At 41.0% G+C, this 106,889-nt stretch overlaps 6 protein-coding genes across 7 annotated transcripts in view; 2 read left to right on the top strand and 4 right to left on the bottom strand.

Moving 5' to 3' along the window:
• Nucleotides 1–3,314: 3,314 nt before the first annotated feature.
• On the top strand, nt 3,315–14,688 carry fsd1 (fibronectin type III and SPRY domain containing 1). Of its 2 annotated transcripts, none has more exons than XM_030049319.1 (13): nt 3,315–3,489; nt 4,972–5,067; nt 5,205–5,336; nt 7,650–7,751; nt 7,989–8,011; nt 8,484–8,605; nt 9,194–9,403; nt 9,510–9,608; nt 10,352–10,499; nt 10,670–10,752; nt 12,095–12,346; nt 12,738–12,826; nt 12,948–14,688. In XM_030049319.1, exons 1-13 carry the CDS (start codon nt 3,475–3,477, stop codon nt 13,056–13,058), a joined length of 1,482 nt encoding a protein of 493 aa, XP_029905179.1. In that variant the 5' UTR covers nt 3,315–3,474; the 3' UTR covers nt 13,059–14,688. The 2 variants fall into 2 exon arrangements, with proteins under 2 accessions (XP_029905179.1, XP_029905178.1); XM_030049318.1 differs by lacking the exon at nt 3,315–3,489 and adding an exon at nt 3,596–4,066.
• Nucleotides 14,689–14,910: 222 nt separating this feature from the next.
• Nucleotides 14,911–23,318, bottom strand: stap2b (signal transducing adaptor family member 2b). Its single transcript, XM_030049322.1, has 15 exons — nt 23,169–23,318; nt 22,351–22,542; nt 22,094–22,226; nt 20,632–20,703; nt 20,375–20,494; nt 20,227–20,283; nt 19,774–19,919; nt 18,367–18,498; nt 17,695–17,764; nt 16,891–16,993; nt 16,631–16,723; nt 16,243–16,323; nt 16,030–16,086; nt 15,771–15,926; nt 14,911–15,565 (listed from the first exon to the last, which is right to left on the bottom strand). Exons 3-15 carry the CDS (start codon nt 22,178–22,180, stop codon nt 15,510–15,512), a joined length of 1,230 nt encoding a protein of 409 aa, XP_029905182.1. The 5' UTR covers nt 22,181–22,226; nt 22,351–22,542; nt 23,169–23,318; the 3' UTR covers nt 14,911–15,509.
• Nucleotides 23,319–23,764: 446 nt separating this feature from the next.
• On the top strand, nt 23,765–31,413 carry mpnd (MPN domain containing). Its single transcript, XM_030049321.1, has 13 exons — nt 23,765–23,995; nt 24,617–24,819; nt 25,493–25,714; nt 26,191–26,290; nt 26,532–26,610; nt 26,700–26,796; nt 26,897–26,969; nt 27,087–27,163; nt 27,536–27,704; nt 28,028–28,098; nt 28,751–28,840; nt 29,799–29,891; nt 30,106–31,413. The coding sequence occupies exons 1-13, from the start codon at nt 23,992–23,994 to the stop codon at nt 30,190–30,192; spliced, it is 1,365 nt and encodes a 454-aa protein (XP_029905181.1). The 5' UTR covers nt 23,765–23,991; the 3' UTR covers nt 30,193–31,413.
• Nucleotides 31,414–31,558: 145 nt separating this feature from the next.
• Nucleotides 31,559–47,365, bottom strand: sh3gl1b (SH3-domain GRB2-like 1b). The gene is made up of 9 exons (XM_030049317.1): nt 47,321–47,365; nt 41,149–41,217; nt 40,333–40,405; nt 39,974–40,117; nt 39,542–39,675; nt 38,938–39,096; nt 38,174–38,277; nt 37,697–37,830; nt 31,559–34,570 (listed from the first exon to the last, which is right to left on the bottom strand). Exons 1-9 carry the CDS (start codon nt 47,363–47,365, stop codon nt 34,377–34,379), a joined length of 1,056 nt encoding a protein of 351 aa, XP_029905177.1. The 3' UTR covers nt 31,559–34,376.
• Nucleotides 47,366–49,231: 1,866 nt separating this feature from the next.
• Nucleotides 49,232–64,453, bottom strand: rorca (RAR-related orphan receptor C a). Its single transcript, XM_030049316.1, has 10 exons — nt 64,068–64,453; nt 57,009–57,094; nt 56,691–56,832; nt 56,107–56,547; nt 55,744–55,865; nt 54,938–55,070; nt 53,951–54,058; nt 53,605–53,715; nt 53,133–53,245; nt 49,232–52,817 (listed from the first exon to the last, which is right to left on the bottom strand). Exons 1-10 carry the CDS (start codon nt 64,072–64,074, stop codon nt 52,656–52,658), a joined length of 1,425 nt encoding a protein of 474 aa, XP_029905176.1. The 5' UTR covers nt 64,075–64,453; the 3' UTR covers nt 49,232–52,655.
• A 27,364-nt stretch (nt 64,454–91,817) lies between these two features.
• sema6bb (sema domain, transmembrane domain (TM), and cytoplasmic domain, (semaphorin) 6Bb) overlaps nt 91,818–106,889 on the bottom strand; it is a 121,341-nt gene continuing 106,269 nt past the window's right edge. The window contains exon 17 of the mRNA XM_030049315.1: nt 91,818–97,547. Coding sequence (XP_029905175.1) covers nt 96,640–97,547 — 908 coding nt within the window. The 3' untranslated portion in view covers nt 91,818–96,639. The remainder of the gene's footprint in view (nt 97,548–106,889) is intronic.

The following is a 106,889-nucleotide window of genomic DNA, read 5'->3' as shown; positions in this document are numbered from 1 at the left end:
AATGGCAGACTGTCACGTTCCATCGAATGCCTGTTGAATCTGTGAGTGTGGGCACACTGAATGTGAATGTGGTCAAATAAAACAGTGGCGGATGAGCAAACTTGAGGGGTTTCTTGACTCCTTTGTGGGTTTTGGTGCAAGGGTGCTAAAACACAACTCACCTTGTTCCCACCGTGCCTCACACTAGAATATGAGTTTGGCTTCCTGTGACAAAACACAACTAAGTCTATACAAGCACAGACACTTTCTGATTACAATCTTCAACCACAGTCATAAAGATAATTACAAGACAGATATTGGAAATGATCAGAGACGATAAAATTGTTGTTCCAGATACCAGTAATCCAGATGCAGTAATGCAGCTGATGAAATCTAAATGCTGCCAACAGCTGCCTGCCTGGGTTCATGACATTTTATTGTACTGATTTTGGAAGTGAGACAGATTTGACTTGCTTGAACACCTACTCTTGTAGTTTAAGTAAATCAACAAGGGAGAGGTGGGTTTCTGTGTCTTGCCATCTCATGAAAGTGTACCCAAAAGAAAAGAGGTTACTAGAGAAACATCGGGCTCTGTAACTTGTGAAACTCCAAACCAAGAGTGGAGCCTTTTCACTGGACTGAAAGTAGGTCCTGTCTGCAAACAAAGAAAAGCATCATCATTTACATTTTCAACTGAAATTAAAGCTACCCATAGTTTTGATTTGTGACATGACTGGTGAAAATGTAGGCCTACAGAAACTGAGCTGATCATTCTTACAAATATCTGGTCTTAAATCAAGAGCTCTTTGTAAGGGTCTCCTTGTGAGTTCAGACATTGTGTGTACAACGTGTTGCTCATTGAAGTCACAACCACAATTGTAGCAGAGGGTTTTGGGGTGGCTTGTTGTATTTTATAAATAATGTGGCACAGAGCTACTTCCTGCTGCAGCAACAGAATGGAAGCATTTGTAATTTTTTTTTTTTTTTTTTTTTTTTTTTTTTTTAAATTAACCTCATTTATTTGCTGTTGCCATTATCACACATGGGAGTATGAATAAACTCTGGGCTGAATTCTGTTCCAAGCAGTTACATGATCTCAACAACAATGTGAATAAAAACTAAATTTGATAATACACAGACCAGAATAGTTTTGTTGTTATAGCTTTTGGATCCTATCAGCTGAAAGAAATAGAAATTTTGGTTCTAGTTTGGCTGCCTGAGGGAATGATATCCTGGTCAAATAAGTTTTTCTATCTATATGTATCTACTGATCGATTAATCTATCTGTCTGAACATTTTGGTAACAACCATGGTCTGGCACAGAGCTGATGAGCATGTTTTGCACTTAAACAAGCCAAGGTGGAAAATACATTTCCTCCAGTTCATAGGCACTTTTAATTTTTTAGGGCAATATTGTACTTTTTTACTTTTTATCTGACAGCGCTAGTTACTTTATATAAAGCATCATAACATATGATGAGAGCTGAAATTTGCCAACAGGATGTGGAGCAGTTTGAACAACATTAAAATACTTCTCACGAGTTATTGTTTCAATAATTTTACATTCCAAAAGATTCTTAACTACGACTAATTTTCCTTTTCATATCCACATAGAGCTGAATTGAGGTCAACTGGACTTGTTTGTAGATTCTTGGAGACGCTTCACTTCTCACCCAAGATGTCTCTTCAGTTCTGACGGACTGGAGGAGAGTCCCAGGAATTTCTTTTAATATACATCTTAAGTGGAGGTGGAATTTACATTTAGTCATGTTGCTGCAATTGAGTAAGATTTATGGGTACTCGTACTTTTTGAGTATTTTTTTAAAGTCAGTAATTCTACTTTTACTTTAGTCCATTTTTTCCTGAGTGTTGCACTTCAATACATTTTAAATCACATCCATTACAGAGAACAAATAATCAATGACAGGTGGTAGAACCTTTCACAATAAAAGCTCAGTTTGCAAAGAAGAGAAGAGGAATCTACCTCCACTTTGTTGGTTCTACTTTTTGTCATTTCCAAATTTCACAGTAAAAGCTACATGATGAAAAATCACAGATGATTGACGGAAACGAGGACCATTTAGACTCAGCTGTCAAAAATGTGGAATAAGTGTGTGTGTGGGGTGTGTATGTGTGTGGGGGGTAATGTCAGTGAAGTGACCTGACGATGAGAACCTTGCAGACTCAACCATCGTTTTCTGTACTTATTCCACATTTGCCAGTTGAGTCTACAGGGTCCTCACCTCATTCAACCGACGGTTATTTTGCGCAATGCCCCTTTAAAAGAATGAAGTTTGAGCCATGCACTCTCACCCTTTTATTTATGACTGCAAAAGCTCACACCTAACACGCCTACTTTTTACTTTCAGTTTACTGCAGTAGAGTTTTACAGCAGTACTTCTACTTCTATTTAAGTAAAGTATCAGTGAAGTAACAGTACTTCTACTTGAGCGGCAGTTATGGTACTCTTCTCTCTCCACCACTCATTTTAAGCTACTGCTGCTTGTACTTCTATAGTTTTACTGAAGCAGCATTTTAAATACAGGAGTGTTTCCCATTATCTCTGGTTTCCTCCCACTCTACAAACACATACAGGTGACTGAATTGGTGACTGAATTGTACATATAGATGTGTGTGTGTGTGTGTGTGTGTGTGTGTGTGTGTGTGTGTGTGTGTGTGTGTGTGTGTGTGGATGTAATGGATTTTCCCATTACCGTATTGGCATTTTTTTTTTTTTTTAATTTACTTCCACTTGAGTAGTAGCCAAAATAAGTTTCAGTATTTTTCCACCACTTTTAAAAATGGAATAGATGTTGAAACTGAGAATCTAACTCACTGTTTGCAAAGTAGGACAGGGGGTGAAAGGGGCATTTTCACACACATGCCATGAAATAAGCTGGATGACGTCAGACAAACTTAGGTAATGCAAGCACTTGCCGCCATGTTACACCCATGTGTAATGGTGTTAAAATTTTGGTGTGTTCATTCACATTTACACTCCATAGATTTTCCTCTAGCCCGGGATACAATGCATTAACCATTCCCATTTGATGCAAAATGACCTCAAAAAAAGTTTTCATTGACATTTTGATAGTTTGAAACGAGAACAGGATCTTGTTTCATTACTCTATGATCATAATATCATATGATCATTTTATTTTTTACAGTTTGTTCCGTGTCAAACTAGTTTTCAACATAAAATACCACTTCCCAGAGTTTCTTGGGTCGTATTTAGGTGCGCTGGAACGTAATCTCGATAAATCCGATGGCACGTGAAGGCAGCGTCACGCATGCAGAAACACCATTACCCACAATGCTCCCGTGCCGCATGCGTGGCAGAGCGCACGGCCCAAGGCGTTGGTGTACGAAGATGCACTGCACTCCAGCAGCATCAGTACCAGCTCAGCGCCGCTAATCAGCCCAAACCGGGGGGACGGAGCAAAACACCGACTGTGTTGTCTAGTTTGTGCGGCGCCGGGGCTTCGGAGCGGCGGGATGGGGGACCAGAAGGTGAGCCCGGGCCGGAGGAACAGGTGTCTGTGATGGGCACCGCCGTCTCGGGGCGTAGCTATACAAAGAAAGGAGGGGGAGCAGTAGCGGGATAGTAGTTGGGGACGTTGTGGATGCGGTGCAGTCTTGAATTTCAGAGTCGCTTTTTTAATCAGGGTTTGTCCGAGTCCACCGTGAGGTAATGAATTAAATAATGACGTGAAGTCTTGAAAAGTGATTGTCTTCGGCTGAGAGGATAACCTGCCATTTTGGCTGTGACTGTCCAGGTTACCTCTGCGATAAAAAACAGCAGCGTCCGGCCGGCCTCGGCTGATCCGAAGTGAGATTGGTGTGTATCGAAAGGGGCTGGCAGGTCCGCTGTGTGTTTACCAGGGGATAATCAGTTTATGCGATGCAAGCTATCGATGAGGCGGACTTTGTTAACTGGATTAAGGGTGGACACGGTCATCACCGACGGGGGCCTTTGCGCAGCTTCTCTCGCATCAAGGAGCATCAAACCCGCTCGGTGCGTGAGGCGGTGGGTTTTCACTGTGGGACACCTTGGACAAAACAGCCCAGGACAGTCACTGTGTCCGAGGTATGATCTGCGCTATTACAGGCTTCATGTGTCGAGATCTTACGACACGGGTCTCCATGGTGGTGGAGCCGCATTATTAAATTATACATGCGCACCCTTCCGCCCATGAAGTGTCCTCCCAGCCTGCTCACAGAGAGAGGCCTGGGTGATCCCTTTCACAGATGCAGCAGGATGACTTGGAGACTCTCATATGGCATCTGGTCCAGAGAATAAAATGTAACCATCTGTCACAGAGAGAGAGAGAGAGAAAGACTGCAGGTTTTCATTGCAACCAAACACAACGCAAGGAGGTCTCACCACTTGGTTGGTTCCTTCTCTCTTAGTGAGCTCAGCTGGTGTAGTGTTTCACTGGGAAGAAAACCTGCATACTCTTGTCCCACTTTCTAATCCCAAAAGCCCAGAAATAGGGAGATCTAACAACAATATTGCAGTGTTTTTGCTAAATTATGGAAGCTTCCTACACAAATTTGTTTTTTCACGCATGTAAAAACCAATCATATACATATATACATCTCTCTCTCTCTCAGTGTCATGCTTGACGCTGCTCTAAATCAAATAAGGCTCTGGCAGAAAAATAAGCATTGGTCTGAATGGGAGACTATCTCGCTGATTCACAGCCGAAACAAAGTGATAGTGAGTCTAAGAACTGGCAGTGGTGGAAGTAAGAAACATGAAGAAGTTTTATTTGCTGTAACACACCTTTTTGACCATTTGGAAATGGCAATGATGGTATAGAGCTGAGATTCCTTGTTGTACTACCTTTAACAATCATCTTTTAGTCTCCTGGGATAATCGAGCCCACTGATGTTTGTGTTTTCAGTGTAGAGGGCTCAGATTTTGTCTTAAACTGCTCAGGCGTGGCAAATACTGACTTTAAAGCCCTGAATTTGTTGTGTGCACTCCAGGAATCTCTGCGTAAGATCACCAACACGCTGGCCTTAAAGAATGAGGAGATCACAAACTTCATCTGCAGCCTCAAACAGAGCCTCGACAACCTAGAGGTACATGCATTAAGTGCATTAGTGTCACTCCTCTCTGCTAACAAGCCGGGCATCAATTTCCCTTTGTCAGTGTATTCTTGTAACGGATCTGGGTGTCAGTGCTTCCTGTCTTAACTCAGTTGTGTGTTTAATACTAGATGAACTCCAACCGAGTCCAGGAGGATCTGGAGTCTGAGTTCAGCTCCCTCCACACTGTCCTCGATGAGCTGAAGGAAAACATGATGACGCGCATCAAACAGGAGAGGGCCAGCCGCACATATGAGCTACAGGTAACTGCTGTTTCATCGTTTCTTTTAACCTGCAAAATGACAGCAGATAGATTTTAGCCTGGACAGCTGTGGTCATTTAAGTGATTTTTTTTTTTTTTGTTTTTTGTTTTTTGCATGCATGAAAGCTTATTTATTAGTGACTGTCAAGACTTCCCAATCAAGATTTCCACATTGAAAATCTTAGCTGTTTCTTCTGTGGTGGGTCTTTTAACTGTCAGAAACTGACATTTTGTCAGTGTACATTACTGCATGTGGTTTTGTTTCAGTGTTGTTTCATCAACGCTCTTATCAAAGTTGTAACTGAAAAATAGTCTCAGAAGAGCAAAGTGAAAATTTCACCATTGTTGATTTTTCCCCTCAACAAAAACAAACAAAACACTACATCTAACAGCACACAAAAACAATAAGGAAATTTTACTTTAAAAAAAAGAAGAAGTTATGTGCACTTGGTATTTTGCCAAAAATGCTATTATATAAATGAAGACATTGGTGCAGAGATGGCATATCACCCTTTTGAGGGCAAAAAGTTTAAACTCTCAAAATGCTCGACAGGACAAATTTTAAACCAGTTCTTAGTTTCATTTGTGTAATATTTGATTTTACAGTTATGCTACCAAGTAACTCATTTGTATCACCCTATTTGGCTTTTGCAGAAATCATTTCCCTAGCAGTTGTACTGAGATAAATTATTTTTAGTACTACCCAGGCCAAATAAAGGGCTCAAATTTCCCAGGCATCATCCCTGATTTGAGGCCTACAGCTGGTTTTGCCTCAGGGATTGGATACAGTGTGCACATTTCCATCCTTGACTACTTCTCAGGCTCAGATTTTTTTCTTAAACTTTTTCCACTCCACCCACATTTTTAAGACCCATTTTAGTGGGAGACAGGGAACCTCAGAGGGAGATAAAAGGTCAGTGGTAGAGGTGGTAGTCATCATCTAAAAGCTGAGAACATATATATTGATTGCAGCTCAGCACTGTGCGTCAAGTTATTACAGTCATAAATCTGTAATAAACATTTTTAGGTGCCTAGTCAAATTCTGAAAGTTGTATATGGGGTTAGAACGTAATGATCCAAGGATATGAGGGCCATTCCCGTGCCTATTTATGTCTCATAAGTTTTTGCAGCAGTTTTTGGGTTGATACATTTTTTACCTCTTGAAAATTAATAGTAATGGTCAAAAATCCCTCCAAAATACCGCATGGAGACACCAAGACCTTTAGGAACACAACAGAAAAAATACATGCCGTGATTTGGTATAAAAACTTCTGATGTTTAGAGTTTTCTGTAAGAATTACATTTTTCAGAGATTAGATGGCAAGTCCTTCTGTCTGGAAATCGCTCAGAAACTCCCCTTAATTGTCAGTTTACCACGAAAACCAGACATCCTCCAAATGTTTCAGGGCTCTAGTTTGTGGTTGTAAAAATTTCATGAGGCTGTGATTATCTTAAAGGTCACAATAGGTCATTTTATACAATGACATCAAGTTTCAAAAAAATGGCCTCACTACAATAAAATGGCTACTATGGAGGCTAACATCATCACACATGAATAAAACTGTGCTCATTGAATCCACAGGAGTCTCAGCTTTCTAGTCAAACCCAATTTATGTGATTTCAAGAGTGTTTAGGCCCCAGTGTGCACAAATGCACCATTTTAGAATAGGCCAAAATAACACATTTGTATTACACACAATAATCTGTTTGTTTTTTGCCCCAAACTGCATGAGATTAGAATAAGGTGGGTGTGTGTGCAAAGGCCTGTGGGTGTCCACAGAACCCATTTTCATTCAGATATCTTGAGGTCTGAGGTCAAAAAAACCCCACTGAAAATGGCCATGCTTGTTTTTCCTTTGCAAAAAGTAAACTAACTTTGTGGCAATATCTAGTCCCTTTGCCAGCAACCTATCATGGCATACCTGGTATCAGTGGATTTCGTAGTTAGTCTAGCTTCAGTCTTGGTGCTGCCAGTGTTCACTCTAGCTTAAAGAAAAGCCCACTATAGCCTCTGAAAGACAGTATGTCAGCCAAGGACGCCAGCATCCATGAAGAGGTTAAACCCTGCAAGTGCCATTAAGCTTTAATTTATTTTGAAGGTACTCTATTTAGTCTATCTTTATTCATGACTATCTCGCTCTCTGGTGCATGCATTGAAGACTCAGGACCCTCAGGACCAAGACATGACTCTCAAATGATGCATCTAGCTCCGCAGACACAACACAGAACATAATAGTCCCATTATACTAAAGCGGAATAAGTCAGATGGGTGGAACTGACTCGTTTTTGTTACTCATCCTGGTGTTATCCTCAGAGTCAGCTGAGTTCCTGCTCCAAAGCCCTGGAGAGCTCCGAGGAGCTGCTAGAGCTGGCCAATCAGACGCTCTGCTCCTCTGAGACGGATGGTTTCACACAGGTAACTCATCAGCTGATCCAGAGCTGCTGCACTGTTCCCCATGCTCACTGTTTATAGCTGCACTTTTGTTATGATGGACGATGGTGCCTTACTACCAGCATAATTATTTTAACACAAACACCTGCTGCTTTGTGTTGTAAGTGTTGAATTACAACATGATGGGCTACAACTCAGATTTCTCTTCGCTCCGTATCTCTTCTCTCCTTTTTCCTTTCCCCCTGTGCTTCTCCTCTCCAGGCGGCCAAAGACATTAAGGATAGGTATAGTACTCAGCTGTCTATTGCTTCCCTTTTCTTTGTAGCAACCTTTAACCAATGAGCCATCTCATAATGTAGCGTGCATGCATTCAAACAAGTAGTCACCGCACCTGTTTTTTTTTGTTTTTTTTTTAAACAATACGCACAATGGAACATCCTCCACTCGAGCCTTTTGTCTTTGTTTCCCACTGTCTTCTCAAGTTGTGCCATCCTGTGTCAACCCCTCCCTGTATGAATGCTGCTCCCTCTCTAGCTTAGCTTTTAAATGTTGGTCAGGGTGATTTGTAGAGTGGTAGTGAGGTAGTTAAATGTACTTAGTGGACTCTAGTGGCCTTTAGTTAGAAAACAGTATTAGAGTCACCAGCTAGCGTTTCCACAGTTCTGCCTCTCATTCTGTAGAATAATGGATCATACTTGTTTCCACCGTGTGTGTGTGTGTGTGTGTTTGTGTCCTTGTGTGTCTCTTTGTTTGCAGCGTGACAATGGCCCCAGCCTTCCGCCTCTCCCTGAAGGCCAAAGCCAGTGACAACATGAGTCACTTGATGGTGGATTTCAGCCAGGAGAGAGAGATGCTGCGGGGCATCAAGTTTCTCCCAGGTCTGGTTGACTGTAGAAATGAAGACAGAGCAAGAAACGGCTGCAGACCGTAACTGTGTTGCGGTTCCTGCAGGCAGGGATTTAAGTTAACACCCACCAAATGCGAGTAAATGTTATCTTTAGAGGGTAAATCAGTTAATGTCACCCGATGTTCTGGCCACTAATTTTTTTTGAGTTGGGATGGGACAATATGTCGAGGCAGATCCTGATATCTGATATCTGCCAACCCATAACAGCTGTCACAGATATCCAGTACCGTCCCACCCATAACGGCTGATAATGGTATTAGTTTTGGTAAGAATCAATATGTGAATGCAGTGTCACATTGGCAGTAAATATGAGCAGTCAAAATACTTTTTGGTACTTTAATGATACCAATATTGCTTTTTAAAGCTTGTATCAGCCCATACTGATAATCTGCCTATATGTGAGGCAGTGACATTTGTATGCCTTGTGATATATACAGACGAGTACATTTTTTTATTGCCATTTACCAGATAGACTGTATTTTAGTTTACCAGCTGTTTAATGTGATCCAAAAAAGAGCACAAAAGGGCTGAGGAACTGTCTCCTCTCTCTTTCCTCCAGTGCCTGCCACTCCAGAGATCCAAATGTCCGAGTGCCAGGTGTGTGACAACACGGTGGCTATATCTTGGACCTTACCTGAGCCCGACAGCAAGATAGACCACTATATTCTGGAACATCGACGCACAAACCACGAGGGCCCGCCACGCATCAGAGAGGAGTATCCCTGGATGGTGGTGGAGGGGATACGAGAAATGGAGCACACACTGACGGGTAGGAGGAACGTTATACGTTATTTTGGGATTGATGCAAAACCCCGATGAAGCTGAACCAACTGGCATATTTTATGTTTTTTATTTATTTCTGTTTTTATTTTCAGGCCTGCGCTTTGACACGCGGTACATGACGTTCAGAGTGAGAGCGTGCAACAAGGCCGTCGCAGGAGAATTCTCTGAGCCCGTTACACTAGAAACACATGGTGAGAATACTTGGATTAGATGGTAGATCCCAGTCATAATGGAAAAAATAAAGAGTATGTTTGAAGGACAGCTCCAGTTTGTATTCAGACATCTGTTTGCATTCATTATGTTGTGGTATGAAAATCAACTTGGACTTGAAACGTGCTAAAGACAGGTAATTCATCGCAGTGAACATTGTCACCTAATTTGTTTTTGTTCAGGTTACTTTATAGTTGCACACACTGATCTGAAAAGTCAGCAAGTCTGCTTGTGCTCTCATGAAAAAGGAAGGCGCTTTCAGTCACACGGCATCCTTTTCAGTCTGTGTTTATATATTGTATATCAGCTGTGAATATTGGATATCGGAGCATCCTGCCTGCACATGAACGCACCAGCAGACCTTGACACTTTTCAGATCAGTGTGCACAGCCGTGAAGAATGAATGAAAACAGGTGAATGGAACCAGATGGCAGCCTTGAATATAAGAAAAGTGCATTCAACAAAAGCAAGTATGTTATAGTTTGAAAAACGATCAGTAGCAGTGTAAAGTGTGCTAAGTAGTGCAAGATCTAAAGCATGAACAGACGCTCTAGTTGTGTTTTTCTAAAAGGAGGATAATCAGGATATCATCATCAGTTGTAGTTATACAACACATGAAAGTCTTTCAGTTCCTGTTCATAAGCATATTACTTTGATGTTGCAGCCATATGTTACTCAGTTGTCTATGTGTTCATTTAACACCTGTCTCCTTTTTCACCCACAGCCTTCCTGTTCAAACTGGACTCTGGGTCGGCCCACCAGAACCTGAGGGTGGAGGACCTGAACGTGGAGTGGGACAGCAGTGGAGGGAAGATTCAGGACATCCGCAAGGACAAGAACAGAACCAACTCGCCGCTGCACTCCCCAGCCAGGTTTGTATGAATGTGAACGGGGCTGTCTTTGACCAACAGTGATTTGAACATTTCATAAGGCTTGTGGTCGTGTACTGTGTGTGCTCATTATCATTAAGCTACGATAACCTCAGAATTATTGATCTTTGTTGAGTCAAAGATTTTCTACCATTCGTCTCATTTGTAACCAGGACAGCTTTGATGTCACCTAAGAGAGCGCCCACTGCCCGGCCTGGCAGAGACAGATTCACAGCTGAGTCCTACACAGTGCTGGGTGAGCATACACACTATTACAGTGAACACACAGAGACTCACTCTCAGTGTGGATATTTGACATAACAAACAAAACAACCATATTTCTGTTGTATTTATTCTACTTCTAAATGTCCAGTTATACATAGTTTTAGTTATGTTAACATTTCCTGGAGACAGGGCTGCTCTGGAGGCAAAAACAGCATAACTGGCTGAGTTAAAAAGCAGCTGGCAGAGCCAAAGAACAAGTTTTTGTGACTAAGTTAAATCAGATCTAAGCACTTTGTAAAACGGGAAGCTGACCTTTCAGGTTCAGATTATCCACACGACCTGCTCACCCTCCAGGATCATGAGCACCGTGGTCATGCATGAATGAAAGAAGAAGCCCCTGTTGCTTAAGTTCATTTATATTTTGACCAGTTGGCTAACTTGGTCTCCAAAACAGCTTTGGCTCTGCTCATTCATGCATAAATCAGCCGAGCGGATTGCCAAAGTTGATGTCATCCCCACCACCTCTGGTTCACTCCCCTCTGCTCCAGTGCACTGCACATGATACTTGATATGACCAAACTGGGAACTGCACAGCTCCGATTGTAATATGTGATGGACTGAAGTGATAATTACCCTTCAGTCTGATTTTGGTGGAATTCAATAGAATTTATTGATTACATGCATTTCTGTTCACCACACTCCACTACAATACCCAGTATGTGTTCAATGCTTCCAACTATGAAGCGGGGGAATTTTCCTAGCAGACCTAGTAAAACTGATTTGAGCTCCTTGTATGGTGATGCAACAAAACAAAACATCACTTTAGTTGCAAGTAAGCCTACCAGCAAATGTTGTGCAAGGGAAATTTAATAGCTAGTGATAGTTATTGACTTTGGTTGTGTACTCCTGTGTACTGCCACCGTCACAGTGATTTTGGTATGCTTTTTTATAGTGAGGGGCAAGAAATGTTGTTTATCTGTGTTTTAAAGTACATTTTCCTGTATTGACGCCTTTTCCCTCGAATATAAAACAAATTGTACATGATCTAACTGCTTATGTAACTGTGGATGCCGAAAGATGATTTTCAACACAATCTGCTGCTTTGTTTAGAGGATGTAAGATGTGGCCCCCCTGTCTATTTTGAAAATGGTGCTAGCCTCTGGGAAACCAGTGAGGAGATTTTGGTTAAAACTTTTGTTTGGGCCCCCAGTTTCTGCCTCCAGAGCAGCTCTGCCTCCAGGAAATGTTTATGTAACTAAAATTCATGTCTACACACTGACAAACATTTCAAGAAATGGTGGACTGCAAATGTCCTGAAATATAATAACTGTACAGATATGTATCAAATCACCTTCTCCCCTCTGAAACGACAGCTGACACCGTGATAGATGCTGGCCAGCAGTACTGGGAGGTTCGGTTTGACAAGGAGAGCAAGGCCTTCGCCGTAGGTGTTGCGCTGCGGAGCCTGGGTCGATTTGACCAGCTGGGGAAAAGCAGCGCTTCCTGGTGCATCCATCTGAACAACTGGCTGCAGCAGAGCCTCACAGCCAAGCACAACAACAAGGCCCGGACCCTGGACTGCCCCATTCCGGACCGTATAGGAGTCTACTGCAACTACGAGGAGGGTAAGATGATACCAGTATGTAGACAAACAGTGTTAGTGCTTAAATGGTCACAGATTGTCATAGTTTTGGTGTGTTTGAACTTAAGCTGAATTCCCAAACTCCTTAAAAAACTATACACACAGGCAACTTGCTAATTTCTGCAAAACAAAGATATTCAGATATATAAAAGTAGTTCTGTGAATACAATACAATACCACTTGAGAAAAATTTTTACAGAAGATCAAACAATGTTTTGAGGGCAGTAGGTACTATTGTGGTGACAGTTAGGATCAAAATGTTTGTCTTTTATGAGTCTTTGTTGTCGTAACAATGCAGTCAAGCTTATTGTTCAGTATTAGTTTTACTGCATATAAAGTGAGTTTTTGTGATTTGCCTCCTCATTTCCCTCAAGGCACACTGTCTTTCTACAACGCCAAAACCAAGCAGCTAATGCACACCTTCAGAACCAAGTTCCAGCAGCCTATCATACCAGCCTTCATGGTGAGAAATTACCCTTAAAATTGTCCAAAGAAATTAGATGTTATCTGAATGAATGATATGATCTGTTATGATCCCATCAGTTTTCTTGTTTAGTTGAATATTGCTGTGCTGCCCCCTGCAGGTGTGGAACGGTAGTTTCTCAGTCCAGACGGGCCTGCAGGTTCCCAGCGTGGTGCAGAGCGGCCAGAGGAAGAACAGCGGCACCAGCAGCTCCAACGCCAGCCTCACTTAGACGCATCCAGCCAGCCAGCTGGACGCCTGCCCAGCTCTGCCCAGCCACAGTCACCTACTGCAGAACATTACCTCTGCCCGGGCTGCGGTCAAAGCCATATCATGGAAGAGTTAAATCACTGGAACACGATGGTCGGGCTGTTCCACATCTAAGTCTGTGTTGCATGATGACAAAAATGGTTTGGGGGAATAAGTGAATCATCTGACCCCACAGTGACAGAATTCTTCAGTTTTATGACTCTGGCTGTTGTCACGCTTGGGACACATTAAGCGTAGTCTCGTTTTTTGCTCTCCACACATTCGTTTAGCACTGTCCCACTGCTACTAGAGCAATGGTTTAGCGCTGGCCGCTGCCCCCCAGTCCCATCTCCAAACTTATCATCATACTGTCATGCAGCCAGCTGCAGGTGTACGATCAAGCCCTGCCTTGTCTAACTCTGCTCTCTCCCTGTGCCTTCCTCATCTCATATCCAAAGGCCAAATCAGGTGATCCACAGCAACATGCTAATATTTCAGTGCAAGAGATGGTCTCCTTTGTGCAACTTAAAACAGCGTATCGTGTCAGTGTCCATGTAATATAGCTCAGTAGTAATTATCCCATACTGAATCTTCTTCCTCTGAGTTTTTATGTAGTGCAAAGTCAACCCACACGGCAAACCTATGTAACCCAAATAACTGCTCGTAGACAATGCTACTGTATAAAATGTAGTTCATTGCTTAATCAGGAACATTATGGACTCTAGACTATACTTTGCCAGCCAACTAGTGGACTATGAAGCTGAAACTAGATCAGCAAAGTGGAGATGTGGTGTTGCGATACTTGACAAAGACCCATGTAGAGAAACAGTATTTGCTGTAATTCACTTTGTAGTCAGGTGGCACTTCTGTTGTGCAGCAGACTTGAGTCTCCAGCCTCCTACTGACGTCGTACTGAATTAGTTTTCTTAATTCAAGTCAGTGTTGGCTGTTGGTGTTCATCTGACGACCTCACTCCGTACAAAGAGAGGGGGCTGTTTCTCAAAAACAGTGTTGCTTCTTGTAGTTCGAGTCATCAGCTCTTTGGACATCTATTCAAGGCTTTAGGAACGACTGTAATTTACAAATTATATTAACCGTAGGTCTGCCTGTCCTCTAATGCCTGTTTTTACATATGTGTGCCCACCTAACATCACTGTTTTATTTCCTGAAGAAAGAAGCCAACATGAGCAGGGGACCAGCCTGACGCTGTCCTCAGTCCTAATATAACACATAGCTTAGCCAGAATCGTTAGAAAACAAGCTGTATTTAGAGACTTGTTAACCCAGTCTGGGGTATTTCTGGGTGAGAAATAATGGTGAGAGGTGACTGACTCTGGAAAGTGTTTACTGCTGTTATAAAGTCCCTATTTGTGCACCACTTCAACTCTGGGTCGCTTTTATATTCTAAACTATGGTACAGTCTTGCTCTGTCATGTTGCTCTTTCTGTATGCATCCCCTAAACACTTATAGCCTGCAATGCTTTAAATACACTTCCAGTTGAGAATAATTATCTTTATTTCACATGTAAAAGTAATTTCACAATGTATTGTAAATAGTTTTAATTTTTTCCACTATAATGTATCAGTCATTGAGGTAATAAAGGAGTAAGAGAACATGGGCTCCGATGAATAAGTGAGTGAGACAGCGTGAGAGAAAACTGGTATGGTCATTTGTAGAGTATGAAACACCAAGGGTGTCATAACATCGGAGAGTAGCTGGCTGAAAATAAATATTATTAGACAGCGTTTTTGACCAAATACAGTTTTCTTTGATTTCTTGTGTTTCATATCTATATATATACAGCTGAAAGCCAACTCTAATCCCTGTGATTTCTATAATTCAGGTATATAGTATAGAGAGGCAGTAATGTATTGACTACAGTTACAAATACAAAGGCAAGACAAATTTATCTTTACAAAAGTGAAAGTTTTTTTTTACACAACGGCCAATGATAATAAAAAAATATAGATAATATGGTACAACTGAATTTAAAAAAAAACTGTTGTAAAGGTCGCAGTGCAAAATCTACAGGAGAAACATGGTGAAGGTAATGTGACATGTACAACCTTATTTGCACACAGTTAATTTGCCACTGACTTTACTAGGAGGACAAATCAATAACATGTTTATCTTCTGAGAGGTTTCACCGACAGCTGGCACACAGCCAGGAGCAGAATCAGCCATGATGTAGTGAAGGCAGAGACTGGAGAGCATCTCCACCCCAGTTCACCCAGAGGTACCCACAGATTCCCATCCCAGGTCTTAGCCTCACAGAGACCAGCAGTATTCACAAAGTGACAGCATTTTTGATTCCGTGCTCATCCTTCAAGGCTGGCCGGAAGGGACCGATGGGAGTGGCTCTGAACTGTCGGGAGGCCGTCGCTGTGGCAGATCCTTACTAATGACGGCTTGGTCATGTTTCCACCAGCAGAGGTCACTCTTGAAGCTTCCGAATCTTTTCAAATTTCACTTTGAGCTCCTCTGATATTGCTGAGGGTGAGACAAGATTGTGTCAAACTACGACAAAGAAATGACAAGTTTCTAAAACAGGACAGATAATAACAAAAGACAGATTATTATAGGTGCTGCATTTCTCTGTCTCAGGCATAGTGGTGCTCTGAAGGGAGTGAAGCCTCACTGCCAGCATCAAATCAACGAGGCGGTGAAGTCCTGCCTCTCCAAAGTGAGGACTTACATTGTACACGATGGTCAGGCTGGACTGAAGGCAGAGAGTAAGCCCTCGTCTTCCCGCTGGGGTTGTCTGTGGTGGAGGAGGAGGCGGGGAAAGAGCGAGGAGCAGCAGTACGAGTAGGAGGCATCAGTGCTTGCCTTAGACTTGGCTTGTCAGGTTCTGAAAAACATGACAGATAAATGAGTGTGTATGTATAAGACAGATAGGTAGATACACACAAAGAAAAACAGTTGAGTGGGTACGCAGGGGCTCAGCAACTCACTTGGCAGATCTGTGCACGATGAAAGCCGCTCAGCCTCTTCTTTCATTATGTCTTGCACTGTTTGAACACAGACGTAAGAGTAAGCTGCAGCCATGGAAAAAATGCAGTCACACCTGTTGTTTATGTTTGCTTGTGAGTAAATGGGTGAATGGCAAGAGTGATGATGGATGGACTGATGCGTGCAGAGGGTGGCTGCAGTCGTGTGGTACTTACATGCATCTTCATTCATATACAGACACTCTCCTGTGTCTGGCTCTGGCTCTGCTTTAGAAAACGGAATAAGCTTTCTTGGAGCTACAGTGAGAGATAATGTTTAATCATTATTATGTGGGTCATATAAGAAATATCCAGGGAGCAAGGTACTTCAATACATGAATAACAAAGGAAGGCTAACATTTGACATTCAACAACATCCAAAGCAGATGCAGGAGGAGGAATTTCTACTTGCAGTCATTGAAGCTGACAAATATTTGTGTGACTTAAAAGATAGCATTCCTTGTGTCAAAACAAACTGGTTTGACGAACAGTTCAAGTATTTTAGTGGGTGCGTGTTTGTGTGTGTGTGTGTGTGTGTGTGTGTGTGTGTTCCTGGGCAAAGTACCTGGTTTAGGAGGTAATGTCTGAGAAAGGACAGGGTTTGATAGGGCACACTGAACACTTTTCTCTCCATTTTCTTCATTGGAATGAATAAATACTGTAGGGAGTAGAGATTCGAATGGCTTGTATTAGTCACAAAATAAGAGACTATCTATGTAATTATATAGCATTATTGTTAAGAAGGAAATGAGTGAGTATTTGAGACAAAAAGGAGACAAAAGAAAGTGGGAAAGACGGAGAAAATGAGCTGAAAGTGTTTCGTACAGATGTTGCTGTCATACGCGTTCTCCATGATGAGAGGAATCAGAGTTCCACTGGTTTTTTCCACTAAGTAGTTGATCACGTCATGCAGTGTAGCGCAGGGGATCTGCACACAAGACAACTGCTTTTAACAATTTAATCAAACAGAAAACAAAAAGTGATGCACATAAAGAGCTATTTTAAATCTCTGTAATTTAAACCAGCACAGGAGATGAGATGCGATCAGCCACTACAGCCACAAAATTAAAATAAAACTTTAAGAATAAAACTCAAGTTTTGACATATAAAGAAATGAATTGCTGAAGCTGAAATTCTTAACCATCAGCTTCATAATATAATAATATTAGGAATAATATTACTATGGTGACTGAACATACAACAGGAAAGCATACATATTATGGTTTATTGCCTTCCTGTGTTTAATCAGTGATATTTGTGTTGCCCTTGTTCTCTCTCACCTAAACATTAACAAAAACTTCAGCTGCTTCAATAATATAATTTTACTTTCTTGTCTGATGTATGCAGCGGTGATGGATTACTTGACCTCTTTTAATCAAAATTGAGGTTTCTCATGTTAAATATATGTTATGCTGTGTGAGGTGGCCAAAAAGCAGTGGACTTGAACTGTGGTCTTATGATGAGGTAGTTCTTGACTTCCGCAATATTAACCCAGGACTACAAAGTGTTCCTCTTAACTTACTGGTCGTTTTAATTCAGTTGCAGAGAGCAGTGTGGCAAGTAAACAGTCTCGACTACTGTGGCACAAAAATATTGAACAAGCTTTGAACTTGTCTCTTTAATACTCACAGGATTTTCCACATCGATGGTAAAGCCCCCATCATGCTTGCGATTCACAAGGTAGTGTCTCACTATAGGTCTGATGGAGGAAGACAGACAAAAAGGAAAGGACATAAATGAACAAATCAACAAAATAAAAGTGGATTAGTATTGCAATTGTGTCACCTAATGGGTACTGTCAAAGTAAACCACCATAAATAGTTTTCTCACTGATGCTGGTTCTGCAGACTAACAGTGGTGAAACAGTGATTCTTAGCCAACATATGGCCCCTCTGAATTCAAGAGATCATCATAGAAATGAAATTAAAACCTGGTGATTGACAGGGGCTTAGCATAATATGGCTAACATCACATATATGTCACCCAAGCCAGTGGTCATATGTGCCTTTTTGATCAGGATATTTCCAACAACTTAGAGGACACGGCTTCAACCAAGAACCACGTACATCAACTACAAATCTGTACTGTTGTTGTTACTACAATTTCCCCGCTGTCCAAGGGATTCCAAATTTATGAGAAAATGCACTCCATATTCCAGACCCAGCAGAGCTCTTTCACTGTGATCAGAATAAAACTGAATCCCGTTTTTGGAAAATTGGATTATATTGTATAGAGGTGGATGTGACCAACATATGTTATTGAGTCATGTGACAGGGATGTTTGTATTTTGTGTGCACGTACCCATTAAGGTCCTGTCTGGTAGTGACAGCGAAGGAGTTTCCAGTGGAGCCGGGCCTCAGCAGGAGGTTTCCTTTGTCAGCATATTTCTCCAACATAACCTCTGCTTCTATACGGGACACTGGGTAGTAACACCTGCAGGATGACAGCAAAGGTGGTGATGGGAAAGATGGAAAAACTGCAGGAAACCTGATTATATAGCACATTATCATTCATTACATGTAATTCAGGAGGCCTCCCAGTGAAGAATAAAGGAAAAATTAAATCAACCAAAGAAATAAATATATTAAAGCAGTATTAAGATACTTAAAAAAAACAACAACAACAACAAAACAAGCGTGTTCAGACAGAAAGTTCCAGACCTCGGGACCACAATATCTAAAAGCAGACTTTTTAAACGTGTGTTAGGCAGGGCTAACAGGTTGCTGTGTGAGGATCTGAGACTCAGGGCCAGAACGTACTGTATGTTACACTCGTAGTAGAAACATAAAAAGTTGCACGGATGTTAAGGTATTAATATACCATATAAATGCTATATAAATACCATATAAATATAGGTATTTATATAGCAAGAGTAATTTAAGGTTAACTCCACTGAAGAGACTTGAAAGCTGGTGTGATGTGTGATGTGGTCTCTGGCTTCAGTTCAAGTCACAGCATGAGTGGCAGCAATTTGTGCTATTTATAGATCAGTTCATGGCGTGCTGGAGGTGTAACAGTAGTAAGGCCAAGATGTACCAAATGCATGGATGAGTTTCTAACAATCAACTTAGCACAAACTTTAGAGACATTGCGAAGATGAAAGTAGGTGCTTTTGAATAACTACTACTATTACTAAAAAGCAATGTCACTGCAAAAGATGACAGCTACATTTGTGACTTGGATTTTGGTATTGGTGGAGAGATGGTGTACGTAAGTGAGTAAACTTTTGCCTCTGAGGGCCAACAGCAAGAATTTCAGTTTTGTGTCTATTGAGCTGGAGAAAATTCGGCAACATTCAAAAATTGCTATTGATACAGTTGAAAATGAGGTCAACAGATTTGTAGTCATCAGGGACTGGAGACAGATAGAGCTGGTTGTCATCTGCATATTGGTGTAACCAGGTACTGTATTTATAGATAATCCTGACAAGGAGGACCATGCAAATAGATGAAGACTGAGGAGAAAAGCAGGCCAAGGGTTGCCCTCTCTTTACCATGCATGACACCCTATACCGGAAATAAGTGTAGTGCAGTTTAGTGTTTGTGGTTACTAAGACAGGATCTTAACCCGTGGCATTAACTTGATACACAATGTATCAAGTCAAACTTGATAATACGTACATTTCTGGGTTTGTATGTATGTCACAACAAGAAGAGAAAAGTTTCAACCAAAACTCACAAAGGTCCTGTCTGACTAGGGTGTACTCACGCTGGCATGTCTGGTTTGAGGGTCACGTAGAGGCTGGAGTCAGCAGGTGGAGAGAGCGTCTGTCTTCTTGTCCCTTCTCTCTTTATGGTCTCTTTTAGCACGTGGATCTGACCAGGCAGCAGGTTGCAGGAGGAGGGTACTGACAACTGGAGGGAGACACAGGCAGAATTCACCATGGCCATAAAAAAGCCCCAATTCTTTGGCACAACTGAGTGATTATTGTTTTAAATGCACCTTTGCAAATGTAAAATGTGGTTATCTTCATTTGTGCTGATGTTAACTGCATCATACTCTGTTGAAACCATTAATAATTTGCGAGTGTAGTCCCTACAAGCTATCATGCTATACGCATTTTGATATTTTACTATTGTTTAATTGCAAAGGCACAAAACCTGAGATGATAATTGTGTTTTAAAAAGTTCATCATGGATATTAAACATCACAGTCACTGACCTCAGCCACAGAGTGGATATACGCCTTCCAAAGCTCACGAGCCTCAGCGGTAGGGGCCTGTGATAAGGAATGAGAAGAGAAAAAATATTAATACGGTTCATTTTTCACAAGTGAGTAATGGTTTATACTTTGTAAAATATTCGCTTACAGTGAAATTGAATTCTCCGTCTTTCAGTCGAAGGCTGAGTCTGGCTACACCTACTTTATGGTCCCAGCTGTTGTCATCTGTTATCGAGATGAAGCCACTGAGGTCTAACTTCTCTATGTACTGTTGAAACACACACACACACACGCAGCATCAGACATCACATTTTCAAAGTTTGGCCTTATCAAGATGAAATTTAATTAGTCAAAACGTCCAAACCCATCCCTTTTCTTAACTTCATCCTTCACAAGTGAACTTACGTTGGAGTCTTTGTTGCTGTTGAAAAAGAAAAGAGTGTTTCCACACAGGCAGGTCCACAGTTTCCGAGATGCCTGTACACACACATACACACACAGACACACAGAGAGGGAGAGAAACAACATGATAAATTTAATTTGTGGTAATAAAATGATAAAGAGTGTATGAGTGTGTGTAACCAGGAAATGTACAAGTGAATTTGTGTAATAATGCAATGATGCAAGTCCTGAGATAAAGAAATCCTGTAAAAGGCAATGAGTGACGAGTTTGTTAACCATTGATTAGAAAGTAGGGGAAAACCCAAACAGGCAGTGTTAGTGATTTTTTTGGCTGAACTGACTAGACAGATTTTAACCTGCAGGGAATCATCTTTATTGCCTTTCTGGGTGTTATAAGATATGTTGTGAATGTTGAACCACCACTCTTAAAGCTGTATTAAGAACATAGGCTCTGACATCAAAATATAGAGTTGAAATAGATCAATAACTTGAATAAAAGGTAAGGAGGTAAAATCATATCAGAAAGTGAGTCTATGTGGTGTCTATTGCCTGCTTGAGCCTTCACAGGTTGATTTCTGTCTGTTCACAACCTGTTTTAATCTTAACGGCACCTCGGGCAAAAAAAGCAGTCAAACCAGTTGGAGAAAAAAACAAGTGATGCTGTTGCTGCCTTCCACTGGAAAATCAAAGTCCAACAGCCTCTTACTTACCCGGAACTATGCATCAAGTCACGTCACACCGCCCATGGAAAACAAGTCTTATCTCAGTCAAGGGTGGCACTCTTTACACTTCAGATTTCTGAGTTAAGCATTTAACTAGCAAAGCCAAGTATGCAAACAGTCTGCTGCACAGGCTTATAAACATTTATCCAAGCAATTAATTTCCATTACTCTCTACTAATGCATTGATAAGAACGGGCAACTGTAGATATATGGACACAAAATAAACCTTTTCCCATACGGAACAATATTGATGCCCTTTGTGACACAGACAAATCAAGCATGGCCACATGCACACCACGTAGTGCAATCTTATGTATTCTTAAAGTATGTTTTGAATGTCAGCGTACATAATGAAACACACCAGGGTTATTGAAATCTCAGTGCAAGGTGGCCTGGCATCCTCCACACATAAACTAGATGCCAGTCAGTCAAGTGGAAATAGCGTACCCCCCCTCCAACACCACCATCAAAAACAACCCAGTTTTAAATTTAAGAAGACTGTCTCAAGTAAATTAAAAATAAATAAATAAATAAATAAAACAATCTTTTTAGATTTTTTAATATTTTCTAGGGAATTTGAGAATTTGGTATATCTAAAGACATGTGTTATATCTTCATGTAAAGGAATAAGCCACACAAAAACTTGGTATCTAATGAAATAGCGAGTAGTCAATGAACATCTGACCATGTTGTCAATAATAAATAACAACAAAACAAACACTGTAAGCTGTCAGATGGGCTACCTTGTCTTTGAATGACCTCTTTTCCAGGAATCCCTCGTAATAGCAGTGTGAGAGCTCGGTCCTCTTCCGCCCTGGTCGCGCGGCCATCCTGAGTCAGATGTGGGACAGGGACAACTCCACCACTGGATGGACACTTAAAGGAAATTAATTAAATTATATGCGCTGATTCAGACGCTGGAATTTGACAGAAGCTTCCGTGTCAGGATGTTCCGTGATACTGACTTGCGGGCTTTGCTACACTGGACTGAAACTGTCACCTGTCTTTCAACACGGCGACGGGAGGTCACCTGCAGCGCCGCCTTCGCTGATTGGTGGGCTCGTTGAGTGGGCGGGTCTTGCAGGTGAGCCTCTTGACGTAGAGGCTCTGCATTTCGCAACGAAGGAAATCCACACTTATTATATCGGCTCGCGGAAATCACCTTTTGTTTTGGATCAGCCCCAAGTCAAACCTATTGCAGAAGATGGTTTTGAGCTATTAGAATATCTAAAACGTTTCGAGCTGTGCATGTGTAGGCGACTGATATGAAATACTACATTTTGAAAAAATGTGAATAGCTACTTTCTCTCTCCATTTGCTTCTGACAACAGGCTTACAGCTTGTGCACTTTGCCACTCATAATAGCCTACTTTTGGAATGAATGTACGGCTACACTGCATTTTTGAAAACAGGCTTTCTCTCAGTATATTCTGATGTAGCCAACATGTGGGTTAGAGCTGTTTGTAAAATAGAACTCACTACATGCCACTAAACTTTAGTTTGTGTTTAAGTCTTGATTTAGATCATGACTGGAAAATTTGATTATCTTATTTGATTAAGTGAATTTCATCGGGGACCATGTAGCCTACATTCTTTAGGCAAAACAGGTTTTGAGTCAGATTTAGCTCAAAAACAAATTTTCATTTGCCGCTGTTCCAGGCAGGTGCAGAATTATCCTATATTCACCTTTGTTTCTCGTTACTGTTGTTGTTATTGTCCTTATGTCGGTACCAGTCTTTTCAAAATGAATATATAAGATGGCCAAATAGACTACTTTACACCGTGTAAAATCCACCTGGCTCCATAGTATCGACTAACCTGCTCATCAGCTGCCTGTAATGAAACTTCACACTACTAGACTTGTATTCCCAGGCCGGGCTGGCAGCTTGGAGCCAGGACAAACGCTGGTGGTTTGCTGCCCTCCGCAGGCTGTGTCCCGCTAATTTGCTTCTCCTCGGAGATAAAGAAGAACATCGCGGGGTAGCGAGGAAAGACACAATAAGACACACTCAAGTATGGGACAAGGACATGCATGTCACCCCGAATAACTTAATCACTTGTCCCAGAGCATTTACAGTGTTTGTCTACACAGGAAGCCCCCTGTGTGGGCTGTGCTTTGTGTTTTAACCTGCCTCAAGCACCAGGCAGCGGATGGTTCAAGCGCACAGGGCTGGCAAAACGCGACCGACTCTTTATCTTTCCGGAGGAAACAAAAATTAATGTACACCGGCTATCTTTCTCAGTATCACCAGGTGATCTTCCATAAGCCCACACCAGCCGCTTGTTTGTTAATTTTCGTGTGATTTTATGGCTAATGAGCGTGTGAATAATGGCAGAGAGACGGGCATGGCAGGGAGTCAGACAGAGCCGCTCAGAAGAACACAGGGAGAGTGACAAGGACGGGGAGAGAGGGAGAAAGAAAGGGGAGGGGAATTGACATTAAAGCAACACAACAAGGAAACTACACTGCAGAGACACAGACGCCTTCATTTTATGTTTTTGAATAATAGCTGGAGCTAGTGTGGCGAAGTGTATCTGTGAAATCTGCCGTGAGCTCACCCCGGTAGCCTTAAAGTGCCCCGAAAAGGAACAGCTTTTGACCGAGTTGGATTTAAAGGCGCTCTCCGACGCTTTCAGAGATATGGGTGAGAATAATGAAGCAGGGGTTTTAATTGTAATTCTGAGTAAAATTAACAGTGGGTACCAGGCCTGTTCTTGCGGAGACAGCCATGCCTAATGGGACGTGAAAACAAAGGCCAACCGCGTGTGATAGCTAAGCGGCAAACACTGAAATGCCAATTTAGATGATCTTTTGCCTATTTTGGCCCCTTGAGATTTCTTTCACCAAGGTAGGATTATGTTTATAATGCGGCGATTATGAATGACGGTGGCTGCCATTACAGAGGAGCGTCCATTAAAGACTTTACCAAATTATTATGGAAATAATGGTCATTCACAATGGGCTTCCTCTTGATATAACTTTAATATCACATGTAAATGTTTTAATGAAAGTCCAGTGTTTGGCTGGTACTGAAGTGCTTGACCCTTGAATAACATGACCTTTAACAGAAGGGTGATGTGGAAATGGCACTGCATGCATCTCATCATGTCAAGGTTGTGGTTTAGTTGTCATTATAAAGATTAATAAATACAATTGTAGATGCCATCTCTGTAATGTCCCGTCTTTGCAACACCTTAATATACCTGTGTGTGTGTGTGTGTGTGTGTGTGTGTGTGTGTGTGTGTGTGTGTGTGTGTGTCCTCAGGCTCAGAGCCACCCAGCTCTCCACAGGTGGTGGAGGATGGAGGTGAGGAGGATGAGGAGGAGCTGAGCGGAGGAGAGGAGGCAGAGCTGCGGTCCAGCTCTGGCCGTGGCTCCCTGCTGACCCGTAGAGGCATTACCCTGCGAGTGCTGCTGAAGGATGCCCTGGTGGAGCCGGGGGACGGGGTGCTGTCCATACACTACCTGGTAGTAACACACACCACAGCTGGCTGTACTGCAGCTGGTGTGTTATGATGTTATATCACACTGACGAAAACCACGACCAAGTCAAGCTGCTTTTGCAGGGCTCATACATTACTGACCTTTCCCAGATGTCTACATAAATTTTGCTTAATTTCCATGACCAAAAGAAACCAGTTTGAGTTGCCACTGAAGCTGAGCATCTCTAGATTGGTAACAGACATACACCTGCATATGTTTTTTTCTATTTTTTTTTCTTTAAATTCCAAGTCAAGCGTAAATAACACAGTTTATAACTGGTTTGACCAAAAATGGGGATAGAATTTACTTGTACATATAAAGTCTTAGACACACTGATGCATGAACGCCTGTTTTTTTTTTTTTTTTTTTTTTTTTTTTTTTTTAATTTATTGGTTAATCTTTAACAGAGATTATGTTATTTTAGTCTGATTTTTATGTCTTTTTTATATTATTGTAAAATTTATCCATAACTTTCCTAGGACCTGGGAAATGTGTTTTCAAATTCCTGACTTGCCCAGGTTTTTCATGATTATATAAATACTTTACAAGCACATGTAGATAATGAAATACGAGCACCTGGCAGTGGTTCTAAGAGGTGAACCAATGCTCGTATCTTTTGCTTTTTTTGTTTTACAGTTGTCCTTCCTCTCTCTCTAAGGGTAAGAAATTTGTGGGGGACCTGTTGAACGATGGGAAAATCCGCTGGGTGGAGACGGGCCAGATCTTTAATTCTCCCAGTGCCTGGGCAACACACTGCAAGCGTCTGGTCAACCCGGCTAAGAAGTCTGGCTGTGGCTGGGCCTCGGTCCGCTACCGGGGACAGAAGCTGGTCCAGTACAAAACCACCTGGCTGCACAAGTACCAGCCCAGTGCTGACATGGTGAGCGCAACACAAGGAACATGGAATTTACCAGCATTAGTGTTTTTCTGGTTCTGATGAAATAAATATTCTTATAGAGGGATCTACAATAGGCTGGAGGTTGTAGATTTCCAAAGCTTTCCAAAGGGATATTTAGAGCATATCAGCTGTGAAACATCAGGGTGGAGACGGGGCTTTTGGGTAGTACATGTCTGCTGACATGCAGGAAAGGAAGATGAAGAAGAGGACGGACAAAGGAAGAGCTAATTATTAAAGAGGGATATTGATGAATTACAGGCACAGATGAAAAAAGAGAACTTGTGAAATAGAGCTTCATTAGAGTCAGATCTGGTTACAAAGGAAAGGAGAAGTTAGAGCAACCTTTAAAATGAATAAATAGATAACATTATAACAATAATAATAAACACAAGAATGTTTGAACACCTGAATCCCAGCCCCCCAAATCTTTCCATTGTTCTTATTTTGTGTGATGCCAGAGCCTGGTTAGTGAAGAAGACGATGATGAGGATGAAGAGGAAGGAAAGACAGCTGTGCAAGCCGATGAGAAGAACAAGAACACCAAGCCTGGATTGCACGGTATCACCTGTTCTATTCTATTCTATTCTATTCTATTCTATTGTACAAAAAGAGTTATGTAAAATTTACCTCACTGTGCCTCCTAGATTCTCATTCACTAAGCAATCTCAGCAAAGAAACACTGAACAGACAGTAAACTGGCTGCTTTGTTTTATCTGCTGTAGTTTATTATTTTGGACATTTAGCAAGCTAGAACACTGGAACAGAAATGTGAAAATAACATATTTTTTTGTTGGGACAGACATCATGGTGTCACGGAGAACCGACAGAGAGAGGATTCCTGTCAGATACTGCACCCTGGGCACCAGGGATGCTGCCAGGTACTGGCCTTTATTTGGATAGTGACCCACACTGTTTTTTATGGGCTGGAGTGAATTATATTGTAATTTACGTTTGCTGGTATCCTCAGAGACCAACACACACTAGTGGAGCTGTCTGCCTTCTCAGCCATCAACAGATTCCAGCCTTTCAATGTAGCCGTGTCCAGTAATGTGCTGCTGCTAATGGTGAGCACCAGCCAAAAGTCAATGAGCCAAATCTCTGCCAAACAACATTCTGACACTGAGTCTGCTGTGTTTTTTTTTTTTTTTTTTTTGTCCACATCAGGACTTCCACTGTCACCTGACCACCAGTGAGGTGGTGGGCTATCTCGGAGGACGATGGGATACCAACACACAGCGTGAGTGTAGTCAGACATAAATGCTCAGGAAAAGATTTTGAATAGTTTAGACATAGCACATAAAATCCTTAGTTCATACGCAAGCTCAGCGATGATTTAGTTGTGTGTGTCTTCCAGTGCTGACAGTCTTAAGGGCCTTCCCTTGTCGAACCAGACTAGGAGACAGAGACTCTGCTTCTGCTGTTGAAGAGGAGGTAAGACATGGATCTACAACACAAACACCTGGAGACACTGGCAAAACCTGCAAGGGAGTTCTGTCAATACATAAGAGCATGCACCACTCCCTCGTAGAGCTTGAAAGTAAAGAACCAAGCGTTGAATCTGTGATGATGTGGCTAAAAAGATGTTTGAGAATTCTTGCATCCACATCAAGTTTAAGTTCTGCTCCAAGCTGGTCAGCAGTGCTAGAATGAAATTTAATTTTAGTGTGACCACTCTGCATCTGATGGTTCAGGAAAAAAGTGCTATATAAAGTACAAGCAATGCATGAATATCTTGTTAATTTTTGAAGAATGGTTCAGGGTCGGTCACACTAGATTCTATTCATTGTGTTTATTCTGTTCCAGATCTGTCAGAACCTGTTCATGCGTGGGCTGTCTTTGGTGGGCTGGTACCACAGTCATCCCCGAGGTCCGGCTTTGCCGTCTCTGCAGGACATCGACTCCCAGATGGACCACCAGCTGAGGCTGCAGGGTTCAAGCAATGGCTTCCAGCCCTGCTTGGGGATCATCTGTGGTCAGTGTTTCCCTCTTTACACATGGAACTGGAGTAGTAGGGCTTGGGCTAGGCAATACTACAGTAATAAAAACATAATTTATTGATTTCCCGCTGATTACCTCTCCCACAAAGGTAAGAACATTAAGTCTGTTGTAAAACGTGCCCAGGAGCTGTCAGGGATTCAGTGACTTGCTCAAGGACACTGTTGTCTTGACAGTGCTGACTGCTCGCTGGCTCAGGGAGTGAACCTGGGTTTTCTGTTTTTGAAAGACTGTGTCTCTAACCACAAGGCAGGAAAATATTTGGGGCCACTGAGCTTTCAACCATCTGTTCTTTTACAGGCCCATATTATCATGGCAATCAAGGCGTGGCGTCGACAATAACACCATTCTGGGTAGTACCACCTCCTGAGGTGAGGACACAGGCACAACACATTCTTACGTAGCATTGAGACCGTGTTTCGACCTCATGCACCGTGTGACTCGAACTTTCTGTTAAGCTTAGCAGCTTTCCTTTAAACCGACATCAGTTTAGATTAGATTAGATAGCTTTATTAATCCTCAAAGGGGAGGACACTAGCTCAGATTCCCTGATTAAAAAAACATCAAGAAGCTTCTAGCTGATATCAAAGGATCTTCAAACAGAATAGTCTTGACTGAGCCTTCGTAAATACAGCATCATTTTTCTTTTTGCAGTTTAACTTTCTGTCCAGGTAGACACCAAGATGTTTGTAAGACTGGCCAATTTCTATCCGCTGACCCTTAATTGTCACCGGGGAGACCTCCTCCTTCTTTCTTTGTTCCCACTGACAAATGTTGGGAAATCCAAAGAGTTAATTATGGATTTGAGAAGGAAGAAGGAGAGAAGGAGGAGGTCTCCCCAGTGACAATTAAGGGTTAGCAGATAGAAATTGTCCAGTCTTACAAATATCTTGGTGTCAGTGCTGTGGTTACAGCACTCACTGTACAGCTACAGACTGGATTCATGGTTGCATGAAGAACAGGATCTCAGAGGTCAGTTATTTTCCAGTGACTCACTCGCATCATCTCTTTTTTTTTGCACAGCAACGGCCCAATGACTATGGCATCCCAGTGGCAGTGGAGGTCACCTACGTACAGGACAACTTTCTCACCAGTGACGTCCTTAATGAGATGGTACCGTCCTGTTACTTTCTGCTCGCTGTAGAGTCAGTCATCAGAGAAGTGTAACAATAGTGCATGAACAGTCATTTAAAAAAAAAACAAAAAAACGACTAAAACATAAAGTAGAATAAAGTAGTGTGTTACAGTCAGGCTCAGGTGAGTGTCTGTTGACTGTCACAAGAAATGATCGTCTAGGATTTTTCAAGGACATATTATTATTACTATTGCTCTCAGAGGGTTATTGTAGAATGATTCAAAATGGACAGAGTGTCAGTTGCTTGAAATTGTGTGACATTCACATCTCAAATCACATGTTGTCGATAAGTTGTTTGTGCGTGCTACAGTATGTTGTTCATGTGTAAAGCAAACAAACAAAAAAAATGAAACAGGTCATAAGCAGCAAAAAATGTGCAAAACGAGCAGAAGAAAGTGTTTGAATATGTAATCTCAGCCAAACCTTACAATTTCCAGTATCTCACTCATATTTATGACATTTTACCAGTTCTTGACTTTCCCAGGTGTTTTCTGGAACTTGAAAACTAGTCTATAAATTTCCAGGTTTTCCAAGATGTGTGGGAACCCTGCTGTCAGCTGGGGACAAACACACTCCTACAAATGACAGTTGTTTCATTTGTAGGAAATGCCTTACAGACCTTACACCAATCTTTACCTTTACTTTCAAATTCTTTACTAAGTGTATGCTCAATCCATTTCTTTTGTTTATCTAAATTAAGCCTAAATTTAACCAAAGTTGTTGACTGTCTACCCATAGTAAATTGAGCAGGTGAACTTGGCAGTGAGCCTAGAAGCCCTTGACATAAATTACAGATTGATGACCATTTTCACCTGAAAATACCAAGCGGATAGTCTGCTGAAACAGCTCTTGCTGAGAGTTAATACACTGTTCTATCTACATCAGGATACATTTTGTTATTTTATATTGACGTGTGGCTCTGTTATTTCCTCCCAGATGCTGTTGGTTGACTACTACAGGACGGCTCCTGACCTGGTCCAGTTCAACCAGTATTGGTGTCCCGATACAACCATGATGGACAAGATCAAGGTAGGAGGGGCAGAAGCTCAGAAATGCACAAGCCAGTGAACATTTTCACTTTACAATACATTTACGACTTGTATCTGGCTGTACTCTGACGTAGCTATAAATGCAGTCATGTTCCTTTGACCCCTGGATGTTTTGGGACTGACAGCATCACTCGCCGTCCTCCAGGTGACCCCAGCTGAGGCTGCCCTAACTTTATTTTTACCTTGTTCCTCAGGGCTCTCTGAGTGGCCACGCCCCGAAAGACCAGGCCTACTCCCAAATTTTGGAGCATGTCTACAGTCAGCTAAGCAACATGCACTGAGTGGATCCTCTGCACGTATGTGTGTGTATGAGTGTGTGTGACTGTGTGCTCCATTTCAAGTTGTTCCTTTTCGTACCTTTGTACAGATCTGACAGGACTGGCATTATTAACATACAGTGTGAAAACTGCTTGAGTAATGTGAAGATGCCTTTAATACTCTAATGACTGAGTGATATTTTACTTTGGTAAAACACTATCATGGTTTATCACACGTTGCTGTGAAACATTATTTGCCCACTGAAGAGTGTATTCACCACTGGTGGTTACCTTTTTGTCCCCTCCACTCATGTGAACATTAGAAAAGGGTAAAACACTGAGACAAAACACAACTGATGTCCAATATTAAACTGCTCTCTGTCTGGAAACGTGACACTAAATGTCTTACCAAAGTTAAATATTGTTTTAAGGACTCAGAGTAGAGTAGTTGTATGGGTCAGCAAACTACGCTCGTGTATGTGTGTGTGCATGCACTGTGGCCTCTTACATGTGGACCTATGTGCCTGTCTGTGTCAGTGTCCCGTGGTGTGGGCAGATATTGCCACATATGTACCGTATAAAACTGAATGTCCTACAATTGCCTTTATGGATTAAAACAATGGTGCAGTGGTAGGGAAAACTTAAAATGATCAGAATATTTTCTTCAATCAGCATAAAATTTATGCCAACATTTTCATGGTTGAAAATATTTCACACACTGTACCGTTTTCCTTCCATAAGGTCCTAGACAAAACAACTAGAATAGGTTGAGCAGGATGTTCCCTTTATGGCCTTCTATCGCTCTTTATACATTAGCAAAGTATGCAGAGGTTTTCAGTGCCAGGCTTGACTCAAACTGTTATCATTACTTCCATTACTTTTGAGAGTGTTTTGACTTCCTCCAGTCAGATTACTGGGTTGCAAATTGGGACAAGTAATTTGATTCCATTGTGCCAAGCAAGTTCAGTTTTATCTAGTAGCTTATTGAACCAGGTATGTGTGTGTGCTGTTGTGAATGTGCCCATCTACTGTCTCCCTGCCAGTTTTTGTGAGACACCAGTCCTCTTGGTTGGGACAGTAATCTGCATCCTCTTTACCTGTACTGTATTTATTATTAATGACTGTGGATTGTGTGATATACAAGTATGAAAACAAAGCAATGCCTTAAGCCTGCTGACTGATCATGAACCACACAAACCATTAAAATATACACACTGGAACTATTTAAACATGACTGTCTATTCCTTGTTCACTTTGATAGTTGGATTTTTTCCCCCCTTGAATCTGCTAGATTAACGCCTTTATTTTGTACCTTATTCATCCTGCACATCCATGACTCTGTGAATAAAATGCACCAGATATAATTTAGTCGAAGAACAAGTCATCAACATGAGAAAGTACTATTTTTCTGTTTATTTATTGTAAGAAGGGGGAAGATGGGGAACAAGAAAGAAGCAAGTACAAATATTTTGATAATAAATGACAATATTGCGGTTAAATTTTGTACTCATGACATACCAAAAGGTAAAAAGGCAACTTAAACTACGATGTACATTTACAAAGTATGATATAGGACTACATGCAAAGATTAATTTAAAAAGTTTGTAAGGTCTTGTATATAAAAAATAATACTAAATAGAGCCAGAATGATTTAACAATTTTTAAAAGAGCACTTAAGAGAGATTAAAACAGATACATAACCCTTTAAAAAAAATCAGTGGGTCATTTTTCTGAACATGGGTTTAGCCTTGTTGCAAATGCAATTTTCACTGGTGGTGTTTGGTGATAAACAGCCGAGGCTACTCATCCCATGTCCAGGAAACTGCCTGTAGTGTCACAAACACTCAAAGTACTCATGCATCTATGTCTGTACACACGAAAGTGCCAGTGGCTAGAAATTAAACCAAAAGTAAAGAAATTCATGACCATTTGTTAAGTAGCTAGGTTATTTTGGTTGTTGTATTAGTTCATTTTCCTCCTTCCTTTGCTAAAGGCACTAAAACAAAGCTACCAATGACATTTTTTTGATAGTGTGATCCAGTCAGCACCAAATATCGGCTTTCAACTTACCCCTGCACTTTATACGACCATTGAAATGCACTACGATCAGACATGTAAACATATCAGTGGGACTAAACCCAGGCATGGGGGAGGCGGTCTGGCAGACTGGAGTGATGGACAGACAGAAATAACGGAGGGGGAAGACTGGGACTATTAAATGTAGCCAGGAACTACAGTAGCAAAACAAGTGCAGAGATATCGCACACTGAAAATGTGAAAGAGCACCCCCTTTTCATTCACAAAACCTCCATGAAATTACTTTAGAGACATTTCAAAACTCAGCTGGATTGAAGATAAATGTTTGGTAAGGATTAGTATTTGGTAGGAGCGGCTCTCCAAATCAATTCAACTGGCGAGCCGCTTACAATGTATTGCTCCTTTTCCCTTTACGTCCTCCCTTTCACATTGAGTCTTTCCCTCATACAATGTATGTTGGATTAGACACCATCTGCGGGTACATACTACAGCTAAATACAAAACGAGAAACCAGACTTGTCTGGATAGTTAATATGACTCAAAGGGGCTTAGAAGAACAACATGTGTTTACCTCAGCCCCTCCTGTTGACAGAAGAATTACAATGATGTGAATGATCAAAATCACAGGGTCACAGGTGCAGAGTGAAGATGATTTTTTTCACATTTTCCAACACAGAGCCAGATAAAAACAAAGGGACACTCAGTGGTGCATGAGAGACTGAGACGCTGCCAGCAGCGTTGTCTTTCCATTTCTGTGAGGAGTAAACAGGCGCTTAAGACAGGGCTCAAAAGACTGAAAAACAGAAATGGCTTTACACACTAAGACAAGCAGGCCCAAAATTTATAGAATATATGGCTATTCTAGAGATTATTTAACAGTTTAAAATAGGGCTATAGGCTGCATTGGCCTGCTATATTATAGTTTCTATTGCATTCTGTAAGGACTTTTTGGCTGTATCTCTTCTATTCAACAGACAAGCAGATAATCACTGCAAGTGACTCAATGACTTAGCATTACTATGACGACCAACAGGTAACTAAAACGTTTAGTGAAAAAAAGGTGCAATGTTTGCATTTAACTTTGGGTTTGTGTGTAATGTTAAGTCTGTCACACACACACACACATGCACACACACACACACACACACACAATCTCATTTGAGGACCAAGGTGCACTTACTATATTTTCTCACATATTCGGTAAGCAGAACTAAAACAGTCTTACAACTACTGTACAAAGATGACACTAACATAAATCAATACTGAACCAACACAGAAAGCCCACCACATGAGGCCTGGAAGTTTCTCCTGAAGCTACCAAGAGCACTGATTGCTGGACAGGGAAAGCTACATGGTGGAGTTGTTGAGGATCATTAAAAGACCATTGAAATGGAACAAACCTAAAAATGAAAACTATCTAAATTACAAACCTGAGGCTCGTGTGTCACATTAAAAAAAATCTAACTGCAGTATTTTTCAGATGAAACCAGTTTAACTACATTTTTTGCTCATGTGTAATTTAATTTGAGTCATCTTGTTGTCGTTCTCAGTCAGGCCAGCAGGTGGCATCAAGAGACGGGCTCCAGTCATCCAATAGTACAATCAATGACATGACCTCATTTTTATAATGCCTTGCATTTTAAATGAGAAAGGTAATCAGTCAAGTAAAAAATGAAAATTACTGCAATGTTTGAGCTGGCATCTCTAGTCCTAGAAAACTGTAAGCTGATGAATGACCTGACTTTCATGTGAACTGCGGATTTATCTTTGATAACTAGGTTTACTTATTTCAGCATCTCTTTTCTGTATCAGTTACTACTGGTTAACAGAAAACATTACTTAACAATGTGGAGCACATTAGTTAGTGTGTATCTGAATTCTGTGTCTGTCTTAGTCTAGATCCTTTTACCTTTAATTGGGGCAGATCGAGATTCTTGAATTTTTCTGTTCTGGAATGTGAAAAGCCACCATCCTCTGAATTTCCCTTCTTCAAAAAGTCCAGATGACAAAACATGCTTGTCTGCAATGGTGATGTTGGCGTTGAAGATGAAAATGAATATTGAATGACCCATCCCTGGCTTCACTTTCCTCCCTCCCTACATATTTCTATTTCCTCTCCTCAGTCTATTTCCCCCTACTCACTCTCTCCTTTGCACTCTTTGCAGCAATCTTTAGTGTGGTAATGGAACGATGACCTCCACATAGTTGAGAGGGAAGAATCCTGATTGGCCGTGCAGGTTTCCCTCGTACCAGTTCTCGTCGATCTGACTGGTCAGGGTGATGATATCGCCTTCGTGGAAGCCTAATTCTCCCTCGTTCTCCGGCTCAAAATCGTACAGCGCCTTACAGCTTGGCTGCTCTGGGGCTGTAGAACAAGCAGGAAAAATACAGAGAAAAAAAGGAGATGGGGACAGAGAGAAGAAGAGGTTAGCTCAAATTTCCACCTACTTTTGCTTCCTCTGAAACATTGTACTACCACACTGAAGGGCCACAGCAGGGTCAGTGTCTCACACAAGTTGTCACACTGCACACCGTTAGTATGCCTTCCATGTAGAAGTTCATACATCACTAATGTGTGTATGCTATTTACTATTAGTATATGGCACATTCAACACAGCACATATGAGTTTAGGTGAATCATTCCCAGCTGGTAACTTAACCAAAAACATTTTCATTTTTTGACCTGACAGTTTCTCTTCGTTCTTTTCTCCGCCCTCTCTATCCATTTTCTCAGTCCATCCCCTTTTCTGTGATGTCATGTAGATCAACTGAGGAGAGTAGGGCTCCATGTACAGACAAACCAGGCTTTTTGTCTCCCAACAAGTTCCTCATTGTATCAATTTTACCCCACAAACTGTTGGTTCAGGGCAGCCTGGAAATCGGGATTTGAGCACTCACTCAGTCTCCCTCTCTCTGTATTATGCTACATATATTCAATGTCAACTTATAACATTTGATTATTACCAAGAGGTACCTGAGTATATGTCCCATCATAATCACTGTGACATATTTACATTATGCTGATAAGATCATTATTTGAGCTAATTAATGCGCTAATTAGCAAATATTACTATGTTAAAGCCTTTGTCTTCACATTAGACACATGGTATTAATATGGTATTGGTAACCTAAAACATTAAGGAGTTACTGTAATTTCAGGAAAATCCATTTTACCTGATTAACATGCAAATTTATGCAGCAAGATGCCACAACATTTAATCAGATCAAGTATAGTCTATAGGGACAAAATGCGGAATAAATATTAAGTTTCTGCCATGTTTTGCTCTTGAGTTATTGTGTTCATACACAAACAGAAACACACATTTGCCTTCATGACAACATAATATCCCACACACCAAGTACCGTGGTGGCAAGACATAAAAATAGGGGCGAGTACAATTAATGTAGAAGCATGTAACAAAAGCTTGGTGTTAAATGGTCAGTGGGTGCTCTTCTGTTCAGGAGTGAGTATTTATTTTCAGAACTCACCGAGCTCCAGTTTGTGTAAGTCAAAACAACATTATGTTGCCTGATCTGAATTAACTTACAGTTGGCACTGACCTTACAGTTATAGAACTGTTTAAAACAAATGTTGTAAAGTAATTTACTGCAGGAAAAAAATCTAAACTCTCAACAGTGCAAGTGACTGAACAAAAATAAAAAAATGAAAAACAAATTGAATAGAAAAAACACCAGGGCAAGAAATAAAAAACAGACTCAAGAACTTCAGAGAAATAAATACCGGGCTTATGGACCCATGCGCCATTGTTTGGGTTGGATAATGCTAAACAAGCTCTGTGTGTAATGTTATAGTCTTTTTTTCTGACTGTAGCATCTAAAGAAACTGTTTCCAGCGACTTCTCTTGTGTTGAACGGGGGTGCCACAAAGCTGTGCTAGCAAACATACTGCATGTTATAAGGACATACAAATTTCACTGATTCAAAAGACACAGGGACTGATATTCGCTGTTGACAGCAGAAAAGGACGATAAAGAAGCATCCAGATGTTCAATATTTTTGATGACTGATGTATCGTTTGTTCCAGGTATTGGTAGTGCAGTGGCTTATCGATAAGACAATTTGCAAATAGGACTGAATTAGAGCCACTTCTCAGTCAATACCTCAAACCAGTCAATCATGGTAAAAGCCGCACTCTGATTTCAGAGAATTAAAATACGGCAGTCACCAGCAACAGCAACGAGGAGGTCATTAGTATTTTTCAGCAGGTTAGTTTCTGTTTTGTGAGAGACTCTAAAACCTGGGTAAAATTTCTCAAGATGTTATCATCAAAAATGTCATTGTAAGAGGATTCAGACTGGTTTACATTTCAACAATACCCCCAGGTATGGGTGTATTACAGTATGTATAAAAGAATGGATTGAGCCAGTAGTTAGAGAATTGCATCCAGCTGCTAAAATCGTTTTGGAAATCTGGATAGTTTCTTAAGCACAGTATGTTGATTTCATCTACATCCATGCATGTTAAATAATTAAATATATAAGCATCATAAAACACTATTATATGGCTTTTTTTAAGACGCTAAAATATTTTGATTAACAATCCGTCCCATATTTCACACAAGTAGTTGTTCAAGCATGGAGCCATCTCTAGTACAAAAAACACAACACAACAAAACAAAAAATGGCCCACACACAATCTGTGACTCACGCAATCTGGGTTTCCGAAAGGACAATCTGGCGAAGGGGAAAGATGGCTCTGATGATGTCAGAGGAAAGAGGAACAAGGTCAACTGGAGAAAGGGCAGCCAGATGACAGGGCAGTAGCAGCCCCATCCCCCATCCAAACTGTGTGCGTGTGCGTATGCGTGTGCGCGCGCGTGCATGCACACTAGCAGTGTGCATTCAGTGTCTACACAAATATTCAATGCATACCAAAATTTATGAAGGCTAAAGGTGATTACGGGAAAATGCACACCACTCTCTGCAACGTTGACTGGTTGCAGATCTTGAGCAATCATGTTGGCAAAGAGGGTAAATTCTGTCAGTCTGGCCTCTGCAACACTTGTGAGGAACATGCGCAAATGTCCTCATGCTACTGTGGCTCGGTCCATCTTACTCGCTTGTAAAAATAGATAGATGATTTGTACATAGCTGTATGCCAACTTTGTAGGACATGTCTTACACTGAACAAGGCTGTCCTTTGTACCTTAAAATTTGACCACACTTTGTGTGCTGTTGATAATTCAGTAATTGTAACTGAAATCAGCTATCCATGGATAAGTACAAACTAATGTTGCTTTTTCTTTTTAATGACACTACAGGCCCTGTGCCGGCTGGTCTTAGCCATAGCATGTATGCATTTTAATCATTTTAATCAATGGTTAGGGTTAGGGTTTAGTTTCACTAAAAATATAAAATACCTCAATGTTTTTAAAAATGTTAATAGCCAAGTTACAAAGGTTGATGCTTATCCACAGGAGCACAATTTGTTGTTATGGTATCCATACTAAGTACAGACCAAAGTTTCTTACCTGAGTTGCGTGATGGTGGAGGGGCAACTGAGGTTGTGTAGCCACCGTTTGATTGATCGTTGTCTCCAAAATCGAAGATAGGCTTGGGTTTAGGTGTGTATTCACGTCTTGGTCGAGACTGGGCCTCATTCATCCTATCCAAAAGAACAATGTAGTTTAAATCTTACAATTCAAAACCTCCACACTACATACAAAATGTTTCTCTGTTTTAAGTTGCTGGTACTAAAGAAGTCCCACATTCAAACAGGAAATGGCCACCTCAAGCAGAAACATGCCCTGCGTTCCAAATCGCATACTTATACTTTTTACTTTTAGTATGTACTGCAGCTGCCCTTACAAAGTATGTAGTTTAGTATGTATTGGGACATACTAATTCTTTTTCTCCCTACTAAATAGTATGGTAGTATGGGTATTGGAACGCAGGGTAAGAAGCACAGCTCATGTTTGTATCACGTCTGCATGGCTTCGTTAGTGTACCTTTCTCTGAGTTTGTCTGAGAGCTCCTCCAGGATCTGCACGGCCTGCTTGTGGTACTGCAGCTGGGACTCCACCAGGGAAGAGAGCTGGCTCACCTGCTCGATCTGAACACACACAAACAAAAACACCACATACCCATGTCACCTTGCTTCAGCTGTGAGTAAGCTGAGAGGCATTTCACGGGGAACTGAGTTTCATACTGTGGTTAATAAATGACCTGACCAACAGTGTGAGCATTATGTTTAAACAAACCCCACCCAAATGCAGCTATGAGAAGGTGAAATATCAAAGCATATGAGCATGTACCATTGAGCAAATTCATTGTTATTGTTGATATTTGATTCACTGTAGTTAATATTTCAAATTTGATTGTTAAATGGTGGCACAGAAAAAAGTAAAAAGAGTCTAAAGCTAAAGCAAGCAACAGGAAATATGGGACTGAGAGTCTTTCAGCCTTCAGGCAGAGGCAGCACTGCTCATCCCCAGAGTGTCAACATATCAGATCGTTGATACTGAAACTAACGTCTGAGCCGCTGTGGTAAGACAGTTAGAGAAGTTAGAGGAATAAGCACTGCACTGTCAAAACACAGGCTATGCGATTTTGTACACATAAACCCCCTTAGTCATGTAAAAAAGCTCCTCATAAACATTAACACAAATACACATCTACAACCACTCCATGTTCCTTGAAATGTAAACACCAACAGCAGACACTAAACAGCTGTGATTCCTTAACTTCTTGGCACAAATACACAAGTCCTCACATCAGTCTCTAGCAGGTTGTACATGCTGGTCTCGGCCACTTCCTTTGACTCATGGAACTTCTCCAGGGCCTGTCGGATCTCCTCATCTGGGATTTTGCCCTGGCGCTTCTTCTTGTAGTCGTAGTCCAGGCGACGGCCTTCCAGCTTCTTCAAGTGATGCTGAGGAAGAGACATGGTTTCTAATGGTTAACTCTAATGATTTAGTATTTTATGCAATGCTTTGAAAAGGAATACAGAGAGGAGTACAAGTTAGAGAGGAATGTGTAAAATGGAAGTGACAGGATAATGCTTTGGTGGCTGCCCGACAGAAATATTTACACAAATGAGTTTAGCTTGTGCGCGTATCTTCATTAAAGAAAAATTACTTTTCCATTGTATTCATTTTAGATCTAAACAGGAAGCAGTGATCATTATTTAGTATCATCTGATTTTTGACAATTTGGAGCAATGATGAAAGAGCGAGAAAGTCAGCATACATAACTCTTCTCTAGTCTTAGTTTCATTTGGTGTAACTGATATCTCTTGTTACTGCATGATCAGTTATTAACAGCCGATGTGACATAAACTCTATTGGCTTATAGCAGAATGTCAGTATGCCAGATACCTGTATCTCTCTGAGGTCTTTGTCACAGAGCCCCTGCAAAGGGTCAATGAAGTTCTGTTTCACATCAATGTCTAGAGAGTCTTTGACCTCTGCCAATCTCTTCATGGTTTCTCCTGCATCTACTAGTGCTCCACCTGCACAACATAACAACAGAGATTATAGTTTAGATATATAGCACAGTGCCACAATAGTACCGCGGTGCTACATTGCTATTAAACCACACATAGCCTACAACGGGACAATGACACAAAACCACCAACACAGACACACACAGACAGCAGCACAAAACTGAGAGCAGGGAAGTCAAAAAGCATTTCATATGCACTTTGTAAATCTGCCACAGGCTACTACTGAGCATCAGAAGTACACCACAATACATGCACATACACACACACTCATAGACAGACACACAGACACACACACACAGCCTACCAAAGTTAGTGTCTTCTCCCAGTTCCCGGCCATACTTGGCCATACACTCCCCCAGCAGGCCCTCAGCCTGGGGGTAGCCTGGGTTTTTCACCTGACCACGGATCTTAGACATGGTGTTCAACATGGACAGCTTGGCTCGTGATGCTGGGGGTGATGTGAAACAAGAGAGAAAGGAAACGAGAGAAGATGAAAGTGGGGATAGATTTAAAAAAGGAACAGATAAAGGTAAAGGAGAAAGTCATAGAGGAAATGACATCCTGTTGCAAGGAGTTTCTAATTTCTATTGTTCTACTGTAGTGATGAACACCATTTCACCAAAACTTCTCAAAACAGAGGTACATATTTCAATCATGTCTCACCTGGGTTTGGCTGTAGGTACTCTGATGTCTTGGAGATAACCTCCACTACTGCTTTACTGGTCACATCTACTTTCTACAAAACACAGGGAGTACACACACACACACACACACACACACACACACACACACACACACACACACACACACACACCACAAATGTGCAAAATTAAGACACTCACAGAACTAGCATAATACAATCATAATCAAAAAGGCTATCCCACAAAAGTGTGGATCTTAATTTTCTTAATTTTCAGTTTCTACAGTAAATTATGACATGAAGTGATGTTTTCATTAGCTTTTTTTTTTTGCCAAATGGATATATTAGTGGGTATCCGAGCAACTACCAAGTCATCTGTTGCATAAACATCTGCAAATACATTAATGTAAATGTATAACAAAAAAAAAAATCAATATGTGCTAATATGATCATTTTTGGGGATACATTCACATGAGCAATATTCATGTGCACTGCAGAGCACTGCAAAGCACTGTACAAGCTACAAGCTGAGGCTGCTTTTTTATGCTGGCTGTGTAATACTACACTTTTACATCATTACTGTCAGATGAAAACCTTGTATCTCCAAAATGTCAATTTTTCAGGAAATAATAAGGTCTTCTTGTTGGCTTCATGATAAATGAAGTTTTCATACACCCAAAGAGTAGTAGCAAACCATGTTAATCTTCAAAATGAGTAAAAACATGAAAATCTTCAAAACGAAAGCAAATTCACAACTGTCATATTTTACTACATAAAATCTGGGCTTATAGCTTCAGCCGCAGGTGCACCTCAGTCCACTGAAAAGACAGTTCTCTTACCCGTTCCAAGTCTTTGAAGTCCTCATCTAGTTTAGTTCCCTCTGCACCTCCAACTTTCTCACTTACCATCTAGACAGAGGAAGAGATAGAGAGAGAACAACAGGGAGGAAACAGAATAAATTACACAGCTATAATGTTACTCTAAGTTCCAGATCTGAGTAACACTATCAATGCTTGTTAGCATATTAACAGCAAACAAGCCTAAGCATGTTTCTACATTTAAACATTCACACCACTGCTCTGCCAACACACACTCCACACAGAAGATGACTAGGTGCCCACAGTAAGGTCCTTTGGCACTGTAAATGTGTTGAGTTCATTCACCCTCACCATACCATATGCCCTCTGTGCTACTAATACTATCATTTGTTTCTTATTTACACTTGTTTACATTATGACAGTTTTACACTGTCTTTAACTAATTTACAATGCCAGTGAAGTTGCCTACATTTTGCAGCTTAGACAAGGTAAGAGTGACTTGCAAAAAACAGACAACAGTGTAGCCACAGCCTAGGCATGACACACAGAGCAACAACGTCTACGGTAGAGCTGCACAATATTGGAAAAGCCTGATCTTTTTTCAGTGATATATTGCAATATTACAATATGAAAAAATATAGGAAATTTCACACAAAGCATGCAGTGTATTATTCATGTACAGATATACAATTAACAATCATAATTTTAATCATTTGGGTACTTTAATATCAGATGGACTTAGACTACTATACCTCTTATAGTTATGGAAAATGAGAACCTTTCACATTTTCCTTCTGTATTAAGCAACAAAAATGTTGTAGCATGATGTTTAAGTTACTTGACATTGTGCATCCAGCAATGTGACAATTGCACATGTGCAAATTGCGGTGTCGATGCTGAAATGATACATCATGCAGCCGTTATGTTTGGTGTTACGCAATCCCTTTCCTGCTTGCACTTTGCTGAATGCAAAAATGTTGGAGTTACTTCATTACTTCTATGATCCCTTTCTGAAGGGGGTATTTCAATAAAGATGATATTCCACAACTGGAGCAGACCAAAACATTTTAATTGGAAGCATATGTATTTCCATGTGAGATCACTCAGCTTGTTTATAGGTCACAGTCAAAGAAGTTGGACAACCAAATGTCTCATTTTTGCATGTACAAAATAGTTTTTTATGCATATTTAAAGCCTAATTCCTATAAACCTTTGCAGGGTTTCTGCTTTTTTTATTTTTTAGAGAGGCTTGGGTGGTAACATTGCTTGTGGTGGTGGTACATTTCAAACCCACATAGGAAATTTCAATGGCAAAACTTTTTTTTGAACCCACCCAAGAGTATTGTGTAAGGATTAGTCACCACTGGTACTCGTTAAGTACCAATGTTAAGAGGTTTTAAGAAAGGAAGATACACAGAATATTCATAAAATGCCATCTTACAAATACTTTGTGGCAGTCCTCGTGTATATAATCTGTAGGGGAAACGCCTGCTTTACTATAAAACCAACCACACAAAGTCCTTTCTACTGTAATAGGTCTTTGTAGCTCAATTTGTGCTGCCCATTCCCTGGCCTCATTCTTTGACATGTGTGACCATGTGAAGGCAGCAGTGGTTTCTAACTAAGCAACAAAAGAGAGAAAAAACAAAAAACAAAAATATGACAACAACAACAACAACTGCAAGCTGTGTGGACAAATGCATATTCCTGCAGCACAACAACAGGCACTCTGCTGGACAGTCAGTCCATGCCAACGAAAACATTTAGCCCACTCTGGATTCTTTGACTTCCCTGTGTACAGGCCCATACTCGTTAGTATGGTAGTAGGTTACTAAAATTAGCTGAAACTGCTCCTCTGGTTGTTAGATGGGTTTGTAGTGCTGTAACATTGTTATTCAAATCTTGAACTGACGTGTCCTAAAGCCACATGGTTCAATCACTTTGGCTCTCTCCAAATGAAATGAGCAGAAAAACAACTGTTGCTACTGTGTTCTCCTACCGAGGCCTGTTGTTGTTACTGTATTTTGGCAACCGGTTGGTTAACAAAACATGGCAACCACAACAGCCCCTGGTTGCAGAACAAATGGTAGGCCTACTAACAATCCTGATGTGAATCCTTCATTGGTTAGTCCTTCAGCTTACACAGTGAAAGCAATTCAAATTCTGTTCACGCTTTCATTAAAGGAAAAAATGAGCCAATGGATTGGCATTAAAGATTAAACATTGTACTTAAAGATTTCTGTGGTGCACTTGTTCCTGAAGAATTTTAGGTACTGCAGCCTAGGTAACATTAAAACTTTCCTGAACTACCATTACATGTTACCAGCCTGTGACTAAAACAGCTTGGACTGAACTAAGTCTATATTTATAATATCTGACCTACATTGTGTGGGCATGTATACTTTGGCTGAAGGCTAATATTATTAGACCAAGGCCTATGAGTCATAAGTACTGATGCACTATACACTCATACATACACTAATCAATGTGGAGCATGATCCTACTGTCAATAAAAGCATTAGAGTTTGGCAGTAGGATCTTTTCAGGAGGAATGTCTAACTCAACTGGTGACTCACATTGGCTAGTAACATTAAGATATGTTGCATAGGCTTTTTTGCCCCGTTTCTTCCTTTATTGTCCCTTCAAAATGATTAGACAGACATTTGCTAATCATTTCTAATAAGAGACTACTCCTCTTGATTTTATCTGTTCCTTATGACATCCCCGTGGATTCAACACATCCATTAATTCATGACAGACGAGTAGGTTTGAGTCATTTTAAGTCCTGTCTTTAACAAGACTGAACATTTTTATGATGATTAATGGTATTACAGAGATATTCTGAGTTTGATTAAAAATGCAGTTAAGAATAGCATGTTTAAGTGACCAGACAGTAGATGAGTTTGATTTGTAATCATTATGAGATCAGGACTTCAATTATTTAAGTTACAGGTTGGATTTTTTTTTTTTTTACAGTTATAATGTTGAATGTATGTCATATGGGGAAGACACATGACTGAAACCCTTAAGGGACTGATGTTACAAGTACGACCACAACTCTCATCCAACTCAGTGCTGAGAGAACTGAGGTTGGACAAGCTTTCAGTCAGTGGCCCTATTTTTTCCAACAAGGGCTAAGAAATAAACTTTATTTAAGCAAAATCCAATTCTAAAAAGAAGGCCTAGCATTTTACTATTTGTATCATGAGTCACAAAACTCCTACGCTATGTCTGTTTTTATTTATTAATTTATTTTTATTTTCGTTATTACATGGGGCCAAAGCCTACCCCAACTCAGGTACTGCTTTAGAAAGCTGTCTTGAAGAGGTCATGAAGAGGTCCAGATAACTCGTGCAAGATGACTTATGCAGATAACTGAGATTAGCAAATGAGTGCTGAGAGACAGAGGGTAAATGTCAGCCTAATACAGATGCACAGTTATAAGGTGGCATATGAAAATTAGTTGGCGAGCATCAACTGATAGGTAAAGCCATGTTCTGTTATCTCTTGCTCCCACAAAAGAAGATCTGTCTGCTAGCAGCAGCATAAATGATGGGTAAGTTTAAAGCTACTGGTAATAATAACTGCAAGCCTCAACTATGAAAAGAGACATTAAAGGGGACAAATGTTTTGAAAGCAACCATTAAGACAGAAAAAATAACTATTGCACAACAATGATGGACAACAACTGTTTGAAATCCTTGTTAAGAGAAAATGAATGGCATCATAGATAAGATGTCTGTGAGGTATGCAAACTAGGTGACAATGCACGTTACGAGGTTTCAGCTAGATCTGTGACACCAATTTCAAGAGGAAATGAAATGTCTCACGCAGACGAAAGGTGTGCTGGTAATTAGCTGTTTCTTTGCCAATACATTAGATGCTTACAGGCATCTGCATTAAATTACATAACATGATTTAAACAGCTGACAAAATAAACAGCCAAGGTCACAAAATATAAGTAAAACCCTTAAGCCTCTACAATTATTGGAGAAACTAGTGTGCAGGTCTTCAACCTGTCAGTCTGTCCCAACAGGGGTTCAAGTAATTTACAGAATCACATATAATGTTTAGAATTGAAAATAATAATAACAACAATAATAATAATAATAAAAAAAAAATCTTACTGCAGTCTCAAGGTTTCCTCCAACTATTAACATGTCAAACAGTCTGGGAGGGAAGATAAAAGGAAGTATTGGGCTTACAGTGTAGTATTGCTTTGTTTTAAAGTGTTGTGAATCAAAATATGTGAAAACCACAAGGCTTGTAATAACCTATATTTACATCAAATAGAACTTCATAACCTGCACCCATAAAGGCTACTGGCATAATGCCTAAATGACATTTGTAATTAAGTAGTCCACTTGATTGCACCATTAGCCAAAAGCATACGACAGCACCACAGTTTCACTTAAAATCTTTACTGTATGAGCAGGTAGCACTGGTCATGATCAGATACATTGACAATCCCATAGCCATATAAAACACATGGGCTCATGAGACTACTGTCACCAGCAACATCCATTCCCGCTAGCACGTCTAGCCCTTCTCAATGTGATCTAAGAGTGTGCGTGCCTGCTGTTTGTGTCTGACATTTGAGGTTTTAATGATGTATAGTGAGAGGAATTCTCTGAAAAACAAAGAAAAGGGAATGAGAGACAGTAAGGGAGGAAAATAAAGATGTGCAGGGTACAGAGCACAGATATCCACTCTGCAGCCAACTTCCTGCATACCTCAAGAGGAGAAAATCTGAGCAATGTGCAGCAGCAGGACATAAGAAAAATAATTCCTGTAATTAGTCTGAACTGCCATGTGCTCATACTGTCAAAGCCTTGTATCACTGCAAGCATAATCTCAGTTAAGGAGTCTAATGAACACAAGTGCCTTTGCAGAGGGAGGGACATCATATTTCTTCTGTGTGTGTCAAGTGTTATTGACTCTCATGGAGTTCTGGCAAGAACAGCAACTGCATTGCAGTCAAATAAAGGGAAAGCTCGCTCTGTCCTCTGCATTACTCTTTGTCCCTTTTCTCAAGCAGTGTGTACATTATCTCCCTCACACTTCTCAAACATCCATTACACTATTTCCTCACAGTCACTACAAGCAGTACCAACACGACAGCTTCTCAATCTTGTATTTTTTTTCTTCCCAACAGGGAAAAACAGGGATCTGAGTCCATTCCTGTCAGGAAGCTGGGGCAGTTACCAAATGTCTTTCCTGCTGAGATCAGCAGGGACAGGAAGAAAGAGCCTCAAAAGTCTTTTAGTCGTCCACCCCCATGACTGAGGGCAGGCCTTAGACTGAAAATTAAAAACATTCACCAAGGTTCTGGCATATTTCTGTGATGCCAAATCACACCATATGACTTCTGAAACCCTGGCACAGCACGGCCGACCTATTTTATTTACAGTTGTTTATGTTAATGTCCCAGGCACTGATTCTGGCATGACAAACAGAAGGGGAAAAAAACAAAACACTGCTAGAAAATGGGTAACTGGGTTAACTGAGATGTGACGTTGTATCTTAATCTTCAACGTTCACGACTAAGCGAACTAACTTTGAACACAGATCACATGAATTTCCAAAATCTTAGGTGACATTTCTATACCTGTTCAATACAGCAGCAAATGAAGCTTTTTTTTAAACAGTGGAAACCCTGATTCATAAACAGAAAGTGAGGTCCCAAAGCAGACAGAGCTAAAATGCTGCCTCAGGGTGTGTAGCCAAGTTAGTGAATCTGTACACTGCTGGGTTAGCTACAAATATAACGGTTAACAATTCTAACTGCAAGTAATGTAAAATGCCACTCGACGTGCCAAACAGTTAGTTACTTTAATGTAATATTGATGTTTACCTTAATCGACTAACACCAACACTATCTACTAGAAAGGCGTTATTTCACAAACTTTAGCAACTGGGAGAGAACACAAGGTTACTACTATCTTAACTTCGGGCTAAAAATAACGTACATTTCGCTAGATAACAATGCGAAACTGGCTATTTTAACTTTAAAACAGACACGATAAATTAGTTAGCTTGCTGCTGTTGCCATTTGTTTCTGTAATTACACGTAACCACAGTATCAGCAGGCTAGTAACGTTAGCTAGCTAACTTAACCACTGGCTAATGCTGCTAAAGGAGGTTAGCTGGCTAACGTTAGCCGAGAGTTAAGAGCAGAAAAGTTTTTGCAAACCTGGCTGGCTTTATAAAACTGTTTCTTCAAGCCCGCTACAGACATCTTGAAGCCGGACTGCCTGAAACTTTCGAGGAAGGCGCAAATGAATTATGATGCAGTTACAGTACGCTTGTTAGAGATATAGTTTTTAAAGAGGGGGCCAGTGCAGAAAATTGATGAAGAGGAGTCATAGGACTGCACAGCCGTCGCTCCAGGTCGGGACACGCCAAGTGATTTTCAACTGACCACGTCTACGTCGAGGATGGCTCCCACTATCACAGCTCTTTACAGAGCAAAATGTGCAAATCCGATCGACTGGATACCCTACAACCCTGGTTAAACAACGAATTACTCAAGCGCAGACACCCCTGGTCTAATTCCGTACGTCGTACAAATCACTAAATCTGCACAAGGCACTTTGAAGAAATCACTTTCCCCGAGTTTACAGGGGCTGCATGCGCAAAAGTAAGGGCACACTGCCTCCTGGCGGATATAGGAGGCATTACACCCATCAGTCTGCTGCAGGGCCCAGCACAGGCCAGGGGTTCCCTAACAGGTTCCCAAACATTTTCACTGTACAGCACCCCCATGTAAATGTCCTGTAGATTACAGACCACAGTTTTGGGAGGGGAAAAAGTGTGTCCCATGGTACCAAATCAACAAGATTTCAGTTGTCTGTTTGTACTGTAAGGAAGAGGAAAAGCAGTGGGGCAGCTGAAACCTCTGATCAGAGTGGTCATTTGTTGTAAAGTGAATTTAGTAAAACTGAAATGCTCTACCCCTGTGTCATATAACTATCCTCATGTGGACTACAACAAACTCCTGTCATCAAGGACACCTTGAGATAGTGAAGTTTGGGAAACAGCCCTACTGCAGTAGCTACCATAGGGTGGCAATAATGTTCTGTGTTTTCCCAATACATGGCATTCCCATTCTCTCCTTATATGGCACCTGGAATGATAGGCACACAGGCTCTAGGGCAATGAAGGCTGTACTGAGTTTGAAATGCAAAGATTTTAGATAGGCCCACCCGCTTGTTTTGTTTAACAGGTATGTGTAACAGCACAAAATGCATGAAAATATGACACAGTTTGAGTCCATTCACAACAGTGAAAACACAGTTAAAAAGTAATTTTACTAAATTATATCATATAATGCATAATATCATTGCTCACAAATTATCCATGAATGTCCTCTGTGAGGAAACTTGAGCAATTTTGTTATTTTATAATACAGTATAACTCCTTTCTTTGTGACTCATGATGTTGACTCAAAAACCAAGTCAAATGCATTGTATTAGGTGTGCAAAATTTACTGAAAAAAGTAAATAATTACACTAAAAAGAAAAAAATTACAATTTCAGGTATTTTAATAAAGTGCTGGGTGTTCAAAAAGGACTCAGAAATATTGACCCATGAATTAAATTGCACATTATTAAAAGACAAACACGGTATTCCAAGTTGTTTGTTTGATTTTTTTTTTTTTTTTTTTTAGGAAAAATTCCAACTCTTAAAACGTGTCCTACAGCCTACTGTTACAACTTTCTGCTACTATCACTTCACTCCTGCTACTTTATGTCACATTCCAATATTTAGCAAAACAACCACAATATGAATATTTGTCACTATTGTGCAGCTATATAACGGACAATAGGAAGGTATTGAATCTGTGATGAGATTTGTAAAAGGTGTATTGTTGACCCAAGTTTACACTGTGGGTTATTTGTACAGTAGCCACTGCAGAGAGTAGCTGGGGTCTGCAAATAAGAGTGAAAGTTGTTTAAAGAAGCAAATCCTGACTGAACAAAATGGGAAAATGTGAGTGGTACTCATAATTATACATGAATAAACAGTAGTTCACTGACAATATACTTGTGGTGTTGTGGAAGGTGTTGTGTTGCAACAGAATGTAAGTAAATAACAAAACAACTTTATTGTAAAAAGAACTTTTATTACATTCTTAAATCCACATATTGTATCCCCATTTTACATCAATAACACTTTACTGTGTTAATAGCCTCTTAGGCTTTATATCCATAACATAAATTATTTCTTATTAAAATCTATATTGATTCAATAATAATAATCTTAAAATAGAGTGAAAATATCATAAACAGAGGGATCATGACAAAAGAGAAACTTTTAGGGAGACATCTTTAAAAATGCTCTTTAAAAAAAAAATAGAATTACATCTCTCCAAGACAAAAATAACACTAAACCAATGAGGAAAAACAGTACAGATAAGGATAAAAATGAAGAAACAAGATCACAACAAAACCAACACAAAAGGTTCAGAGATTAAAATCCATCTTTTATATTCATTATTCATTTTTTTTTTTTTTTTTTTTTTAGATCCTATTTCTTCTATGACTCAAACTCCTGCAATAATGATATTAGGGTAAAATCTTTGATACTTCTGTGATCAAACATTCACAAGGACATGTACTGTACACAGTGATCAAGGTTTTAAGGTCTTCTATCTTGGTGCAAGGTGTCTTGCTAGACTAACTGAAGACACTGTAGAACTGAGAGCCCAGCTATCTCCCTGAGTAACTCTAAGCGGAAATGTAAGTGCAAATCTAAAGAACTGCTCCCAAAACATGCATCAGTAGGGACACTTTATGGGCAGCTTTTAGGTCTGCAAAGTTACATATTTCTTTTGAAATCAACATGTTTAACATTCTAGGACTCTAAACACAAAGCAGTACACTTTGTTACAATCTTCTTTTGCCATAGAAACTCATCCCCCTCCTGTCAGTTAATACTTGATCTGTGTAAAAGCTGTCTGTGTGTTTTGTTATGCTGAAAGTAGCATTATGTCTTGTGCTGCATGGTTAACTGTACATCTGTGCTGGAGTGCTTATGAATTCTAATAAACCATCATACAGGCCGACAAGGACCCTCTATACTGAGAATGGGAAGGACGTTATTGCACAATCCCACCATGACACTATCCTAAGCACCCAGAAAAGGTTACTCCCCCTTCATAATATCTATGTAAGATCACACAGAATATGGAGAACGCACTGTTCCAGCAGTGCAAAATGGAGCTATGATAAATAGAGCCAGGGATCCAAGGTCTGTAATGTGATTGTCTGTTTATGCCAACAACAGGAATAATAACAATGTTCTCTCATTAATTTCAAGCAGCTTGTTTAACATACTGGTAGAATGACATTGTAGCGTTTAAGAAATCCAATGTGCCCCCCCTGCTTTAAAACCAGATGGAGACGTTTCTTTTGGACACAGCCTTGCCCGTATCTCCAGAGACCAGAGTTGTGATAGATCTCTGTCTATGCAACTTTTCCTGAAGCTACAGGAAATAACCCCCTGGAAGCTGTCCTCTCAGTAAACAGGAAAGCAGTCAGAACAACCTCTTATTCTGACATCATGTATGGTCTAAACATAAGCAAATCCATGGAGGGCGGCCGTTCTGAGGAATCTGAGTCTGCTCTCGACTTGTGTCCAGGTTTAAAAGAGGGGAATGATATATTTAAGCGGTTAATCTCTATCCTTCAAAGTTCAATGCAAATTGTTATCATGAAGAAGTACACTAGTGTATGCAGAAATACTAACTCAGGGGGGTAGCTGATGGCTCTGTCAACCCTTTGCTGTGCCGTGTAGTGTTTAAAGAGGGTGAGGTAGTCAGGGAGTGGGGTTAGGAATAGAGGACCTAATTCGGTAATAAGAATACCTTCGCTGACTGTGAGAGCGCAGACTGCCTGAGCCCAAAACAGCGAGACAATGTATGGAGATAGTAAATCCCCTTAAAAAATACCGGCATCCACCTGTCCACTCTCCACTCTTTGCCTCTCTTCCATGTAGGTTGGGAGTATGGTGAAGTGTTTCTCCCTACTCGCTCTCGCATTTCAACATTAACTCTCGGCTCCTCCCAGCCTGCTTTTCATTACTCCCAAAATCACTTGGCCCTCCTGGTTCTCACAGTGCCAAAAGTTTGGATGGTGGCTGAGGTGAGAAAGTTCCAGCAGCTCCTCCAAGTGAACACACGGCCCAACGGTGGTCAGTTTCCCAGCACATCGCTTATGCAGCTTATCTAAAGTTGGAGGATGTAACTCCTGTTTCTGGTTTCTGTTCAAACCGCGATTCGAGAGTGTGATCCTGCAAGATCTTGTGCCAAGAGTGTTCACTTTGCATTCAAGCAAAGACTCATAAGTGCTAATCACTCATGGATTTTCTTTTTAGCAAGATCAATGTTTTCATCCCAGAACCCCAAAGTATGGTCAGGCAGTATCTGTCTGAGACCTGAGAACAATTACTACATTACCATTTTTTTTTTTTAAATTCTCTGTCTCCCCCTCACTCGTTAAAAGAACTCATCACTACTCTTATCTTATATGATTATATTGATGTATGCATATAAAAAAGGAACATCTGAAAATACTTTCACAAAATGTCTTCACTCTGTCGTTCTCTCTTTCTAAGTGGCATTTGCAAAGGGAAAGGGTATTAGGACTGAGGTCGTTGATTGCATTAAAAAAATAAAGAGCTCACAAATATCAGTGTCTGAGAGTGTGCTGGTAAAAATACCTATAAAGATCAGCACAAGTGCTATACTTTGTGCTGTGTGTGCAAGAGTTTGTAAGTGCATGGAGCCAGACACTTTGGGTGTTTGCCCATGATCTGCACAGTTTAAAAACCCTGCCTGTTTGTGAGTTTGATCATGGTCCCTTTAAACAGTTTGCTTATAAGATACAAAACTGCAAAGTATGGGCGCTACCAAAAAATATTGATTGGAAAAAAAAAACAACAAAAAAATAAAAAAATAAAATAAAAATGCACTGTTACTACAATGAGAACTGAAACAGGCATCATTACAGCACATCTCCACAAAATGGGACACGGTTATAAGTATGTACATTCTATATCAAGCCTAAGGCTGGACTGAATGGTTTAGGGAAGAAGGGGTACATTCAAAAATAGCTTACAGGAACTGTGAGAACAAGGAAAGAAGTCAAATTTATTTGTAGAGAGGAATTCAACTTGATGGGAGGTTTAAGGGCACCCCATAGAAAAATATTTTTGAGAATACAAATTACGGAGGCTACTATATTATAATTTCTTTCAGCTCCCTGTAAAAATAATTAGGTAGCATGCACCGAGTACCCAGCAGCACCTAGCGTTAAGATAAAGTTAAACGGACTGGCTTGTAGGGCAGTGTAAGCTACTCCATCAGGGTGGGAATTCAGAGGTGAGAGGAGTGTGTCCTAAAGTGTAGCGTGCACGATTGTCACTAAGCTGCTGGTTGGTTTTGCTTCTCCTGGTTGCCACATTTCTCTCTCCCTCCCTAAACCTCAACATCTCTATTTGAATGACTCTCTTTTGCAAAAACAGCTTTAGCCCTCAGTGGAGTCTGGGAAGGTGATTTCACTACCAAAAACCTCCCGATAGAGAGGGGGGAAGGTGTATGCTGTCTCGGGGTGAACAAGACGGAAAAACTCCAGTTTGTCGATGTGGAGGTTGCAAATGGACTTCATTACAGGAAGCTTAGACACCATCTGAGAAGGAAAGACAGACAAGAAGGGGAAAAATGAATAGAGAAAGAGATACCATATGAACATTATATTTTTTCTGAACATGTTTTAATTTGAAGGATGAGGAAAAAAACTTAGTAGCAGTAGTAGCAGTGATGGTTATGGAGATGCCTCTACAGTTTAATGTTCATGTTAAAAGTTTACTATACACATATGGTATAATGAGAGAAAATAAAACACTTTCTACAGAAAGCCTATAAAGACCATGTGAAGTAGATATCATCTTTATCATGTCACTTAAGTACAGAAACTGGCATGGTAGTGCTACAGGTCCTGTACCTTAGCCAGTTTCTCCTCTGATGAGCCATCTCTTTGTAGGCAGCGCTGCAGAGCCATGTAGACCTTCTCCTGCAGCTTCTGTATCTTCTGGGTGTCTGTCAGCCAGGGTCGGTCTGAAAGGAGTCCGTGGTGACATGATTATGTCATTTATTTAACTTAATAGGAATTCATATTAATATTCATCTTTGCACAGTTTAAATGTCTGTGAGAAGAACTGGGAATTAGTGAAGCATTAACACAAGTGCCAGCACTTTCATGGGATCATTTGTATCTAATGTGGTGATGTGGTGATCACTAGAGGTGTGCTGCTTCAGTTCATTACAAGTGAAAATACTGTAGTGGGAAAAAATGAAGCCCATTGCAAGTCTTACTTAGAATGCCAGATATCAATTTCCCTGGAAACGGTTGTAATATTATTCCCAAGTTAATTAAATATCAAGATTCATATGGTGGGTTTGGAACAGTAACACACCTGGCGAGAGCAGCACAGCAGCGCTGAACAGAGCCATCTCTTCTTCAGACATCTGAATACGGCTCAGGCTTTTGGCCAAATCAAACACTGCACTCACAAGGTCATCACAGCCTGGGTGGGAAGGAGGAGGATAAATTGTTATCAAAATTACTTGACTATGTTGATTTTGACACGCAATATGGAAACAGATGAGAAGTTGATCTGAAATGACCTGCTCCACGAGGAGTCTGAGCATAAAGGAGTATGGGTGGTGCTGGTATTACTACAAATACAAGCACTGATTTAACTCCTATTTCTGAAAATGTAAAATGTACAGAGTGTAGAGAAAAAGACAGGAAGGACTCACCAAGAGCTTTGAAGAGTTGAGGACTCGCAAACTTTCCATCAAAGAGCAGTGTATTGTTGATGGGGTTGTAAGCCCGGCACATACGGATGAGGAGAACGTCCATGCAGCCTGGAGAACATAAAAAGACCACAAACATGTAAAGGGGGAAAGTGTGAAGTAATGATGCTCTGACATGCAAATCCAACACATTAATTTCCCATGTAACTCAATACAAGAAATTTCAAAATTCCAAAATGTCAAATGCCTAGCACAATATCAGATTTTCATTACATGATTATTATGGCCAAAATAATTCATGATGATGATGATATTATCACGATATCGATAGAAAATATGGAGGGAAAAATATGTAAATATCACAGTTATCATTAATATCAGTATATCGTGACACCCCTAATATAAACACATACAGCCCATGTCTATGATTATTCATTTAATTAGTGTTAGGCATATTGTGGGATGGTGATCAAATAAAGCAATGTAAATGAAGCTCAATGACAGGCAAAACAGGGTTAACCACTGTTTGAAAGTAGAATAACAAAGCACCTTGCTAGGTCACTCTGAATGCATGTGATATTTGCTACCAGTTGTATCCTAAGGTAATTCAAATTTCATTTTATTTCATTTTCATATAACATGAACTATTGCTAACACTAGTTAAAACAGTTTACACATCATTAAACAGACAAAGACAGCTGTTTTGCAAGACAGACAGCTTGCTGGAACTATTGCTTTTGTAAAAAGAGCTACTAATTGAACTCTATAGGACTATTGGACCCTCTGTAGGACTGTGAATGTAATGGATTTTACATCTAACCCTTAAGGTGTATGCATACTGGTGTCAAATACTCATTTAACAGAGAAAAAGAATATGGCATTGTATGGTACCTAAAGGTGAATCAAGCATACAATCAAATTAACTGTGGTGTAATACAGGAGCAAATTCAATGTGTGGAGTGTGGTGTGTTGTGATAGTGGACCACTGACCTGCTTTGAGGAGGATAATCTGATCATTCTGACAGAGGTCCATGAAGCCTGTGATGCGCTTGGCAAACTCTACCACATACTGGATTGCATTGGTGATGTGAATGGCACACTGTTGCCACATCACCTCAGCAGACTGAGAGAAAAAGGAAGGGAAACAGAAATTTTAGATGAGAATTGGCTGATATATCGTATTGTTCTCTTTTGGCTGTCTGCCTACTTGTCTTGTTATGTGAGATGATTTCCGTCAAGGGATAACAATGATTTGCTAAACTGAATCGTGTTAGTTTTGGATACATCTCTTTGAGATATGACCAGCAACCTTGAGAAATGACTGCTGAGACAGAAAGTCTGGCAACAAGAGTGCAACAATAATAATAATAATAATGGATTTGCTTCACAAACTCTATTGCAAATATGCACCAATGATACCAAGGTAGCCCTTCTATTGTAGTTATGTAAACATTGATTAGACCTCCTACAACTAATGTTTGTTCAGTGTAAAAAAAACTAAATCATTCCTTCCCAAAACTTAAACAGCTCAACAACTAATAAGGCATGAGGAGCTAAAATGCAGTGATGCAAAAATAGATTTCAAGTAATTCCTGTGTGATTACTGTAATTTCTTGTTGGTAAATTTAACCTGCTTGGGGCAATTATGATTGGATTTTTCTCATACTGTGAATTAGGTGGAGCATTTAATTCTCTCTAAACAACTTCCTTTCCAGAGCATTTGTATAAATGATGCTGTTCTGTCATATTTGTGCAATGCAATATTATAAAACTGTGTGGATGAACATCATCTGTACCTTGGTCTGGTATGAGCGTATCTCTTCAGGGCTGTACAGGGTCCATGCCAATCTCTTCAGCTCCTCTGTGCTGTATTGGCTGGTCTCAATATGGGACTTCACCACACTCTGGGTTATACGCTCTACACAAGGGGAAACATTTCTTAGTTATCACTACTCTATTTCCTCTTAGGCAAAAACACCATATAGCAGGTGTTTTGCAGAACATTCTTTTTTTTCTTTTTTTTTTTTTTATTATTTTTAGGTATATTATTTGAGATCCATCTTATATTTGATTTCAACTAAACACTCCAAGAGAGAATGGCAATTCTAACTGTATAATCTTCCACTAATATGGTCAAGCAGTATTGGATTTCTACTGACCTATCTCAAGAAGGGAGCAGCCTTCGGGCATGGGGTTGATAATGGCATGTGAGAAGAGTCCAGAGTCATGCAGCAGTTGGTACTCATGCTTGATGCTGTGATTGCCGTCTACGAAATCCAAGTTGGTCTGTTCTGGTGAGCTCTGGGAGGATGAGCTGCTGCCTGCACTGCCGCCCAGCATCTCCAGGTTACAGTACTCTCCACCTGCACCCTCGGGGGTCAGGGGCAGGTCAAAAAGCAAGCCCTCCGGCAGCGTAGTGATGTCGTCCAGGTCACTAAGCGCACCGCTGGAGCCTCGACTGTGGGTGCGGCTGTGCATGACCAACTCACCGTTTTCCTCACGCGCACCGCCCCCCCCACATTCTTGGGACTGCTGGTGCTTCTGGACCTCAGCGTACAGGCTGTCACGCTGCTTTTTGGACATACGACCAAATTTCACCGCTGCAACAAGAGGGTGTAATGATACAGTTTACCAATTAAGGAGCTATGATATAAGTCAAACAAGGATTGTTGTGATTAGAAAAAAACTCAGAGGTGGAGAGTCTGTTAGATGTAAATAGAAGATCCAGTCCTTATGAACTCACCATCACGGCTCATGCCCAGAGCAAGGCATTTCTGCAGCCGGCAGTGCTGACAGCGGTTACGGTTGGTCCGGTCAATTAGACAGTTCCTCTGCCGTGAGCAGGAATACATAGCATTGTTCTGCTGGCTGCGCCGAAAGAAACCCTGGGCACATCAATACAAATACAATAAATTTATTACACTGTGTATGACACTGAATATGCTTAAAGATAACTAAACCTTAAAACTCCAAATGAATAGCCACAAAAATGTAAGTAATTGCAGAGAAAATAATATGCCATAATTTCTAAAAGCAATGAAGTTAATGGGCGATAGGTCACCTTGCAGCCTTCACAGGTGATGACACCATAGTGGATCCCTGATGATTTGTCCCCACAGATCTTACAGGGAATCACCTCTATTTGAGCTGCGGGGATAAAAAGAGAGAAAAAGAGAGCGAGAGAGAGAGACATCAGTGAAATAGAAAAAAATGTATATTATTAAGGAGAGCAGAAAGTAAGGTAGTGTGTTAGTTCTGACATAAAACCTGAAAGGTAAAATGTAAAAAAATTATATCCTGCAGCTGGTTTTAGAATCAATAACTGCAACAGCTAGTTGTGTTAACACTGTGGATTTTTTTGGACGTTTGCCAAAATACACCACTGCAAGTCAGGTGATGCAATACTGACATCAAAGCAGCATCAACTGCTGTTGCCAGACACATAAATATATAAAGAACACTAAAATAGGCAGCAAAGAGCGCTGCCAACAGTGTGACAAGGAAGTTTTATTTTGGCAACAACTCAGTAGTATTATGGTAAGGAAGCATTTTGTGGAAATTAAACATTTGTTTCCTCGACCAGTCATGGTGAAAAAAACAAACAAACCTCAGTCATACAAAATGAAAGCAGGCTACAATAAATTTCCTCCTAACAGCCCTGATTTTGAAAGATTTGTGCCATAATAAAGCACCCACAACCTCAGATGTGCTGGTACAATTATACCACAATTTCACTGATGTTGTTAAAACACAGTCCATCCATGCATGAATAGCATCAAACAAGAGGATGTAGTTGTCATAAGGTTGTAGGATCATTGAGAATGGAGAAACCACGCAAGAATACAATGCTTCCCATAACTGATAAAGGAAGCAGTGTATTTGTTACACACCATGACTTTCAGTGTGAATGGCTCAGTCTTCTTATCCAGGAACAGCCTGTTCTTTTCATTATGTTGTTTATCTAAGTAGCAGGGCCTCCTCAAGCCCAGAATAGCAGGTCAATTGCATTAACTGAGGCCTGGGGTGATAAAGTTTCACCGGCTCTCTCTGTCCCTCCTCCTCCAGGGTGAACTAAATGTTAGCAGGTTAACAAAAGCCTGCTGCCTCTGAGCCCTTCAAGTTCTCCGTATCTGGCCTCTTAATAACAACTGCAATTGACTGTTACTTTTTGTCTGCAGGATTTGATTTGGCTTGGGCCGCAGGGTTTGCCAAACAATTCTTAAACTACTTTTCTTGGGTGCGACGGGGTATTAGGTAACCTGTAAAATGCAGCAATGGTATTAACTGGCCTTCGCAGCTCTTTGTAAAATTGCTGTTTCATAAAAGCTCTTTCGTAAACTACTCACAACCAACCAATCACACAAGTCACTCTATGAGTGAGTAGATATGCGTCACACGCTGAGGCAAAGCAAATGAGGTTAGGACTAACATGAAACCCTGAAAATCACAATTTGGTTGAAAAAGGAGACAGAAGGTCAGGGGTCCATTTTCTTTTTCAACTAGGAAATGAATATTAGTTTTTTTGTGCAGTGGGTGACATATTTGAGTGTTTCCGCTGTATAGAATTCCTACTGACCAACGAAAAGCAACAAAGGGAAATAAATAAATAAAGGGCAATGGAAAAAACCCTCTCTCTCTCTCTCCCTTCATCCCCCCCTCCCCTCACCCTGTTATATAACCGCCGTCTGGCCGCATTCCATGAACACACTCATTCAAAGGAGGTTGTCTTGGCAACGCTGTGACAATCCTCCCTCACCGCTCTCTGCTCCCATTGGCTGCTAGGCAATCGGCTTTGTCCCTGACTCGTCATCTCACCTGCCAGTCAGCTGAGCGGCACAGTCAGGCTGAGAGCAGGAGCTGTTCCACTGACACAGTTTCCCATTCAGCAAAAGGGGAGGTGCTTTGGGTGACCGCCTTGCAAGGGATGCAATCTGATTTCTTGTTGGTTTTAAGGTGGAACCAAATCTGACTCAGGCTCTCAGTGAACGGGTGGAGGAGGGAGGAGTTCTTTCTCGGGTTGGGAAAAACAATCTAAGGCTTGATTACTGAAAGATTGATGACCACCTTACACTTGTGGGGTAACACAGTATATTTTACAGCTTGCATAACATCTGGAAATATTCTCAAAAACATCTAGTACAGTAAGCTGCAGACGGTGGCAAAGAGGCAACCAATGGTAGCTCCCAACTTGTTGCAGCACGTCAAGTATTTGAATGAAATTTCAGCCGTGTTTGAGCTAGACCATAAATCTATTTATACTCTGGTGCAGTTGGTTGGCAGAGATGCCTTCTGCAGCTCTGAACACGAAGTCTGAGCAAGTCAAAGTTACATAAATCATCACGTAACATTTAATCACATGACATCCCTGTGACACATAAAAAGTGGATGACTAATCAATTTCAAAAGAATGCTTCTCCCCTGAAGTGTCCTCTGTTGGGTGTAAATAGCCGTTGCTAGTTGCACTGCACCTAGGTAGCTGTTGTGAAATAAAGTCTCCAACCATTTTTTGTGAGAGTGCCATGCTGCTTTGAACTTCAGGTGATTTGGTCAGTGTGTCAAATATGTTTGTTTTGGTAGGTGTGAAGGCATGCCATTGTACTTTCTGGGTGTGGAGATTTTTTCTCCTCAAGTTCAAGTTCTACTCAAACAAGAAAAATACCTTGTGTGTTTGTGTGTGCTGTTAACATCTGGTGAAAGAATATGTTTGATATCCATATGCTTCTTTTCCGAGAGAATGTAATCACATTTTGCAAAGCCTTAACTGTGAAACTTAATTTGGGTCAGTGAATACCATCTTAGCTGTACAACTGAACCTTAGTCAGTAGACACATATAGTAGAGACAAACAGTAAGTCAGAACATGTTAGGTAAATGCTACTTATGCTAGTAAGTAAGTAAGTAAGTAAAATTTATTTATATAGCGCTTTTCACAGAGAAAGGCTCACAAAGTGCTTCACAAAATGACAGCAAAACAAAGGAAACCTGTCATTAAGTGTGGAAAAGATGCAGGCTATCGTACTTTGATGGAAAATCCACTGCAGCTGCTGTAAGAACTCAGCTCAGTGTGTCAATGTAGTAAAGCAGTGCTCAGCTCAGTGCTTTCCAACTCATATATATATATCTGGTGATTTAAAACTGTTCTTTGTGTCAGTCAGTCAGTGTGTCAGTCAGTCTTGGTTGGTCAGCACTTTCTCCAACAGTGCTGTAAAACCCTCGGCGATGGAGACTTTGCTCTCTCTTTCCACCTAATCAAACAGAGTCCCAAGGTCGTATTTACCTTGTACTTTACATTTACATGCCATGCTGTATGCTTAACCTACATTAGATTGGGTTTCTAAAGATGGGAGGGATGTCACTTCTATGGCATATAAAATATATTGTGCAACAGACCATTCAGTTATCAGCAGAAAGGCAGCTGCAGGCTCAAAGTTGGCAGTTAATTTGTTCTCTCCCTTTCTGTCGCATAAGATAAGGCCTCATCTCACACCTGTTCTCTAAAAAGCTGGGCTTCTTTCTGTCCCACTTGACGTTGACCTACCTACAGAATGCACATAGTGTAATATTGGAATGACCCTCACTTCAAACTCTTTAAATTTGCACTAGATGATTACATAATACCTCTGCATCAGTAATGGTAGTGGAATGAGACGCATTAATTAGAAAACAGTGCTGGCCAAAGGCAGGCCCTATGATGCATTTTGCATTCGTAGTTGCAGGAGCTGATGATGTGTATTTTATTTTGAAAAGTAGCACTGGATACTTGGCTGAAAAACAACCAAACTCCTCATCATATATCTTCAAGAAACAAACTATAGTGCAGAAGGGCTGCAATAAACAGCTAGACTTATGCAATGCCTGCACCTGTACCTGAGAGCCAAAGGAGTAAATGCTTGTTTTCATTTTCCCTCATAATGTTCTTTTAGATGTTACGGTTCATTTTATGAAGGTGGAGGCACCTCTGAGATTCTGAGATCGATTTCTCATTCTGTGGTTGCAAGTGTTATTATTTCCAGAATAACATCTATATGAATCAGTTTAACTATACTCAAGGACAACTAATGGCAAATCACCTACAAAATATTCAGATAATGATCAACTACACTTGTGTTTGTTGTTGTTTGTACATCAACTCTCCGATGTTTTGTTCCAACTGTGAATTCTCATTTTTTGATGAAGCACCATGTGGAGTCTTACATTCACATTCATATCATTCAAAAAATGTTACACATTCATATACCAACAAAGTTTAAAGTTGCTCTTAAGTATGCTTATTACACATATTACACATATTCATTTCCCACTCTTCCACAGTTTTGTTATCAATTTATATTATTAATGATTAAAATGATTAATTAGGTGACTTGGTATCAACTTGGGTGAACTAAACTTAGTGAACTCTAGATAGTTATCACAAGCCTTTACAAGTTATTTTGATCATCCCTGTGAATAAAATTTAATAATCTGCATACCAAGGCCTCGTTTTACCTCCATTCCCAAAAATAAAAAACTAAATAAAATAATTACCATGATCAACAACTACCACGCCTGCCAAGAAACTAGGCCTCAGATTCTGCGCTTCTCTAATCCCCTACCACTGATCAAACAAGATGAAGTGTTTTGACTTGACCCAGCTTGGTGTCACCTCTTGCCCAAAACCCAACAGGGCCTCGACAGCACAAGCACAACCAGACTCAGGAATTCAGCTCACAGCATGTAATTTTGTGTGCTGCTCTGAACCACAGGAACAAATTTAAGAACATTGTACAGCAATCACAGCTACCTAAAATCAAACAGAATCTATTTATGCCTTTTTAGCTCTGTCCTCGCCTCATGTACCCTTGGTAAATTAGATACGGCCTATCAGTCTGACTGTGCCTGTGACTGTTAAGGCCAAAAAACAGTTAAAATTTTATCTTAATGTTGTACGCATCTCAAGTAGTCATAACACTCACAAGGCCACAGATCCATTCGCTCTAACACTTTGCTTGCTCTGTAATGTGCAGGGCAGGTTAAGAGTTAAAGCTATAGTTAAACGGAGTGGAATCTTAGCGTCCAGTTGTCAGATATAAGGGGCACCTTGACACATACTGTAGCTCGCTGTGAACTTCCCCAGGGCCTAACAGAGAGATAGTGGCTTTGAGTCTGAGCTCAGCACTTCAGTGTCCTTGGAGAGTAGAAAGTTTTTTTTTTTGTTTTTTTTTTTTAACAATACAGCAACCTTAGATCCGGTGCAAACCGTGCTCTAACACAATCTGAAACTATATGGTTGCAGCTCTGCAGAGCATTAGTGATGTTGTGCTGCTCATGATCCAATTTATACAGGAGGCATAAAATCTGTAACTGATTTATTGTTGTTTATTTATTGCAGAGAGTTGCATCATACCTGCCTAGCATGTGTTTATGCAACACTTTGCAAAATAACTTTCACGAATGAACATGTGCAGCTGAATAATTGTGAAATGCACTGATATTATGAGCAGGAACTTATTTGGTGCTGACACAGCGCATTGTGGCAGGTCTTGTTACTGACATTGTCCATGTCTCTCTATCCATTACTCATTAACGATTTTGGGGTCAACGAGGAAGACAACTTGGAATGATGTCATATTGTTACAAAATCAAATTGGCAAGCTGCGGTTGACCAGAAAAACAGGGTGACATACATTCTGCTTGATGAAAGCAACCTTAGCTGACAGAGGAAACTGAGCTTAATGGTGTCCTGTTGTGCTTCAGGGTGAATGTGGGCTCACTGAGCGCAAATCCTGGTCCTCTCTCACAGAGGTGCATTGCACTGATATCAGCATACACCAAAACAGGTGATCTTTAACTTAGTTTCTGTTTCCACCTAAGCATAAAAACAGGTTATTAACACTTATTACTAATATGTCCAGCCACAATAAAATGTTGTATTAAAGTAAATGCATGGGCTCCACCAGCAATGTCTATCTTTCACACTTGTACTTATGGAAATCAAACTCATGCAGATCCATCACGCCAAGGTGGAGCATCCTCCCCTGACAACTGATAAGTTTTTATAATTAATTGTCTAAGAGGTGAGGACAGACCTCAAGGGCCATGCCTTCTCCTCCTCCTCCTCCTCCTCACCACCTCCTCCCCCCTCCCATCCTTCCCATTGAATGCTGTGTAATCCTCAATGACAGAACTAGGTCAATGGAACACCAGACTCCCCTTTTCCTCCTCTCTGCCTCACATTGGCAGCCACGCTGAGATGCTGAAAACAAAAACATGCCGGTGCACTCAACTCACAGCAACACCGGTGCACACACACTCACACAAAAACACACTCACACACAGAAAGCAGCACTTTGACACACTCCTCAAAGGCAGCAACATGGACTGAATACACACAAACAAACAAAATTAACCCTGGTTATTGCATGTGACCAATGTTTGGCTCCCCAAAAAGTTAATGTTTTAACAACACAACCAGAAAGTGTAGCCCTACAGGAAAAGGACTATTCATAGCTGAGTGAAGCTGAAAGTAGTAAATCCTAGCAGCAAGCCACATTTTCGTGTGGTTTGACAGCTCTTAAATCATTCCACTCCCTCCCTCCCGTCACGTCCTCGCTCTCTTACATAACCCAATCCCTCACCGGCGATATACTGTAACTACAGCTACGCATTCCTCTTCGCAAAACAAATTAATAACTGCACCTAACCCTTTAGAATGTGCACATATGAAAAGCAGAATAATCATAACACCTACATGCTTCTTATATAGAAAAATGCATACAAATTCATCAGAAATAAGCTACTTTTTTCCCCAATATCATACTCCTGTTATGATTAAACATTCATTAGGAACAAGCTTCAGACTCTGTAATGTAGCCTACACCGATTTGAAGCCAGTCAAAGTGAACGATCTCATGTTATGGAAGAGTATCGCCAACCCAGTGGCATGCAATCTGGCTGTTTATTCCGCTGCGCGTCTGCGGTCGACATGGGACTCCTACGCACTTCGGACTCTGTTTCAAAGTAGCAACGTCCATCCACCATAATAACACACACAAGGCAGAAAGTTGTTTTTTTTCCAATGAGCAGAGCATACACGGCAGCCGTAAAAATATACAAATATGAAATACAAAATATCCCAACCTTACCTCTCATGTTGACGTTGACAAGTACTATCTTCGAGTCATGCAACTCCAGAGGGAAGTAAAGCTAAGAAATACTGAAAACGATGCACGCGTTTTAGCTCCAAACCGGAGCCGTTGAAAACTGTAAAGCAACAAATCCTCATATGTTTATTTTCTTCTTTCTACCGCATGCCTGAGTGTGCCTGTCAAAAAATACGAAAATATGCTCGAACGCGGCTTGCCTACGTTATTTACTTTTCTCAGTTGCGCGCAGTCCCGGAGGGGCGGTTGTGATAAAAGCAATAAAAAGCCACAGTGCGGCAGTTCCTCGTCTCCCAGCTCTCTCCTGGACTCCAGCTCTGTGTTAACCTAGTTTCGGCGCGTGGACTACACATGATCCTCGCTCTGCTGGCCCGCCTCGTGCCCCCTGAGCTGACACGCGCATCACCTTCCGCGCGCTTAAGGAGGCTCGCGGGGGCTCTCGCGTGCGTGGGAAAGTGTGGCAGTGTGTCAGTGCAGACGCGGCGTGGGAATTATTCTCACCAAGCGCACCGTTTCTTTGTATCCCAAAGGGAGCAGCTTTTCCTAGAATAATTATTTTTGTTTGGTTTCCCCCGCACTGATCCTTACTGCCGTTAAGGAAAAACGAAACAAAAGCATAAACCTATAATAGCCTACATTTTAGTAGACTTTAAAACGAGTCAAATCATTCCCTGTGGCAATGGTGTAGCAATAATATGGTAATATTGTGGCTCGGGTACTGCGATAAGATCGCTATAAACTCTAATGTCAATACTATTGAGCACCACATGCACACTATGTGTCATAGGAATATTGTGGGAATATTCTAGTTTGTTTGTTTTTTAGTGTTGGAAGACAGATATATCCAAATGTACCCTCTGAATTGTTTTTCTATTTTTTTACCCCCTTATGCTGTGTTTTCTTCACTGATCACGGGTAAGATACACTTTTTTGTCCGTTTTTATAAACATGAAATATGGAAAAGTCATACTTGAAAAAGTGATACATTAGGCAAACAAGGGGGAACAATTAGAAGCAGTCATCAGAGGCAGAAAATCTATAGGGCTCATCAGTTTACCCAACAAGGAAAATAAATGTGATTATTTTGAATATTTACCCTGTGAAGTAATTTTATCGCAGTCATAAGTGGTAATATTTCATGAGAGAAGAGGAACCACAGTGTTGTTAGTTGTCTTTTGGGTAAATGAGGTACCTGCGACATTGTAACAACACCAGATTATATCAGCAGGTTAGTGAATCCTATACCTGGTGAGTTGTATTGTGTTACGGTGTTGTGGTGCTGTGCTGTGTTTGCTGGCCTGTTGTGTTGTTTTCCACCTTAGACTCTGTAAGACTCTTAAAGCTGAGAGAAAACTTCACAAAAGAAACTGTATGTGGGAAACTGAAGGGATGCTTATTACAAATCCCTTTCATAATATACACCAAACAATTTAGCTCCCCCAAGTACTTTGTTTTTTAATTTATTGCAGTTCTCTGGGGAGAGCTAGGTTTTCTGTAAAGTGCTGAAGTGTAAGTGAGAGAAAGAGAACAGACAAACCCAGTGACACTGGCACTGTGTATAGCCCGTAACACAGGCCAAACCCAATAATAATAGTGCTGATGAAAATAGTTGAATTATGAGCGTGGGTAAGATGAAGAGTTTATGATGTAACTTCGGCACAGTTATGAAATGAAGAGAAGAGAGAGATTATGGTAAGTAGGTTAGTAGAGCAGCACTAGGTCTGACAGAGCTCGCACACCCCTCCTCTTTCTCTTTCTGTTTTCCTCTGAGCCTTCTTGTGTATCTCGCTCTCTCTCTCTCTCTCTCTCTCTCTCTCTCTCTCTGTGTACACACCAAATCAATATCAGTGCTCATATTTCTACTAACCTTAGCGTCACCCCTATGCCCATCATTGTGTTCTGACCTCTTTCATTGTTCTCCCATTTTCTCTTCCGTACATCCTCTCTTTTTCTGCACCGCTTAGCTCCTGCATCTACTTCTCTGCAGTTTCTCAACCCTCCCAAACTCATAAAAACACAGAGACAAAGCAATAAGACATTGTTTCTTCCTGAAAGCACAGTTTAAAAATACTGTCCTGGGAAAAGTGCTGGAATAGTTTCTGTGTTATTATATTCTCTGCTGTAAACTTCCACTTCCTCCCATTTTGCTGCTTTGCTCAGTCTGATGATTTCCTTCCTGATCCTCATCTACCATATTTCTAAGCCTATATTGTGGCCCTCGACTTGCTCCTCTCTCGCTGTGTTGCAGGCACACGTCTATCCGGTGTTCGCATACATCGTCACTGACCCCCTGACCTCGAATCTTATGTAACCATGGCAATACCCAAATTAGAACACAGAGAATGGAAAGAGGGGTGGGGCTTAACTTCACATACAAGCACGTAGGCCTCAACCAGCTTTCCAGATTAAGGCAGATAGAATGTGCATGCTTGTGTGTGTGTATGTGTGGGAGGGAGGTGGGGTCGAGCAGGAGATGGACAGACGTAAAGAAGACATCAAGCCCAACACAAACAGAGAGACGGCCGAAACAGTGGTGGTGATGACACATGAGGAAAGGCAGTGTGTGTGTGTGTGTGTGTGTGTGTGTGTGTGCTCACACAAAGTATGGGTGCGTGAAGGCAGCAACGGGAAGCCTCTTCCCTACGGTGGATAAAGCCCAGTATACTGAGAGGATTATTTTAGGATCCAGCTCTGGCTTCCATAATCCTCTCGCCTCTCCTCTCCTCTCCACTCCTCTCCCTCATCCTGCTAAGCCCTCTCTCCTCTCCTCTTTCAAATGCTCACTAATCTCTCTCCCTCTGACTCTCTATGGGGCTGTAATCTGGTCTGTACCTATCTTTCACCTGTACGAGCTTCACATCAATAGGTCAGTGTGCCATACTACAGGGTGCTTGGTGCTGCTCCTCTTCTTAGATTTTGTTGTCATCGTTCCCCTCTCCTCCGCGATCTGAGGGTTGCCCTGATCAGAGTTTGACCCATATTGGTGTTTGAGGACCGATACTACCACTGATACTCTCAGGATGAAGATGCTCATGGTTATTTTCTTATCTTGACCATTTCCAAGCCAAAGAAACCTTTACTTTACCTTCAGTTGCTTCCATGCCAAGTATTCAGTTTAAATTCTTTTTGATTTGTTGTTAGCTCACTAACTTTTCCTGAAGGCAGGTTTGACCCAGTGCGCCTGTTCAGTGGTGAGATAAACTCTGAAATACATTAGGCCAATGTGGCATTTTGAGCATTTGACTTCCTGAATTTGATGTTTTCCTGCTGAAACAGGAAATACATCAATGAGGGGCACACCGCCCATGGGTCATTCTAAGTGTAAACCAGCTATCAGTTATGAAGAGAAAGGCAGTTTTATAGGATTGGATGGGTGGTGGGTTGGGACAAAAGTCAGTGATGATTTTATTGATTTTGAATTTTTCTTCAGCTCACTTGTACAGCACGCATTAATAATTACACTTAACTTTTCCAAGAAATGCAAGTACAGGGATTTTGATAGAAAATAAAATAAACAAATAAATAATTATTTTAGCAGTTATTTTTGATAGATATTCAAGATGATGTAAAAAAAAAAAAAAAAAAAATAGCTCAATGGGAATCAGTGGGAAAAGTAATTTTTCACATTGTTAGCAACTGAAACAAACATTGTCAGGAATAAAAAAAACAAAAAAAGATGAAAATTTTTTTTTAAAAAAAGGCTAACAATGGGGAAAGTAATTTTTCATTTGACTGTGACTTCATTTTACAAAAATCAATGATGAAACAATAAATGAAACAAATTGCAGGTTTCACAGTTTTATGTAACTATAGTCATAGAGGAGCCTCTATCATGTCTGCAGTGACTGGCCAATATCTGATATTTTGTAAAAGGTCAATTTCAGCGTGATACACTGACAGCCGATATATCTGCCTAACTGACGGCAAAAATAATTAGTTTTACATGGGCTTCCAGAGCCAATCACACATGTCATGAGAGAAAACTGTTCTCTTATCTTGTGATTGTTTGCTGCTCTCTCGTTCTCTCTCTCTCTCTCTCTCTCTCTCTCTCTCTCTCTCTCTCTCTCTCTCTCTCTCTCTCTCTCATTCCCCTACAGACTCTAAGACAAGACAAAGGACAAAATTTGCAGAGGTAAAGGTGGCCTGCCAAGTGGCCACTCTCCTTTTGACCATAAATTAAAAAATTTTGGAGCAAAATGAACATTCTTAATGGTTTTGACTGAGTTAGTACATGGGTATTCTTTTGTGTATGGCTCTTTTGCTGTTTTTGTTGTTTTCCAGAAAAATGCTTTTAATGTGACTAACCCTAACCCTAAATCTAAACCTGACTAAAACTGGAAAAGTGGAAAACTGCAACAGCAATGTTTCTACCTCAAAACATTTCAGCTCTTTCCTTTCTTGGTGAAGGCTTGCACAAAACAACCCTATCAAAAAAAGGGGGGAGATGAGCAGTTACGTTGCTCTGTGCGAGGTTTAGCTCGGATGTGACACGGGTGTGAGCTGCTGTGTCCTTCGGTTCATTTCTGACTTGGTATTTGTCCTCCCAGAACAGCTGCTGATACCAGAGATTTATCACCCTTAGGTCCACGTTTATGAGGGACGAAAAATGACAAAACAATAAATAAATGAATAAATAAATAAATACGCATATAAATATATAAATGCATAAATAATTAAATTAATAAATATTTCTACATTTATTTATTTCTTTATTTCTGTTTTTATTCATGCATTTATTTATTTATTTGTGTATTTATACATTTATGCATGTATTTATTTATTTATTTTTACATTTATTTATTTATTTATTTATTCATTTCTACATTTATTTATTCATTTATTTATTTATATATTTATTTTTACATTTATTTATTTATACTTTTATTTATTTCTACATTTATTCATTTATTTATTCCTTCTTTTATTTCTACATTTATTTATTCATTTCTACATTTATTTATTTATTTCTACATTTATTTATTTATTCCTACATTTATTTCTGTATTTCTACATTTCCACATTTATTTATTTCTGTATTTCTGTGTCGTATGTTAATAAGGTGGGCGGTTCTTACATTAGTCTTAAGCACGATTGGTTTGTGGGTGTGATCCTATCCACTGCTACTACCTGGACTGGCAGTAGCAGTGGATAGCAGTGGACTAGCTAGCTGCTAGGGCATTAACAACGCCAGACTTTTCTACGTCGTCGACGTTACGTCGACCCGTCAACACCGGGAGATTTTTGGGGGGCTAGCGGGGCTCTAACCGGAGGGAGGGAGGGGTTGTAGTGGAGCGCCGACCGGGCGACCGGGGGGATGAGGAGGCTGTAGTGGAGCGCCGACCGTGTGTGTGGGGGTGTGTGTGTGGGTGTTTCTTCGACTTTCGACGGGTCGATGTTTACATTAATGCCCTACTAGCTACTGTGTAAAACGCAATGGAAAGCGTTTTGAGAGCCATCGTCAGTGATTTAAGGTCACTGGCGAATGATGTGGTAAATCATGCACCCACTGACTACTTCCAGTGGTCCGACTACACACACGGTCGGCGCTCCACTGCAGCCTCCTCACCCCCCCGGTCGCCTCCCTCCCTCCGGTTAGAGCCCCGCTAGCCCCCCAAAAATCTCCTGGTGTTGACGGGTCGACGTAACGTCGACGACATGGAAAAGTCTGGCCCTAGTAGCTAGCTAGTCCACTGCTATCCACTGCTACTGCCAGTCCAGGCCATATGTCTATGGTCCAGGTAGTAGCAGTGGATAGGATCACACCCACAAACCAATCGTGCTTAAGACTAATGTAAGAACCGCCCACCTTATTAACATACGACACAGAAATACAGAAATAAATAAATGTGGAAATGTAGAAATACAGAAATAAATGTAGGAATAAATAAATAAATGTAGAAATAAATAAATAAATGTAGAAATGAATAAATAAATGTAGAAATAAAAGAAGGAATAAATAAATGAATAAATGTAGAAATAAATAAAAGTATAAATAAATAAATGTAAAAATAAATATATAAATAAATAAATGAATAAATAAATGTAGAAATGAATAAATAAATAAATAAATAAATGTAAAAATAAATAAATAAATACATGCATAAATGTATAAATACACAAATAAATAAATAAATGCATGAATAAAAACAGAAATAAAGAAATAAATAAATGTAGAAATATTTATTAATTTAATTATTTATGCATTTATATATTTATATGCGTATTTATTTATTTATTCATTTATTTATTGTTTTGTCATTTTTCGTCCCTCATACACGTTAGCTTCACATCCTGTCATTATGACTCATGTTGTTTACTCGGACTTGACAGGCATATTCAAATGATAAACATCCAATCAGAGCTGGCATTTACCATGGTACATCTGTCCATGCTGCTTCTGCACAGAATCATTTGTGTGTGTCATGTTGTCAGTCGACATTGCTCTGATTCTATCTAGATAACAACACATCTGACAGTCTTGATGGGAATGAGCAACCACAGGCAGCTGTTGTGAGATAAATGGATCTGATAAAGGGATAGAGAAATAAACATTAACATAGACAGCTTGATATAACATACTGGGAACTTATGAGATTATGAGAGATTAAGCCAATCAATGCCAAGGAAGTTGTGAGATATAGACTGAGCCTTAGACGTTGGTGAAATGAGTTTAACAGAATGCATCTGGACCAGATACAGCAGCCTGTGAACTCAGAGCCATCGGGCCTCTTGGAGTATGAAGGCAGTCACATCAGTGCTAAACAAAGTCACCTCCCATTCACACCCATTCAAAACCCCTATATTCATTTTTGCAGTAATTTTGTCTGTTGCCCACATGCTGAGTTCAGTGCGGCTGAACTTTGAAATTGCAAAATGCCATGACTCATTGATGGTCAACAATGAGAGATTATGTGGGACCGGCCTCTTTGTCTCACTGAATTCAAAGCACAACTCAAAGTAGAATAGTCCTATATCCCTGACCCTAACATTCAAAATGATGGCACACATGTCTTTCTTTTTTCTTTCCTTTGCATAAACCTTTCAAATCCTTCTCATGTGAGGTTGACATTCTGTAGCCATGTCCAGTGCCGTGTGCCATATAAAATGGGGTTTGTCATTTACAATGAATTCTTTTTTTTTCTTTTTTCTTTTCTTTCTTTCTTTTTTTTTTTTTTTTTTTTTTTACTTTTGTGGGGTTGTTTTTCTTTGTCTTATCCTACCCGGCCCCTTTCTATCAGGGGGAAGGTTTCATGACCTTTAGGTGTTTAAACAGAATGATGGATGCCTGTGATAATTCCCAGTGTCCACAAGGACACAAGGAAATCTGTCCCTTGATTCTTACCCTAACACAAGAACACTATCAATAACAAGATGGATATCAACAACAGAAGAAATATTAGAAATGGAAAGAATAACTTATTCAATAAGGAAATAAGAAACAGATGTGGGATAAATATGGGCTAAATGGCCTGATTCCTAATGAATTCAATACTTGCACAGGATGATGAATCCTAAATTAATTTGGAAATATATGGGCAACATACAGACAATGTCCCCTTTTTCTTGTGTATGTACTTTAAAATGAAAAATACTGCAACTCTTATTTTGTTTCTGTTGCTTGAAATCATGGAAATGGCAAGCGACAACTATTGCAAAAAAGGGATAACAAATGTTTACCTTCATTCTTGTTCAAATGAGAGGCAAAGCCAGAACCTTTTTTTTTTTTTTTTTTTTTTTTTTTTTTTTTGGGGGGGAGGGGGGGGGGGGGTGTAGCATGGGATTACTTGCATGCTGAGATACTACCCGTATCCTAGTGTCTCACCTCAGCATGTGAATAAATTTCACCCTGCTATTTTCTGGTCTGATCTCACAGTAAATTCACTGATCAGGCTCACTTCCCATTCAGCATGATGCATAGGCAAAACTAATCCCGGGTCACCACTACCCCTCTGAGACACTTGATGCTAGTCACAGACCTCTGTCTTGCTCTTCAACCATAAAGTGTCTGCAGACTTGGTTGTGAATAAGTCCCTTCATTCCCAAAGCCTCCTTTGAATGCCTTTCTTCTTTTGCTGTGGTGAAGCCATGATGAGCTAAAGGCATTGGTGTGGCTTCAGTCTGAAGCCGTAAACTGTTCCATTGTCTCACTCCTCCATCTGTTTTTTTCTGTTCATCCTGTACTAATAAACTGTTGATACACTCCTCATTTCCATGGTAACAATGCATGTCATGTAAAAGATGACATTACACACTCTGGCACTTGTGTAATAGAGGATATAGATTAAGACTTGACAACTCGTATTTGAGGAGAAAATTGGGCCTCGTCAACGTCATCAAATATTTGTACATGTCTGTTCTTGCGTACAAAAGGCCTACTGTGTACAATGTATGAGGCACTCACATACCACTGTGTTACTATGTAAATAGTCCCCGAGAGCTGAGAAAAATCAAAATGGGTGCATGGCATTTCTGAAAATAATGACATACATTCACTCACAAGCTGTTATTTCTGTCTTGTATTATTTTCCAATTCTTCTTCAGCCTTGCGTCTCTGGATTTCTTCTTCAAGCTACTCAACCAAGGCAAACATCCACCACAACATCGCAACAGGGAGAGGAGTGAGGAGCGAGGCCAAGTTAAAGGAAGAACAATGCACGAGTACCAGATAAATATGTCAGCCATACAAATAGGGTCAGAGGATCTCACAGTATGTACGCTGTGTGTTCATTTGTGTGTGTGTGTGCAATCTCTGAAAAGAAACAACAGATGTGGTGTGTATGTGACTATAGACTGCTGTGTCTCCACTGGGGACTCCATCTTAACAATGCCGGCTTCTTAATGTTGTTTGTAATGGGGGAAAAAAAATGGTTCCATGTTTCCATCAGCACTGAGAGCTGCAGAATATTTTTACTCATGCAAGATAAAAATATTCATAACATTTTTTTTTGGAAGAGCACTGCCCATCAAGTGTTTTTAGTAGTGACCAGTGCTTCCTACAAGCACCTGTTTATAGCACCGAGAGCAACCCTAGCTCACAAGGGACCTAAATTTAGCTTGGTCTATGTTTATGCATGTGTATCTTTATATTGTTCCCCGGATAAATAAAAAAAATTTGACAAGCAAAAAAGAATGACAGGGAATGAGCCAGTAAGAAGCAAGCACCTGTTAATAGCACTGAGAGCAAGCCCAAGAGAGGCAACAAAGAGAGGCAGCAAGAGAAAAAATAACAAAAAACATTTTTTTTATAGTGAGAGAGAGAGAGAGAGAGAGAGAAAGAGAGAGAGGGAGAGAGGGAGAGAGAGAGAGAGGGAGAGAGAGAAGGCCAAGTTGATGACCCAACAATCTGAAGATGATACTGAAAGGAGATCTCCTGTTTCCAACACCAGCTTCCATGACAACAGCCATGCAGGGCCCCCAACCCCACAGCTTGTCTGTAATGAATCATCTGTTTTGAAGGTTACACCCACAGATTCACACATATGTGCGCACAAGCACTCACACAAAGTAGTAGTACACAAGTATTCACTGGTGTTTGTGCACGCAGACGTACTCATAAACACACACACACACACACACACACACACACGTGCACACACACATACACACACACACACACACACACACACACACACACACACACACACACACAGAGTCATGTTTGTTCTCTTGTTAGAACAGATTGACTTTCAGAGTCTGCCTGTTTACCTCTCATGGCAGAGAAGCACACTTGTTTACATCAGGAGGGCTGTTTTTTCTCAACCACAGCCTGAGGAACCGAAAGGATCCTAAAGAGAAGTAGGCAGCACATTTAGCTTGCACGCTAACTCTGACACGGACTGATTAATGACCAGTCTTGATTACTAGGTTTTGAACCACCTGGACTGTGTGTGTGAGTACATGTGTGTACATGTGTGTTTTAGTGTGCGCGAAATGGTTAGGATTAGGGTTGCAAAAAGAGAGAGACATTTTACGTGTGTGTGTTTATATATCTGGTTATACTGGTGTAGCCACAAACATGCTTTCTACTGTCCAGACAGTAGAAATGTATGATTCATTTGGTCCCCCGAAGTGGTTTAGGGAAAGGGAATGAACACATATGGTGGCAGTCAGTCACACCTTTCAAGCGGAGGGAGTACCTCCGATGCTGTGCAAAATGTTAAATTCGAAAAAATGTTGGCCTTTGAATTTGTAATGGTTGACAGGTGTTTTTGTCTAAATGATCAAAAGGAGGAAAGTCTCAAATTCCACGCATGCTTGAAAGATCTTAAATTATACTCATGGCTGCTCTGTCTTCTTTAGCCTGTGGCAACCAGAAGGGCTGACAAACCATCTATTACTGAAATGGCTGTTCAAGACCAACCTTGGGCCCCTTTCTCTCTCTCTCTCTCTCTCTCTCTCTCTCTCTCCCTCTCTCTCTCTCTCTCTCTCTCCCTGAATCCAGTCAGAATGAATCCAGCTGCTCTGTTGAACTATTCGTCTTCCTCTCCACTGCTGTGAACAACTACAGAGCCCAGAGACAATCAAAAGATTGTTTTGATTAGCAAGCAGCTACACAAAGTATTCACCATCCAGTCAATAAATAAATTATGGATTATATGCATAATAAACAGGCACATTGTGTGAGCCAGATACCCTGCTAATAAGTTATGGCTCTGAAAACCATCATAAACTTCTATAAGCCTTGAGATGATTAACTATGTGACTGCTTTAGTGAATTTACAATGAGTCCAGGCTCTTCGGTTTGTTTACCATCATGCAATCTAATTTCCATATTTTTCAACACTTTCAGCTTGTGACCTGTCAAAACAAATATATCTCACTTTGATGACACCCTGTTGCTGGTGTATATGTAAGGCCTGGACTCCAAACTGCTTTGTATTGCTAAATTATGAATTACACCCAGAAAGGTGGGGTGTATATGAGTTACTTCCTTGGATATGACGATTTAGTTATCTCTGATGAATCAGCATCATATGCCATGTGTCACTGACCTACTTACCAAAGCTATACCCATGTACATATGAACCCACAGGCTGGTATGTACTGTATGCAGACACTTAACAAATTGAGACCGATGTATTGACATGCCCTCATTGCTCCTGTAAAGCAATGTTACAGTCCAGATCTTAGTACAAGTGCAATTACATTATGGTTTTACTAACATGTACAGTAGTTAATCCCTCTCTCTCTCTCTGTATCTCTCTCTCTCATGCTCTCTCTCTTTCTTGCCCTTTGCCTGTCTCTCTCTTTCTCTCTTGAAGACTCACATACACACAAAGATGAGTGCACAGGGTCCCAGTGTCATAAGGATTAGAAAAAAGATAAAGCAAAACATAAACATTTTTCACTGTTATGTCACTGTACCACTCCTGCTCTTGTTTCTGGCCTGGTGGCCTTCCACCACCATCTCTACCCGTTAGTCCGTCTGTTCTCCATCCTCTTGCCTTGACGCACAACAGAGTCAGGCTGGGCAAACTCTGTTGTTTATCCTTTTATCTGCTCACTCTTTCCACATTTTCACATTTCCCATCTTTCTCAACCCTCCATTTTGCTCAGTTGATATTTTTTCCCATCTCCACCCCTGGACCACTGTAGAAGATCACCATTCATATTTCTGTGGCAAATGAATTTGTTTTCAAGATGACGCATGTGCTAAGTTAAGGAACAGCATAACTTTCATGTCTGTGCTGCATTTGCGTGCATGTTTGCACGTACATGTATGTATGACTATTTTTACAACACGCTGCAGTCTTTAAGTCACAATTATTGCTTTGCACTGGATAACCTCCCCTGTGCCTTGCTGCTTTCAACGTTCCTTCTTCTCTGGAATACAACTAACATTAAGTTTCTGCTCCTAATGGAAGTAGTAGATTATTAGATTATATTGTTTGGTTACTGTGGTCAGTTTAAAACGGTCATTTCTCTCTGTGGAAGCAACATATCTTTGTTTATGTGTGTCTGCCTCTCCCATTCTGATTTTATTGGTGTCATGTGGTGAGGACTGCTTTGATTAATAACCAACCACAGGGAAACAACGACCCCTGGTGTTAAGAATTACCACCGCACCTCAGGCTCCTTACATAATAGACATCAGCTCAGCCCTGTGGCACAGCTGCTCCCTGCTTGCAGCATCAGATGTAAATGAGATCTCATAGAGCTTGATGATTATAATGAGAACATTATAATTCTGTTCATGTGTGTTTGGAACTCAGGGAAATAATGTTCTCTCTAAGCCAGATTAATCAGATGAACACACGATTAAAGTACCTCGCATTATGCAACTCCTCTGGCAGAGAAGCCTTAGTACGGTGCTTTAGAGTTGTTGTGCCCAAATGCATCTTTGTCATTCAGTCTTAGTGTTGGGTTTTGAGGCAAGACCTTTAATTTTTTTCCAACTCTGAAATAGGCTTTTGAAACAAGGCTGCGCATTGTTTGTGATATTTCATACTCTTGTAACTACTCCCAAATCTTCAGTCAGCAAAACCAGGCAATCAGTGAATCATCCACTTAGTCGGTTCTGTCTTTCCTCTTTAAGAGCGCATGGGATGACATCTTTATAATCCAACAGGAGAAAAACAGACAAACCTTAGGACAGACATCCACGACTGCATGGAAGAGGAAAAGTTGACATTATGCAGCATAAGTATAGGTGAGTATGTTTTGTTTTTCAGTGATGGATAGGAGATACAGGGAGGGATAAAAGACTGGAGGCAAGAGAAACACAGAGTGGAGAGGAGCCCTGCAGGAGGGTAAGACTGAGGAAAGGGGAGAGGGGAATGTTGGAGGGAGGGGGGAGTGAGAGAGAGAGAGAGAGAGAGAGAGAGAGAGAGAGAGAGGGAGAACAGGGTGGGAGGGAGAGGGGAGCTATCTGTTCTGACCTACTTACGGCTCAGTGCTGAGAGGAAACTTACTGAACAATTCAGCCACCCCCTCACCCTCAACACATCCTACACATCTACACACTGTTTATTTATGATCAGACACAAAACCATTACCCTCAACAGCAGTAAAGCATTCAACAAGTCTGTTATTGCTGCACACCGCTTTCAAAGTCAATATCTCTTGTTAAGTGACTGTTTGACAGTAACAACTGTGTGCAATTCATTAGTTTCATACAGATAACTCAAGATTAAAAGGAGAGTATTCGGTGCTGCGTGGAAGACCTCCTGTCTCTTTTACTGTATCAGTTATTCCATCCATACTCCTTTCCTTCTTTCAATATAACTTCTAATAGAACAGTGGAAGCATTCATTATTTTGTGAGTCACTATTTGAAATCACTGAGATACTGTAGCAAACAACAGAGTTATTCTATGGACAGTACAGTCGCACTGTTGATTGCCTAAATTGGATTGGAGGAGGAATTTAACCATGGATATACAATTTCCTGCGCACAAACCCTTCAGTAATCATCAGAAATGTCCCTGGGAGCTTTAATCTAATCCCTGCGCAGATTCAATATAGAGAGATTGGATCTGAGTGACACTTTATTGTCATTCTCCTTTGAGTTACCGTAGAAACATCAAAGCTCCTCTGATGCCACAGCCTGAGCAAACCTATGGTGATAAGCCTCCCTTGCACTTCAGCACGAACATATATTAAAACAGAGTAGCCGCTGGGTTCTTAAACTATGGTCTGGGCCCCAAAATGGGTCATTGGCCTACTTCTTGCAGGTATTCACATGACAAGAGTAGTGTTAGGCTTTAATGAGTTTGGGTTGAAGGGTAAAGGGCTAAACTTCACCTGTGGTATCAGGCTTAAAAAAGATAAGGAAAGACACATTGGATAAGCATACTGCAAGCATATTGTATTACGATGCTTGCAAAAATACTAAAATTAGTAAAATTCAAAACTAGCAGGTTGGAAAAGTTGAAAGTTAAAACGAAATTAAATTAAACAACTCCAATTGCTGCCTTGTTATTGTTTTGAATGAACAGTCTGTCTTATTTGCGTGTGGGTACATATTATTTCATGTCACATTCAATGGCTGCAATATCTCTGATGAGTTTGGAACATATACTGTTAGCATTAATTACATGTCTTGGAGTGTAGACTTTCTGATTACGTAACAAAGTATCAATAAACAAAACCTTAATTAGCCGTGCCGAGCTTCTGAATAATAGATGACACTTTTCCACTGGACTGTTTGTCTGACCCAGATCAAGGTTTTCTTGATGGCCCCCAAGATATTCTACCTATTCCAGTCTCACGCCGCGCCACGGGCCTCTGACATACCTGGAGCAGTCGATTCAGCTCAACTGCTGAGCCATTAAGAAAACTGAATTCAGTTTGTGAAACCTGGCACAGCATGTAGGGACTAAGAAATGAGGACACAAGCTGACAACAAAGATATTCCTGTTTTGACATCACTGACAATCACAAGGTCTGTGAAAAACAGACCCTGTGGTTCTTCCACATCTTGTGATTGCAACTTGTGATCAGCTGTGCCGGCTGTTTCTAAAGGCATTAAATGAATTAAGAGCAGTCACAGAGAGAGAGAGAGAGAGAGAAATCTGTGTTTGAATGTGTGTTTCGTGAATAAAACATAATGAGAAACATCTTATAAACTAAACAACACATGTAACCACCCACGTGAATTGTATACCGAAGCATGTGTCCCCCAACCACATCCACACATAACAAAAAGAAAGAAAGAAAGAACAAAGAAAGAAAGAAAGAAAGCAATTTTGTGTTATAGTTGAAATTTACCATTACTGTTTCCATGAAAGTTAAAGCTTTTAAGATTTAAAGATTTAAAGATTTTTTTTTTCTGAATGCTTCTGAATTCTTCTGCATTCTGAATCATTTATAATGACATGTTATGCAACGGCTGGCTGGGCCCATCTTGCATACGAAAGGAATGTCAAAGAAACTTAATTTAATGGACACACACACACACACACGCACACACACACACACACACACACACACACACACACACACACACAGACACACACACACGCACACACATGACTTCCATCTCCATAGCTGCTCCACTTTGTCAGCACCGAGAAATCATCTAAACTTACTACTACTTACTCAATATTCAAGCCAGTGGAAATTCACTTCCATCGTCATAATCGTCGTCATCATCATCATCATCATCTTCATCCATAGGTCAGTCAGCTGGTAATTTATAATGTCAATGAATGTATAGTTGGCATAGTAACAGTGGTGCAATTTCACAAAATTGCACCACTGAAGGTAAAATGACCTGATGTTCATCAAACAACACAGATTAATCAAAACAAACTGAGCTGTATTTGGTGCTCGATCGCAATTGACTGCAGATAAATGTCCAGTGAAATAACAGCATATACACAGGCAATCACAAAATGTAGGTCAGCAGTGAAAAGTGTAAAATTACACCTGACTCTAATCAAATGACTGATGGCTATAATTCAGTAATTTAATATTTCTTAAAATAGGCCTATCAACTCTTGATACAATCATCAGTGACGTGTGGAGCTCAGTGACGTGAACTCCTTAGCAATAACACAGTCACGATAGTGAATCTGATTCTTAGTTGCAATGAGGGCGGTTGCTATTAATGCTGGCAACAACACTTGATTACATGCATCCCCACAGTGAGATATTCATCAACACTAGCTGACCACCGAGCTAACATGAAGCAAAGTGGCCTGTTTTTGCATTAGCCTCCTCTTCATGTCAGTCATGTTGTATACAAGAATAGTCTTGAGGATGTTGTGTGGGTATGGTGTGGGGTGCAAACAAAGGGGAATACTATCACAAACCTGTTTTGCAGTGGTCAAAAGGGTATCTTATCTTTTGCTCATTGTCTTGCACATTGTACAAGGTCATAACAAAACTAAAGATGATCCTTGTTATCCTGTACATTGTACCGCATGGAACAGCAGTGAATAGAGATGGTGCAACACTCTATTTGGAACACAATGGAGACTGCTAGAATATGTGCGTATTAGAAAACACATGAACATGCATGTCCGGTGAAGTGCACTAACACTCACGCACACTAATGGGTGTTTTAAGCAGCTAACACAGACCTAAAGACCTAAATTCACAAAAAGGCATTCATATGTTGACATGAAGATAATGATAAAGTATATTAACTTAATTTTTCTGGAGTAGCAGAAACAAAAGATGTTGTTTAAAGCTCAACAAGATAATTTCTTATCATTGCAAACCACTGACGAGTTTGAAAAACAATATGGCCAGCCAGTGTCTCACACACAGCAGCAGTGTGAAGGTGCTGTAAAGAGAAGATTAAATCAAAACAGTGACGATAAAATGTAACAGTTACAGTACAATCATATATGAAAAAGAATAAAGCACAAGAAAAAAATATGGTTAAAAAAAGGTTTAAAAATGATTAAAAGTACGATTGTGGTAGGTGCTGAATGTAAACATGACATAGCTGCAATTCTCAATATTCTATTCTATTCTATTCTATTCTATTCTATTCTATTCTATTCTGTTCTTTCAGTATGATCTATTTGGTACCACTTTACAATAGGGGTACCCTTATAAAGGGTTTATGAAGGGTTTATAATTAGGCTATTAATACGTTTGTAAGCAATTTATAAATCATTAATAAACAGTCATAAACAAGCTATAACCATAGAAATTTAATGGGAATCTCTTGATGCAGGCTCACTATTTGACAAGATTATGTAAAGCTAAGCAACTAACAAGATCTGAGATTTAACAGAATAGTTACTGTGCAGTAGTAACTTGATCTTGCCAAACAGTGAGCCTGCACTGATTTATGAAAACTGCGTTGTAACTTGTTTATGGTAAATGGATTGCATTTCTATAGCACTTTTCTAATCTATCGACCACTCATAGCACTTTACGATGTTTGGCTTATATTCTCCCATTCACACACAAATTCACACACTGATGGCTGTCATGCAAGGTGCCAAGCTACCCATCAGGAACGGTAAGGGGTTCAGTGTCTTGCTCAAGGGCACTTTGACACACTCTCTGGAGGGACTGGGGATCAAACCGGGAGCCTTCCAGTTACCAGACGACTGCTTCTCCTGAGCCATTTGCCCCACATATGATACAATTTATAATTCAAAAAGTGTTTACAACCTGACTGATAACTTAATTATAAACCCCTTATACGGGTAGTGTTATTGCAAAGTGCTTCCCTCTATTCAATTCTATTGGGGTGCTATGATATAAAATAGTGTATTTTTTCAACTTGCTCTTCTAAAACAGGGAATTTTTCTTGCATTTTTGAAGTATGTCAAAAATGAATGGTTGTCTAGAAAGTATTTCTTGGCTTCCAGGTGAGTGATGTGGTTGAGATTCTTAACGAGCACTGAGAATCACTTCTCTATGTCTCGGAAAAAGCCTCAGTTTCAGTCAGTGTCATTACTTGGATGGTGGTAAGACAAGGCACAAGATAAGATAAGACAGATCACCTCAGATGATCTATGATGGCTCAGAGAAGGCTCAGTTTTCAATTATTCCAACCCTCTTGTGTGTGTGTGTGTGTGTGTGTGTGTGTTGGAACAGAGAGCTGAAGTCTAGAGGAGGATCTACAATACTTCTCAGCTCAGTACAAAGACTATGTGGCTTTATGAAACCATGACTTTTCAAGACTGCAAATGCGAATATTGACTGTAGTTTGACTCCCTTATGCTGATATGTTTTTTTGTTTTCTTTGCTTATAGAAAAAGTAGGTTGCAGTGAACAAGGCTTCAGAGCAGACTTGCCAAACCAACACAGGCTTTAAACTTAACAGGAGATTCATTCATTCTACACAGGCAACAGCAGAGGCAGGACAGTCAGAGTTCACTCAAAGTCCTTTCACAATTCATCCATTTATTTCCTCATCTCAGAGTCACACGTCTGCAATATGCTGACCCCTGAACCAAGTATCCATGGAGACGTATGGTTGCCACACCAACCCACTCAGCTGGACAATAGCAAAAGCTGCAGGTAATCTCAGCTTCACATAAAACAGGTAAACACCTTTGTGTGAGGAAGGGAAGAAAAAAATGAGGGCAATTTACTGTGAAAATTGGGTAAGAAAATGAGGCAGAATCCAGGTTGTGGTAAAAAAAAAAAAAAACACAGAGAAAGCCTGAATGGATGGAAGCTCTTTTTGACAGGACAGCATTCAGTTTTGCTGTCCCAGTAAAATCTGACCTCTAAAAGTTGACCTCCTTGTCTGCATTTTGTGGCTTCGTCATCGAGGCAGCTCATACAACAGCGACAAATAAATAAATAAATAAATAAATCCTTGAACTTACAAGTTAAAACAGCAGCCATACATGTAATAGTTTTAGTGGATGGATGGATCTCTGGAGTGAATGGTACATACTGGCAAAAGAAATCTGAATTATGCACCACATTTATGAAATGATGAAATGCTAGTCCAACATTTAATGATTTTAAAAACTCTGCAAAAAAAAAAAAAAAAAAAAAAAAAAGACTAAATATGAATATACAGTGGTGGAAAAAGGTTTTCGGACATCCCATGCATTTGTGAAATATTGCGTTACCAAATCACTCTTAGGTCTTCAAGTGCAATTTCTTTTAGTACAGTCACAGCCAAAATACTAAACAAATCCTAAAAAGCCATTAAAAATTTAAAATTGATTGGTTCAATAAAAATACATAAGAAATTTTGAGTATTGGGTCATTTTGGTACCAGTGATGAAGGTCGTTCGTTTTATTAAAAGACACAATTTTTGTTGCCAAGCTTCGTGTCTATATAAAGCCAGCACATTTGAAAGTTCTTCAGACACAAAAATGGCGAAAATAAGGAACCTAACTTAGGAAACACATCTGAAGATAAAGATTAAACTGTCAAGAATTTAATTTTGTTAGTTTTTCTTGTAAACAATAAATAAAAAAAAATATAATTTGTATTTGTTTGTATCTGTGTAATGCAGCCACACCTTTTGAAACACAAAAAAGACAGTATTTGAGATTGTAAAATTTTAAGGGTGTCCGAAAACTTTTTTTCCACCACTGTATGTATATAAGTATATTCCAAGTGAACTGCCATGCTTTAATGTACTTGTACACAGTTGTGTGAATCATTGTCTATATTGAAAACAAAAAGTCCATACGTTTTTTTTTTTTTTTAAACAAATCCTTGTTACTGTCTCTATATGACCAGGGACATAATATTGAATATCACATCACAACACGAGAAACCATGTATGAGAAAACATGACGATAATTTCTCCCTGTAACACTGCTGGAGGTAATATCAGACTGTACAATAATTGGGCAATTTCACTGCTCATTAAAAGCCCCTTTCTGCATTGTTACACTGATAATATTATGGTACAATGTCTGTCAAATGAGACCCTGTGGTACTGTGTAACTGCTGTAGACACTTTGATATGCAAAAGTTTGAGTCTATCAGAATCTGCTCCTTCTCTTCTGTTGTCAGGGGGAAACTGTTTGAGAAAATGATCAAACTCCTGCAAACAGTATCACGCTGCTGGAAACCAAGACCGAGAAAAAAAAGAAAAGTCTAACTGCATCATTTAGACAGAAGAGGATTTTTTTTTTTAAAGCAAGGAACTTCATTATGAATCAATTTAAAATATTAACAACATTTGCTTGGTCTCTAGGCTCTGTATGAAGTGTACAACAGTGGAAATCAGTCTATTCTAATCACAGAGGTCCCAAATGCACAAAAACAGCTGTTCAATTCTGGCAAGCTGCCTCCTCTATACTGTAGTGGCTTTAATGGACAGTGGAGAATCAGCTACATCTGGAGTTAGCACCAGCAGGTAGAGCAGGGAACAAAGTCTCATAACATGTTTGAAACACACTGTCTGTGTAGTGTTGCCAAGATTAATTGAATGGTTTTTGATCATTTAGTTATGGGCTTGTGCTAACTAGCTTTTCTGGCTTGGAGCTAAGTTACTCTATTTATCCAGACAGTACCCATCTCTTCCACTTCAGCAGCAGTAAAGCCTCGTGCTTGGCCACAATGGAAAGCCTTTGCACCAGGAGGAAGAAATCAAGTTTCTCTATGAGATATGATCTGTCCCAGTGCTTGTTTGTGCAGGAGTCTGGGCCTGTTTTTAGCTGTGCCTCATACACACTCCAGCTCTAGATCTCTTGCTGTAATGGTCTTAGTGAATGACCGTCCACCATGTCGAAAAAGATTCAATATGTGATTTTGACCAGTAGATGGTGTATTCAGTGCAAACACACAAACTGCACACACACACAGCGCAACCTTAAGTTCTACTGAGTCGGTGTTAGGTGTTAGCCACCGGTTGAAAACCAAAAGTAAAGAAAAAAGTGTTTTTCATGAGAAAAATGGTGCATTTAAATCTCACAAGGCCCCCGTTGGGTTTTCTGGATTAGTTTGTCTCTGAGCTTCAATTTGAAAATGCGATGAAATGGCAGACTCAGCTACACGGTAGGTTCTGAATGAACTATTTGTATTGCTGCATTGCTGAGTTATGAGCTTTTTGTTTGTTTGGTGGCTGGTTGAGTAATTTTAACTTAGCTACACTTATCATATGTTGCTTTCCTGAACAACTACTGTAACATCTGGACATTATTTCCATAAATGAGTTAGTTTGCTGCGATTATGTTATTTCAGTGAGTGAACAAGTCTGGGCCTTCAACAGCTTGAGGAGTGTGCATCAATACATATATCAAATACATCATAACTATTTACATTAAATTTTGAGATGCATGGCTTGCACTAGGGTCTTGTTTGCACCTCATGGTGTTTGAAAAATCCAGCCTCCCTCTTTATTCTAAGTTGATGAGGTGAAGGACACGAGTGGTAGCAGAAACCTTGGGTTTACTGTGGGTGTTCATCGTGACATGTATTACATTGAAGGAGGTCAACAAACCAGACCATCTACATGTATGTATCTATTTTGAGAGTTTTCCATCCATCAGTCAATAGTGGGTGGATTCATATATCCTGTTTTGCATGAACTGACATGACAGAGGAGACCATAATGCACCCTCTGCCACTGTCCAAAGCAGCCAATGTGTGGTGTTTTTTTCTGTTTTGTAGGTTTTTAAGCTCATGTTGCCCTCATCTTAGAACAAGATGAAAAGGAACTGGCTTGTTGCGGTAGCAAAATAATGATGGGATACAGCAAAGAAGAGAGAGCAAAGACTCTACAAGTATTCATATAGTAAACAGGGAGCCATTAAAAATAATGCAACTGACAAAGATTATGTGGAAATGCAGCAGTGAGAAGTATTAAAATAAGCCATAGCAGCGTGAATGTGAAGAAAACAACAGCAGGTGAACGTGCTATGACAAGTAAAGTGAATAAAAAAAAAAAATACTACAGTATGAAAATATTCCAAGTATAAAGAGATAATTTCTAAGAAAAAAAAAGATTTATGAAATATGCAGTGTAAATAATGGGAACTACAAATAAATAAATTTGTACTTTTTATCCCTGAAGTGCAAAATATATTCACAGATGTAACATCCAGATTTTGATATGTGCTTTACCAGCAGTTTATACAATCAAAAAATGTTTTTTTTAGGCACAATATGTACAGAAAATTATATTTACAGAGATGTTACATGTGTATTCCATCTGTTCTCATAATTACAACAAGATTATAAAAATGATAACACATTTGTGAGTGAGCGATGTGTTTGGAAAAAAAAAAACCACCAACACCCCTTCGGTCAGATGAATGATGGTTCTCCACACTTTTCTTGTCCAATATCTTTTATACAATAACTCAAAATTAACAAAATCTGATGCAGTGTATGGGTTTATTGTGAGATCTTAATCTGAGCACATTAAACTGAACTGGCCCATGGATAAGCTGATTCATGTTTGTATTACACCTCATTTTATAGACCTCAGTAGCTCCACCCAATGTGATGCTTAAATTTCGAGGCTCCTCCTGTTGTGGAGCAAAAGTTTTGGCTCCTTCTGCCCTTTTTCTTTTCACAGTCAGCTAGACACTTTTTACACCATTAAAAATCAACATCTGACTTTTAAACATAATGGTGTCTTAGGATTGACACTAACTAAAAAAAATAATAATGACATTAAATAAAACTGATTATGTCTTCATTTTACATACTATCAGTGTAATCTAAATAACTATGTTAGTTCAGTGAAAGTATTTTCCATAGTGCAGCACTAGAGGTGTGTCCACATATATTATGAACTCATACACAAAGAATGAACAACGTGTTTACAGATCAGAAAGTGTGCAAGCAAATGTCATGAAGATTTGCCAGAGCACAGAAAAGTGAAAAGCAGTCAGGGATAATTCACTTAGACAGTGCAGACTCCTTGCTTCAGTGCCCTCAGAGGTAGCTGAATCCAGGCCCATTTGGACAGTAAGTATTGTACAGCCTGACAGCTGTCAGCACAAAAGAACACCTCAAGTGTTCTGTGTTGCACTTTGGAAAGATGATTGGGGTCCCATTAAATCAGCCTGTCAGGCTGCTGAAAGTGGGAAGCTGGCGAACGCGTCAAATCTGTTAATAATCAGCTTTAACTTTTTCACTATGTCCTGGGTCCGCTCCACCATTTGGCCTGGCTTTCTCATCCCACTTCACACCTCCTTCACACTGTTCCCTGCAGTTTGTTTTCAATCCACCCAGCAGGTGTCCCTTCAGTCCATTATTTTCTTCCCCAGCTTCTTGAGCTCTAAATTCGTGGAAATTCAGTGCATTGTGGAAATCTTTTGCTTCCAAAATGTCAACTTTTCAGGAACTAAGAAAAGATTTCTTGAGTAAAAAGTGGTTTTTAGCCACAGAACCAGGTTTTTTTTTTTTTTTTTTTAATTTATCCAGTTGAGTTTTGAAAGAATTTCATCATACAGAGTAACCCAACAAACAGAGGAACATGTAATCCTTCAGCTGGAGTTTAAATATGACCATTGCCTAAACTGGACATTTTTCCCATGGGAGCCTGGGCAGAAGGGTGAAAAGGTCTAAAGACGTCTAAGACTTTCCACATTGCACCAGCACACTGCACTGAACCAAACTGCACTGTCAATAAATGCACTCACTCATAACTCAGTTACACCTGCGGGTTGGATGGGCTCAAAGTATTTCAAGCATTTCTTTTCAGAATTATGCCCAAAAACTAAAAGCACGGTATCTCATCAAGGCTTCAGTGGTGTTCATTTATTAAAGATGTTTGTTTTGCCACGGCTACATTTACATGTGCAGTTCCACACCCTGCTGACTCACCAATTAGACCTACAACCTTACTTTCCTCACCCTGCTTATTTCCCAATTACTCCTACACACAGGAGTCCATCCTGTTGGCACTAATTAGACCTACACATACTCACAGATTTGCACTTCATATGTGTGTGGTTCATGTTGCAGAAACAGTTAGAAATAAAGAAAATTTGAGGAAAAATAACAACATTGACATAAAAGGCATTGCTGTGTGAGCTTTGTGTTACATGGTGCAGAGTAGGTGGACTCAAACGCAGGAGACAGCAGGTGAACGGGAACTGAAGAACAGCAGTTCATTACCAACTAAAGGCAGGAGCGACACAGGAACAAGGCATATGGAGTAGAGATAGGAAAGACTAAACAACTGAACTGATAAAGGCTGAACTAACAGCAGCTCTTAAATACAACTGAACTAATGAGACACCAAGGAACAGGTGGCAAGACAGGAGAACAGGCAAGGAGCTGATTGGCTGCGGAGAACAATGGGAACAGTAGGGCTCATGCAGGGCAGGTGTGGAGGGAAGAGCAGGAAGGACAGGGACCAGCATGTCTTTGGACGGTGGGAGGAAACCGGAGTGCCTGGAGGAAACCCACACAGACACGGGGAGAACATGCAAACTCCACACAGAAAGGACCTTGGGTGGGAATCGAACCCAGGAACTTCTCACTGTGAGGCGACAGTGCTAACCACGCCCAACCAAAATACATTAGACCAAAACAGACTAAGGATCGTGACACTTTGATTTATGTGAAGCTCTCCTGACATCTACACTTACAGAGCTGCACTCTCCCGGTAGGCAGTGACTTTCTGTTTACCACACAGCTGGGCGTTTCCAACAAAGTGAATTTAAAATGCGGTCAGTTGAGGGTAACCATGGAGCTGACGAGTACATCTTTACTGCAGTGAACTGAACTGAACTGGCCTAGTTACCTCATCTTGACGCAAGTGTGTTGACATAAGCAAAATGAGTAGGAGCGCAGAGTTAGGGTAAGTCAGCCCATGAGAACAAGAAGTTGAGATAATGTACCATAAACATAATTTCCACCTCCACAGGCACCACCTTTTAATTGTGTAACCATCTTTCATATGGCCTTATCTTTGCTTCTTTTCTAACACAAGTATCAACCACCAAGGGGAAGCACGGTGGTGTAGTCAGTCCTCAGCTTTAAGGCCTGGATTCAAGCCTGCATTTCAGCGATACATCTACCCTGCTGAAAGGTGTTTAATGCCGCTCTTCAGTTCCTGACCTCGGTCTGACCTCGTTGGAAAGGCCAGAGGAAAGTTTTGCTGCAGGGTACAACAAGATACAGTATCACATACTACTTATATACAAACCTCCGCATGGCCTTGCACTCTTGCACTCAGCCAACTTGGAAGATAACATCCCAGAACTAAAAAAGTCAGAGGTGTACTCGTCATGCTCAAAAGCATGAAAGCTTTCCTCTATACAGCTCAACTCTTTTGGACGTCTTCCAGCCCACGCAGAGACAGCCTCTACTTTAAATCTAGATTAAAAAGTGTTCAGACTTACTTTTGCTCCTGACTTTCTGCTTGTTGCTCCTCCTTACGTGTCCACTTGGGGGCCCTCTACTCCCACACCACTTCATTTTATGAACATGGCTGTTGGCAGGAGACTATCACAACTGAAAATTCCCCCTATTTTTTGTTGCTATTTTTTTTCTCCGACATTGTTCCTATTTAATTATTTGCCTGTTTTTCTGTCTCCTCTATTGTACCTTTCTCTTCTCACATCCATTTATGCCAGGACACATTGCCTTGATACATTTGTACTGTTGTCTGGTTTTTATATCAATTGCTCTTGATTATTATGCGCTTTTATGCTTTTAAAAATAATTGAAACATATTTCTATGCAGAATGTGGAATGCACTGTTTCATTTAATTAATTTGCAGTTAAATGAGTGAGTCTGCTCTAAAATGACAGATGGAGGAGACAAGTTCAAACATGTGCAGGGAGGAAATGACTGATGACTTGGACTCTGTTGGGACCTGGATTTAAAAGTGGTCCCCAGATCTGTTTTTTTTTTTCAGAAGTTTACCTCGCCCTCTTGTGTTCAAAGTTGTTATTTGCAAAGCCGCAACAATCCATCCATTCTCCAAACCCACTTATTCATATTCAGGGTCAGGGGGCTGGAGCTTATCCCAGCATGCACCAGGCGGAAACACCCTGAAAAGGTCACCTGTCATCCATCACAGGGCTAACACACAGGCTAGACATTCAAATGTATGAGCAAGTAATCAGTTCATCTCACCTGCATATCTTTGCACTGTGGAAGGAAACCAACATGCACACAAGGGAACATGCAAACTCCACACAGAAGATACAAACCCAGGACGACTGGGTTTGCTGTGAGGCGACAGTACTAATATGCTCTTAAGTATTGTTGGAAAAAGATAGGAGCAAACCAAAAAGTTCTTGTCTGCACACTGAATGATGACAATAACACATTTACTGACTCTACATCTACTCTACATTTATTCTCAGACAAAATTGCCTTCATATAAAAATGCCCTGATTTTTTAAATGTGATGGAATATTTTGAGATTCCTCTCAGTGTCAGGTTTTAAATAGAAGTAATCAATGCCAAAACAGATGCTGATCACGTAATCGGACAACCTTTTACTGTATGTGTTGCTGTATGGCTATGGCTTACTGTATATATGCCACACCCACGACTTTGTCTCTCTGTGTGTGTATGCCTCTGTGTTTGTATGTGTGGGTATCTTTATGCAGTGTTTATACAGTTGCCTGCATGTATATTCATCATTTCAGTGCTAAGTAGGTGGTCCTGTATCAATAATAATACAAGGCTGGGAGCAAACACATAGAAAGTTAAACACTGTGACCTTTCCAGCGTTTTTTTCTCAGCACTTGATCAATGTACCTGCGTCAGGGCTTTCCAGTAACACCCTGAGTGCTATATTAAATGTGTCTTTACAAGCCAGGGCTCTGGTGCAAAAAAAAGGCAATTTTTGGAGTTTGCCGTTGAGAATAAAGTATTCACAATCTAAATGTTGAGGTAGTGGGCCAGCATTAGGTGGAGCTCAGCTGTGGCACAGGGTGAGTCAAATCAGGGAGAGTACCCGCTGGCACTGTTTCAGCCTCTTCATTAATCAGATTCATCATAATGAGTGTGTGTGGGTTGGGGTGGGGGTATGGGGGAGAGGAAGAGACAGAGACAAGGAGGTAGAGAGAGAAAGAGAGTGGGAGAGATCTGGGACTTGGCTGATTGATCTGGAGATTTATGGGAACCTGTCATCACCAGTGTTGACATGGAGGAGGAGGGATGGAGGGACGATGGAGACATTTCAGAGAAGCATGGTTGCATAGTTTTAGGGCCTGGCAGTGGTACATCCCATCCCATACACCCTCATTTACTCCTTTTTCACAGGTCTGATAGAACAGACGGTGGGTGTAAACAAGGCGTAAATGATACAAAAAGCCGCAAAAGAGCTGCAAAAAAGGATGCTACAAATAATTTTTGCGTGAAATAGCGCTCAGCCCGAGACACAATGACCATCCACTTACTCCTCCCTCTCCATCCCTCCCACTGTAGCATTGCAGCACTTGGGAAAGGGGAGAGGGGGGTTATGTCCATAAAGCATCAGGGAACGAGAGGCTCTGACAGGCCCTCACAGTCCTCTACCACTCAACAGATGTGAAATGGCGTGATCGGCTCCCCAGAGAAATGAAGAGCGGACAGGGAGGGAGGAGGGCTGGAGGAGGAGCAAGAGTAGAGGAAAGGGGGGTCAAGAGAGAGACAGTGATTTAAACATCTATATAAACAGGGCAACATGAACTGGCTGATTAACACCCATCCTTCTCACTAATATCTAGCTTCATTCAGCTGTCAAAGATGTGTTTAGTGATGTTTCACTGAACACGAAGAAATCTCGCCCTAAGCCTGGCCCTGCAACAATCACAGCTCTGCTAGTGGAGCAACAGCACCCTCTGATGAATGCTGAAGGTACTACAATGCTGGCTGACTGCAGCTATGAGTTGTCATTTAATATTGTAATGAATGACATCATTAATCGAACCATATCTTTTGTGAAGAGCTGACATGCTGTTTTGCACATGATCAACATGTTACAGGTTTAACATTTTATCAACTGACAATGTAAGTTACCATTATCATGAAAATAACTAGTTAAAATGAATGAGGCTAAATGGGCGATGAGAAAGTCATAGACAGTAAAGCCCAGTGGCTTTCAAAGTAGGGACTCCTTGGGGCATCAGCAAAATGAGGAATAGTTTAATTTTACTGAAATTTAATTCAGTAGAAATTGTCACCACAAAAAAAAAAAAAAAAAAAAAAAAAGCATGAGTGATTATTTTAATATTGCGTTTTAATCTCACCACTTTGAATCTATTTGTCAATGTTCAAGCAAACAATGTCGTTAAAACAAACCAAATTATCTTTTCAAATAAGGGTCCCTAGGGCAAAATCACTTCAATGGAGCATCTGTGGCTCAATCAAAGTCAACTTGGGGGGTCTGGAACTTGAAAAAGTTTGTGTCCCCCGTGTAGTCAGTGAATACAACGTAGAGGTCAATGTCTGAGTGGTTTATTAGAATAAGAAAGTTGACATAGAGCAAAGTCTCCATGCGGAGTGACAGGCAGAGCTCAGGACAATGTGTGGAGAACGGTGTACAACTGCTGAAGTGTGTGTGTGTGTCTGTATGTGTGTGTATGCATCTGTCCTTGTGTTTGAAAGAATGTATCGGCTATGTCTAAGTGAATCCATGCCTTTGAGAGTCATGGAGAGAAAAGTGTGTGTGTGTGTGTGTGTGTGTGTGTGTGTGTGTGTGTGTGTGTGTCTGTGCGTGTTTAGTCTTAGGTGTGTGCTGTGCAGTTGTTGGAGGGTGCATGCATGTGTTGCTTTTGCGTGATGATGGACAGATTTTTATTTCGCGGACACAAGCACACACACTTGCATGTACTGTACAAATTCACACGTCGCTACTTCTGTACACACACAGAGGCTGTGTCGTCATGCAGCTACTGCACTTAAATTACATGTAAGCATTGAGGTTATGTACACGTAGTAGAGACATGTGTTGTCATTTGATGACAGTGGCCCTGGGGTCCCAGGGACAGGGCCAGCCTCTGGTGAGAGCCACAGGACGGCAGGGTCCTTCACAGTAGCAGGAGACTCCACTCTATGGGAGAAAAGTAGCGTCTCTTTGTTAACCTCAGTCTGTTTGAGTTCATTTACTCTTCCTCTTCCTCCTCCTCCTCCATTTTCATTCGGATTCAGCACAGGCATCAAAATAGGTGACACTTCAATGCTGCTCACAGTACTGTTTCATTGTCATTGTCAATACAATAATAACGATGATAGTCATCATGTTCATCTTCATCATTGTCATCAAATCCGGCACACCAGAGAATTGAAATTGAAATCATATACAATAATATTCCACATAATTCCAAACCAAATATCTACCACAGAAACAAACGATAGAAAAAACAAACATGACAGAAATGATCAGTGCTGACTAACAGAATGCTTCTCTACAACTTTACAAAAAAGCAAACGTTCATTTTGTTTCACCTTGTTTTTGTGCTTATCTGTTCATATGTTTGCTTGGAAGGGAGTGGGTCTGCAGTTTCGTGGTACTCCTCCCCAGTGCGTGGTGGTGGATACATACAAGTTAGCCGCTTATTTTGGACTCTTTCTAGGGCATACATACTGTAGATCACTGTAGCAAGATGGCAGTTACTGGCTGGGGGGCATCACATCACTGGGCCACACGGCACAAACAACCCCAACACACAAGGGCATGGTCTCTTCAGCAAGCACACAGACACAACTTGATATATATAAATACAGACAGACTGGGTCAAGAGGGGTGGGTGGAGATAGTGTGTGTGTGTGTGTGTGTGTGTGTGTAGGGTGGGGAGAGGGCAAGAGACAGAGTAAGAGAGAGAATGTATGTGTTTGCATATACACAGGACTTGGAGCAATATGGGGGCTATAAATAGCAAAAACTCCTAACGAAATTGTTTCTCAGCACAATTCCATGCATGCAAAAGAAAGCAATGTATTGAAAGAGAGGCTTTGGAGATGTTTCAAAAAATGTCTAACATGAATTACCTGATGTGACATAGAAGGGGAATTTGACTGCCTTGTGGTGAATAGCTGTGATTTGTGTTTCTATCACTGACTTGTTAAATCAACCAACTAACCTTTAACAGTGACAGGTAAACAGGACAAAAGCCCAGCATGGGCCTATTATAGATAGAGATTTGTGCGTGTGTGTGTGTGTGTGTGTGCGTGTGTGTGTGTGTGTGTGTGTGCACAAAGAGAAAGAGAGACAGAGATAGATAGAGAGAAACTTGAGAGGGGATTTGAAAGAAGAGGGGAGAGACTGTCTTCCACAAGGGAACCCCTGAATTCTTTAGCTGTCCCGTAAACACCGACTGAGGTAATCGTATTATGCAGTTAGTAACATAATATCATGTACCTTTCTTAGAAACAGTCAGTTTGAGCTTAATCTTAGGTCTTGGCCCTGAGCTCTACTGCTGATCCTAATTCAATTGCATTCAGAAATTGGTTAAAGGACCTATTTGTGTGTGCATGCGTGAGTGTGTGTGTGTGGGTGTATGCGCAGTTTCTGGTGGTTAGCAGAGGGGTGAGAGTTGGTAAGTGTGCGCCGCCCTCTCTGGGCTGATGTGTCTGTAGTAATCTTCTCAGGGGCTCATCAGGCCATTAGAGGGCTGGGAATGTACTTTGCCTAATCAAGCATGTTTAGTGAAACACTGGAGGAAATGCAGGGTAAGGACACGGCTCGCTGGGTACAATGGCTGAGAGAGAGAGGCCTCATTCACACACACAGCACTTAGGCCATGGCAGAGATGGAGAGGGAGAGATAGAGAGAGACAGAGATGGGGGGCATGGGGCTGGTTGAAGGCTTTGTTCTCAATACTAATGACCCCTTTCAAGGCTGCGTGGCTGGTGGAATGTGTACAAATGTGTAAAAAAAAAAAAATACACTGGTGATTCAGTAATGCAGGTAGCATCATAATCACCCACCCAACCTCTTTGTCTCTTCTTGCTTTCATCAATCTCTTTCGCTAGCTGTGGATTTGTACATGGTACAACATATTTGTGTGTGTTGATAATATCAACCAGCTGATCCCTCCTTGACTAAGTCTGTTCAGCTGAGCCGAGCGTAGTTCCTGCGCCTCTTTGCTACCAATACACATGTAATGTTAATTATGCCAGCTATACAGTGTATTTCTACCCAGGATTAAATCACAGGTAAAACTAATGTGTGAATGTTTAGTGCAGGGTTGCTACACCATTACTGACTCAACACAGAAAGGAACAGAGATGAAATAAGTAGAAGAAGGGCGAGGGAGAGAGTATAATGGATGAACTCTCTTTTCTGCACTCAATATGAGCAACATATTCACAAAGACAGAGAGCAACTCACACATGCAGACACACACTCACACACAAGCACACACAAACCACCACTACCCCTCTGACCCAGATGAACAAAATCTCTGGATCTACATTTGAATCAAGAAGGGATAAAAGCAGACAAAAAATGAAAACAAAACAAGAAAAACAACATCAAAAGAACAGACAGGGAGTGAAAGAGTAATTCCACACCCAAGTCCACCCATGCCCATCTGTTTTGTTTAGCCAGTGCTGCTTTTGTTGTGAAAGCCACTGAGAGACAGACAGGGATATGGCCACTAGGGATGACCATTGTGAAGGTTAACAGTGCCCCTAACCCTGGCCTCGGTCCCAGCTCCAGGCCCTCGGCTCCTCCTCGTCTTGGCAGACCAGTAAATCACCGGTGTGAGAGAAATGGGCCGGGCATACGAGATGGTCAGGCTGGGTTTGTGTATCTCGCATGGAGGATGGAGTTGCTGTCTCCTCATTGATATTCTGTGTTGCTGGGATGCTGTGGGTGCTGGGCTGGGTCCCTGACTCTTAACGGCTATTTGTTGCTGAAGTCTCCTCCTGCTCCGGGGCACAAAGAGGCTCAGTGTCGGGCAGAAGAGGCTGAATGGAGCTCCCCAGTGGCCGGGCCTCACTGCCCAGTCAGACAGCCAGACAACCACAGCTCACATTCCCTCCTACAAATGGACTGCTGAGCCCGGGGAGGCCCCAGGTCAGGTCAAACAGAACCAGGCATACTGAGAGGGAGTGAGGGCGGGAGGAACGGAGGGGAGATATTGCTCCTTTTCCCCAATGCCCTGCTCTCTTCTCTGAGTTCCTGTATGTTTAGTTGAGGAAACAATGATATTATAAAATATAACTGGGGTGCAAATTAAGGTAAAAAGTATCACCCTCATTTAGTCGTTTATCTTCATCTCTGACTCTCACTTATTATTGCTCTCTTTCACTTTGTCATGGCTGAGTCCAGTGCTGCTTCTGAGGTATTGGGAATCACACAGACAAGGGTGGGTACTGTCTCACCCCTTCACTAGCCACTGGTCACCCATTTAAACCTCTGATTGGTTAACACACAGTTCAAAGAGACACATTATAAAAATGCACTTGTCTCTCCATGATTGTTTATACAAAGGGAACTAAAAAAAAAAACGTTGACATCAAAATGGACTTCCTCCTGACAGAAACTTCATTGCGTACTTATTGTTCACAGTAAGACAGGACACTGGTTGGGGTTGCTGTGGCCACACACACACACACACACACACACACACACACACACACACACTCACATAAACATACACACACAGACATACACTCTGCATGATTCAGTGAGAGTCATTGCCCTCTGGCACAGCTAGAACAGTGTTAGTCTAATATTATCTCATCCGAAGTCTAAGGTAAAACACATTGTTGTCTGCTGGATGCCGATGGCACAAAAAAGCAAAAGCAGAAACAAAACTTCACACCCAAACAAGGTTTATGTTGAGAACAAAATAGTGGAGGGAGACCTTTCACATTTGGTGCTCCAAGCTAAATTGTCAATAAGTTTATTCTCACACTGTCCTTTTCTCAATAACATATGTCCCTTTCTTTGTACCCGTCTCTGCTCCTTACAGTTTGTCCAGTGGTGTAAAGGCTCGGGGTATCACACCACTTCCAGGGCAGAGGAGCGTGCCTTCGATAAAGAGCAGAGGAAAGGAGCCACGAGGAGAGTTTTCTCCTTTTTTCAACTCTCTCTTTTTTCTCTTTCTCTCTTTCTCTCTCTCTCTCTCTTAAAGGCTGGCTTCAGGAATCAGCCTCCTCAGTCAGCTGAATGATGTCAGGACATTGAATGACAGTGAGAGAGGACAGACAGGGTGAGGTTGGACAGGGACAGTGAGTCTGAGGGATTGATTTATTCCAGTTTACTGTTGAATGGGATTTCAGAGAGAGCTTGGTATCATGGCACACTACACCTCACTGGCCACTGGGGGTGCGCTCTCCCACGTTCTTCCCTAGAAGATGGCTGAAGTCAGCCAGTTCTCCCAGCCCTCGGGGCCCATGCATGTCAGGCCTGATGAGGCCCTGGCGCTGGGAGGGATAGGGTGCTCCATTGTTGCTGTTGTAGTTGAGCCCCTCGTGGCTCCAGCGAGGCTCCCCATAGTCCATGTGGGGAGTGGGGGCAGAAACCACCCTCCGTCGGTCGGGGGAGTCCTGTGGCGTGGCTGGGTAGATGTATTCTCCTGCTGAGTTCCTCAGGGTGCCGGTGGGACGGCTGCCCCCGTGGTCCCCTCTCTGGGTGGCGAGGACCAGGTAGCGCTGACGTTCTGTGTGGGGGGGGAGCACCACCTCCCCTGGGTCCTCTAACCGGACCATTCCTCCACCCCCTCCTCCACCCTGCAGGAACTTAGAGCTCAGGTAGATGACAGAGTTGTTGGGGCAGGGAGTCCCCACGGAGGTGAGGAACGTCTGGCTCTGGTCCCAGTCAGAGTCTGGGAGACGCATGGCCCGTTTCTGTTGTAGCGGGGTCTGCTCCGGGGTGGGCAGCAAGCCTGGGTCCATCTCTCCTTTGGGCCAGCCGTTAGGTGTGACAAAGGGATTGTCAGCCTGTGAACGGCGCCTCTCACCACCACTGGTTCTTGTTACGCTCATTACCGACCCGCTGCGGCCCTGCCCCAGCATGCTCTGCTCTTTGTCACCTTTGCGACGGGTGCTGTTGGCCCCCGAGCCTCGAGAACGGCGGTGTCGGTGACTCATGATCCAGCAGACAGTGAGGCCAGAGAGGATGGCCCCTGTGGCGAAGGCCGATACAGCAGACACCACCAGCAGGTTGACTGACACCAGGCCATCAGGCTCCTCCATAAAACTCTCCGGGAGCAGCAGACCTACAGAGAGAGAGAGCAGGAAGGAGAGGGAGAGGCAATCACACACAAAAACAGGACCATCAGTCAACCAGCCAAAATAGCTACAAATCATCATTACACTTCCTATATTAAAAATGTGGGATTTAACAAACAGCGAGACAAAATGGCCTATTTTCTCTCTGCTCTCTGTGGGTGGGAAGGACAGAATGCTCTCCAGCCAAGGTAGCTCTGGCTAATTGCATTCATTACTTAAAGTGGATGGTGATTTTAATAGCTGTAATAACTGTCTTCCTGATTGAGAATAGCTCTCAACCCTGACGTGTTTCACAACATTAGCTTTATGGCAAGAGATGCCAAGCCTGGCATTAATGGTGAGTAATGATTTAAAGTTTCCACACTGTATATTTATTCAAAACATTCTTGTTATCTTCAAATGATGATGCTTATATTTTTCCTGACTGCATCTATATGCTAAAGTCTTTACAAGAATGAACCTGAAGCACAGTGTTTATAGATAAGTGATACCATATCAGGAGAAAAGACCATGATTTTTTGTCTTTTTTTTTGGATAAAAACATGAGATGAACTCCAGGGGCGAAAAAAAAAAGTTTATGAATTATTGAAGATATGAGTACAGCACGACCACAGCACAGGCTGCCATAGATCAATTAGGAAAATGCCAGGAGAAAAGTTGTTCTTTGCTGTGCAAACTCCAGGGACCAACACCAACAAATACAATGAAACTATGCCCGGGGAGCAGATTAGGAAAAAAAAAAAAAAAAAAAAAAACTAGATGAAAAGAACAGTACAGTACAGTACGAGAGAGAGAGAGAGAGGCAGGGAGCGAGGGAGAGTGCAAGAGAGAGAGAGAGAGAGAAAGAGAGAGGGAGGCAGGGAGCGAGGGAGAGTGCAAGAGAGAGAGAGAGAGAGAGAGAGAGAGGTTGCCTAAAGCAAACTTGAACAATTGGGGCCTTAGACAAACATAGTAAATGTTTCTTAAATTACAACGGCAACAACAGCAGAGGGAGGACTGTCTCCATGAGGACAGCAGAATAAATCCTCTCTCACACAAAATAAATGGATGTCATTAATAGACATTGGGAGCCACTTACTCACTTACCCACAGAAGAGAAAAGGAGTGTGACAAAGAATGGAAGAAAGAGTGAACATACAGGGAACAGCAGCAGTGTTTAAACAAACATACTTTCATTGTCTGACAAATTTATTTTTAATGGGGACAAATGGCGCCAATTGTGGTGCAAGTACTCCAGTATTAGCCTGGTGGTTAATTAATGTGGCCTGTGGCTTAGTACAATAAACTATTACTCTCCCCATTGACATTAGGCTGAGGAATGGCATTTAAAACCTTGTGACAACAGATTATTGTGGTGTTGTGCAAGACTAGGGTTGTGTTTGTATATATTAAGAATCAGAATTATTTTATTCTCCAAGTACATTAAGTGTACAGGAATTTCTCTTTGTGGCACTTGGTGGTGAGACAACAACAACTTATCGAAAAAAAAAAAAAAAAGATACACATATAGAAGGACAAAAAAGGATAGTGCAAGAAAACACAATACTCAGTCCACGTTCATTCAACACTCTAATTTGCAAGTATATAATTTTTCCAAATAGAGCCCAAGCATGCAGAAATTAGCCCCTGGCCTCTAGTGCTGGTATGGCTTTGACAGTGGATCCTGCAGTAGATATTTTTATTCATAAAAGTTGAGTGGGTGGTCTGCTTAAACTTTCTTTTTTTGTTCTTTCCACTAACAGTGGCAAAGTAACACAGGGGAGACAAGAGAAGAAGAAGAAAGAAACTTCTGGCAGAATTTATTTCTAGGCCGTGTGGCTCCAGTGGCAGGGGCCTTAAAGCATAACTAAAATCTATAACCTGTAAAGCGTAGCGCTATAGTGAATCAAATGGAGAGATTTTGGGTCCGAATTGATCTGTATGATGGAAAATGAAGGGAAAATGGGGTCCAGATTAAAAATGTCTGGGGTTATGATTTAACTACTCCATCTTTTGGCACAATGGCTCCTTGCAGCCTGAACAATGGATCCCCAACACAATGAATGTGAGTTCATACAGTCAACAGGTTATAAACAGGTGCCATTGGTTGAGACCCTGCATTAATCAACTGGCCTCACTGGTCAATCAATGTCCTTTTCAGAGGTAATTAGTGCTTTATCACCAATCCAATGGGCTCACTGATACATGTAGACACAAGCCTGAATTAGAGTGTGTTAATTACGTGACATGTAAAGCGTGGGTCAATTCAGTTCACCGCCTGGCAGATAATCCTGAATAACCAGAGATTGCAATTCATCAGTGGTATTATGTTTTGGTTTTAACAAACTGAAATCTTACTTGTTTTTCATCTTCTGTCTTTGCACAATGCCACAGGCCCTTTTCCCTCATTCCTTCTTTATTTCCTTTTTTCTTTATTTTCATTCCTCACTGCTTCCAAATCCTGATCTTGCAATAATTCATTTCCATGTGACATTTGGGTCAAAAATGAATTGTTGACGTAACCCCGCTCTACATTCTGCATGAGGCTGAAATTATGTATTTCAAAAGTGTTTATTTAACTGGGTATTAAAGTTTACTTAGAAAGCTATATTCGCTTTACCCCAGTGGGATGTGAACATTTTACTGTGCCACATCTTGAAAGTCTCCGAATGCAGATGGAAGCTTATAATTTTAAGCTCAAAAAACATTTTCCCCATGTTCCTCTGTCATGCTGTCACGCAGCCAGCTCATGGTTACACAGGCTAACCAGCACAGACGTCCCGTTAGTCCTTGTGTATTCATTTAAGCACCCATGTTCTTCTATGTTTATGTTGAATTTGGCATTTGTTCATTGGGAGTTCTTTTCTCCTTGGGCAGATCTGAACACATAGTTGGCATCTTTGTTACACCATCCTAAACATAGCCCTGAATCGTGCAGTATTTATTTTCATGTTTCAGGCCAATATTCAGTTTGGAATGGCTGCCAGTTTCAATTACATTACCATTCTTCTCCTCAGCCAGGATGCTCTTTGGGGCAGCAGATGCTGCACAAAGAAAGGCATTTGGAGGTTACAGGCACTGCCATGTTCATTTAGAGTGTCCACCTCCTTCAGAGCAGTTTTAGAAATCAGGTAATGAATTGATTCATGGCTTGATATTTCCACAAACCTCAGCCTTGATGACTTTGTAAACAAAAATGTAGCAGTAGAACCGCAGAACTTTCAGAACAACGGAACAACATAAATGGCAGAACCGCAAATCTCCTCTCTCATGTCACATCTGGAACGGGTCATGCTGTACTCACAGACAGAGGTTACAGATATTTCTCTAACATTTACCCCAACTGTGGTCCAGGGCCCCAGTCTGGCACTTCAGATTAAATTCTGCACAGTGCTGTAATAGTCCTGCCATCTTTATGCAAGAAGGAGTCTTGACAAGGCTGTACACTGTATGTGTGCGTGTGCATGCGTGTGTGTGTGTGTGCGTGTGTTGGGGGGCGGGGGGCGGGGGGGGGGATTTAGTTGGTTAAGCTCGGCAAGTCACTGCACAGAGGACAGGCCCTTTATTCCAATAATGAATGAAAAACTTTCACACTCAGTATGTTTCCTCTTTTCAACTCTCTCCGTTTCACATTGACATCCAGATTTGTTCACTGTTTCTCTTTTCCTTCCAGTCTCCCAGTCTCTCTCTCTCTCTCTCTCTCTCCTCTCTCTCTCTCTCTCTCTGGATGCACAACATGTGAGGAGAAGCTTTGGCCATAGTTCTATGGTGAAAAAAGCAGATGAAAATGAAGGGGGCGGACAGATGGAGACTGCAGATAAGTATTTGTGTGTGTGTGTGTGTGTGTGTGTGAATGTATGTGTGTGTGTGTGTGTGTGTGTGTGAGAGAGAGAGAGAGAGAGAGAGAGAGTGACGGTGGACAGGTTTCTCTGCATGCCACTGCAGGGTGACAGTTGAGGCAGCAGCATGCACGCCGTCTCCTCCCTTCAACGACTTCATACTCTCCTCTTCCTATCCTGCTCACTTATTAAAGCTTAATAGAAGCCAACGGGCCTGCCTGTCAGCCTGACACACTGCGCTTGTCTTGGGGGCTTCTAGCTCCAATTACAGAGGAACAATGAGAGGAAGAGGAGAGGAGAGGAGCGGAGAGGAGAACACCGGATTATAGAGGAGAGAAGAGCAGAGGAAAAGGGGAGGAGAGAAGAAGAGAGAGGAAAGAGGAGGACAGGACATGAGTAGGAAAGCATACAGGTGAGGAAAAAAGAAAAGAGGGGAGAGGATGAAAGGAGACGACAACAGCAGAGAGGAGGAGGGAGGAGAGGAAAGCATAAGTGTGGATTATAGAGGAGATGAGAAGAAAAGACGAGCAGAGTTTGAAAAGGAGGAGAGATCTAGTTAAAACAGGATATGGAGTAGCTCCATTGTTGAGATGAAAACGCTGAAAGGGTGTTTGCGTATGCATATACATGCACAAGCTATCTGCCGTGCCGAAAGTCCGACGGTATACACATATACTTTCAAATTCCTTTTAGTGTTGGTTTTTCTTTTGTCTCTAACTGTCGTCTGCTCCTTCATACCCCACATCTTCTCTCCTCCAATCCCCTTGTTAGCTGTTAATCCTCTCTCTCTCTCTCTCTCTCTCTCTCTCTCCCTCCCTCTCTCTCTCTCTCAGCCACCGGTTCTTTGATCACCGGGGGGTGGCGGCGAGATGAAAATAATAGCTCGAAAATCAAAAAGAGGAGTAAATAACTTTTACTCATACTCTGTAAAATCAAAGTCGTGCAGGAGGGGAGACTCTCTGCATGATAAAATTTAATATCAACCTCCGTTACACGGGGTATATAAACTAGGGCCATGTTCATCTGAGCTAAATGACAGTCATCTTTGTGGTTGTCCTTAAATCTTGCTCTCTCATTTCTCTCGTCCTCCCTCCCTCTATTCCACTGGCGAGTCGGGGGCAGTAATGAAAAGCCCTGGTGGCTCCATGGCAGTTGTTAAACATTCCCCTTCATTAGAGCACTGGCAGAAGAGTCTGGATCTGCTCTGCCCATGCTAACAGATTGGCAGGCCTTTCGGCAATGGCAATTGGAGCGTGTTTGTGTGTGTGTGTGTGTGAGATACCCGAAGACGGAGAGAGATGGATGGTGATCGGGATAGGAGGAAGATACTGAGAGGCTACTTGAAGCATGCAGGTATTAACAGAAGCAAAACGCATGCATGCATCGGAAAAACAGCACCGAGGAGCAGCAGTTCCGATTATTGTCAGGAAATGTTAGCCTTTTTGCATGTTAACTAATTAATTTGGGGACTATATTCAGACCTGCCCGCAGTTCGATGAGCTCCTTCATCAAAAGCCGGGCGATGGAAGTTCTATTCAGTTTGAGAGTTGGAATACATGTATTAAAAACGCAGCACATCAAAACAGAACAAAGACTTCACAGCATCCCAATGGACCTGTCGATGCCACGAGCAGAGACTTCTGAGCTTGATGGGCTACGACTGTGTCAGTGTACCGCCAGTGATCTGAGGGGCTTTCATCTCCAGAATCCACCGTTTCCCTGCATGTTAATGTGTTTATGCACGCATTAACGGCAGGAACGCACGTGTCAACGCATGTGCTCCCTATGTGTGCAAGTGTGTGTATATACATACCCACATATCCCTGCATCTCTATCTATCTATCTATCTATCTATCTATCTATCTCTATATATGTATAGCTAGATAGATATAGATTTATAAAGATATATGTGTGTGTGTGTGTGTGTGTGTGTGTGTGTGTGTGTGTGTGTGTGTGTGTGTATGTGTGTGTGTTAATAAGTCACTGCATGCACTGCCTACGCCCATGGCTCAGTGATTTTGCTCATTATCCTCCTCTATCCTTTTCTTCTATTGAAAGACTGCAGGCATTACTGGTCTCTTGTTTTTACCACATGCTCCCCTTTCCCTCTGTCTTGCCATTGCCATTACTTTTATTTCAGCATGCACACTCTCTTCCTCAGCCGCTATTTCCTCTATCCTGTCTTCAAACCCTCCGACCAACATTTTAGCTCGCATCTCATCTCACTCTCTTACACACACACACACACATAAATACACAAAACACCTCCTGATGTGGGCTGTGAAGCTGACACTAAAGTGTGGTCGAGGATGGAGCGAAAAGTCAGAAAGACTTAGAGTACTTTAAAGAGAAGAGCGCACACGGTACAGTTCCTTACTCGGACTAAAGCTCGCTAGCTCATAAATAGTGTTTACTCCCAGGATGATTGTAAAACAATTTACAGCCCCTCTCTGACAGTGTTTTTTGGAGCACGGCTGAGGAAAGCTGCAGGAGAGTTCTGCATGATTCCGGGAAAAATAAATAGATAAATAAATAAATAAAACCCAACGACAACTCCTGAGGGCGAGAAAGACGTGCCTGTCTTTCACCCAACTGATCAATATGTTAAAACATTTATGCACGCCAGCCATGTGTTTGCAATTAAAATTCCATAAAAACTCCACCAAAAACCTGCCGCTAATAGATTCAAGTCTTCAGCCAGGCCTATTAGAGAGGGCAGATCAGGCTTTGGCTGGCTCAGAGTCAAGGTTTGTGATGATGACTGCATAATTACATACCTGCAGGAGCCTCTTGCCGCCTATACATTTTGCTCCTCCTCTCCCTCTCTCTTTTGCAACCTCTCCCCATTTATAACTCTCCCTCTCTATTAGCCGTCTCTATAGCTGTCTCTTGGTTTATTTCTCCCTTTTGAGCTTATAGAAAAAAAAGGTCTTCCTGCTTGAGGTAACAGAGGCGAGTCTAGAGTTGCTTGCATGTTAAATTCATCAGAGGGGGCTGAATCCCTCTCTGTGCCACATAATCAAAAGTTAAGACTTTTTTTTTTTTTTGTTCCCCCATAAGTGCTTTTCTCATTCTACACACATATGTTGCTGTCAGGAATGTTCCTCATTGAGTTTGTGGATTCAATTATATCAGGAGACCTTGTTTTCCCAATCTGGTCAACCTTTCGCAAAAGGCAGCTTAACAAGGGTGAGTCTGTTAGCAGTTTCAGCTGCATCCAATCCAAACAAAGCAAGTGGGCTGTGGCGGACACTGTGGTGAAATAAATTGTTTTCCAGAGCAGTGTTGGTGTGCATGTGTATGTGTGTGTGTGTGTGTGTGTGTGTGTGTCTCAGCACGATGTCCTTTTTATTCTTCCCCTCCATAACCCATGGTTTGGGGGTTATGGTGTGGGCTGAAGACTTGGACGGTAATTGATATTCTCATTTTAGGCGCAAAGGAAAAGCACACCGTGGAAACTAATAATAAATATTCACAAACATGTCACAGTGAACATATTGGAAAGCAGATCCGCATAGCATTAGTCTAACGATCTACCCAGGGGTTCATATCTCCCAATCATGTCCTAGGCAATTTCAACTTAATCTTTCTCACATGCTACAGCTATATATCACCTCAGAGCAACGTGCACGTCACAGATGCATGCACACACCACTCCACACTATACGACCACCAGCTGAAAACACAGGCCAATTTGTTTTTTATGTTAACACCCCCAGCACTAAAGTGTTGGACCTGCTCCCAATACAAATTTCTAAAGGTTTAACAGAATGATTAAACCGTCAGGCCTTGTGTTGGGGCTCTGCACCATCTGGTTGGCTGATTGAGTATGCTCTCATCCTGTCCATTCACTTGCCTGCCTGTTCCACTGATTTACAGGAGGTCTTTAATAAAACGTCTCCACTGTGACGCAGGCCAAGGCCTCTCAGGTGAACACGCCAAAACCGGCCATGAGGCCCGTCCCCGAACAGGGAGAGTTCAGACTCACAGCCTGTCTGCCCACCAGGACCGAAGAGCCAGTAACACTTTTAGTTTAAGAGGCATTTCCAAATATGGTATAAAAGACTGACAAATGCTTTCTAACACACTTAAATATAGTGGTGAACACATATAAGGATGTCATTAACATTCATAAACATGTTATAAATAAAGTGTAACCAAAGAGCCTTTAAGGTGATCGATGCAGAGGTGTTATGAAAGACCTGATGGTGAAAAAGAGGGCTGGAGGAGAGTGACGGGACAAGGGTGGAAGTTATTGATTTCACAGCTTTATTTATTTATTTTTGTTGTTTTTTTTTTTTTATATTTAAATTAATTATTTATGTACATTCATGCCAATAAAGCAACTTGAAATTGATATTGAGAGAGGGAAGGAGACACACAGAGATAGATGGTGAGCGAGGGGGATAAAGTGCAAGAGCGGCACGAGAGGTTATTGATGTGATGCAGGGGCGAGGAAAGGTGTTGTTTGATGCAGTGAGTAAGAGGAACTCGCCGTAGTCGATTACTGTCTGAGTGATAGACACAGATACGAGCCCTAGCGGCCTGAGCAGAGAGAATAGTGACAGTGCTTTGGATGTCACACTGCAGGACGTTCAGTCAGATGAGACATTACAGAGATCCCCTGGTCCTACCAGCAGCTTGCTGGAGGACTATCACTCAGCTCTGGCCACAGAGGTGCCTGAGGCACTTAGCCTTCATCAGCTGCAGCTCTTTGTGTGTGTACATGTGTTGCTTTGTATTGTGAGGAGCAACTATTGGGAAATAAGCTGTTCTGTGAGGACAAATCAGGTTGTGAGGACATCTTGTGTGGTCCTCACAAAGGAAAAAGGAAAATTTTGGCTTATTAGGTTAGGGTTAGGCATAAACTGGTTACTTGGTCCCCCTTACACAATTGTTTGTTCTTCCCTAACAGCTTTTTACTGTTGTAGTAACACCAGCCTCCCCCTTTTTTTTTTTTAGCTTAGCCTTTAAAATAGGTGACCTACAACACAAACATACTAACACACACTTAGATATACTTGCACAAACGCAAAAACGCACCCATCACAGGCCAGACCTACTGCAAAAGATCTACATCTTAACGAGTCATTAGGTCCAATATTCAGTGTTTTGTCTTTCTTCAAACAAGTAGTGAAAAAATCTGCCCGTGGGATGAGATAATCACACTTGATTCCAGTGTTAATCCACATTTTTAAACCAAGTATCATTTTCTTGATAATAACAGGCTGATCTCCCTTATTCTGCCGTGTTTCAACATATTTATACTTGTTCCAAGACAAAATTGTGAAACAAGTGAAAGTGCATTGGAAACAAGTGGGATTATCTCATCCCACTGGCAGATGTTTTGACTTGTTTCAAGAAAAACAAGATTTAAAGGATTTATATGAGACTAAATGACTTGTTAAGATGGTTATTTTCTGCAACATATGTGGATGTGTGTGTATGTGTGCAGGTGCTGGTTCCCCCATAACACAACTGTTTGCTCTTCTGACTCATCTAAGAGTCCAT

The sequence above is a fragment of the Myripristis murdjan genome, chromosome 4 (genome assembly GCF_902150065.1).
Source record: "Myripristis murdjan chromosome 4, fMyrMur1.1, whole genome shotgun sequence".
Lineage (NCBI taxonomy): Eukaryota > Metazoa > Chordata > Actinopteri > Holocentriformes > Holocentridae > Myripristis > Myripristis murdjan.
This window is presented reverse-complemented; position numbering and strand designations above follow the sequence as displayed.

Coding starts and splice junctions, on each gene's coding strand:
- mpnd (XM_030049321.1), top strand. Junction 26,970..27,086: donor ATGGGATACCAACACACAGC/GTGAGTGTAGTC, acceptor TGTGTCTTCCAG/TGCTGACAGTCTTAAGGGCC. Junction 28,099..28,750: donor GGGTAGTACCACCTCCTGAG/GTGAGGACACAG, acceptor TTTTTTGCACAG/CAACGGCCCAATGACTATGG.
- rorca (XM_030049316.1), bottom strand. Junction 56,548..56,690: donor TCTGGGCATGAGCCGTGATG/GTGAGTTCATAA, acceptor CTCTTGTTGCAG/CGGTGAAATTTGGTCGTATG. Junction 54,059..54,937: donor GATTATCCTCCTCAAAGCAG/GTCAGTGGTCCA, acceptor TATGTTCTCCAG/GCTGCATGGACGTTCTCCTC.
- stap2b (XM_030049322.1), bottom strand. CDS start 22,180: ATGGCCGCGCGACCAGGGCGGAAGAGGACCGAGCTCTCACACTGCTAT. Junction 19,920..20,226: donor ATATCCACTCTGTGGCTGAG/GTCAGTGACTGT, acceptor GTCTCCCTCCAG/TTGTCAGTACCCTCCTCCTG. Junction 16,724..16,890: donor CGCGTATGACAGCAACATCT/GTACGAAACACT, acceptor TACTCCCTACAG/TATTTATTCATTCCAATGAA.
- fsd1 (XM_030049318.1), top strand. CDS start 3,881: ATGCAAGCTATCGATGAGGCGGACTTTGTTAACTGGATTAAGGGTGGA. Junction 9,404..9,509: donor AATGGAGCACACACTGACGG/GTAGGAGGAACG, acceptor TTTTATTTTCAG/GCCTGCGCTTTGACACGCGG. Junction 12,347..12,737: donor CTACTGCAACTACGAGGAGG/GTAAGATGATAC, acceptor ATTTCCCTCAAG/GCACACTGTCTTTCTACAAC.
- sh3gl1b (XM_030049317.1), bottom strand. CDS start 47,365: ATGTCTGTAGCGGGCTTGAAGAAACAGTTTTATAAAGCCAGCCAG. Junction 38,278..38,937: donor ACAACCTGCTAGAGACTGAT/GTGAGGACTTGT, acceptor GTGTGTGTTCAG/ATCGAGCAGGTGAGCCAGCT. Junction 34,571..37,696: donor TCCACCATCACGCAACTCAG/GTAAGAAACTTT, acceptor CTTGTTCTACAG/CCCCAGAGCAGCCAAGCTGT.